General features: G+C 45.4%; 2 protein-coding genes across 3 annotated transcripts; one reads left to right on the top strand and one right to left on the bottom strand.

The window, feature by feature from the left end:
* Positions 1-29,367: 29,367 nt before the first annotated feature.
* Positions 29,368-71,987, top strand: APCDD1L (APC down-regulated 1 like). Its single transcript, XM_048497642.1, has 4 exons — positions 29,368-29,689; positions 62,834-63,008; positions 64,905-65,463; positions 70,796-71,987. The coding sequence occupies exons 1-4, from the start codon at positions 29,653-29,655 to the stop codon at positions 71,564-71,566; spliced, it is 1,542 nt and encodes a 513-aa protein (XP_048353599.1). The 5' UTR covers positions 29,368-29,652; the 3' UTR covers positions 71,567-71,987.
* An 8,542-nt stretch (positions 71,988-80,529) lies between these two features.
* Positions 80,530-141,017, bottom strand: VAPB (VAMP associated protein B and C). 2 transcript variants are annotated; one of them, XM_048496752.1, is made up of 6 exons: positions 140,720-141,017; positions 107,284-107,436; positions 92,517-92,620; positions 90,370-90,450; positions 84,053-84,229; positions 80,530-82,957 (listed from the first exon to the last, which is right to left on the bottom strand). In XM_048496752.1, the coding sequence occupies exons 1-6, from the start codon at positions 140,775-140,777 to the stop codon at positions 82,802-82,804; spliced, it is 729 nt and encodes a 242-aa protein (XP_048352709.1). In that variant the 5' UTR covers positions 140,778-141,017; the 3' UTR covers positions 80,530-82,801. The 2 variants fall into 2 exon arrangements, with proteins under 2 accessions (XP_048352709.1, XP_048352710.1); XM_048496753.1 differs by having other exon boundaries at positions 92,520-92,620.
* Positions 141,018-144,179: the final 3,162 nt, after the last annotated feature.

The following is a 144,179-nucleotide window of genomic DNA, read 5'->3' as shown; positions in this document are numbered from 1 at the left end:
ATCCCCCCTATGCCGCGCACTGCTCTCAGCGTGCGGCATCCCTGCACGGGGTCATCAAAAGGCACCCTTTACAAGAGCGCCAGGGATGCCGCACACCGAGGGGGCGCAACAGCGGCAGCGTCGGGGCGGCTGTGCTGTCACCGCCCCTGTCGTGGGGAGTACTGGGGGACCCCGCGCTACTTGAGGAGAGTAGTGCGGGGCTTAAGGTAAGTGGGGAAAGGCCCAGTGACTAGCCCAAGGGCACCCAGCTGGCATGTGTTGGAGTACACAGGCTAATCTGAATCCCCCATGGGGCATTTCTATGCTTTAGTTGAGATGGGGCATTTCTATGCCCTAGTTTATATAGTCCAACATCACTGCTATCCCCAGATCAAAAAAAAAAAAAAGCTCCTTAGCAAAATTTGTCTCAGTCAACCTGGCAACAATTGCTCTCTGCTTCAGTGGAGCAAGGTTGTATCGGCAGCTTTATTATTAATTAATATTTATTATTAGTCTTCTAATAATAGAAGACTAATAATAGAAGACTGTCCTTTCCCAAGTGGGCTCAGGATGGCTTACAACAAAGAATTCACAACATAATGACATAGTAGATCCCGGGTATGGATGCTGTCTGGTCAACACAGCAGAAGCTACGGAACTGGGGTTACGGCTCCTGAATTCGAAGCACCTGATTCTCCTTGAGCAGATGGATGGGCAGGCAATCACACACACACACACACACACACACACACACACACACACACACACACACACACACACACACACACACACACACACACACACACACACACACGTTTCAAATGACTAAATCTGTATTGAGGGAACAGGCTCCCACTGGGAATGGATCCATTTCTTTGTGGCACTGGTGGTGAAGTACCCCCTGGTTCTGGGACTGACTTGGTTGATGAGGCATGATCCAGATAGCAAATGAAGCCAGAGGACAATTGCTTTTAATTCCCCTCTGCGTGAAACCCATTGCTGGAAAATTTTGGTTGGAGGGAACTGTCTCCAACCACAGTGCCAGACAGTGCTGCAGGGTTAACCACAGAGGCGATTGAAACCATACCAAGAATCTACATTGCGCCCAACCCAGCTGGAAGCTGGGTCAACAGTTTTTGTGACTCTTGAAAGTGGTGCGTGTCATTAACAAGGTGAGTGTAAAAGTGAAATTGCCTAAAACTTATCAGAGTGTGCACCCTGTGTTTCATTCCAGCCTTCTGAAGCAAGCGCCACCTTCTGACCAGTGGCACTCAGAAGTGGAAGCGCCTCCTATTCAACTTGTTGATCAGCAAGAGCACCATGAAGTTACTCATATCCTGGACTCATGTTTGTATCGTGGCCACCTGCAGTATTTGTTCACTTGGAAACGTTTCCCTGCAGGGGAGAATGGGTGGGTTGGATCTTCTGATGTTTGGGCCACCCACTTGGTGTTGGAGTTCCATCGTAAATATCCTCACTGTCCCGGTGAGGATGTCATGATCAGCCCCTGTTTGATGCTGCCGTGTCTCCTGCCCGGGATGTGGGAACTCAGTCCCCCTCCCTGCTGTGCTTATGTTATTTCACTTTGCTTCTCAGGCAATGCCTTATCAGCAAATTAGACACCTGTTGTTGTAGCTCTGCCAGTAATGTGTAATGTAGGTTGTTTTGACCTCTTCGTCTTTGGACCATGGGACTGGAGGGGTGCCATCCCCCCTTGAGAACTGGTAGTCTGGGGTGGGGTGACGTGACGTGTGAAATAACGTGGAGTGTAATGGAGGCTGCATTGTTGGTTATGTTCAGTTCTGGCAATCGAAGTCTAAGTGTTTATTCCTGATGCTGTTTCACAATAAAGAAATCAAATGAGTACATGCACCACACTGGCTGTGTAGAGCAGCTGTTGAAGACCAGTGGCCTAAAGAGCCAGCGTGGTGTAGTGGTTAAGAGCAGGTGGATTCTAATCTGGAGAACCGGATTTGATTCCCCACTCTTTCACCTGAGTGGCAGAGGCTTATCTGGTGGACCAGATGTGTTCCTTCACTCCTACATTCCTGCTTGGGCTAGTCACAGTTCTTCAGAACTCTCTCAGCCCCACCTACCTCACAAGGTGTCTGTTGTGAGGAGAGGAAGGGAAAGGAGCTTGTAAGCCACCTTGAGTCTCCTGACAGGAGAGAAAGATTGGGTATAAATCCAAACTCCTCTTCTTCTAAATAAACCTTAGGATTGATCCAGCACAATTCTACTTTTCTTTCACAATCATGGTACTTTTGAAACTGAAGGCCGCACTGACTGTTTGACATACAATTCGCAGAAAACTCTGTGCATAATTTTCTACTGATCAAACTCAGTGCTCTCAAATTATGAACAGTCCACAGAAATGAAATTAGTTGGTGTACCTTTCCCTAATGCATTTAATTGGCTTCATTAATTAAATTAATTGGTTGAAAAATGAACAAGCACACGATACATAATGCCCATCTAGAGAGACCCAGGGCGCTCATAAACAAGGATGGGAAAAACAGGCCCTTCATTCCAAGTATCTGTTCAATTATAGAGATAACCTTTAAAAGGTCTAGAGCAGCCAAGCGGATCAGAAGGGGATGTGAAAGATTCAGAATTCTGTTGATTCAAAGGATCACGTTTCAGATCCCATTGGTGGTATGACTAAGGAAGGGAAATAGATGATGCAAGCTATCAAGTCTCTGATTTCATATATCCTCAGATGAAAACAAGGGTGGGGGAATGGGGGAGAATAACAGCAGTCTAGACTGAAAAATTAACACTTCTGCTGTAACTAATGAGTGTCCTTGCAGCAAACAACAAATAAAAGGGGAGGAAAAAATGATACAGCAAGTTCATGTGGTGGCTAAAGACTCCAGTATAATCCGTTGGCACTGGAATTTTATTTTTGAGCCTACATTTTCCCCTCAAGGCTGCTAAATTTCTACATAATAACAGTGTTGCAGGTAAATTTTATTTCTGGTGGTATCAGATAGGGTTGCCAATCCCAGGTCGTGCCTAGAGATCTCCTGGGATTACTTCAGTTGACAGAGGCCCCTTCCGGACACACGAGGCGACTCAGGTTTGACTCGTGTTGGCGGAATCGTACCTCAGCTCAAGTCCTCCCATTCCTCCGCACAGTAGCTGACTCATGTCTCCGGAGCCGAGCTCAGAGGGCGGGACCACCTCCCTGCGCTGCATTCCGATTGGTTGCTGAGTCCCCCGTTCTGCGCATGCCCAAAGCTTTTCGCCGCCGCCACGAGTCTCCCCTTCTGCGCATGGGCGAAATACTGAGCTGTGATTGGCTAGATGGCAGAGTTGAGTCGACGGAGATTCCGCACTCCGCCGGCTTCGGCTCAAGCGCAACCCGAGTCCGCCCGTTGACTCAACCCCCCAGTCGAGCTCGGAAATGAGTCGAGTCAGACACAAGTCCAACGCTACGTCTGTGCGGAGGACTCGGGTCCAACTCAAGTCGATCTAAGGTCGACTCCTACAATGCGGAAGGGGCCAGAGATCAGTTCACCAGGAGAAAATGGCCACTTTGGAAGGTGGACTCTACAGCATTATATACCACTGATGTCCACTCTCCTAAGACTCAACCCCCCAAATCTCCAGGTCTTTCCCAACCTGAAGCTGGCAACTGTAGGACTGGATCATAGGTCAATAGTATTGTATGTCCTATAGTTCTTGGAACAGAACTACCAGCTGCAAACTCAGGGTTGCCAATTTTGGTTTGGGAAATTCCTGGAAGTTTGGGGGCGGACCCTGGGGAGGATTGGGTTTGTAGTCAGGAGAGGAGAGGAAAGGAGATGGGGGTATAATGACATACAGCCCACACTCCAAAACAGTCATTTCTCCACCTAGGGGTTGGTAACCCTAGCTCAGGGGTAGGGAACCTGCGGCTCTCCAGATGTTCAGGAACTACAATTCCCATCAGCCTCTGTCAGCATGGCCAATTGGCCATGCTGGTAGGGGCTGATGGGAATTGTAGTTCCTGAACATCTGGAGAGCCGCAGGTTCCCTACCCCTGCCCTAGCTGCAAGGAAGACAAGGAATTTGCTCAAGTTCCCCTCATAAATCTAATGTGAGAGTAGAAGCCATATATAAAGGAGCATATTATGGAAGCCTACACTCCAAATGTCCTCAGGTTGTTTGCTTTTTTAAATTCAGCCAGGCTTCAAAACGAGAATGGGCCTAGTTGGGGGATAAATGGTCTCAAGGAACATTCATAGGGGAGAAAAGTCAGGGACCAGAGAACTGTAGCCTTTCTTCTTCCAGCCTACCCATTCACCCCTGCCGGGTGAAAGCAGCAGTGGCATAGGAGGTTAAGAGCTCGTGTATCTAGTCTGGAGGAACCGGGTTTGATTCCCAGCTCTGCCGCCTGAGCTGTGGAGGCTTATCTGGGGAATTCAGATTAGCCTGTGCACTCCCACACTCGCAGGCTGGGTGACCTTGGGCCAGTCACAGCTTCTCAGAGCTCTCTCAGCCCCACCTACCTCACAGGGTGTTTGTTGTGAGGGGGGAAGGGCCAGGAGATTGTAAGCCCCTTTGAGTCTCCTGCAGGAGAGAAAGGGGGGATATACATCCAAACTCCTCCTCCTCCTCCTCCTCTTCTTCTTCTTCTTCTTCTTCTTCTTCTTCTTCTTCTTCTTCTTCTTCTTCTTCTTCTTCTTCTTCTTCTTCTTCTTCTTCTTCTTCTTCTTCTTCTTCTTCTTCTTCTTCTTCTTCTTCTTCTCCATGATATCTTAATGAGCTAGCGTGGTGTAGTAGTTAAGAGCAGTGGACTCTAATCTGAGGAACTAGGTTTGTTTCCCCACCCTGCTGAGAGACCTTGGGCTAGTCACAACTCTCTCTAAACTCTCTCAGCCCTACCTACCTCACAAGGTGTGGGGAGAGGAAGGGAAAGGGAGTTTGTAAACCACCTTGAGATTCCTCTCAGGAGAAAAAGGAAGGGTATAAATCCAACCTCTTTTTCTTCTCCTCTTACAGAGCTTTGGAAACATACCCACTTTAATGCATTCCTAAAAACATCAGGAAGTTGGGGGATGACTGTCCTATCTGTTTGTGACTGCACAGAGTAGACTTGCCAAAAATCCTGGAGAAAAAAATATATATTTCCCCTTTAATAGAGACTTAATATAGAGGAGTGGGCAGCAAAAGCTTTATATGGCAGTAAATAATATTCCACTGGGGGTAGAAAGTGCCTTAAAATCACAGCTGACTTATGGTGTCCCCTCAAGGGGTTCTCAAGGGATGAGAGAAACAGAGGAGGTTTTGCCACTGCCTGTCTCTGCAGAGCAACTTGGACTTCCTTGGTGGTCTCCCATCCAAGTACTGACCACCCTGCTTAGCTTCTGAGATCTGACAAAACTGAGATGGCCTGGGTCTTCCCGGGTAGGGCCAGAGTAAAAGGAGTACGGCATTACCCCCCCCCCCCCACTCCTTCCTCGCACCATGGTTGTTGGCAATAGTAGTTCAGGTAGATCTGTGAAGCAGGTGTAACCTCTATCTGTGGGTTCTGTGGGGCAGAACTTGGAATGAGTTTGCAACAACACATTTTAAAAAACAAAATGGTTTACTTTCTTAACATATAACATCAAACATCAACATTTAACATCACACTTCAAGGTCCTGTTCAGGTTGCATTTTCAAGTCCTTATATTTACAGTCTACTGATACTGCCAAGTCCAATTCTTCTTTGCAAGTGGGTTGGCTCCTGAAGACTCCAAGGGCTTGATGAACAGGATTCAACATGATGAAGGTTTCCAGGAGAACTCTCACCCATTATAAACACACAAAAGAAACCCTGAAACAATAAACTCCAACATTTACAACATAGCAAAAATAAACAACTACCTTCCCAGTAGTTCCCAACAACATTGCAGTTACCTTAACAAGGTGTTAAGGGCTTATACCAACCAAGGTCCGAGTCTGGTAGCCTTGTCTCCTCCAAACTACATGAGCTCTGCAGCCTCGTGCTGCTTTGAGTCTCCACCCCTTTGTTGTTGCAAACTCATTCCAAGTTCTCCCCCACAGAACCCACAGATAGAGGTTACACAGGCAACCAGTGGAAAGTTCAAGAACATGGAAGGGGGGTTGCTGTGACATATCTACCACCATGTCACTTCTGGGGTATGTCACCACATCACTCAATTGTTTTGGTATCAAAATAGATTTCCCTCAGCCTTGAGTAGTATTTGAGTGAGAGAACCACCTCTGATTGTGTCAAGATTGGCCTCAGATTCCAGCCAAGGAGCAGGGCAATCCTGCGAAAGGCAGGAGCAAAAGATGTACATTGCTGGGTTCAAAAGAAACACATAAGCATCAGAAGGGACCATTTGGAAAAGGAGCAGAGACAGAGGAATAGATCCCGAGCCTGAGGCAGGAAGGGAAACTGGACAAGAAATTGAATGCGGGGAGAACCACACATGGCAGGGAGCTGAAAAAGCAGCAGAAGGCTGAGGGTAACACACTGACCTAAAATAATCAACCAAATCTTTGGCTACAGGCCTGAAGCCTGAAATCAAAAGTCTGAGGACATAAGGGCAGAGCTTGCTGGGAACTAGTCCCCAGGTCCTCCTGGGGATGATCCACATTATTAGTAGGGCTGAAACAATAATCATCGAATTGTGAAATAGAAACAGGTGTCTATTAAAGCCGCCATTGATGCATCTTCTGGGCCAGGGGTCTTCAAACTATGGCCCTCCAGATGTTCATGGACTACAACTCCCATAGCCCCTGCAAGCATTGCTAAGTGGCAGGGCTGATGGGAATTATAGTTCATGAACATCTGGGGGGCCATAGTTTGAAGACCCCTGTTCTGGGCCAACGAATGCCATTTCCCCTAACAGTAGCTTATGCTTTTGGCTGGCAGTGCTTTATCTTAGCCTATCATCATAATGTAATGAGAACGTTTTTCTTTCCAAACGCTGATGGATAAGCCGTCATAGTCCCCCCCCCCACCACCACCACCACGTTCTTTTCTCACCAAGTTGAAAAACAACTCTTAAAAAAAAATAACAGCATAGCAAGGGACCCAAGACCACAGCAAGATTGTGATTTTTAATGTGTTTGGATCTGTTTGAACAGCTGCTTTATGGTTAGCGCAGCCAATGAGCAGATATGAAGGGTTATTTTACTTTTTCATTATTGATGGCCTAGATTGGCTCTGAATTCTTTTCTCGAGGCAGACTGGCAATCGCTTGTGCTCCAGCCCTTGGCTAGCTGTGGGGTTCAAGAAAAAGTTATTTTTCACCGAGAGCAGTTTGTCTCCGCAATGAGAGCTTGAAAGGGCTGAGAGACCGGCAGAATGATGGCATCCATCGGATGAAAAACCCACCCAACTGTTACCAAAACAATTAAAGGAGTACAGTTGAGAGGATCCTCCTGCCTAACTTTTTTTTTTTTGCCAATGCTGACTATTTATATTTTCCTGTGTGTTTCATTGGTATGTTTTACAGCAGTTGGCAGCGATCTGATTACCGAGGAAATGTTCTTTTCAAAGGGCAGACTCTATGGTAGGGGCCCGCAACATTTTTCAACCCTGTGGACCTTCGGAATGCTGATGCGGTGTGGTGATTGCAGCCACAAAATGGCCACCAAAATGGCCGTTGTAAGAAGCTGTGGTTTGCTCCAACCTAAGGTGACCAGATTTTCACCTTTTTAACGCAGGACATGGGACGCACGTGTGCACGTGGCCAAAGGAGCACACTGCCTTCTGGGCTGCTCCCCTGTTTCTTGCCCTGTGACAGGGCGGGAAAGGAGGGCCCCAAAAGGCAGTGCGCTCCTGCGGTCACGTGCACGGGAGGCTGCCGCACTGCCTTCTGGGGCGCTCCCCTGTTTCCCACCAGGGGGGGCCCCAGAAGGCAGTGCGGCAGCCTTCCAAAAATCAGGAGAATTAAAAAACCCCGCGGGACGCGGGACAAATTGCTCAAAAGCGGGACTGTCCCGCCAAAAGCGGGACGTCTGGTCACCTTGCTGCAACCATAAAATGGCTACTACAGCTTGCCTTCACTCCCACAGTGAAGGTCTTTGTGCTATGGTGGCAGCCAATGAAATCTCCAATGGCCAGTCAGAAGTTTTGCTAGGCAAAAGCCCTGCCCCACCCCACCCACTTTCTAAAAACATTTGGAGAACACCAGGAAAGGTGTCGGCAGACATCACGTTAGGGACCCCAGCTCTACGGTATCCCGTCCCTGCTGAGCTGCCTAGCCTCTCCAAGCACCATTCCGAAATCTACAGGATTTTCCAAGCCAGGGTTGGCAACTGTACCAATAGAAAATGAGTCGGGCAGTGAGTAAGCGACAGTCATATTTGGACTGCACAGTTGTAACTCAAGCAGTAAAAAAATAGTGAAATGATCCAAAATGGTGCAGACCAATATTTATTCTAAAATCCAAGACTACTGATGCTTTTCAAACAAAGGTTCTTCTTTGGAGGAAGCGTTAGATGTGTTAAGCAAGCCATATTCTCTAGTCATGCGAATTCTAATAAAAATCAGCACTGATTCCCCAGAAGGAAGAGGCGGTGATAGAGACAGCTTTACCAGTTGTGTTTTCTGCCTTCCATGCAACTGTTGAGGGCACAGAAGCTTTGACAGTACATAAGAAGAAGAGGAGGAGGAGTTTGGATTTATATCCCCCCCTTCTCTCCTGCAGGAGACTCAAAGGGGCCTAAAATCTCCTTGCCCTTCCCCCCTCACAACAAACACCCTGTGAGGTAGGTGGGGCTGAGAGAGCTCCGAGAAGCTGTGACTAGCCCAAGGTTACCCAGCTGGCGTGTGTGGGAGTGTACGGGCTAATCTGAATTCCCCAGATAAGCCTCCACAGCTCAGGCGGCAGAGCTGGGAATCAAACCCGGTTCCTCCAGATTAGATACATGAGCTCTTAACCTCCTACGCCACTGCTGCTCCTCCGATATATAATTCAAAGGTCCGATATATAATTCAAAGGAAGTTTTGTAGCGACCAAACTGAATAAAACCATTCTCTACAATCGCATGGCAAAATCCACGCTAAATGGTAGGAATGCATTTTGCAATAGATGTATGACTTGGAGCGAGTTTTTCCGCCTTTGTTCCTCCTCCCTCTCACCCCGTACTGGGAAACAGAGGTGGTCTTGGATGGACCTCTGGAATAAACCAACTTATGATTGTTATTCTTTTCCACGGACAGGGAGTGAGCTGAAAACAAAGACAAATGAAATTGCTGCCGACCTCAAAAATCTAGCCCAAAGCTTGAATGGAAACCAAAACGGCTCTTTGGAGTCTTATAAGGAACTGGAGGCTTTACATCATTTCTCAAGGCCGTATACTATCATACTAAGTGAAAGCACTTTAAATAAGTATTCACACAGGAATGGAATTGGTCAAGAAAATGGAATAAAACCCACCCTTTCATTATTGGTCTAATAGGGGATTGCTTTTCTCAGTCCCTTCCTTTTTTGTTGTCTTTACTTGGTCCAGGGCACACTGAAATGAGACTGACCCAGAAGCACTGATGCTTCCTTAGTGGGCTGATAGCTATTAGCCTGAACACATATAATCAGCTTGGAAAGGAGCTAGAGGGGGAAAACTTGGACCTAGAGCATTGCCCACAACAGATAGAGTGTTTAGCAGATGTCTGGATGAAACAGGTTGTGGGAGGGGTATTGCGAAAGTATGCGTTCGGGGAAACCGAGGCTATTTTGCAAGCTGGCAGTGTCTGCCTTGGTGCTTGTCTGCTCCCCAAGTTCAACATTTCTCGTTCTAGGTAAACAGATATTATACCTACACCGTACGTATCCAGTACCCTTTCCTCCAAAGAAATGGATCCTGTGGCAACAATTCCAGTTACTCCCTACTGCTTCAGGAAGCGGCAAGCCGTTATTTATCTGTTTCTGTTCTCGGCAGCTTTTCCAAAAATAAAGTGTCGACAGCATTTCATTTCGGCAATCTGTTCCTTCAGTGTGTCTGGAAGTCAGATTTGTAAAGATGATCGGCTAAAGTTCTCACAGCCGTGGCTGCGTCCGCGGGACAGGAGATCTTCCAAATCACCTCTTTGAATGTTCTTAGCCATTATCAGTGCAATCCTATAAATGCTTTCTTGAGACAGTAAGCCCCACAGACAGAGGTGGGATCCAGCAGGTTCTCACAGGTTCCTGAGAGTAGGTTACTAATTATTTGTGTGTGCTGAGAGGGGGTTACTAATTGGTGATTTTGCCACGTGATTTTTGGCTTAGTTACGCCCCTCCTCTCAGCAGTAGCACGCAGAACTTGAAGCAGTCTGCGCCTGTGTGCATTCGTTTCCCGCCCAAGGACTGGCGCAGCGGCTGTGTCCTTGCCACAGCCCCGCCCAGGAATGCCCTGCCCCCGGAATGCCCGGCCACGCCACCATCGTGCCCCACCTAGCCCCATTGGCGCTACACCACAGTTTGAATACCACCACCATGGGAACCTGTTACTAAAATGTTTGGATCCCACCACTGCCCACAGAGTAGACATGAGTAGAATTCCGAGCAGATCTCTATACCTACGCCACCACCTCCCACCATCACCTTACCCACCAGAGTGCAAACACCATTGATGGCTCCGTGGCTACCTGGGTCAAGGGAGAAGACACTGGCACTCGTCCCAACATGCTCTTGTGGACCAACTCACAGCCTGCAGAAGGGCCAGGCTGGGGTGGCTTCTGGGGTGGCAGAGCACAACTGAGATAGCCGAAGTGGGACCCTTGCAGAAGCTATGTGGGCAGTGGTGGGATCCAAAAATTTTAGTAACAGGTTCCCATGGTGGTGGGATTCAAACTGTGGCGTAGCGCCAATGGGGCTAGGTGGGGCACGATGGTGGCGTGGCCGGGCATTCCGGGGGCAGGGCATTCCTGGGCGGGGCTGTGGCAAGGACGCAGCCGCTGCCCCGGTCCTTGGGCAGGAAACGAATGCATGCAGGCGCAGGCTGCCACGCACGCCGGTGCACCTCCTGCTAGATTACTTCAAGTTCTGCGCGCTACTGCTGAGAGGAGGGGCGTAACTAAGGCAAAAATCACATGGCAAAATCACCAATTAGTAACCCCCTCTCGGCACACACAAATAATTAGTGACCTACTCTCGGGAACCTGTGAGAACCTGCTGGATCCCACCTCTGTATGTGGGGCCCTGTGGGCGGTGCTGGCCAGGCTCCCAGGTGGGCCAGCGGGAGGCACGCTCTGCAGGTGCTCAAAGGCCTGGCAGTGGTGGCAAAGGCATCATGGCTGACTGCCTTCCTCTCCCCTCTGCAGACAGCAATGAGGTGTCCACGGTGGGTAAGGGAGGTGACATTGGCATGGGTGGCTTTGAGTGGGGCCACTTCTGGGAGGTGACCCAAGCAAATGGCACCTGGGTGAAGTGCCCCCCTGCCCCCTAGATGCATCACTGTCTGTCCATCACATAGCTTAACCACTTACAGTCTCTAAAAAAAAGAATAAGGAAATATGCCTGATACTTGCTAGAAAGAAACTACCAGTATCTGCCTTTTGTTTAGTTTACAAAAATTAGACATTATTTTAAAAGGAGATGGTGATAGTTCAGTTAAAATAAATGAAACAGTGTTAAACTAAAGCGGACTCAACAGTAAGGAAAGCTCAACTTCTTTGTGTTCACAGAGTTGCACCCAGAGCTGGGATCCAGCAGGTTCTCACAGGTTCCCGAGAGTAGGTTACTAATTATTTGTGTGTGTCGAGAGGGGGTTACCAACTGGTAATTTTGCCATGTGATTTTTGCCTTAGTTACGCCCCTCCTCTCAGCAGTAGCGCGCAGAACTTGAAGCAGTCTAGTAGGAGGTGCACCGGTGTGCGTGGCAGCCTGCTCCTGCGTGCATTCATTTCCCGCCCAAGGACTGGCACAGCGGCTGCATCCTTGCCACAGCCCCGCCCAGGAATGCCCCGCCCCCGGAATGTCCAGCCACGCCCCCGTTGTGCCCAGCCCAGCCCCATTGGCACTACGCCACAGTTTGCATCCCACCACCATGGGAACCTGTTACTAAAAATTTTGGATCCCACCACTGGTTGCACCCAAAGAGGGAAAAAGCAGACCTTTCTTCTTCAAGCCAAGGGTTGGGATGAATGGCAGAATGGTTTAGAACAGGTTTATTTACATCAAATACTATAAACCATTAGAACAGTTAAGAGCTAACAGAAGCTCTATGTTTTAACTCTCTCTGGTCTCAGTTCCAACTGCTTTTCCTGGGTTTCTTCACTCCACCCTTCAACTTAAACTATTAAAGGCAAATCATCACACCGAGGAATGGGATCACACACTAGTAGTTTGTCAGGTCACCTGCTAATTCTTCAAGGTGAGGATGCACCTTGAGGGATATTTTTATCTGTTGTGAACGTGGCACATAGCCCGAATCCAAGCTGAGAAACGCACACCCACGCCACCTCTCTAGCCCAGTGCTATAAGCATCAGACCACAAATATCTTTCCCGCTCTCGGCTGTAAAGAGGGATGTTTCGGTTTTGGAGCTTGGAGAGATGTGGTGAGCTAAGGGCCGGAAGGATCTGTCATTCAGAAGAAAACGGAGGATAGAGTTTCCAGATCTATTTTAATTTTGAAACGACTTCTCTTAATACTGACTGGGGACAGAAGAAAACCTTGCATGCTGCTTGCCACGGAGAGTAGACTGGGGGAGGGGATCCCTGCCTGTTCCTTCCAAACCAGGAACGTGCAGTTTGCATCTGCCTTGCACGAAATGTACAGCCTCTGGTCCCGCTTGCTGTGCAAACTTCCCCCACGTTCCCCAATAAGATACTTTGAATTAATGCACACTCCAGATGAAAGCAGTAATTTTCAAACAAACCAAGTGGCTTTCATGTTCGAGAAAGCCTGCAGCGTGTTTTCAGCATAAGGGGGGGAAAAACACACCATATTTTTTTGCAGTCACTCCCATTATGTACTTGCGCTGCAGTTTTCCCTGGAGATGCACCGAAGCCACAGATTTCATTAGTTAAGAGCGCTTTTTCTTGCAGCGTGAAACATGCCAAGATGAGAGCGGGAAGGAGGAGAGCAAAGAGAGCCGTTAACCTTTTCTTGGTGCCGTTTGGTTCTCCCTCATTTACCTTGGCTTTGAAGAGTCGGGACATTCTGCAGATGGCTTAGGGTCTATAAATTCCTATTGAAACAGTGAAGAGCCAAGCACAACAGGTCGCCGTCCAGACTTGTCTAAGACAGATAAACTCCCAGCTCAGCAAGTCAATAATAAGCTGGTTCTCTTTACCATATAAACAGATACAACTGAGTCAGGTATCCCAGAAGAATGGCTCACTTTCCCCAATTGTTGTTTTCTGATATATAGGCGGCATGCATGCTCAGAACAAGGATGTGTGTGTTGATTGAGCTCCCTTGAACTAGGGCTCCGTTTCGTTGCAGAAGGGCATCTGCGTAAGAGTTTCCTGGCTGGCTGTACAGAATAAGAAGCACAAGACACTTTCTTTTCTTTGTCTGTCTTTCCATCCATCCTCTGGAGGAAACGGGTTTAGTTCCCCGCTCTGCCGCTGGAGCTGTGGAGGCTTATCTGGGGAATTCAGATTAGCCTGTGCACTCCAACACACGCCAGCTGGGTGACCTTGGGCTAGTCTTAGGGCCTTTCCCCACTTACCTTAAGCCCCGTGCTACTCTCCTCAAGTAGTGAGGGGTTCCCCGGCACTCCCCACGACAGGGGCGGCGACAGTGCAGCTGCCCCGACGCTGCCATTGTCGTGCCCCCTAAGCGTGCGGCATCCCTGCCGCTCTTGTAAACGGCGCCTTTTGATGACCCCGCGCAGGGCGGATGCCCGGGCGCGCGGCATGGGGGGGATCGTGGAGAGTGGGGAAACGCCCACAGTTCTTCTGAGTTCTCTCAGCCCCATCTACATCACAGGGTGTTTGTTGTGAGGGGGGAAGGCTAAGGAGATTGTAAGCCCCTTTGAGTCTCCTTACAGGAGAGAAAGGGGGGAATATAAATCCAACTCTCCTCCTCCTCCTCCTCCTCCTCCTCCTCTCCTCCTCCTCCTTCTTCTTTATAACCATTTGCAATTCTTCTTCTTGCTGAAACAGATACGGGCCCAATTGCACCGTAGAGATCAACCAGAGTTACAGGGCATAAGCTTTCGAGAGTTGAAGTTCCCTTCATCTGTCATACCCCGTGACTAGAGTCTCTATTGAAGAACTGGATAGCAGCAATATGGCAGGACCACCAGGGGCAGGACATCATCAAACAGTCCGAAGCCTTTGTCGACCTCTTAAGGTGCTACTGGCCTGTTTTGCAGAACAACGGCTACCCTATGAAACAGCTTCCTAATCCGTATTACCCCCATCTCTTCTGCTGATGTTCCTACTTTTTGTGCCATCGCAGCCATCACATGAGATCAGAATGTTTCCATCCTTCCATAAATGCCATGAAGCCACCACCCAGAAGGCGCATGGAGGGAGCAGTGGCGGGGTTGGCCCAGCAGCGTCCTTGGGGTGGCTGACCCAACGCACTCTCCACAGAGGGGTGGGCCCTTCCTTCCCCGGAGAGCGCCAGCCATGCAGGAGGAGGAGGAGGAGGAGTGTGGGGACATTTGATCCCATATGTCCCCCTGGGTGGTACAGCTCTGGGGGAAGCAGTACAGGCTGGATAGCCCCAGGCTAGCTTGAACTCATCAGAAGCTAAGATGGAGAGGCCTTAGCAGCAGCAGCGTAGTGGTTAAGAGCAGGTGCATTCTAATCTGGAGGAACCGGGTTTGATTCCCCGCTCTGCCGCTTGAGCTGTGGAGGCTTATCTGGGGAATTCAGATTAGCCTGTGCACTCCCACACACGCCAGCTGGGTGATCTTGGGCTAGTCACAGCTTCTCGGAGCTCTCTCAGCCCCACCTACCTCAGAGGGTGTTTGTTGTGAGGGGGGAAGGGCAAGGAGATTGTAAGCCCCTTTGAGTCTCCTACAGGAGAGAAAGAGCGGATATAAATCCAAACTCCTCCTCCTCCTCCTCCTTCTTCTTCTTCTAGTGTTTGAATGAGAGGCTTCCAAGGAATATCAGGATCATGATGCAGAAGCAGGCAACGGCGAAACATCTCTGACCACCATCTCTTGCCATGAAAACCCTACGGGCCCACTACAAAACTAACAAACAAAGAGAGCAGGTCAGCAAAAACACAGTCCGTTCGCAACCACAACAGAAAGCTCAGCCATGCAAATTTCCACAGTTTGTGTTGGTCTGCTTGTTAGCCCTGCCTGGGGGAAGGCAATGGTAGCTAAGATTCAGAAGTGTGGGGAGGGGGAGGGGGAGGGGGGCAAGAGCCCACTGTTCCCCAAATCAGAGCCATCTGGACGAAACCCGAAAGGCCCACAAGCGGCGGCAGTTGTGGGTTCGGTGGCATTCTGCAAAAAGGGAAGGGCTGCTGTCGTGCCCGGGTGTCCTGGCAGGTTTCCAGCTCAGGAAAACTATATTATCTCGCACTTAAATCCCTTCTGCAGTTTTAATTGGATATGGTGTTCGTCTCAACCTACCGTTGAGAAGTGGCGGAGGACAGCTGGTATCCTTCAACCAGACGTATCAGCATGGAGGGGGCAAAAAGATATATTTCTCCTCTCCCTAAAATTTGCGTAGAGCTTTTCCTTAGGTTTGCCAAGTGTTCTGGTGGATTCCTGCAAGATGAAAGCAGAAGTGAACATTCATTCTGTTACTTGGGGGGCGGGGGGGGGACATTGTTGCTATGCATAAGGGGGCTTCCTGGCACACATTTAGGACTATTTTTCAAACACCTGTGTGTTTGAAATTTTTTTTTTAATTGCCTGGATTTGTGTTCGGGAAAGGGGGAAAGACAGGGGAAAGCGACTGCAGACAGCTCCCCAAAGACATCCGACCGCTGTGAGGCACGATTAAAGTCAGATCACATTGGAAGCATTATCCGGGAAGGATCAGACGCAGGGCTTGAAAGTTAAGATTGTTGTTATTATAAAATCATTTACTCTGTAATTTTTCAAAGTCGATGTGCTTATTTTGTGTTGCATGGATCCCATTAAAGCCTGGGAGAGCTCCAAGAATAGGTTCTGCTTTCTTTTTTGAATGTGACTCAATTTTCTAACTGTATTTCAAGTGGCTACTTCCCCCCCTTTCCCTCCAGACAGCGAACAAGTAGCTAAAATGCAACTTTATGGCCCAGTCCTGAGATGGGGGCCAGATTGAATCATGGAGCTCGTACGGGGCTTTACTGACCCATTTCCCCCCCACCCCCAACTACGCAAGGGGCATCCCCACTGGCAGAGGGGGCAAAGAAACTGGTAGCTGGCCACCCCTCTACTCCGGGTTGGTGACACCCAGATATTGGTGTCTAATCAGACACCAACACGGGGGGGGGGGGGTGATGGGGTGTTCTTAGGGATAGAGGGAAATAGAGGGTGGGAACAACAGTATATGCATCGCAGCATCACTTCTTGCAAAAACCTGGAGATGATGTCATGGCCTTACCATGACACTCTAAGAATTCTCCAAATCTCCATGGTCTTTACCAAGGAAATAAATTCAGAGAATTCCTAGAGCATCACATTGTGGTTATGTCATCACTTCCCGTTTCTGCCGGAAGTCATATCACAATAGACACAACTACGTTTTTAAAAGGTTCTTTTCCCCCAGCCCACCCTCAACCCAAGCCCTGTCATTTGCTGGTGGTCAGCTGACAACCAAGCCATGAAATTAACTTTTCTACTACTGACAGTATAGTCCAAAGCACAGTTAAACTATTCTATGCTCATTTGGAATAGAAGAAGAAGAGTTGGATTTATATCCCCCCTTTCTCTCCTGTAAGGAGACTCAAAAGGGTTTACAATCTCCTTGCCCTTCCCCCCTCACAACAAACACCCTGTGGTGTAGGTGGGGCTGAGATAGCTCTGAGAAACTGTGACTAGCTGTGGAGGCTTATCTGGGGAATTCAGATTAGCCTGTACACTCCCACACATGCCAGCTGGGTGAACTTGGGCTAGTCACAGTTTCTCAGAGCTATCTCAGCCCCACCTACCTCACAGGGTGTTTGTTGTGAGGGAGGAAGGGCAAGGAGATTGTAAAGCCCCTTTGAGTCTCCTACAAGGAGAGAAAGGGGGATATAAATCCAAAACTCTTCTCCTCTTCTTCTTCTCTTGCCTTGAAGACTCTGCTGGGTTGCCATAAGTTGGCTGCGACTTGATGCAAAATAAAACAACAATGGAAGAAGTAGAGTTTGGATTTGTACCCCACCTTTCTCTCCTGTAAGGAGTCTCAAGGTGTCTTACAAGCTCCTTTCCCCTCCCCTCCCCATGACAGACACCTTGTGAGGTACGTGAGGCTGAGAGAGTTCCGAAGAACTGTGGCTAGCCCAAGGTCACCCAATCGGGATGTAGGAGTGTGGAAACACATCTGGTTCCCCAGATAAGCCTCTGCCACTCAGGTGGGGGAGTGGGGAATCAAACCCAGTTCTCCACATTAGAATCCACCTGCTTTCAACCACAACACCATGCTGGAGGAGGGGTAGATGACCTAGCTAGCACACCCGGTGGGTTCGGGGACCACAGACCGTTCCCCATAATTCTCCACAATTCCTGTGTCCTGTGGCGAATGAGCTGGGGCCAGCAACCCTTCCAAATTGTGGTTGAATGAAAACAACCCTGAAGCAGAGTGGAGGTGGGGGTGGGCAAAATCGCAGTTCAGCTCAGCTAGGAGAATCCCTGTGCAAACAACAAAACGAGGGGAAAACCCCACTGCAATGCAAACAGCCAGAAGGCAAGCAGTTCACGCATAAATGGCTTTCCTTTCTTTCTCCACCAGAAAACAGATATATATATATTTTTCTCAGCAGCAGGCTGCGGTATGACTTGTGGCTGATGTAATAGGTCAGTGAGTCATAAAAACCGTGAAAGGCCCTGGCCTTGAAGTGGAAGACCACACTCCATTCAAAGAGGAAAGGGCCTCCTCACAGAAACCTCATCCGCATGATTTGTAGCAGTTATTCTCTCCGTTTCCTATCTGGGGAGACCATAAAACCCCCAAAGAGGCTACCTTAGGGTTGCCAACCTGCAGATGGCAGCTAGAGATCTCCTGTTTTTACAACTGATCAGGTGGCAAAGAGTCAGGGGGATTGTATCTAGGTGATTCAGGTGCATTCCTTATTCAATGTAACTGTTTGTAATTACAAATCAATGCTGCTAGAACAGACCTGGGCATTATACGGCCCGCGGGCCACATCCGGCCCGCCAGATGACCCTGACTGGCCCCCCTGCCTTGCTGGGGAGCGAGGCGCCTTTGAAAGCCCCGCAGAAGCCGGTTGCCTTGGCTGCCAGCTTCTGCGGGGCTTTCAAAAGTGCCTCGCCCCCCTGCCTTTTGGCCCGGCCCTCCACAATATTTTCTGTTTCTTATGCGGCCCCATGGAAAAAATAATTGCCCACCCCTGTGCTAGAAGATATATGTAACCAGTCTGTTATATGTTACCACTGCCATCTGCCATCTTTTACTTTGTAGCTTCACACACTTTGTAGATAACTACACTTTCCCCTCACACCCTGGTCCCATGAGAAACAGTGTTGTGTCCATTATCTCGTGGGGGCAGGAAGCCAGGTGGCTCTCTGTCTCTATCTGCCGCTGACATTGGGGTGCCTCGGCTCCACAAACACCTTTTCACATTTCTTGGGGAAATGGGAGGGGGAATTGAAAAAGGGGATGGCAAAGGCCAGGTTCGTCAGAACTGGCTTTGCCGAGCTTTGCCGTTATGAGACTTATCAATAAATGCTACTGATCAACAATCCAGAGTCTGTTTATTGGCTTAAGGTTTGAGACCTAACACAAAGATCGGTTCTCCTAGAGGAAATGGCCACTGTGGAGGGTGGATTCTATGGCATGATACCTCATTGAATCCCCCCTCCCCAAACCTCCTCCTCTTCAGGCTCCACCCCCAAAATCTCCCATTATTTCTCAATTCAGAACTGGCAGCTCTAGACTACCTACATAACCACCCCCAAGTCACTGAACAGTTGACCAGGAGCAGTGGTGGGATCCAAAAATTTTTGTAACAGGTTCCCACGGTGGTGGGATTCAAACTGTGGCGTAGCGCCAATGGGGCTGGGCGGGGCACGACGGGGGCGTGGCCAGGCATTCCGGGGCAGGGCATTCCTGGGCGGGGCTGTGACAAGGACGCAGCCGCTGCGCCGGTCCTTGGGCGGGAAACGAATGCACGCAGGCGCAGGCTGCCACGCACGCCGGTGCACCTCCTGCTAGACTGCTTCAAGTTCTGCGCGCTACTGCTGAGAGGAGGGGCGTAACTATCACGTGGCAAAATCACCAATTAGTAACCCCCTCTCGGCACACACAAATAATTAGTAATCTACTCTCGGGAACCTGTGAGAACCTGCTGGATCCCACCTCTGACCAGGAGGTTCCTGGGAAATGTGATTCTGTGTGATGGGTGTGTGTGATCACTTGGTGTGATCTCTTGGTGAAGTGATCAATGGATAAGTTACGGTATCGACCCCAAACTACAATTTCCGGGATTTTCTGTGAGAAGACAGTCACGTGGGCCCTGTAATACAGACAGACCTGAAGGCGTAAAGGATCGCATGAGAGAACAGGCCAGAACAAAAATACAAAATTGTTGTGCATGCCTGCATCTTGATCATATTTACGTAGAAAGTAAATCTCACCTAACCCCTGTGGCATCACTCCTTTGTAAGTTTGCTTAGGAGAGCTTACGGCAACTGCATAAAACCCTTTAATAGTAAGTCCAGCATGCCCAGTCAAGAAGGGAGTATAATTTACAATACAAACGCTTATTTTTAAGGCAGTTCTGACTTTTCATGTACTGAAGCCTGTCTATTTTTCAGCTTGAAAAGAACTCTTAACCTCAGACCAGATCTGAGACAGTGGAATGAGTATTAAACTATCAGAGTCATTAGATTTTGGCTCCCAACCCTACTAGAAGCAACCCCAGCGCATGAATTATGATGCTCCGTGTTTTCCTTTATTTGAACAGCGGAAAACTTATTCACGTTCGCCCTTAGTCAACGTTTAGTTTCTTGCGCATTGCCAGTGTGCAATAGAAATGAGAACATTTTATTTTATCTTTTGCAGGGGAGTGGAGTTGGTGGAAAAAACGCAGACAGGTCTCACTACTGTCTTGTCTGCAGCTGGTGACAACTGATCTATGAATTGTGTTCCTTTGCCAGGTGGCTGGTTTAGAGATGACGATGAGATGAGATGAAATTTTACTGGAAGATCCACAGGCAGAGGCGTAGCTACTAGGGGTGCATGTTGCACTGGGTGTGTGCCTGGGGCGGAAAATTGCCCCTGCCCACTTGCAGCGCCCCCACCCTTGCAGCACCCCCCACCCCACACACACTTACCTTCGATAAACAGTGCAGGCTGGAGAAGCAGCCTGTTCCCTTCAGACTGAAAATGACCTGGTGGGAACTTTGGGGCTCGCAAGGTCTCATGGGAAGTATACAGAGGTGGGATCCAGCAGGTTCTCACAGGTTCCCGAGAGTAGGTTACTAATTATTTGTCTGTGCCGGGAGGGGGTTACTAATTGGTGATTTTGCCACGTGATTTTTGCCTTAGTTACGCCCCTCCTCTCAGCAGTAGCGCGCAGAATTTGAAGCAGTCTAGCAGGAGGTGAACCGGCGTGTGTGGCAGCCTGCGCCTGCGTGCATTCGTTTCCCACCCAAGGACTGGTGCAGCAGCTGCGTCCTTGCCACAGCCCCACCCAGGAATGCCCCGCCCCCAGAATGCCTGGCCATGCCCCCATCATGCCCCGCACAGCTCAATTGGCGCTATGCCACAGTTTGAATCCCACCACCATGGGAACCTGTTACTAGCATTTTTGGATCCCACCACTGGAAGTATAGCTCCCACCAGGCTATTTTTAGCTTGAAGGGAACTGGCTGCTTCTCCAGCCTGCACTGTTTATCAAAGGTAAAAGTGGGGTGGGTGGGAGGGGGCAATGCGGGGGGGGGCATCATGGGGTGTGTGTGTGTGGAAAACACAGAGCGCGCACCAGGCACACTCTGGCCAACCTACACCTCTGTCCGCAGGAGGGAGGCCACCGGGAGACTTCCCACATGCTCCTGTGTCTCTCCTATGGACATGTCAAACTCAGTTCAACTCAATGATAATTTATTGGCAGATTAGGTTATATGAGGCCTCTTCCACACATGCAGAATAATGCACTTTCAATCCATTTTCAATGCACTTTGCAGCTGGATTGTACTGTGCAGAATAACAAAATCCAATTTCAAACAATTATGAAAGTGGATTGAAAATGCTTTATTCTGCATGTGCGGAAGAGGCCTGAGAGTTGCCAAACAGTTACAAAGCTCAAAACAAACCAAGCAGAAGGTTCTTGGTGAAGTGTAATAAAATAAAGAGCATCCAGTTCTGTTGAAATGCCCGGGCTTCTTGCAATGCATCTCTTCTTTCCAACTATGCATGGCTACAGTAGAGTCCAGTGGAACCATAGAGCAGAGGCGGAGAGAGGGGAAACCACGCCCAGGTCACGCACACGCCCTGTGCCCCTATTGCAGCGTCACCCACCCCTGCCCTGTCCTGGAACATCCCTGGAATGCCATGCCCCCTCGAAGGCCCGGCTACGCCTCTGCTGCTGCTCCACCTGGGGCATTGTGCCTCCTGTCCCCTGAGCACTACGCCACTGTTGTAGAGACCAGCAAGGTTGAGGAGGGGCGGGTATAAGATTTCAAGAGATTATTGAGTAGGGTTGCTCGGTTCCCCCGGCTGCCTGTGGGGGATGGGTGGGTCAGGTTGCCAAATCCAGATTTGGGAAACTCCTGGAGATTTGGGAAGAGATCCTGGAGATGACAGGAACCTCAGCGGGGTACAGTGCCATCGAACCCACCCACAGCTAGTTCTGTAATAATATGGTAGCTTCACTTTAATCATTTTAGATTCTAGAGATGGTTCAGGCTTGATTTGATCTAGAACCCCCTCCCTTTGGTACCTCTCTATGGTATCCATAACACTCTCTTTCAACACCACATTCCAAAGTAATCTACTTTTCCCCCCATCAGTTTTCTTAAGTCTCCAGCTTTCACATGCATACACAATAATAGCGAACACGATGGCATGAATTAACTTGATCTTAGTTGCCAGTGACACATCCTTACACTTGAGAAACTTTTCTAGCTTCTTCATGGCTGCCCTTCCCAATCTCCTTTTGATTTCTTAGCTGCATTTACTCTCAGCTTAATCTATGACGCAGGGTCGTTGTGAGGATAAAAATGGAGGAAAGGAGAATGACATTTTAAGCAAACTGGGCAGAAAAGTTGGGTATAAATGCAGTAAAAAATAAAGTGTGATACACTGTCATAGGTGTCAAACTCGTGGCCCTCCAGATGTTATGGACCACAGTTCCCATCATCCCCTGCCAACATGATGCTGGCAGGGGATGATGGGAACTGTAGTCCATAACATCCGGAGGGCCGAGAGTTTGACACCTGTAGAAGTACCTTTTTAGCCAATGTTGCTTTTACATTTGGGTTAAAGAATTAGAATGAGCACAAAGGGATTTAATTATATCTCTCCTCTTTTCCTGGGAGGGATTTAGTTTATGGTTAAGAACTGGCTTTCGTGGGATGCCTAGGTTAGGAAATATTCGCTGTTTTTTAAATGATATTTATGATAACTATATTCGAATGATTTTATGTATACCGTTTTTATGTTGTGCACCGCCCAGAGCCCTCTGGAGATGGGGCGGTATATCAAATCAAAATAAACAATAATAAAATAATAATAATGTTTGTAAGCTGCCTTGAGGTCCATAAGGAAGAAAGGTGGCTAATAAATGTTTTAAAAATACACTTATTAACATTGCAGTTCTGCTATAACATTCAAGGAATTGTAGGAAAACAACAATGTATGGTCCGTTTTCTCACATCAACGGACGGAGGCCCATCGGGAACAGGGGCTGGAGGTTTTCTGCAGTGAGAAAAGCGAAAACAAGCCCCTCACAATACCTTTAGCCCACTTGGCCAGCAGAAGTTCGACTGTCAGGAAATAAAAAGGAGAAAAAGAGGGCCTCCTACTTGCTGTCCAGAAAACAATCCCACAGTTTCATTCACACATTCCAGGCATTCAAAGATGAACTGCCAGTGAGATCAAGAAAAAGGCCATGGCGAGGGGAAATCTGCTGAAACCTCTCTCCTCAGAGGAGAAACAACTCCTGTCCTTCGGAGTTGGGGAGACAGCTTTAGGAGACAGCAGAGACCGCCGTCAAATGTGAGGTAGCCTGCTATTGCCCTGGTTTGAACTGTGGGGAAAATAACAGCATTTCCCTACACGAGTTTCAAGTTGTTTACTGCATGAGTAATGCAAATCTAAATTCTTCATTGGGTGGAAAAGTAAATCTAATTTTCAGATGTCTCTGTCCTACATTAGCAGCATTCACATAAGTTGCTAGGGAAGAGGCTGCGGCTCAGTGGAACAGCGGAACAGTATTTGCCTTGCATGCAGAAGGTGCTAGGTTCAATTCCTGGCATCTCCAGTTTAAAGAACCATGCGGTAGGTCAGTGGTTCTCAACCTGTGAATTGGGACCCCTTTGGGGGTCGAACGACCCTTTCACAGAGGTCGCCCAAGACTCTCTGCATCAGTGTTCTCCATCTGTAAAATGGATAAATGTTAGGGTTGGGGGTCACCACAACATGAGGAACTGTATCAAAGGGTCGCGGCATTAGGAAGGTTGAGAACCACTGCAGTAGGTGATGTGAGAGACTTTTGCCTGAAACTCTCGACAGCAGCTGCCTGTCTAAGCAGATGATATTGATCAATATATAAGAAAAGACAGAGGTGAGGGTTAGTGGTATAAGTAAGCTGTGGTGTTAGGAAATCATAGCACAGGCACAATTATACTGTTTCCGCATGGCACAATTATACCGGGTTACAATTGGTATCTTACAATCCAGGTCTATTTTATCCCGGTTTATCCCTTTGCATGGCTGCCCATTTCTGTAAAGGGAAGGGAAATACTCCAGTTTGTTTCCCACGAGCCCAGGTCTTTTGTATTTACACCACAAGCATATCCACACGTGCGTGAACATCTCCAGTGTCCCGTGTTCTGATTGGCTGTTGTTTTAGGGCAGCAGCTGGAATGAAGTCTCTGCCAGTGTGGTGTAGTGGTTACGAGCAGGTAGACTCTAATCTGGAGAACTGGGTTTGATTCCCCACTCCTCCACCAGAGTGGCAGAGGCTTATCTGGTGTACCAGATGTGTTTCTGCACTCCTACATTCCTGCTGGGTGACCTTGGGCTAGTCACAGTTCTTCAGAACTCTCTCAGCCCCACCTACCTCACCAGGTGTCTGTTGTGGGGAGAGGAAGGGAAAGGAGTTTATAAGCCACCTTACAGGAGAGAAAGGAGGGGTATAAATCCAAACTCTTCTTCTTCTTTTACATGCTTGTGTCTATGGTCTCTGGATCTTGGAAGCAAAATGTTGTGGAAGCGATATATCTCTGTTTGCGTAATCTGATTAAGAATGCAAAAATTGGGAGGATTTGGGGGTTGCTTTTTTTGCTTTTAACTTGTACTACTTTAAGGCTGACTGTTAGCTGCCTTGAGCCAAGAGAGAAAGCAAGACATAAATATTTTAATCAGTAAATAAAAACAGGAGTTCACTGGTGTCTTAAAGACAAACAAAACATGTTCCAACTTCCAACATAGTGAAGTGAGCCTGATTCATGAAATCTTTTGCAGTGGAAACCTTTGATTTGTCTTTTAAGGTGCTACTGGACTCTTTTATGATAGAAAAAATGAGAAACTCTTCTCTACAATTGACGCCCCTGGAAAAAAAATCTCCAGTCCCTGCTGGCATCTTGTCCCCAAACCCTGGCAGCCTTCAGAAGTGATCTTGCTGGGACAGGCTCCACTTTTCAATAGGTTTCTCAATGCAGCATTGGTGGGAAAGGCATGCGTTGGAAGGAAAGCTAAGAAGGGAAAGATTTCTTGGCAGTCTAGATTGACAACTGCTGAGGCAAAGGGCATACCGCTCCGCTAAAAACTTGCGCCTCCGGCAAGCACTCAGAATTATTTGACTCGATGCCCATCGAGGGCTGATTCACACGACCCTGGGACCACTGAGAAGGCAACATGTGTACAATTGGGAGTCTAGGTACGGTCTTGGCAAGCCAGTGGTATGAATGGCACACATCTGTGGTTTTGGCAGTGTTCAGTCCCTCTGTTTGTAAGACCTGGTCACATGACTATCCAGGACTGTGCCTCGCGGGAAGGCGGCGAGCTCTGGGGGACCCTTCTCTTCCCCACCCCCCTGCCCCTGCAAAATCAGCTTTTAGCACATATTTTGAAAACACACTTCTTCTCAATGTGTTTTAAAAGGAAAATCTTATGTACGAGCATTTCTACAGTTTGGTGGAATGAGTCTGCAGCCTTTGATACCATGGTTAGCGTCATCTGGAAGAGGTGGCAGAAGGCAGATTACTTAAGTGATGGTGAACCTTTTCAAGACCGAGTGCCCAAATTGCAACCCAAAACCCACTTATTTATTGCAAAGTGCCAACACGGCAATTTAACCTGAATACTGAGGTTTTTGTTGGCTCCGAAGTGTGCGTTACTTAGGAGTAAGCTTGGTGGTAGTCAGTGGCTTTGCTTTGAAGCAACTGTGCAACTCTTCCAACAGGTGAATTGCGACCCTAGGAGGGTTTACTCAGAAGCAAGCCCCATTGCCAGCAACCAAGCTTACTCCCAGGAAAAGGATCACACTTTAGTTCTTCACGTGAAAATCAGTGGAGTTTAACAGCACTTAACAGGGTTACCTACACTGCTTCCCCAAAACTAGGTCTTAGTTTTAATGCTAATAATCAAGCCCAGCGGCCCAGGCCAGCCTAGATGTGGGGGGGGGGGCACTCTGTTTGTGTGTGCCCACAGAGTGGGCTCCGAGTGCCACCTCTGGCACCCGTGCCATAGGTTCGCCACCACTGACTTAAGGCATATTTTTACTTTGGCAGGTGGGTGTTTAGTTGGATTTGCTGATTTAAGAATCAAAATGTCTTGTGCAGGTCAGTAGCTGCACTGAAGGTCTACCATCACATTAGATAGTTTCAGAAGATAGCCATGTTGGGATGCCAACCTCCAGGCGTAGTGGTGTAGTGGTTAAGAGCGGGGGACTCTAATCTGGAGAGCCAGGTTTGATTCCCCCCTCCTCCACATGAGAGGCAGACTCTAATCTGGAGAACCAGGTTTGTTTCCTTGTACCTCACATGAAGCCTGCTGGGTGACATTGGGCCGGTCACAGTTCTCTCAGAACTCTCTCAAGCCCCACCTATCTCATAAGGTATCTGTTATGGGGAGAGGAAGGGAAGGAGATTGGAAGCCACTTTGAGACTCCTTGTGGTTGAGAAAAACAGGGTACAAATCCAGACTCTTTTTCTTCTTCATCAGGAGCTCCTTGGAGGACTTGAATGGGGTAAAATGTATGAAATAAACAAACACAAAGAGGATGTTTCTTGGGGGTAAAATCCAAAAGGGGCCCAGAGGCATTTGAACCCTATTAATTTTACAACCCAAACATCAACCATGAAAAACTTTTACCAGAACCAACCCAATGGCACACAACTGTGTGCAGGCATTCATGTTCTTCAGAACTCTCTCTTTGAGACAGATGTTACACAACAAGAAAAGGTAGGAGAGTAGATTTTAACCAGATTCCGTAACAGAGGAACTGCTTCCCCTGTGTAATCTCTTAGCGAAGGTCATGGGCTATATGAACTTGAGGGTATCTGTCTGGCAAAGTGCATGTCGTCCAAGAAATCTTATGCCAGAATTTTTAGAATAAGTGTTGTTCTTGGGGGTGCTGTGTGATTTCCGGGCTGTATGGCCGTGTTCTAGCAGCGTTCTCTCCTGACGTTTCGCCTGCATCTGTGGCTGGCATCTTCAGAGGATCCTCTGAAGATGCCAGCCACAGATGCAGGCGAAACGTCAGGAGAGAATGCTGCTAGAACACGGCCATACAGCCTGGAAACCACACAGCACCCAAGTGATTCCGGCCGTGAAAGCCTTCGACAATACAAGTGTTGTTCTGCCCCCACAAGTGAATCTATTTTTGGTGCCCTGTACTTGGCTAGGACAGAGTGGAGGAGACACAAGCCAGGTTCAATAGTTCTTACAATGGGTTTATTGCTGGAGAGAATCAAGACCCTAACTCCTCCCTTGGGTCTATCTAAGTCAGAGCACTTGCTTGTCTTGAGCAGGTTTGAAGCCGTAGACCGTGTCTTCTCTTAGTTGCTTTCTAGAAAGTCCACTGTGCCTTGCTTCCTTTCAGTTCTTACACAGTTAAACTTGTGCTCTCTGGACCACCATATATTAATAGGTACATCACGAATATTCCAGTCTCCAACTACCCTTAGCACCTCACTCTGACTGACTGGCTAGAACTTAAACAGGAGATTGCTGGGTAAAGAAAGGAAACTGCCTATTGGGAAATGTCTTAAAGGGACAGGGGCTAATTAAAATACTCTCCCTTAGAAGACTTAACAATGAACTAAAACCATGCTAACTATGGGGAAATGAATCTTAATGGGGAAATAACAAAAGCCTCTGTGGGGGGCCTTGACAAGTGTTATGGTTGCTGATATCCAAGTGAGGCCTGAAGATCTCCCGGAATCATCTGATATCCAGACTACAGAAATCAGCAGGCCTGGGGAAAATGGCTTCCTTGGAGGGCAGAGTCCACAATATTATGCCCTGCTTAGGTCCTTCTCCTTCTCAAAGCATGGCCTCTCCCGACTCCATATGAAATCTCCAGGAATTTATCAACCTGGAGTTGGCAATGCTAAAAAGCCTGTTTTTAGACAGTGCCTATGTTCAGGACAGATACAGTAAAATTTCTCCTGATCTGGTTTTTCTCCATGTGGCTCTAATCATGTAGAAGACCTTGCCCATTATTTTCCCTATCATATGACAGTATCCCATCTAGATTGGCCCAAATTGTTCCACAGTCTTGGGAGGGTAGATGAAGGCCGCATTTGTTTTCTTTCCGCGGACATAAAACCAGTGATTACATGTAAGGTTGCCTCTTTTATGTATTTATCAATTAAATTAAGGAAAAGATCCATGCATGCATCAGAGGCCTTAACATTCCTGTTTTGTCTATGGAATCAATTATTGTGTTTTATCTTATTCAGTTTATTTTATCTCATTTATTAATATATTTTATTTTATCCTATATTGATAAGGCCAGTGGCTATAATACTGTGATAAATGGGAAATGTGTTTTCTTCTAGGAATGAGATAAGTCATAAGGGAGGATGTTTGAGGCAGGACACGATAAGACCAAGGGCAAGATTGTAGGTATCAGATTGTAGGTATTAAGAATGCTTAATAGGCTAATGCATAGTAACTTCTTCTCCTGCTCTGATGACAAACTGTAGGATAATGAACATACAGGAAGAATATAGGAGGGGGGTACATATTAAGGAGGAACATGTAAATAGGCGGAGTGGTAAGTTGTGACTCTAAGTACCTTCAGCCAATGGGGGAACAGAGAGGGTGTGGCAAATTTGGGAGTAGGGAATAAAGTGCTGTAGATATACTGTTTTGGAGTCTGCTCATGTAATTGTGTACAGTTCTGGGCACCACAATTCAAGAAAGATATTGACAAGCTGGATTGGGTCCAGAGGAGGGCAACCAAAGTGGTAAAAAGTCTAGAATCCATGCCCCATGAGGAGAGACTTAGGGAGCTGGGGATGATTAGTCTAGAGAAGCGAAGGTTAAGAGGTGACATGATAGCCTAAGCCATCTTTAGATATTTGAAGCGATGTCATGTTGGTGAGGGAGCAAGCTTGTTCTCTGCTGCTCCAAAGACTAGGACCAGGAGTAATGAGTTCAAGGTGAAGGAAAAGAGATTCCCCCTAAATATCAGGAAAAACTTCCTGACAGTAAGGGCTGTTCTACAGTGGAATGCACTGCCTCGGAGTGTGGTGGAGTCTCCTTCTTTGGGTTTTTCAAAGAGAGGCTGGATGGCCATCTGACAGGAGTGCTTTGATTGTGTGTTCCTGCATTGCAGGGGGTTGGACTTGATGGCCCTTGGGGTCTCTTCCAATTCTATGATTCATGTGGGGATGGCTCCCCTTTCTTTGCAAATAAAGCTACTTAAAACTCTTTTCTGTTGGCTTGATATATTTGGGAAAGAAATATTGGGCACCACAATACTTCACGAATATTAATGTATTAAGTCTTTATTACTTTATTGCACTAAAAACAATGTCCCTTGATCTGAGGCGCAACAGTGCCAAAATCCCCCCCCCCCTCCCCCGCCAAGATGGATTTGTACATAAGACTGTGCTGACTGGAAAGCGGGTCTGGGAGGCAACTTTTCCAGAAAGCCAAACGCGCCTGCACGTGGCGGGGAATGGGAGGAAGCAAATCTCCGGGGGTGCGCAGAAAAAAAAAACCAAAGCAATGCGCGGAGCTCCTTCGCTCCACCTCTTCTGGCAAGTGAACTTGCGGGTTGCCAAGCCCCATTAAAACCATCAACAGGCAGGCGCAGCGGTGGCGACGCGCTGGGAAAGCACCCGAGCCTCGCTTTTGCTCCCCTTCTTCTTGCAAGAGCGGCTGTCTGGGGTTGTTTTTTTTTTCTTGCAAAGGCGTCTGTTTGCAAAGGCGTTGCAGAGACCGCCGCGTGGGACCTGGATTTTTTTTTTGTTTTAATTATTCGTTTTTTTTTTTCTTGCAATGCTGCGATCCTGGTGGCTCGTGGGGCTGTTCGTAGGTAAGCGTTTCCGGAGAAAGTGGAAAGGCAATTGCAGTTCGGGTCCCCATTGCGTGCTGTTCTCCGGGAGGGTTAAGAGATACCGGAACAGCGGGTTGCTTTTTTGCTTAGGGGGCTCAGGTGGTCTGAGAAGGCTTGAAGCCGGGCTGCTGGGAGCACACTGGACGCTGCAGATCTCTGCGATCTGGTTGCGCCGAGATTGTTTTGCGCGGGTCAAGTTAAGTTTGGATGGTCGCCGGGAGGTTTGGAATCGCTGCTTCGCTTCCAGGGCAAATCCAACTTTAGCCCTGCTTGCCGTCTAAACCCGTTGCGTAGGACTGCACTCCCATTGCGGAGTGGCGCCTGCTCGAGAGGGCACTTAACTTGGAAATGACCCTTATATATTTTTATTTTTTCAAATATGCACGGCCCATTTTACTGATTCCGCTCATTGGGCATTTAGGAGGTACTTCGTCCCAGATTAATCTGGAATATTTTGGGGTGATCTTCTGTGCACATGATACTATATGCCTTTTACATATGCGGTCAGATTTGGTTGCGTTCCGACGTGGGAGCGTAGCAGGAAAGCAGTGGAGCAACCATGCGCAAGTTTGCATGTGGACTTGCTCCAGAATGCTGTGCCTTTCTCCTTCCATTCCCCCCCCCCCCACGCCCCAGTAATGAAATGGTTAAAAAATGGCCCACTCGTGTGCCTTAAATGATCTTGGGCCTGCCGGGCAACTGCAGGAAACAGAACTGAGCTTCATCGGTCTGGCATAAAAGGGCATCTCAAGACTCAGGGATGCCCGTCATCGGTCTTTTCTGCCTTCTTGGCAACGTCGTTCCTGCCCTTTTAACAGAAGCTTGTTTGAAAGGACGGCACTCTTCAAAGGTGGAGCTGGGGAGCTGGCCCCCCACAGATTGAATCTCCCAGATTCTTCTCTGTGGGTTCTGCATGGACGTGTGCTGTTTCCCTGTCAACCTCTGCCCCTGATTTCAGATGTGGGGAGAGGCTAAATTCTGCATTCACAATAGCGAGGAGGAGACGCTGCCACACACACAAAGCCATTCTCTTGTCTGTGGGCTGAATTCTGGCACTAACGCCAATTGCTTGGGCCACGCTTTCTTGAGTCCTGGCTCAGGTTTAAGCCTTCACTTCCTGCCTCATTGGGGGGAAATTCTGTCACAGTATCCCCATTAATTTGAAGGTAGCTACAACAGCCGAAATGCTTTGGGTCAGAAGGGCTAGCCAGTGTACGGTGGCATAAGGCTTTATCTAATGTGTGCTTTATGTTAGATTCTAGTCCAGTAGGATCTTAGAGACTAATAAGATTTTTGGAGTATGAGCTTTCAGGAGTCAAAGCGCCCTTCGTCAGATATCACATGCTTTGACTCTCAAAAACTTATATCCTGAAAATCTCATTGGTGTATAAGCTTTGATTCTTGAAAGTTTATACCCTGAAAATCTTGTTGGACTCTGATTCTCAAAAGCACACCCTGAAAATCTTATTGGTGTATAAGTTTTGATTCTCGAAAGCTTATAGTCCAAGAATCTTGTTGGTCTCTAAGGTTTGATTCTCAAATGCTTATACTCCAGAAATTTTGTTTGTCTGTAAGCTTTGATTCTCGAAAGCTTATACCCAGAATACCTTGTTGGTCTCTAAGCTTTGATTCTTGAAAGCTTATACCCAGAATATTTTGTTGGTCTCTAAGCTTTGATTCTTGAAAGCTTATACCCAGAATATTTTGTTGGTCTCTAAGGTTTGATTCTCGAATGCTTATACCCAGAATACCTTGTTGGTCTCTAAGCTTTGATTCTCGAAAGCTTATACTCCGAGAATCTTGTTCGTCTCTAAGTTTTGATTCTTGAAAACTTATACCTTGTGTGTCTCTAAGCCAGCAGTTCTCAACCTTTGGGTCGTGACCCCTTTGGGGTTTGAACAACCCTTTCACAGGGGTCGCCTAAGACTCTCTGCATCAGTGTTCTCCATCTGTAAAATGGATAAATGTTAGGGTTGGGGGTCACCACAACTGTATTAAAGGGTCACGGCTGTTAGGGTTGGGGGTCACCACAACTGTATTAAAGGGTCACGGCATTAGGAAGGTTGAGAACCACTGCTCTAAGCATTGATTCTCGAAAGCTTATATTCCCCCCCCCAATTTTTGTTTGTCTCAAAGGTTCCACTGGAGTCAAATCTAGCTCTTATACTACAGAGCAGCATGAAACATGAAGTTGTGATTGGGATCAGTTTGTATTTGCGATGGCAGAGAGTTTGCTTGGAGAAGCCAGCATCCATGTGTAACAGCTAATAAAAGATCACAGTTCAGGATACAAGAGCAGGCCAGCTTGAGCCCAGAAGCACCTGAAGCTGGGTAAAAAGGACGAAAGTCGGGTAAAAAGGTTCTTGTTGGGTTTTGCTAGCCCCCCCCTCCCCTCCCCAAAATGATTGCTCAATATTAGTTAAGCTTCAATTGGAGCGCTGTAGCGATCAGGAATGGGAAAGTTTCCATCCCTTTGATTTGGTTTCTCCGTTGGCTTGCCTCGCAGTGTTTTCCAGAGTTATTTGCGGCGTTGTAGTTCCTGACAGCCTGCATGGTTTATTCATGCTGGAAAAGAACATTTAAAACACGTGCGTTCGCAGATATGCACACACGTATTTCAAGAGGAAATATTTGTTACGTGTAAACAAACTGGCTGTGACTTCTGCAGCCCCTTGTGTGTATTTGTTATGGCGGATGTTTGAGCAAACTCCTGCACTCAGATATCTGAAAGGCTGAATTCAGGGGTCGGCATTGCATGTACCGTGTTTCCCCGAATATAAGACAGTGTCTGATATTAATTTTTGCTCCAAAAGATGCGTTGTCTTATTTTCAGGGGATGTCTTATTTTTCTGTGTTCTGTTCGTCGGGCACGCTTCCAAACAAAAACTGTGCCACGTCTTACTTTCGGGGGATGCCTTGTATTTCGCACTTCAGCAAAACCTCTACTACGTCTTATTTTCCGGGGATGTCTTATATTCGGGGAAACAGGGTATGTAGAATAGAATAACTTTAATGTCATTGTGCACACACATTGTGCCTTGTGTCCACACAACGAAAATACAAAACAGCGAAAATACAAAAATACAAAACATCCCCCGATGAACATCTCTGCAATCCGCACTAGGCATTGGGGGGCTGCAATCCGCACACCCCCAACTTACAGCCATCCCTACACAACCATCTCTACGCAGCTGCCACCACGTCAACACATCGCCACGGAGTTAATCATAGCCACAGCTCTAGGATAAAAGCTGTCTCTGAGTCTAGTTGTCCTGTGAGTAGTGGCCGGGGGACAACTTTCTGTTGAATGGTATCCAGAAGCTACAACTGGTACAGATTGAATGCCGACTGCAATCCGTTGTAGGAGCCATATCGCTTCAGTCTTGTTCTATCTACCTTCGCTCCCAATTTCATTGCAGGCTAAATTCAAGGTGTGAATATTGATCTTTAAAGCGTCATAAAGGTGAGAATTAGATAAAGGTCTTATCACCTGCTGTGCTAATTGGAGACCTGTCTGTTTATAGTCTGTTCACATATTATGGAATGCACTGGCTGGGCTCCCCACCCTATATAACAATCACATATGATTTGTTGGTTTTCCTTAATGCCTGTGCGTGTGGTGCCCGATTCAGATTTCAACTGTGACATGCGTAGGAAGGGGGTTTCTGCCTTGCCCCATGCACGGTTTTCTTGGCCCTCAGCAGACCCAGCATCGTGCTGTTTAGCGGACTGGAGAAAACCCAAGTCTTGGTTTCTCCAATAGGCCAAATCACACCTCTCCGAGATCGTTTCAGGGTTAGGAAAGTGGTGTGTGCATGGAGAAGCTGAAGTCTGCTGGGCATTCACACTGTAGTTATGATCTGAATTGGGCATCTCATTCTTGGGAAGAGTGGATAACCTGAAAGTCATGTGTGACTGTTAGGCAGGACACAGGGTGTAGACCCCAGACACATCTTGTATACTTTGTAATGAAAGGAAATGAAACCTTTAATGGCATATCTGTTATACAATGGAGTTGTTATACTCTCCCGTTCTGCGCATGCCACAAAAGTGGCTCGTGATTGGTTGAACGGATGAGGTGTTGTTTTGATGCTTCCCCACTTTGAAGCGGTATCGACCTTGTTCCGGCAGAAAAGTGTAGTTCATAACTGCGAGAAGGATGTCGCAGTTCTGAAGGGGGGGAGGGGAACTGAGACAAAACAATGTTGAGCTCGGTGGCAGTGGGGATTCACTGAGGCGAACCTAGGTAGAAACCAGTTCAACTCTGTCAGTGGGGAAAGCCCCTTGGTGTGGTGACTCTGGTATTCCTTGGTGGTCTCCCAACCAAACACTTAGCAGGGCCAACTCTGCTTAGCATTTGAGAACTGATGAGGTCATGCTAGCCTAGGTTATCCAGGATATTGACTTAAAAATGCATGTTATCACTGAATTCTTTGGCACAATTTCATCACCACATTCGAAGTATCAGATTCCCTGTCTTCAAAATTAGCTACACGAAACCTATATCATGTTGCTTGAATCTTTGAAAATGCTACTATCTCAAACTCCTTTCCCAAGCCAGATTCAAATTCTGAGTTGTCCCTAGCATTTGATTCTGAACTTTTAGCGTATCTCTCATGGCATTTGGAGCAATGACCTATTTCGGTGGACTCAGGAGAAATGAAGTTTGCAGTGAATCAAAATGAGCTTCACCGCACTTCCAAGTTAGCTGGTTTGTTGACTTGATCAGTCTGTTTCCAAACATAGAACGGGAATAGGATCACATGGTCTGAGAGAGGTGAAATGAGTTTATAGCAACAGAGTGCTGAGAGAGTGAAACTAATTTGGAGGTTGGAGTCCATTTCCTGTGAGCACAGGCAAAAGAGTCAAAACTTTTGCAAAGTCAATTAAAGGGGGACATGATAGGAGCTTATGAAGTCATGCATGGAGTGGATAGAGAGAGCCTTTCTCTTTCTTCTTAAAGGGAGTTTCTCCCAAGTTTCTACCTAGAACAGGAGTCTCCAAACAGTTCAGTGGGAGGGCCACATTGTGTATTTTATAAATATCTGAGGGCCGAATGTTGAATTGCAGGCTTGGCCTATCCAGGACCGTCTTTACTCTGCTGACTCCACCTCCAAAGCTTTTCCTATGAAGTCACGTTGACTTTGGTGGTAGAGCCCACAGTTTAAAGATGGATTTGGCCAGGCCGAGCCAAGTGTTTAACAGGTTTCTCTCTGCCATCAATTGCATTGCAGGAGAGGAAAGGCAAACAGTTGTGGACAGTTTATATAATTTGGGGGATTAAATGATTTGGTGGGCAGGACGTGGTCTGTGCTTTGGAGACCGTACCCTAGAATATGGGCGCACCCAATGAAGTTGATGGCCAACAGATTCAGAAGACCCACAACCTATGGATTCAGGACAGACAAAGGAAGTAGTTCTTTGCTCAGTGAGTAATGTAGAACTCATTAGCAGAGGCCAAAATAATTGATGGCATTAAGAGGGAACTAAATTAATAGAGGACATGTCTATCAGTGGCTATTAGCTGTGGAGCCAGCGTGGTGTAGTGGTTAAGAGCAGGTGCGCTCAAATCTGGAGAACCGGGTTGGATTCCCCTCTTCCACTTGACCTGTGGAGGCTTATCTGGTGAACTAGATTAGCCTGTGCACACCAACACACGCCAGCCAGGTGACCTTGGGCGAGTTACAGCTATCTCAGCCCCACCTACCTCACAGGGTGTTTGTTGTGGGGGGGGGGAGGGAAAGGAGTCTGTAAGCCCCTTTGAGTCTCCTACAGGAGAGAAAGGGGGGATATAAATCCTCTTCCTCTTCTTCTTCTTCTTCTTCTCCTCCTCCTCCTCCTCCCCCCCCCCTTCTTGGTGGCGGAGCCTCCGCATCCAGAGGCAGTGATCCTCAGAATTCCAGTGCTATGAAAAGATGAAGAGTTTGGATTTGTACTCCTCCTTTCTCTCCTATAAGTACTCTCAAGGTGACCTACAAACTCCCCCCCTCCTCTCCCCACAACAGACACCTTGTGAGGTATGTGGGGCTGAGAGAGCTCTGAGAGAACTGTGACTTGCCCACCTGGCAGGCTTCATGTGTAGGAGCAGGGAAACAAATCCAGTTCACCGGATAAGAGTCCACTGCGTATGTGGAGGAGTGGGGAATCAAACCCGGTTCTCTAAATTAGAGTCTGCCTGCTGTTAGCCACTATACCATGCTCTTGCTGAGGCAACATCAGCAGCTGTGACTTGCTTCTCAGCCCTCACAGGCAACTGACTGGCCACTGTGTAAAACAGGTTGCTGGTCTAGATGAACCACTGGTCTGACCCAGCAGGGTATTCTTGTGGCTGCAGAAGGCCAAAGAAGAAAAGTCTGCAAGGTCGGAGGTTATTAGTGTGTGCAACAGGTGAATGGAATGTCCATATTTTCATAATACCAAGCAAGAGGTAAGGGCAGAACTCTTGGTGGGCAGAGTGAATATTGTTCCAGACTTTAATCTGCGTAGTCTCAAAAAGATTCCATTTCTTTCTATATTCTGTAGTTGACTTTCTTTCCATCATTACATATTCTGCCCATCTGTTCATCCCTTCTGTAAGAACCAGATATTGCTCTGATTTCAAACTTGCTACGAATGCCGTTCTAGCTGGTGTAACCATATGCTTAAACAACTCATTGTAAACTTTTTGTACAATAATTGTACAGAATATTTAAGAACATACCTTGTGGATCTAATACAAAAATTTTGTTCGCATTTCATCATGAATTTCAATCCAATATTTTGTTAATTTTTTAATATGTTCACCAAATGTGAAAAAAGTTGCACCTGTATTGTGACATTTCCAATATTTACCAAGATAATTCTTATTAACTTTAGCAATGTCTTTAGGTGTAATATACCATTTTAAAACATTTTATACCAATTTTCTCGTAACATTTGACGGTCAGTGAACTTAATTACTTTAGTCCAAAAACACTCCCATTGATTCATACTTACATTTTCTCCCAAATTCTGCATCCGTTTTACCATGCAATCTTTTACTTCTGTTTCTGTATCATATTGTAATAACAAGCTATACATTTCACCCAACAATTGTCTTGTGTCGATGGGGAGGTTGTTGATGGATACAGAGAACATACAAGGAAAGAGCGGTTTGGCAGGAAACTTGAAAAGTTCTGCCTTGGACTTATTGAATTTGTTACGGGGTGCCATGTGAACTGGATATCATTTGTTTGCTTGTTTAAAATCAGCCTTTTAACCCGATCAGCATCCCCAAAATGGCAAATATTAAAACATATGAACAATTAAGAATAGCATTTGAAATGATAATTCAATAAAAATGCAGGAATACAATACCAGAAACAGGGAAGAGGGCCAATAGCTGTTATTGTGGATATGCCAAATTAAACAAAAAAGTCATCCACCAGTAAAAGACACCAGTACAGGGAAACCAATGAACGTCGCTGGAGAGGGAGTTCCAAAGTATACTGTCTGGGAAAAGAGAGCTGAGCCCTTGAAAAACCAAATTATATGAACAGGAAAATCACACAGTATTTGTTTATTCGTTGCATTTTTATCCCACCCTTTCTCAAAGAGACTCAGAGCCGCATACATTATTCTCCTCAATTTTATCCTCACAACAACCTAGCAAGGTAGGTTAGGCTGAGAGAACAACTAGCCCAAGATGACTCCGTGAGGTTTTTGGCAGAATGGGAATTTGAAAAATGACTCTTGCTTCTTAGAACAGCACTGTAACCATTATACTATGTGTGCTGTCATAATTCATTCTTGCTGGATAGAACCAATTCAGATTGTGAATAGGGGATTGTATCTTTGAATCCTCCTGCCAAATTTAAGCAGAACTTCTCTATGAAGGCTGGAATCTTCCCATAGATACACTAGTTTCCTATGTGCTGAGTATTTTACCATTGACATCAATAAGAATAGAAGAATAAAACACTGCTTAGAGTTTGTTATTATTGTTAATCTGGAACAGTATTCAAATAACCAATCGGTACTCCTGAAATATTATAGTAAGTCAGGAACTGTTCTAGTTTGGTTTTGAGCTGGAGCATCTAATGCAGCTTAACACTTTGCGGTTTGCTTCTTTAGGAAATGAAGGCAAGACAGGGCCTTCACAGCATGGCCATAATTACTCGCGAGTCTTTAGGGTACCACAAAAACATTTGTCTCTGTATTGCTGCATTCTTGGCACAACAGCTGTTTGGGAATTAGGAATCGGGCTGGAAGAGATGCAGGATCACTGGTATTGGAGAAAGGAGAACGGTCCCTATCTTGAGTTAGAATAAATTAGGCACTATAAGTCCTTCCAGAAAAACTTGGATAAATATTTCCATTTCCCCCTCTCCATAGTTCTTCCCATTTCATCATAGTGCTACATGTTCCTCAATTAGTTCATGTCCATCATTGTGTTGCCAGTTGAGAATTGCAGTATCCTTTTACAGTGGGGGGGGAAAGTGGAAGGTTGCTTTCTTCCATTCCCCAGTTTTCTCCTCCAAAACACACTTGGTTGAGGAGGCTTAGGGAAAACAAAGGCAGGACTGATGGCAGAAGAAGAGCCATGGCGTAGCCCCATGCTTGGGAAATGCCCACCTTGGCATGTATGCAGTGGCTACGCAATTAATGTGCGACTGCTGCAAACACAAGAGAATCCGCTCTGCACAATGAAGCAGTACCACTGCTTGGGGAAACTGTCCAAAGGTGCTCACATTTTGAACAACTCCTCCCAAAGTCTTCTCCCAAAAACAGTACAAAGGTTAAAACACAGGCATCCAACATAATGGGCCTGTGTAGTAGTAATACTCTTCTCTTGGATGGTTTCAGCCATCTTGTGGGTTTTCTTCTTCCTCTTCTGATTGGTAGGCAGGAAAAGATATTTGGTCACTTCCTGTCGGTCTGTTGCCGCCAATTTGCTCCAGTATCTTTTCCTGCCTCATTGGTAGTGCAGCAAATTCGACAGGTTCCTTGCTACTCGAGATTTCCTTCTGTTCCCATTTGTGACCCGTGTGCGTTGTTCCCCTTCGTTGCTGTAGCGTTAGGTGTGTGCGTTCCCCTACCCACCCACCTCTATCTTTCGTTTTTCCCCTCCCCCCCCCCCAATTCGGCCCTGGCAGAGGGGAAAGAGGTCTCTCGCCAAAACATCGCAACGGCAATGGCGACGGTGCCATTCTCCCCAGAGAGGGAGATTTTCCGTAAATCGGCCGCAGAAAACACCAGGGCCTCTTCTAGGCTCACTTGCTCTTCCCCGACCAGCCGATGGGCTGAGACGGAGAGTCGATCGGCCACCTTTGAGACCGACGGCCGACACAGAACCCCGTCCTGGTCCTCAGGGGGCCACAGGGGGAGGCGCGCCAGTTCAGCCGACCCTTGTGCGGGTCACCGAGAACATTCATCCGGGAGCCGTGGCCGGGAGACCGGGGAGAGACAGAGGTCCGACGATCAGACCGCAGCGGCTCCCACGGCAAAAACGGTTTTTCCCGCCCAAACGGCGCGGTGTCCAGACGACCTGGGAGAGGCGTCAGGCGCCGCAGGCAACAGGCAAGAGACGACCCTGACGGTGGCCAACAGGGCGGGGGATGTGCCCAACGAATGGAGCCTTTTCTCTCCACACCAGCTCGTGAGTTTAATGCGTTCCTCCATTAGGGAGGAGGTAACGCAACAGCTGCGCCCAGTCTCTCGAAGGGGAAACACAATGCCAATGAGAGAGCTCGCTCCAGGTCCCCTAGAGGCCGCAGAGACAATCTGCATGGGCTTTCCACCCTCCTAGGCTCAGACCTAAGTGATGTTAGTGAGGGAGAACTGCAGTCTGACTCAGATCATTTCTCTGACCCTGAAACTCAAACTCCAGAGGTGACTGACAAGAATCAAAGGCTGTTTAAGCTGGAACACCTGAAGACGCTTTTATCTAAAACTTGGAACTGCACGACTCAGCCGAAACTGAGGACCCAAACTTGACCAAACCTGCCACAGTGCTTCCCGCAGTGGAGGACTTCCCCATCACCAGGCACTCCGATGTACAAAATTTTTTGAAGGGTGTGCAACAGTCTCATCCCCCTGTAGTCCACCGTTTTCCATCTTGGCGCCTGCACACTGTACTGGACGCGCTCGCTAAGTCACCCTTCGAGCCAGTACAGTCGATTCACCTCCGCTGGCTCCGCATGCAGCTGTTGTTTCTGGTAGCCATCACCTCGGCCAGACGCGTTTCCGAGATCAGGGCCCTTTCCGTTAATCCAAACCTATGTATTTTCTTCCCAGACAGGGTGGTCCTAAAACTTGAGCCTTCCTTCCGGCCCAAGGTCGCCTCAGGCTTTTACCTAGCTCAGGAGGTGGTCCAAAATTTTGTCCCAGGCCCACTCACCCACGAGAGCGGCTTTGGCATTGTCTAGATGTGAGGCGGTCCCTCAAGGCGTTCATTATACGCACAGAGCAGCTGAGAAAATCGGAATCGCTCTTTGTGAATGTGGTTCCGCCCAGAATGGGCAAGCCGATGTCCTCTGCCTCCATTAGCTCAAACATCAGAGCTTGTATAATTGAAGCCCATAAGGCAAACCAGCTCCCTATCCGTCCCGGGATTACGGCGCACTCCACTAGGAGCGCGGCCACCAATGCGGCTTTGGTTAAGCACGTCCCCCTGAAGCAAATCTGTAGGACGGCCACTTGGGCTTCTACATCATCCTTTGTGAGACATTACAGGTTAACTTCTCTGGATGCCGTCCAGGCATCATTTGGGAGAAGGGTCCTGGAGCACGTTGTAGGAGACTAACTGAACCCACCCGATTGGGTCACTGCTGGGGGAGTACCCACAAGATGGCTGACACCATCCAAGAGAACTCATCGTGAAGGGGTCTTCTCTTGGGTGATGGGAGCCATCTTGGCCCTCCCTGTTCATTCTTTTCTTTCAACGTGCCTAGGTCTTACCTTTAAGGAGCTTGTTCACTTTGTTATTTTTTGGTCCCTTCCACGTTAGTTGGATTTGTTCTGCTCTTGTTCTATATTGTTGGTCTGTTATCCTTGTTGTGAGTCACTCGGCTGGTCAGATACTGGAGCAAATTGGCGGCAAAAGACCGACAGGAAGTGACCAAATATCTTTTCCTGCCTACCAATCAGAAGAGGAAGAAGAAAACCCACAAGATGGCTTCCACCACCCAAGAGAAGACCCCTTCACGGTGAGTATCCAATGGGTCGTTCCAAGAGGATGCTTGGTTGAGTAGTGACCAAGCAATTCTAGCAGTGTGTACATGCTAATTCTGAGTGTTATTCTCCAAAGGAGTCCCATTTGATTCAGAATAATTGTTCTAGTAACATTGGTCTCAGGGCTCGGATCTTTTAAATTGTTTAGGTGATGTCTTGGTGCCAAGATTATTTGCTGCAAATTGCATGCTCATCTTACATGCTTTTCTATATGTGCATTCTCCCACGCCCCTCAAACTTGAAACATGATTTGATTATTTGGTCAATTATAGTTTTGTAAACGACTGGCCTCTTTCCAAATGTTCAGGTTGTTTCCCAGCAATCTATGACTGTTTCATGGGTGGGCAAGACCTCTTTTGGACACATGCCTATAGAGGAGCTTCTTTCGGGCCCCGGGACGGCTGAACTTGGAGCGAGCGTGCATGGAAATCTCATTTTGCACTCAGAGTTCAGCAGCAACCCCGAGCAGAAGGGGGAATAGAGCGCCTTTCGTAATGGATCTCCTCATTATAAGCTGGCCAAATTCATACTCTGAGTTAGGAAATTTCAAATTTCAATGACATCATTCCTCCATGCGTTACATTTTCCAGTGTTAGTATCATTCTTTTGTGCCTCAGAGAGGAATGGAGACGATCTCTCCTGTACAGAGTCACAAGTCAATAAATAATGGCTGTTGTACACTTTCCTAAAATCTATCCAATCGAAGGAATTACTGCTCTTATATTATGTTTTTATGTGCAAGAGGAGGTAGATGTTGTGACCATGAATGGTCTGAAGACATGTATAACTAAGGTATGTCCTCTGAATATAGAGGAGGCCTTCCTTCAGCCACCTGTGCTGAAGGAGCTGGTGGGTGCAGAAAGACACCACCCCTCTATGACCTTGAACCAGTCACAGTTCTCTCAGAACTCTCTCCGTCCCACCTACCTCACAAGGTTTCTGTTGTGGGGAGAGGAAGGAGTTTGTAAGCCGCTTTGAGACTCCTTATGGTTGAGAAAAGCAGGGTATAAATCCAAACTCTTATTCTTCTCTACCTATATATATAATGGTTGGTGACTTCTGTTTCAGTGTATCTGAAGAAGTGTGCATTCACACAAAAGCCAAGGATAAAAACTTTGTTAGTCTTATAGGTGTCACTAGACTCAGTAGTTAATCTTATCGGTGCCACTGATATAAACCAAGAATAAAAACTTTGTTACCGTATATACTTGTGTATAAGCCAAGTTTTTCAGCCCTGTTTTAAGGCTGAAAAATGCCCCCTCGGCTTATACACGAGTCACCGCTTACCAGCCGGCTCTTCAGGCTTCTGCCGAGGCTGGAGGAGTCGCCCAGGACGACCTCCCTGCGGCTGCACAAGTGGCTTGTTGCTGCCCTCCTCAGAGGGTGGCTGGCTGGGCTTCCTCAAACTGGGAGGCAGAGGGAGCTCCTTTTTTGGGCAGTGACATCAGGGGGAGTCACTGCCCAAATAAGGAGCTTCCTCTGCCTCCCCCTGGGTTTGAGGAAGCCCAGCCAGCCGGCAGGCAGGCCAGCAGGCAGAGGGAGCTTCTTATTTGGGCAGTGACATCAGGGGGACTCACTGCCCAAATAAGGAGCTCCCTCTGCCTCCCGGCTTCCCACCCTCAGCTTATAGGCGAGTCAATACGTTTTCCCAGGTTTTGGTAGTAAAATTAGGTGCCTCGGCTTATATATGGGTTGGCTTATACACGAGTATATACGGTAATCTTATAGGTGCCACTGGACTCAAACATTGTTTTTCCTACAGCAGACTACCACGGCTACCCTCTGAATCTAATTTTAAGAAATCTGAAGGCATGCCCATCTACAGTGCAAATGTCTCCTTTAGCTTTTAAAAAATCATGTGCCCCTCACCCCCCACCCCAGTTGGGCTCTGGAATCGGAATGGAACCCAGTAAAAATCCCTTAGGGATGGAGGGGGCTGTAATTAGTGGATGTGGGGAATAGCCCCACCCTCCAATTCTTTTGGTTTCAAAACAGAGTCCTGCCAATGTGTTTCTGTCCTTATTTTCTGGGATCAACATAGCATTGACTGACGGTACTGAGCATGTTTGAGAGCTGTTGTGATCACAACACTTGGATATGTTGCACTGGAGTGAAATTTAATGATTATTTTGCTGGAAGAGGAAGAGGAAGAAGAAGAAGAGTTGGATTTATATCCCCCCTTTCTCTTCTATAGGAGACTCAAAGGGGCTTACAATCTCCTTGCCCTTCCCCCCTCACAACAAACACCCTGTGAGGTAGGTGGGGCTGAGAGAGCTCCAAAAAGCTGTGACTAGCCCAAGGTCACCCAGCTGGCGTGTGTGGGCGTGTACAGGCTAATCTGAATTCCCCAGATAAGCCTCCACAGCTCAGGCAGCAGAGCAGGGAATCAAAACCGGTTCCTCCAGATTAGAGTACACCTGCTCTTAACCACTACACCACTGCTGCTCCTAAAGAAAGTTGTTTAGAGCGAGGGCGCCCAGAACAATATCACTTCAGCTCAGGAGAGGTCAGCTGGTTTTCTGTGCATCCCAGCTTTTCAAGGCGATACTTAGATGTTGTTAAGTACACAGATATGAGATCAAAGACAGCTTCAGCAAGCCAAGTTTGTCTATCAAATAAGGACAATAGCATCACTTCCAGCTGAACCAGTGTTTCCCAACCTTTTTGACATCATGGTACCCTTGACCTCACTCTTCATATCTCACGGTACCCCTGCCATCCCCCACACTTCCCCTCCCAGTGTCTCTGCTTGCCACCCCCCTCACCTTCCCCTCCCAGGGTGAAGGGAAGCACTGGGGAGGGGGGGGTGGCGGCTGCTGACCTTGCGGCAGGCCCTGCCCCCTGGGCCAGCTCCATGTCCTTGCAGGTGGGAGACATTGCAAAAGTGAGGGGGGCCGGTTGTGTTGCCGCGGTACCCCTGGAACATGCTCACGGCACCCCAGAGTACCATGGAACCCTGGTTGGGAATCTCTGAGCTGAACATTATTGTTCCGTTCTGCACAGCACAAATAAGATGTCTTGAGGACCTAGAAAAAGGCATCTTGGGAAGGAATTCTGCACAGTTTTTTCCCCAAGGCGTCCTCAGGATGCCTTCTGCTCATGACTTGTTTTATTGAGAATGCTTCAAAGTGCACCTTTTCCCACTAAGCCGTCTGCAAGACATCTCAGGAGGCATCTTGTTTTTCCAGCCCAACTGTTTCGTTCTCTGGTCAGTTTCACCCTCACCTTGCACCTGACGTTTTGTATGCAGCTGAAGGGATTCTCCATGGCACCATTTGCTGATGGTTGCCCATGATGTTTGCTCTGCAGGGTCCGATCCTGGGTGCCTTTTCAACCCAAAAAAATACATAGTTGTACTCAGCTGGTGCTCCTGATTCCAACTATGTATAGTTTTCCTTAAAACAATAATTTTTTTTTTTTTAGGAGCTAACCTCATAGCTACACAGACACACAGAAGTGAATCTTAGCTGCTTGGAAGATGAGTCTGCCACCCATTGAAAAGCATTGGGTAGATCTGCTGGGCTAGTCACAGTTCTTCAGAACTCTCTCAGCCCCACCTACCTCACAGGGGTGTCTGTTGTGGGGAGGGGAGGGGAAAGGAGTTTGTAATCCCCTTTTAGTCTTCTTACAAGAAAGAAGGCAAATTATAAATCCAAACTGCTGCTTCTGCTGCTGCTGCTGCTGCTGCTTCTTCTTCTTCTTCTTCTTCTTCTTCTTCTTCTTCTTCTTCTTCTTCTTCTTCTTCTTCTTCTTCTTCTTCTTCTTCTTCTTCTTCTTCTTCTTCTTCTTCTTCTTCTTCTTCTTCTTCTACTACTACTACTACTACTACTACTACTACTACTACTACTACTTCTACTTCTACTTCTACTTCTACTTCTATTTCTTCTACTTCTTCTTCTTCTTCATCATCATCATCATCATCACCACCACCACCACCATGGGCATAGAATTCAGTGCCCTAACCTGGATGGCTCAGTCTAGTCAGATCCTGGAAGCTAAGCAGGCTTGGCCCCGGCTAAAATTTGGATAGGAGTCCTTCCGGTAATTCCAGGGTTGTGTGGCAGAGACAGGCAATGGCAAACCACCTCTGAACATCTCTTGCCTTGAAATCCCATGAGGCCAACTGTGACTTGATAGCACATCCCCCTCCACCCACACACTAGAATTCAGCTGTTTTTGGTGGAGATATTTCATTGTGTAAATGAAGGTTCTTTAGATCTTCTAGCATTTTGAGACCCCCAGGGTGTTGTGTGCCTTTCATCTGGAAAAGTTGGCGACCATCAGCTTCAAATAAGTAGGTTATATAACAGATAGCAATTTTCTGGCTCTAGGCCTCTGAGTTTCATTGAACTGTTAAGTACATCTTTTAAGAATTAGGAAGCTGGAGACTTTGGTTTTTGGCAACTTCCTTGCTTGGCCAATAAGGCACAACAATCAGGAAGTTTATAAATGCATTATGTTGGAGCCTTCTTAGACAGAGAGTAATTTTTGAAATCACTGTGTATCTTCTTGCGCTGTGGTCTTGTTGGCCATCTTTATACCTGCAGTTGCCCAAATGTTGACATAGCATCAGTACAGGGTTTGGTCTGGTTCTCAGAACAGTGTTATTGGATAGGTATCAGTGCTAGTATAACTTGTCAAATGGGCTCTCCGTCTGTTTCATTTTATTTCTGCCAAGGAAATGAGATTCTGCCCTCCTCTATTTTATCTTCAATATCACCCGCTGAAGACAGAAAGAACAAGTGACTAGCTGAAAGTCATCTAGTAAAGCTCCCAACCGAACGGGGGTTGGAACCCAGATTCTTCATAGTCCAACACTCTATCACCTCCACAATACAGCTTCTCAACTTTTTTGGCCGTTCATATGCTGGGTCCTATTAGCTGTTTCTCTGGTGTAGCAACTTGTAAAATGACAGAGTAACAGACTGATTTTAATTAGGAGTGTGTGTTCAATAAAACATGAGCATTAACCCGGGTAAAGTCCTCACAGGACTGTACCACTTGATATTGTAGACAAGGGAGTTGCCTTTTCAAACGATCTAGGAAGGAAGGAAGGAAGGAAGGAAGGAAGGAAGGAAGGAAGGACGGACGGACGGACGGACGGACGGACGGACGGACGGACAGCCCTTTTCTTATGTTGTTCTTTGTGAGCAGGGAGATTCCCCTATGGGTGGGAGGACCATTCAAAAATACAATCTTGCACCTGAATTGGTTCAGCTCCATTTTATCATTGTTATGTTTCTGTGGTGTAGGTGTGTGTTGCTGATTATACACTGATGCTCTGCCTCGCAGTGAAGGTAACTTCTCTTCGGGGCAGAATTTCTGTTATGGATGCTTTATCCCCCCTCCCACACTCACCGTACCACAGATCTCATAATCTCTGCAATTTGTGAGAGTGGGCAAAGATGGACCTTTTTCTTCGCTTCATAGGGAAAACGAAACAGATGGCCCTGTGTTACTCTTTTATCGGGATCGGGAGATGATCAGAAGAGCTTTTTTTTAACCTTTAAGCCCATGAACTGTATTAGATCCATTGAAATAGTGCTAGATCTAATGTGAGAAACAGTTATTTTGATAGATCTAATATGGTCCAAGTGCTTAAAGTTTAAAAAGGAAAAGCCTTCCTGATCATCGGCAAAGGTGGAAGCATTGTTGAGGAGACAGGGTGGAGCCAAGAAGTGTTTTGGAGGGAGCAAGGAAATTAGCAGCAGGTGGGTGAAATGGTGGTTTAACTCAGCTCGGCTCACTTTGCAACAGGGTAATCATGTCAGGACAGAAAGCTTGGGGAAACCCCACTGCGAAGTGAGCAGCCACGGGGAAAGTGGAAAATGCATAATGGGCCTGTGTGGTAGCCACCTGATGGAGCTCCTGCTCCACGCCACTCCCCCCAAAGTAGTGGTTTTTACTTTGAATTCCCTGTGATATTGTTGTATATGTGCCACCCTTCTCTGCTTTGCGGCCATGCTGTGGATTTCCCCAAACCTACTTTCTGGGAACATTGTACCCAAAGTGGGTTTGGGGAAGTGTGGGAAACCTTCGTGTGGTTTTCCGCTCTTCTCTGTTCATGTGTCTGATATTTCATTTGAAAACCCCTCCGCCCTCCCCCTGCTGGTGGAATTTTTTCCATTATTTTCTTACTGTGTTGTAGGTGTGTCAATATAGTGTTAAAATACTACAGTGATGTTCCTACCGGTAGTATCTTTTTTAAAAATCTAACAATAAACTTGTCTGATAGAGGTGGTCAGAGAAATGGCGAGTTGTCGCAACGCCTGATCCAGGCTATTTTATCCCTCTTACCAATATCCAAAACCCTCAGATGGAAGAGTTGTGAGCTACCTCATCACCGACGGCTTCCTTTTATTTTACTCTATACAATATCCACTGTCAGCTTAGGAGTGTGAGACACAGTGAATTTTTCTTATTTAGTGTGACTTCCTTACATACACACAGGATTTCTTAAACCTGTACCAGAGGACACAACAACCTCATTTCACTGGCTCCTGTAGTGGGTTACATGGATTGAGGATAACACAGGAGTCACATATTAACAAAACACATACGTTTATTTAGTTGGTACGCAGGACTGTCTCTAGTCTGACCGCGGACGTAGTTACCAGAGCTGGGAGGTGTGTAATGGTTGCGACTTGTTTTTTCAGCATTTCAGATGTAAAGACAATAACTAGATAGCTTTAACAATTCGCTGTTTTGTTTATTAAGGAGTAGCATCCAAACCCTGTCTGTTTAAAACTATACACCACAGCCCCAACTAGACTTGCTGTTTATTATGGATATAGAATCATAGAATCATAGAGTTGGAAGAGACCACAAGGGCCATCAAATCCAACCCCCTGCCGTGCAGGAACAGGGGATATCTGCTATCCCTTTTCCCTTCAAACCCCGACTCCTCTTTGTGTTCGTTGGTAGTTAACTTCTCAGTTTCTCACACACACACACACACACACACGCGCGCGCACACACACACACACTCTTTAGCATTCAATTCTGACTTTCTAATCCTGTTGGTCTGTGCTGAATAAGGAGAAAAGAAAGTAGGATCTTGTGTTCAGAAAAGTACGGGGAGGAAACTCCCATGGGGAAACTTCACTGCAGCTGGCATGCACCTGCATTTGCAGCGACAATCCAAGCAAAGTGCGGAAAGGCTCATGTGCGGAAGCTCCCGGTGTTGTAGGAAAGCTTGAAGCCTCTCTGGTTTTATTAGAATTTATTGCTGACTGTGTATGCTTTGAATGGCACCCTACAACTTTCTGGGTTATATAAATGCCAATGGCTGCAGTGTGGGGAATTCTGAAATACATTTAAGCCAAACCTTCCAGATTTTGTTCTGCCAAATGTGGCCTCTTGCTAGAACCAGGTTCCAGCATTGGTTTTCTTCCTAGCAATTTCTGGTTTTGGAAAATCTCCTTACTCATCAATCTCTGCTTGCGGAGAAAATACCAAAACCACATTCTGTTATGTTTTGCTTGCATCTCTCTCCCAGCTCCCAATCTATTTAATCTGAATCCTGTTTTTATCTGTATCCCTGTACTTGGAATTTACCCATAAGCTATCATTAGAGTGAAAGACAAATAGCTTCAGATCCAGAGAGTGTATTAATCACTGATATTTTCCTGTTTGAAATGCTGATTTTTTTTGACAAAAAAAGGCACAGTGCATACGATGGTAGTAAAAAATCAACTTTCTTTGGTCCAGAAATGGAACACTATTCAAAGCAAAAGCAGCTCTATTAAAGCAAATGCGCAAGCTTTTGGTACTATCAGCTCAGTTAAAAACTCGTGTCCTGAAATGTGAGATAATTTCACACATCTGTTCATATTCATTTGGCCTTGATTAAGTCATTTTCAGGCTCAAAATGAGAAACATAAAGTGACAAGGAAGGATTCTTTTATGTTAAGACCATCTGGATTGCATTAAAAAATGTTGGTGCCACATATTGGAATTTCTACATTTTAATGAAAGGGTAGAGGTAGAACCTTTGACCATGGCGCTGATGACATTTCCAAGAACTCATGGTTACTTGTCAAACATTGGATGCAGTAGCTTGGCATTCAGAGAAATCGGTCTGGTTATTGCTATTATATAGGGTACAGTGCATGTAGCTTTACCTCCTCCATCATCAGAGAAAATACAGTACAAACTCAGCCATTCTTTACCAGATTCCCTTGCGAGACTGGAAATTTGTCAATGATAGATGGCTATTTAGATTTCAAGGAGACGTTGTACAGATACGTAGTCGGCTTAAGCAGAAATTAATGACTTGGGATCAGCCATGCTTAATTTCAAAACTGAAAGGTGCTCTTGAGCCTTGAGTGGGGTTTGGCGCCTCCCTTGAAGATCGACTCACCTGAAGCGGGGTGGGGAGGGAAAGCATTGTTTTGAGAACGTTTGTTGGGTTTGTGGTTGAATAAACGGGTGGAGGACAGTTCCAGGAGAGGATTCTGGGAAAGGGGACAGCAGGAAAAGGTCAAGGAGGATCAAGAAGCAAGACAGGAATTAACATGAATGAATGGGTGATCTTTGTGTATGAAGGTGATGTGGACTTTGATGCACAGCTATAATTGGGAAGCGACCATTCACCTGGGCTTGGTGACTGTCCAACTGGTCTGTGTAGCTTTGCTGTTCACAGAGGCCTCTTTGGCGACAATTGGCAGGTAAAGCATTTTAAGGCATGGGGTAACTATAGCTGATACATGCTAAAGGAACTGTGCTTCCAAAGCTTGGCCAGGCATGAACACATGAAGTTGCCTTACAGTAGATCAGACCATTGGTCCCTCAAAGTCAGGGTTGACTACTCAGGCTGGCAGAAGCTCTCCAAAGTCTCAGATGGCAATCTTTTATATCACCTACCACCTGATCAGTGGTGGGATTCAGCAGGTTCGCACAACTTCGGCAGAACCGGTTGTTAAAATGGTGCTTGTAAACAACCAGTTGTTAAATTATTTGAATTCCACCACTGGAACCAGTTGTTAAATTATTTGAATCCCACCACCGGAACCCGTTGTTAAATTATTTGAATCCCATCACTGTACCTGATCCTTTTTTTTTAAAGCTAGGAGTACCAGTGATTAAATAGGGTATCTCCAGTGTAATGTGCTAACATAATCCTTCTTTCCTGTCTGTGAAAATCTGAGTGAGGATAGATTATAATACTGTAGTATCCAATGTGTGGATCATGGAAAACTGGAATGGTTTAGTAAGTTTCTTTTGGTTCCAGTCACTCCGCCTGCTTTCCTCCTCGCTCTGAGCACTGGCACTAACAGCTGTATTTTGCCATTGAAACCACACCCTAAAGGCTCAGCTGAAGTCACTGTCAGCGGGTGCCAGGTGAGATCATGTTCAGGTGCCCAGCTGTGCCCAGAACAGTTTCTGAGGATGCATCTGCAGTTACCGAGCTTTAATTTGAAAGTAGGGAGCTGAAGGAGAAATAGTATGGAGTTTACACATTACCCAGAACATTGGTCTTCTGGTGGCTGGGGCCAAAGAGGCATTGAGGAGTATTTAATGCGCTGTCAAATGAAACCAGGGCCCTGGGGGATTGACCTCAGTTCTGCAGGGCCTACAACTGTGGTAGTTATGTGACCCAATGAGGGGTCAGTTTCATAATTTCAGTAGTCACACACATAACCCCCTAGCTAATGTGGCCTATCACCACAGGGAAGTTACTCCCTGCGGTAAAATAGGGGAGAAAACCCTAATTTTCTGGTGAAATAGTAGCTGTGCCTATGGACATTTTAATAAACAAAGCTTTAAAGCCATTCTTCTTTTTAATCAGCTGGTAATATTGTGTGGGAAGAAAAGCAGGGCATAAATGAAGTAAACAGAATAAATAAATGTGTGTCAAGCATCTACATTAGTCAGAACTTGGAATTGCATTGCAAATTTTGCATTTTTATACAGGTATATTTATACCTACCTCCACACACAGCAGTTGTAGGGATTTCCAGAGGGATGACCTATAGAATGAAGAGAGAAGTGAATAGTTTTGGCAGCAGAGATCTAGAAAGAGGTGAGGAAGATGAGAGAGGAAAATGTTTAGCTGTCAGTTGAGAGATGTCTAGAATGTAAAGCAGAACTTGAGGCAGAACCCATATTTATTTTTAATAGGAGTCCAAGATAAAAACAAGGTGTTGTGCCTGTTCTTTAGGGTGTCGACAGATCTGGAGAGTATGCAAAGAGGAGAATGGTTGGGAGAAAAAGTAGGAAATTTAGTCTTGGGTATATTGACTCTGAGACACTGATGCAGTGGTGGGATCCAAAAATTTTAGTAACAGGTTCCCATGGTGGTGGGATTCAAACTGTGGCGTAGCGCCAATGGGGCTGGGCCGGGTACAACAGGGGTGTGGCCGGGCATTCCTGGGCGGGGCTGTGGCAAGGATGCAGCCGCTGCGCTGGTCCTTGGGCGGGAAACGAATGCACGCAGGCGCAGGCTGCCATGCACGCTGGTGCACCTCCTGCTAGACTGCTTCAAGTTCTGCACACTACTGCTGAGAGGAGGGGCATAACTAAGGCAAAAATCATGTGGCAAAATCACCAATTAGTAACCCCCTCTTGGCACACACAAATAATTAGTAACCTACTCTCTGGAACCTGTGATAACCTCTGGATCCCACCTCTGCACTGATGAAATATCCACGTGGAGGTATCTGGTAGGGAATTGGTGATGCAGAATATGATGGAGGGAGGAAGATCAGGGGTAGAGAGGAGGGGTTGGATGTCTTCAAGTATACAAATAGCCTTGAGATTTGGTAAGACCTTCTAAAGTCACTGAAGAGAGGGAATGGGAGTGGTCTCCCAAGGATCTCTCTTTGACCCTCAACACAGAAATCAAGTTGATGCTGTGCGTGCAGAATGTCCCAGGTGCAATCTCTGTTATCTCGTGGTCAAAGTATCGAATTGCAGGTGATGTGAAAGGCTCCATCCTGAATCCCTGAGGAGACACTGCCACCCAGAGTGACCAGTACTGACCTTGGTAGACTGACCAGTAACCTGACCCTATAGAAGGCAACTTCATGCGGCTGCAATTCATGAGATTTTGTTGCAGAACCTTGGAAGCTTTTCTGGTTTATTCTTGACTCTGCTTTTCCTAAATACAAAATGGACCTTATATTTTTCATGATGCTAAATCAAGATTTCCCCCTTATCCCCCCCCCCCCCGGCTGCCCAAATTAGGCCACCTGGATAAGTCAAATGCAAATTCTAAATGACAGTTTGTATTGGTGGTGAGGAAGTCCTAAACATCGTTATAATTTGACAGAGCGCACGCTCCGTTATTAGATTATGCGGAGTGCAGGTTACATGTCAACTTTAATTTGAGTGTCTGTCGGCAGCATTTAAGGGAACTGGAATAAATCAAAAGTTGGCTTGTGCCAGTTGACAAAACACGAGGCTGAAATTTCAGACTATCTAGAAACCACACCCTGATGCCCGGTTACCACCACCTGTGTATTACAACCATTCCAATTCAGTACTTTGAACAAGAAATTTCCAGACCTCTTTCATATTATTTCTGATAGCCTTTAAAATTTTTCTTTTTGTGGTATCTTCTGCCATGAGAGTACATAATGTGATCTGATTATACAAAATGCATTTCTTCTATGGTAAAAAATTCAATTTTCTTTTTCCCCTGCTCTCATTTATGTTCCCAGGTCACTCAAAGCATAATAATGCAATTCATAGTTTGTTGGAGCAGTCTTTAAATTCCATTTGCTGTTTGACATTATAAGCACAATCTTTTAACACTTCACAAACTTGAAAATGTGCTAACAGAAATCAGCAGTCCATTTACTGTTGAAATAATTTTAGTTGCTTTATCACCTGCCTCATATTATTTGATCAACTGTATTTAAATATGCTTTTTACCAGATCAACCTTTTTGAAGCTGTGGAGACAGTGTAAGATCTTACGCTTCAATGAACAAAATTTATCACTCCTCATTAAAAGGAGAACTCATCTTCTTTACTTTCCCCTACTATGCAAGACAGAGTATAACCAAGAAACCCTTAAAAATCACAATTCCATCTACTTAAAGTATGCTGTTGGCAATTAGTTATCCGCCACAGTTAATCAGCTAAAAGTTCAGTTGAATAATCTATTAATTTGCAGTTCTAAAACCCAGGAATGTAATATTATTTTGCTTTTCAAAAGCTCAAAATCATCATCTTGGAGCTCTTGGGATTTCTGGTTTTCATGACATCTGCTTGGCCTTTTTCTGATGTTCAAGATCCAAAATTAAGTTCCTGGAAAATACCATTATTATTTCCTACTGCAGAATGTTCCTGCTAGAATGTTCTGCAGTGTAACATCCTTTATTGGTTTTGTGAATGGACAGGGAATGAATGCAGGCTCAGCATCCTCAGCCAAGAGTAACCAGCAGCCACCTGCAGACACTAGAGCTTGAACACCAATAAGTACTGCTCCAATGTCCAAGCTAGGGCACAAGGCCAAATTCCTGTTACATATAATTGGTCTGGTTAATCCAGAAGCTTCATTGTACCTGCTGATTATATTTTAATGAAGTTCCTCTACCTTTGGATAAGGCAGGCATATGTGCAAAATGCAACACTGAAAGACCTGGTGGCCCAAATCAAACTATAGATCAGGGGTCTTCAAACTATGGCCCTCCAGATGTTCATGGACTACAGTTCCCATCAGCCCCTGCCAGCATGGCCAAGTGGTAGGACTCATGGGAATTGTAGTCTATGAACATCTGGAGGGCCATAGTTTGAAGACCCCTGCTATAGATGAAGATGGAGGAAGAGGAGATATTTGGGTTTGTACCCTGGCTTTCTCTCCTGTAAGGAATCTCAAAGCAGCTTACAAACTCTTTCCCCTCCTTTCCCTTTCCCCACCTTGTGAGGTAGATGGGGCTGAGAGAGTTCTGAGAGAACTGTGACTAGCCCAAGATCATCCAGCAGGCTTCATATGGAGGAGCAGGGAAACAACTCCAGATCAGAGTTCACCGCTCTTAACCACCTCACAACAATTTCATAATTATCTGTCTATGTATTTCTTAATAGTATAACCAAATCAGTTATTCTTGATATAACTGTAAAACTGATCTGAAAAGTTATTATTCTAAAAACGAAACCTTAATCTTGTTGTAAATATTAAGGTTATACCAGCAAGAACGAGTCTTTATGCAGAAAACCATGATTTAAATCTAGTCTTACTGACAAGCAATTTCAATCGTAATTCATATTGATTTGATTTAAATCAAATCCATCCTGGTAGACACCAAATAAGTTCTTGATTTTCTGCACAGATATAGCTGCGTCGGGATTACAAGTTGAGTAATGTTGCCTACCTACTGTGTTGTTAGATTCATGAAACAGATGTAAAAATGCCATGTGCCAGCCAGAGTTAACACATTGACTTTGAGAGGAGAGAGTTAAGCATATGTACATTAGCTCCAGGACCGAAACATTTTCGGGAGACCTTGAACGTTTGCTAACCCTGGGACTTAAATGTGGATTGCTTTTTTGGACAGCTGTCTGAAACATGGGCATCTTATTTATGGTTTTTTTGCTGGCTTCTCGTTGGAATTTTGTTTGATCCTATTTTCAAACTCTCGTCACCACTCATAATTTCTCTTAGTTGTGTTTGAAGTTGTATGTTTTCTTCAGCTAGTAGTTTAATTCAGGTCCCACTTTTGAGGGAGAGAACTGGCATTTATACACAGTTTAAGTAAATATATTTAAATAAATTATTCCTTGAAATGAAATTGGTACATGTGGATCTGATCTCTGGTCACAACTGTATTTTTGATGTGGCCGTAAAACTGAACCAGCCGTCTTTTACCTGTGGCGATAGTTTGATTCCTTGCTACCGGTATACGTATTATATGGTTGGAGTATTCCCTCCTCAGTTGTGGGGACAGAACTCTCCAGAAAATTTTCTCTGCTGTCTGACAGACCGAATGTGCCAGATATTTCTCCCATGACAAGAATCTGCTTTTCCTTATTTCATCCTGCAGCATTGACTTTCTTTTATCCTTTATAAATAGCATGATACTCTGAGTACTTACCAGTTGCTACAGTTTCTATACCACATGCCACGTCAGGCCGCCAGGCAGCTTTTATCTTTACAAAACCCTTGTCCACCCTCTAGTAATTTTTCTCCTTGTTCTTTCAACTCCTGCCAGTGCCCCTGTTTGTGTTGCTGATGGTACTCCCCCCTCCCCATATATTTTACTGTTATGTGGTAGTTGACCATTTTAATACTGAGACTGATATTAATTATTTAGACATTGGAAATGTGCTTTTAGCTCCTTTTTCATAGCCAAACCATCGTCTGATTAATCATTGTGCTTTTAAAAATACTCCGCAGAAAAAATTGAGGAAATGTGCTTTTGCATTACTGTTATTAGTGGCCTTTGTGGTCTGTTATACAGAGTTTCTGCCGTGAGTGGGCAAAATGCCATTATGTCTTCTTTTGGCTTGCAAGGAAAACTATAATTTAACCGTCTTGCTTCTCATAGATCTCTCATTTCTTTTCAGTCAGATGGCTGTTATTTTCAAAGGTAGCATTTAGGGGGAGTGGTGGACAGTCCTTATCCAGCTCCACAGCGTGTGTTTTAGAACATTTATGAATATTTCTCAGGGCCACCAATAGTCATCCTACCAATCACCTTAGCAAAATTTGAGGCCTTCCTATGAAATGAATGAGGGGAGCAGGGCTAGGTAGGCACTAGGACCCAGGCGGAACATTCTACAACAAAGAAGGCCCAGCATGTTGAGTTCTGTGGCGGAGGAATCTACAACCCTACTAGTATCTTTTTCTGAGACAGGCTATAGTTCAGTGATGGCGAACCTTTGGCACTCCAGATGTTATGGACTACAATTCCCATCAGCCCTTGCCAGCATGGCCAGTTGGGAATTGTAGTCCATAACATCTGGAGTGCCAAAGGTTCACCACCATGGCTATAGTTTGTTCTTTTCTGTTAGCTGTGATGTTTTTCTCCATATCTAGAAGCTTTCCTCATAGCTAGAAGCTTTTTGCTGGAAGAAAATACCACAGCTAGTGGAATGGATTCACAGGATCCAACCCAACATATCCCATATTTTTTTATGCTGCTCCCAAAAATTGCCACTTACAAACATTCTGTGTATATTTCCTCCCTGCCAAAGGCCAAACTAACTTCACCAGCCTCGTCTGTTGTGGGTAACCACCCGGCTATCCTGGGGAGTGTGGATTGCATGATGTTGTTAGCTAAATAAATATGTGGTGTCACTAGCCAGAATCGTTCTACTTAAATACAGGCCATATTTCCTGGGGCTGCTATTATTTTGGCTTACTTGAGGGCCTGAGGACGTGTTGCCACATGTAAGAAAAGCCTGAAGGCAGCTTTTCCTAGAAGGAGACAGTTTGGACCAGACAATTTGGACTCTTTGTCCCTGTTGGACAATTTTTCGGCCCAAATTGTCCCTTCAGTTGCTTTTCTCCCTCTTGGTTTGAAATGCATGATGGTGAGACCACCACTCGATCTTTGTCAGTGCTGTTTTGTATAAATATAGTCATATGTGGATATGATTATATTTGTTGTTTGAGTGTTTTCTTGGTTTCTCGTACTTCCTGGATGTACCTTTTTATTGTACTTTATGGTACATTCGTGTTCAGAAATTGTGAAGTTCTGAAAGCTAATGATAAAGGGCGACCAGGTTGCCACCACCTTGAAGATATTGACATTTGACTGGGCCCACTTGGGAACAAATTGCTGGGCTGGACAGATCTAGCAGCAGTCTTGTCACTGGTACTGGTTTGAGAATTTAATCCAAAGTTTACCTTTCTGAAAATTGGATTGGAAACCATTTGGGAGCTCTGTTCCCTGAGCTGTTGGAATATTCATGAACATTCCATTCCCGCCCATCTGTGTCTGTATCCATTCCAACGCATCTGTATCATAAGACTTCATTCCCACAAGCACAGTTCAATCTAAATTCCCTCTGGCGAGGTGAAAGTTGTTCTTTGATGCTTTCTTTGCCAAGCCTTATCGCTGATTAACCTTTCTAATGTGTCAAAACCCTGTGATTATCTTGCCAAAGCGTCTGCACTATAAAACAACACAGACTTGAAACTTCTGGCAATGAGGCGTAATAAGGATTTAATCAAAGACTTGCGCCTTGCATCGGCTTGAACCCATTAGCATGTATATGCTTGGGCACCGAGCCATTATTAGTAGATTTCTGGAAGAGCTGCATTGATCCATGCATGCTCACATTAGTGTAAACAATCAGTTATCCGAGTCCATTAGTAACTGCACATTCAAATCCATTTCTCTCTGTTAAGTTACTCTGTTAAGTGTCTAAATCTGTGTAGCCCTGCCCCGTTGATTTGTAGCAGAACTGTGAATTGCTGCACATCGGATAGCTGCTGCATTCGGACAAAACAGGTCTTCAATCTGTTGCAATCTTGTTGACGGGTGCAGTGAATCTCCAAGAATATGTGCAATATCAGCATCCTTCCAACTGTTTGTCTGGAAGCAAGAAGAGTAAGAACTTGGATCTCCCCCACCATACCCAAATATCTGGAAGGGAGAGAGTTTCCTTTTGAGATACCTGACTCAGAAAAGGTCCCATGGTGGCCAGAATCCAAGAAGAAGGAGGAAGAGGAGTTGGAGTTTCAATTTATATCCCGTTTTTCAGTCCTGTTAGGAGACTCAAAGGGGCTTACAAACTCCTTTCCTTTCTTCTCCCCACAACAGACACCTTGTGAGGTATGTGGGACTGAGAGAGCTCTGAAGAAAGTGACTACCCCAAGAACACCCAGCAGGAATGTAGGAAGGGGAAACAAATCCAGTTCCTCAGATAAGAATCCGCCACTTGTGTGGGAGAGTGGGGAATCAAACCCAATTCTCCAGCTTAGAGTCCACCTGCTCTTAACCATCACACCACACTGGCTGTCAGAGCCAGAGGAGACTGAGGTTGTTTTCCCACTTACCATCGACCACCCTTTGCTGCGCGCTACTCTCAGCGCGCATCATTTCTGGCGTGCTCCCGGGCTTCCCCACGACCCCGTGCAGGGCGCCATTTTGAGGAGCACCAGGAATGACGCGCGCTGAGGGGGCGCGAGAGCGGCAGTGTCGGGGCGGCTGTGTTGTCGCCGCCCCTGTAGTGGGGGGTGCCGTGGGACCCCGCGCTACTTGGCGAGAGTAGCGCGCAGCAGATGGCAAGTGGGGAAACGACCTGTCAGACAGTGACATACTTCCTGTTCCCATTTGGAATCCACCCTACTGGGGTCTTCTTTTTTTCCTCAGGATTGAACAGCAACCAAGTGGCTGTAGTCAACTGGAAATGTTTAGTTTTAATAGTTGAATGTGGCATCTACCCAACTACCATTCAAAGTGCTCTGGGGCTGGGACTTCTGAACCCCAGCGGAAGGTCCGTGGTGGAGAGAAACTGCCACCCAGAAAGCTCAGTTATGTGAATGCAGTAATGCCATGGGTCCAATCCCATTGTACCACATGGATTCTAATTTGTAGATTTCTGGAATGAAAGGGAAAGAGGGAGTATGTGTGTGTTTTGTTGGGTGGGCGACACTTAGCTTTAATGACTGCAAACCTAAGCCGGATGTCTGCAGAACATTTGGGGAGGGGGAGAGACAATTGGACAAGGGTGTTAGAGAAACTAACGCAGTGTCTCTTCCACCGGTAAAATCCCATTGACTTCAAGTGAGTGGGTTTTTTAAACAAGTGATAGGAAAAGCAGGCAAAAGACTCGGTTTGGCTGAGCGTTCCCCCCATTGCCTGAGCCAGTAACATCCGCAGCTACGGGAAATGAGGTAAGCGACAAAATTACTGTCCTTGTAAAAGGGTAGCCGGAAAGTCTTAATGTTCTGTCGTTGGAGCGTTCCAGGTTTAGCTGTTGCCCCTCAACAGCAAATTGTGGAGAGAAAGGAGGATAATTTCGAAGGAAATCTAGGTGAGGTCTGGGAGCTGTTACACTGGAATAGGTTGTTTTTTCTTGGATCGCTTTCCAGCTGTGTTCAAAACCATTCTGCCTGGGAAAGAGTTCTGCATAACTCAAAAGCCTTGCATGTTGTCATGTAGCAGATGAACTCATCTCAGTTTCTGTGAACCTCAGAAAGTTAGGGATTTGGAGGTCCCCCTGGACCTGAGAATTTGTCAGATCTGTAGAAGATTAGCTGCTAACTAATTGGATCTTCATGGTTTAAAGGTAGAATAGTCAGATGTTGGGGACAAGCACCTGGGGATAATGGTCATGAGCTTCTTAGGATCTGGCCAGAGGTGGGATCCAACCAGTTCTCACCACTTCTCTAGAAGTGGTTACTCATTTTTTCTGAGTGCCGAGAAGGGGTTACTAAAGCAACCTCCCTGCCCAATAGAGACTGGAGGTGCGCGTGTGCGGCGGTGCCACTGTTTGAATCCCACCACCATCGGAACCTGTTATTAAAATTTTTGGATTCCACCACTGGATCTGGCCTCTGGGGAACAGGGTGCCTGGATTAAATGGACCTTAGGCCTAGTCCAGCAGTAGAGTTGCCAACTTTGTGCTAGGAGATTCCTGGAAATTTGCAGGTGCTTCCAGGGAGGGTGGCGTTTAGGGGTAGGAAGGGTATAATGCCATAGAGTCCAACCTTCAGACCTACCATTTCCTTCAGAGGAACTGACCTTTGTCTCCTGGAGAGCAGTTGTAATTCAAGGATGTCTCCAGGGACTCCCTGGAGGTTGGCAACCCTACCCAGCAGGGTTGTTTTGCGTCTTTCACAGCAATGAGCATATGCGTCCTTTGCTATTAATATCCAGTAACTTTGGACTGTTGTTTTTTTCTAAATAAAACTTTGGACCGTTCTTAAGCACCCAGAGCGTTAGAGGTGAATAATAAAGCTTGTCGGAAAGTTGGTCAAAGGCTGGTTTTTCTGAGGGCTGCTTCTTACAGCTGTCCCTGGCATGATAGCTACTGCGAGTGCAGCTGGCATGCGTGGGTGCCGTGCCGTCTGCAAGCTGGTGCCACGAGCAGGATTAACTTCTTCCATGCCATTGGAAGGGATGGAAGATGTTTCAAGAAGCCAGCCCTTTCAGCTGCATGCCAAGAGCCAGTCTGTGTAGCCTTCAGTACTGAGCTTTTTCACCAGGGCAGCTGCAGCTGGATGCAAAGCTATAGTGCACGGGTGGCCAACCTACGGCGCTCCAGATGTTCATGGACTACAATTCCCATCAGCCCCTGCCAGCATGGCCAATTGGAGTGCCATAGGTTGGCCACCCCTGCTAAAGTGGCACTTTCCTAGAGCCAAGGACTGGAGGATGGCTTCAAATGTTGCCTCCTCTGGTCAAACGGCCACTTAAGTTGGAGGAAGACCACTGGGGCTGAAGGAATTTCCTCCAGCGGGATATATGCCAGTCTTTGCAACCACTGTTGAGCCAGAGATGGTACATTAGAAGAATTCCTTAAAGCCTTAGGCTCAGTTGTATTGCTTTATTGTAGGGGTAATGATGGATGCTGTGCTTCAAGGGTGCTTTTGTTTTTAGACAGCCAGCGAGCAGGGACTCCTCTTTTCTTTTAAAAGTTGGTATTAAGTGGCCTTATTTGCTTCTAGACTAAGGTGACCAGATGGTCACCTTTGTGAACCGGGACGGGGGTAGGCAGGAGCACACTGCCTTCTAGGGCTTGCTGTGACAGGGCGGGAAACGGCAAGCCCCAGAAGGCCTTGCTCCTGCGGCTGCACGCGTGGGAGGCTGCCACACTGTCTTGCACCCCAGAAGGCAGTGCGGCAGCCTCCCAAAAATCGGGAAAATTTAAATTACCCGCAGGACGCGGGACAAATTATTTGAAGGCGGGACTGTTCCGCCAAAAGCGGGATGTCTGGTCAGCCTGTTCTAGACCCTGATGTCGGTTGTCAACAACAGAGAATAACTTGCTCTATCGGGTGGGTAAATGGGGGTTAGAAAATATTGGCCATTCTTGCCTGCTTACACTTTCCGCTGCTCACGAATTTGTGCTTAAACCCATTCCTTCCATTGCCAGCTGCAAATCTCTGGGAGACCCTGTCTCCTACAATTCCTAGACCTCTGAAGGGCTCTTCCCATGACCAGAAAATCTGGGCATAACTTTTTTCAGCTGTCCAGTCTGAGATGATCTTATGTGAAGTAAAAGGAAACTGATTGCATGTAGAAGGTCTCAGATTCAATTCCTGACATTTCCAGTTAAGTGATGGGAAAGATCTCAGCCTGCGACCGTGGAGGGCCGCTGCCAGTCTGGTCCTTTCCACACATATTTTTCTAAAACGTTTGTAAAATGTTTTCCCTCCCCCCCTCTGTTTGCACTCACCTGGTCAAAAGGATTCCTAGCTGCCATTACTTGATTTTACCCTCTTTTTTCTTATTCTGTGTTGAATCGATCCTTCAATGCTTCACAGTTTCCTTCTGCATTCTCTACTCCTTGTATACTCGACGCTTCGAAGATTGGCCCCCCGAAAATAAAAGAACAAACAGAGAAATGTTGCCGATAAACAGGCGAGGGGGAACTGAGTGAGCTCAGAATATGCTGCCGAGGATAAAGTTCAGGGAAGCAGAGAAGCGTGGGAAACATAGTCAATAGATCAACGGCAACTGAAGACGTTTCCAAAACGTTTTAGCCGGAGAATCACTTTAAAAGGGGATTCTTGTAAAATGTTTTCAGGGTGGAAATAAGATATTTTGGGGTAAAAATAATTCAGAACTCTGTGGAGGAAAAGTTTGATTTCCTCCCTCAAAACGTTTTAAATTAATTGTGCAGAAAAGCCCAGTGTTGACCTTGAGGGACCAAGTGTCTGCTTCAGTAGTAGACGAGTTCCGGTGTGTTCAGTTCTATGATTTGTGGGTGCTTAAACTGGAACTAAGCTTGTGTTAGAAAAACAAAAGGAAAAAAAGTGAGACCAGATGTCCTTTGCTGAGTGCAAGAAAGTTGCGCCCTGCAAACAGAACCGAGATGTAAGATATGGTGACCGATTTAATTTAGCGCATTCTGGTGAGCCCTCCAGTGGGCATGTTACAGCACCATGGATTATTGTCTTCGGTGGGGGTGTGAAAAGCAAGGAACCACCATTATAAACAAACAATTGGGCCAGCCACTACCTTTCTTCCTTTTATCTGTAAAATGGGCACCACAGTTTCATGCCTCAAAGGACTGCAGTGAATGGAAACAAGATGGTGACTGTACAGTGGTTGGCAATATAAAGGTAAAGGAAGTCCACTGTGCAAGCATTGGGTCGTTACTGACACATGAGGTGATGTCACATCACATTTACTAGGCAGACTGTGTCTATGGAGTGATTTGCCATTGCCTTCCCCAGTCATCTACACTTTACCCCCAACAAATGGAAGAAGAAGAAGAAGAGTTGGATTTATATCCCCCCTTTCTCTCCTGCAGGAGACTCAAAGGGGCTTACAATCTCCTTGCCCTTCCCCCCTCACAACAAACACCCTGTGAGGTGGGTGGGGCTGAGAGAGCTCCGAGAAGCTGTGACTAGCCCAAGGTCACCCAGCTGGCGTGTGTGGGTGCGCACAGGCTAATCTGAATTCCCCAGATAAGCCTCCACAGCTCAGGCGGCAGAGCGGAGAATCAAACCGGGTTCCTCCAGATTAGATACATGAGCTGTTAACATCCTACGCCACTGCTGCTCCTTGGGGTACTTATTTTACTGACCTTGGAAGGATTGAAAGCTGATTCAACCTTGATGGCTACCTGAAACTGTCTTCTGTCCGGATTGAACTCCAGTCGAGAGCAGAGCTTTTGACTGCAGTACTGTAGCTTATCACACCACGCCTAGGGCCTTGCTTGGCAAAATAAAAGTGAATAAATGAAAGGTGGAGGAGGCCACTTTGTAAATGCTGTAGCAAAACAGGGGTGGTTGGTAACTGAAATGCTGTGCTCCTGAGCATCTGTGTCTGTGCCCTAAAACATCTGGTTTCTCTCTCTCAAGCCTACATATCTGGAAAGAAGCAATGGGATGTCCCCGTACCTCACAAGGAGCAGGCCAGCTCTGGAAAACTGTGGTGGGAGCCCCAATGCCAGTACCAACTACGCCACCTTCATGATGGTGCCAGAATTTCAGCTCTTTTGCCTCCCCGGTTGGAAGGTCACTGGATTTCAACAGGGTAAGGCTCTGGTAGCAGTGGAAGGGATGATGTAAAACCATCAAGCGGAGCAGAGGTACATTGTCACTGTGCCTCCTGTGTGATATTTGTGGGTTTTTTAAATATATATATACCTATATATGTATGTTTGTGTGTGTGTGTGTGTGTGTGTGTGTATAATATATATAAACTAGTTGTAATGTTTCATCTGTGCATGCATCTGTGCATGTATTTTTATCTGTAATTTTTGAAATTGCTGCTATAATGTATTTTAATGAATTTTAATCGCTATATATGAGATCTTATATTGTTTTATCGCTATATATGAGATCTTATATTGCATTTGTTTTATGTCTCATTGTACACCGCCCAGAGCCCTTCGGGGGTTGGACGGTCTATCAACTGATTGATTAATTAATTAATTAATATCTCCTGTTTCCCCGAAAATAAGATATTCCCTTAAAATAAGCCCTAACGCATCTTTTGGAGCAAAAATTACTATAAGACCCTGTCTTAATTTTGGGGAAACTATGTATATATACATTATATACATTATATACATTATAATATATTATATACATTATATACATTATATTATATATACATTATATATATTATATATATACATTTCAATCTTAATTGCTTATTGCATTTGTTGCCTTTCAAACCTAGACCCTTGCTCTGCTGGAAACAAATCTGCCAATTGCACCTCCTCTATGCCAATAAAGGCTTGCTTCACAATTGCACCTCAGGTTTTAGAAATGTCACTGAGCCTCAATTTGAGATGGAATAATCTGAGACTTATTTTTTATTTTATTTATTTTTTCAATTTCTATACTGCCCCATCCCCGGAGGGCTCTGGGCGGTGGTTCTATAGGCAAGGTTCTACCAGACAATCTTCTAAACATCTTCTGTTTGTGCTCCATGCATTGTTTGCATTCACTTTTCTGAGATTTGTACATGAAACATACCTGGTTCCCTTTGTAGCCAGAGTCCTCCTCTCTGCCAAATATCTAGTCAGAGCTTAACTTATAAAAAGAAGGACATCCCGGAAGCCCTGGCCTGTATTCAACAACACATATTGAAGCACAATTTTGACTCATTGAAAGCTTCTGTTTCCAAAAAACCCAAAATCTGTAGAATCTCCATTCGTAGAAAACCAGATGGTATAGCCCCAGGTTTCTTCCTGACATGATAGTTTGCTATGTAGGAATGTGGGTCCCCCCCCCCCCTTGCTGAATATTCCATTAAGCAAGTCCCTATTTACAGCCTGAAGTTTATTCACACAGTCATTCACAATGTTGGTAAGAACCAGGGCTCTGATTAAATCACTCTGTGTGTTCAGAGATGGTTTCTCCATTTATGCAGGGGCCCAGGGGGACACATAGGGGTCAAACGTACCCAGGCTGCGGCCATTTAATCACATTGGGGGGGCCGGAAAATTGCCCCCCTTCCCCTTCCCCCACCATGTTGTTTGGTAGTGGTGGGGGAAGGGAGGCCGCCCATACAAAGGGGGGGGGGGCGACTCAGATTTTGCACCGGGCTATATTTTTCCTAGTTGTGCTTCTGCATTTATGTTGATATAAAAGAGAACACACAGGATGCATTAGTTCATTTTAATGCGCTTCATATTTCAACAGTTTTATTTGTATATTCCTGATCATAGACATCTATTTTGATTGAGGACAAAAGATATAGGTTTTTTTCCAATTTGGCAATCTGCCAAAAACGTTTCTGAGCATTTCCTTTGAATCTGTCACTTCCGGGTATTGTTGTTTGTTTATGTTGTCTTTGTTATGAATCTGTGGTTGCTTCATTTAAACTTGTGTGTCTTCCAATACACTGTTAGCATGGTTGAAACCATGTTGTTATTACCAATGCTGTAGTTGTAATGAAAACTTCCCTCCCCATCTGCAGGTGCGAGGTACGGCCTGGACCAGAATTCATCACCCGTTCCTATGTCTTCTACGCCAACCGCCTCTTCAAAGCCTATCAGTTCTACTATCGAGACCCTTCCTGCCGGGACCCCACCTACTCCCTAGTCATCAAAGGCAAAGTCCGCCTCCGCCAGGCCTCTTGGATCACCCGTGGTGCCACAGAAGCCGATTACCATCTTCACAAAGTTGGCATCGTCTTCCACAGCCAGCGGGCCATGCAGGAAACAGTTGCCCGTATCAACCAGACTTCAGGAGAACGGTGCAATGGATTCTTGTCACCTGGGCGGACTTGGGCGCCAGGTGCCCTCTACGAGCTTCTGAGCGCCAAAGCAGAGCGGGACTGCACAGCCGGCCTGGGCTTTGCTATGCATGAACTGAGCCTGGTACGGGTGGAGAAGTATGAACAACCCTTGCTGCTCCAGCAAAACCAGGGCAGCAGGGAAGTGGAGGAGCTGTACCTGGGGGACATCCACACAGAGTGGTCAGAGAGGCTCCACTATCGGCCAACAGGATACCAGCGTCCCCTGCAGAACGCCATGGTAAGAATTGGCCTTGTACTGCTTTTTTTGCATGGTTGAATTTTCGTCCGTGCTATACTCTGTCTCAGAAAAAGGTGCTAGTATGGTGTAGCAGTCGAAAATGGTATGCTTCCACACTAGAATATAGTCCCGAACTAATATGAGAATTATCATTCATTTTTACATTCTGCCTTTGGGTATTATTTTTTTGTATTATTGAACATGGTACTTTGATACAAGAGCATTTATAGTTCTTTGATACTTTTTATAGTACTTTGATACTTTTTATAGTACTTTGATACAAGAGCATTTATAGGGTGGTCTATTAAATTTTAATAATAATAATAATAATCATCATCATCATCATCATCATCACAGTACTGTTCAAACTTTCAAATGGATGTGGGGGCAGGGCGAGGTAGGCACTAGGCCTCAGGCGGAGCGTTCTATAACAAACACAATCTGGCATGTTGAGTTCTGTGGTGGAGGAATATACAACCCTACTAATATATTTTTCTGAGACAGACTACATCGCTGTCAAGTCTACTCCCAGCTGATGGGCAGTGCTCTCAGGCTTACCCCAAAGTATAAGATCTGTGGCTTAGTGGTAGAGCACTTGCTATGCATACAGAAAGTCACAAATTAAATCCCTGGCATTTACAGTTTTAAAAACAGGTGATGTGAAAGAACTTGACCTGTGACTCTGGAGAGCTGTTGTCAGTCAGAATAGATAAGATTGCCCCATCCCCCATTCTTTGCTAAGGAGATGGGGTCTACCCTTTTGAGGTCCAAAGTTATGGACCTCAACCAAACTGCACCCTTTTGAGGTCCATAACTTTGGACCCCCTGAACCAAACTGCACCAAACTTGGGGGGTGCCATCATGACAGTCTCCATATGATACCCTGAAATTTTGGAGCTGATACGTCCAAAAATGCACCCCCTGCAGGAACATCCCAGAAATTTGCCCAAGAATCTTTGTTCTGCATTGAGTTTTCTGCATTGCTGTCAATAGGGGTTGCAGGCTGGGGAGGGCACATTTCTGAAGGCACAGTCTCAAAACTTTCAGGGTCTCATCAGGAGACTACTCTAATGATACCCCCACAGGTTTGGTTCAGGAGGGCCAAAGTTATAGACCCTCAAAATTGAAGCCCCCATCTCCTAATAGCTCCCATTATAAACAATGGGGAATGGGGCACCCCCTTTGGGAGTCCATAACTTTGGACTCCCCAAACCAAACCTCACCAAATCTGGGAGGTAGCATAAGGGCAGTCTCCTGACGATACTCTGAAATTTTGGTGCCGCTAGCCTAAAAACTGCTCCTCCTGCATGCCAAAAATGGAAAAATACCCCAAAACAAACCCTGCATTTTGATGCCCCCCACAAGGTGGTGCCCTGGGCAGCTGCCCATCTTGCCCAATGGGTATTACGCCCCTGGAACCTACAGACGTGGCTGCTGTTGGCATTGGGCTGTGACTATATCATTTGTGTGTTTGGGGGACAAATAGGGCTTATCTGTAGCGTCTTGAGGGGCAGAGATCATTCCACTCCTGGAACTCTGCAGATAGACTTTGGACCTGAAGTGAAATGAATTTATTAATTTTATTGGGGCATAAATTAATCTTTCCCAGCAATCTAGTTATAGATATGGCAATTCCTGATATCTCAAGAGAAGAGAGGAAACCGCCTTTAGGGGTTTACAGGAAAAGTTGCATTTTAAAAAGGCAATAATCCAAAGAGCTGACATGGGAGGCTGGGCCAGTCAGTGTTATTAGAGCCTCTGTTTGTGCGGGGTTGTTTCGCAAGTTCATGTAAAAAGCAAGGAAAATGAACGTTTATCCAAAAAGCCATTGACCTACAGCGGAGGACTTGTACAGGGGGGAAATCAGCTGGGATATACAGAAACTCGATTTTCCATTTAGTCAAAATGTGATTACACAGCCAGCCTCGGGGTTGTTTTTTTCTCTCCTCCTTCTGGTTTTGTCAGCAGCTTGGTTTCTTTCCCAGGGTGTATTTTTTTTTATCAAAATCATAACTAATCAATGTAGAAATGTGATTGAGCTGCAAGATAGCGCAAGCAAACAACAGCAGAAATAATGCTTATGACTGTTACCAGATGGGAACTGGAATGAAGGCAAATGAAACACTTGTCAAAAGAGAAAAAAAAAAAGGGGGGGGGGAGGTTAATACCATTTCCCTCCCATATAATATTGCCGGAATTGGGATTCTAGAAAAAGAGAAGACAAATGACAGACCTCTGGGAAATATGCTCCGATTGGCATAAAGCTGAGTTATCCTGGGCCAAAACCATATACATATGAGCAAAACCAGATGGTAAACATAAATGCTTTCTAAAATTAATTTAAAACCACGCGATGGTGCACTGAAATACACTGACTTCACTACAACGCTGTAATTAATCAGCTAACAGCTCCGCACGGCTTGTTACCCGCAAATGATGTCACTGTTTGCAGATAATTAGACACTGACAGTCGTATCCTTCAAAATAACTCCACGCAGCACAGCGAGAGACCTTGGCCCCATGCTTTTGGCTTGGCTTAGAAGCCAGCCGTTCCTTTTCATTGCCACCAGCTCTGTCCTTCCTCCAAATCCTCTTGGATACATGGTGAATTTTTGAGAGGTCCAAGGGCCAGGGTCTCCCTTCCTTCTGGGCTTTGGGGGGAGCTCAGAAGCAGTTTCTATAGGGACTAGAAACTTTTAGGAAACCAAAGGAATTCTAAAATTGAGCTACTCAGGGAGTGAATCTGTTTGCATGTTCTCACTGTTTTTGTTCAGATATATTTATTTCAGTTCATCCTTTAAAGCATTTATATCCTGCCTTTCCTTGTGGTTCAAGGGTTCGAGACTTACATACCACCTTTCCTCAGAACTAGGCAACCCGTTCCGTACTCTTCTTGCGTGCCTTTAGAATTTATTTAAATATTTACATCCTGCTTCTCTTTGCACTGGAGAATCAGAGTGGTTGGCAGTTTTGTCCTCGCTTCCTCCATTTTATCCTCACAGCCAACCCCATGTGAAGTAGATAAGGCTGAGAGATAGCCCGAACTCATGATCCAGGGAGTCATCGTGGCGAGTGGGGATTCGCACCTGAGCCTCCATAAGAACATAAGAACTAGCCTGCTGGATCAGACCAGAGTCCATCTAGCCCAGCACTCTGCTACTTGCAGTGGCCCACCAGGTGCCTTTGGGAGATAACGTGCAGGAGGTGAAAGCAATGGCCTTCTGCTGCTGCTGCTGCTCCTGAGCACCTGGTCTGCTAAGGCATTTGCAATCTGAGATCAAGGAGGATCCAGATTGGTAGCCACAGATCAACTTCTCCTCCATAAATCTGTCCAAGCCCTTTTTAAAGCTATCCAGGTTAGTGGCCATCACCACCTCCTGTGGCAGCATATTCCAAACACCAATCACACGTTGTGTGAAGAAATGTTTCCTTTTATTAGTCCTAATTCTTCCCCCCAGCATTTTCAATGTATGCCCCCTGGTTCTAGTATTGTGAGAAAGAGAGAAAAATTTCTCTCTGTCAACATTTTCTACCCCATGCATAATTTTATAGACTTCAATCATATCCCCCCTCAGCAGTCTCCTCTCCAAACTAAAGAGTCCCAAACGCTGCAGCCTCTCCTCATAAGGAAGGTGCTCCAATCCTTCAATCATCCTCGTTGCCCTTCTCTGCACTTTTTCTATCTCTTCTATATCCTTTTTGAGATGTGGCGACCAGAACTGAACACAGTACTGCAAGTGCGGTCGCACCACGGCTTTATATAAGGGCATGACAATCTTTGCAGTTTTATTCTCAATTCCTTTCCTAATTATCCCCAGCATAGAGTTTGCCTTTTTCACAGCTGCCATGCATTGAGTCGACATTCCCATGGAACTATCAACTAAGATGCCCAAATCCCTTTCCTGGTCTGTGACTGATAGCACTGACCCTTGTAGCGTGTATATGAAGTGTGGATTTTGGAGATCTTAGTCTGGTTTTCTACCTACTACACCACACTGGCATACATGCAGCTTGCAGAATAGCCATGAACATAGTTGGGTTGTTCTAGAGTCAGTGGCGTGTGGATCGCAGCCAGTCTGTGGCAGGCTGTACCCACTCCTGGCAGTGCTAAAGGACCTCTTTGATTCCCCCTAAATCAGTATCTGCTCGAAAGCAAAAACCAATCTTAGGAAATTACCTTCCATTATTAAAGTATTTCCTGCTTACAAAGAATGTACATATTTCTCTAACTGCTGGGGATATTTGGTTATATTGTACTATGTACTATCAACACTCCTTAGAGTGACAGTTGTGGTCAGGTGATTTGAAAATGGCTGCATTACTGCAGACTTCAATCAGTGCGCGCATGAATTGCTGAGCTGTTAACTGCGGAGTTGCTTAAATCTGCTTCCCATACAAACATTCCACTCGTGAGTGGCTGGCATCTCTCAAAAGTCAACCATATGTGGCGACGCTGGCTTATGAAAACAGATACAGTTCGCTGTAAATTGTATATTGCCCCTTTCTATAAGTAGCGCTGGAACAACTTATAACACTGAACAGGAACATTTGGGGCCATTTTCAAATACATAATCAGTTTTGTTTCCCTCCGGTGTTTGTCAGGCCCGCAAATGTGTACATTCTTTGCCCCTTAAGTGAGAGACTAGCTCCTCATAGTGGGGGGAAGAGGAAAATGCTGCCGTCATTTGGCTTTTCGTGGACCACTCAAGAAACAGCAGCACTTTGGGGTCCAAAAATTACGTTTCTCTGCCTTGAGGAAAAATGGGCTTAGATGACCCCCACAGCTCCCCCCTGTTATAAAAGTTTTCTTGCTCGAACATTTTCAGAATTCGTCATAGCCTAACAGAAATAGCTGGAGAAATGGCTTTTTTTTTCAGAGAAATGCCAGCCATCGATCCTTGCGAGGAGGGGGAGTGAGAGACGGTTGCATGTCGTGGCGTAGTGGCTAAGAGCAGTGGCTAAGAGCAGGTGCACTCTGATCTGGAGGAACCGGGTTTGATTCCCAGCTCTGCCACCTGAGCTGTGGAGACTTATCTGGGGAATTCAGATTAGCCTGTACACTCCCACAAACGCCAGCTGGGTGACCTTGGGCTAGTCACAGCTTCTCAGAGCTCTCTCAGCCCCCCCCCTCCCCACCTCACAGGGTGTTTGTTGTGAGGGGGGAAAGGCAAGGAGATTGTAAACCCCTTTGAGTCTCCTGCAGGAGAGAAAGGGGGGATATAAATCCAAACTCTTCTTCTTCTTCTTTCAAAACATGGTTTTCTGTGGTTAAAAAGTCTAAAGTTGGAATGACTCTGCCCCTCATAATTCCCTTTTTCCTTCCTTCCAACAGCACCACATTCATCCTTGCGTTGCCTGTGGGATTGTATACAGAGCAGACGAACACCACCCACCCATACTATCAGTCAGGCCGGAGTTTCCCATGCTGCTAAGTGGGCGCTGGGTGAGTTCTCGGTGTGAGGTGCGGCCGGCAGTGCTTTTTCTCACGAGGTACTTCACCTTCCACGGCAACAACCGCACCTGGGAAGGGTACTATTATCACTACTCTGACCCTCTCTGCAAACAACCGACTTTCACCGTGTATGCCTCAGGCCACTACACTGAGGGAGGCCCGTCCCTCATTGTGAGAGGAGGCACAGAGCTGGTTTTCAAGGTGACCCAGGCTCAGGTCACACCAATGGATCAGGTAACTGTAACAATGCTGAACTCCTCTGACTTCGGAAGCTGTGGGGAGCCTGGCTCTTGGAGCGTCGGGAGAGAGTTGGACGTGACTCATACGAATGGATGCGCAGCCTTGGGGATTAGGCTCCCCCACACAGAGTACGAACTCTTCAGAATCGAGCGGGATGTGAAAGACCGCAGCTTGCTGTTCATCGGCGAGAGGCCGACAGACGGATCCAGCCCCAGCACCCCCAGCAAACGGCCCACCTCTTACCAGTCACCACTCACGCAGTGTGCTGGGCCCTCAGACACCTTTTTGAGACACATTAAGCTAAACCATCAGGGAAGATTAGACGACTACCTTAACAATGCAGCGCTGAAGTCACAGCCCGGGGCATGGTTGCTGGCATTTCTAGCCCCGTTGCTCGTCAGGTGGGACTAGAACTCTTCAAACATTTTTGGTCAGGGGTTATGCGGAACGTAGCCAGCCTTGATCTTCCTCGTCAGCGGGAGCACATCTGGAATCCGTTTCATTTTGTGCCTTACAGATGTGTAGTTTTGTGTTCTTCTGTTAATGATGAGCCATACCCAAATGGGTAGGGATTTCTCCCCTCACTGCCATTCATATGTGTCTAGGTGTGGACATACAACTCTGCACCCACATTCATGGTCCCTTAACCATTTTTTAAAAATAGGCGACTTGTTCTCAATCAGGGGTCTTCAGTTTTATTGAGTCTTTGGGTCCTTTGGCATTCTGACACAGCCAGCCATAAAATATCTGCTTCAGTTTTACTTCAGTCACACAGAAGAAGAAGAAGAGTTGGATTTATATCCCCCCTTTCTCTCCTGTAAGGAGACTCAAAGAGGCTTACAAACTCCTTTCCTTTCCCCCCTCACAACAAACACCCCATGAGGGAGGTGAGGCTCAGAGAGCTCAGAAGAACTTTGACTAGCCCAAGGTCACCCAGCTGGCGTGTGTGGGAGTGCACAGGCTAATCTGAATTCCCCAGATCAGCCTCCACAGCTCAAGCGGCAGAGCGGGGAATCAAACCCGGTTCCTCCAGATTAGAGCGCACCTGCTCTTAACCACTACGCCACTGCTGCTCCTTGTGTTGTGGTGGCATCTACTGCTGAGCAGAATTTTTAAAAAATCTGCACAGCCAATCACATGTCCAGTGGCCAATTAGAAGCCTTGTTGGGCAAAAATCCTACTTGGCCCCACCCACTAAAACACTTGGTGGTAACCATGATACCCAAATGCACCCCTGTATGAACACACATGCACCTTACCTGTTCCTTCAGTGCTGAGGTAGATCTGAGAACATTTTTCCTGCTCCAGACTGCCCCCACCCCCCAAATGCTACAATACCAAGGAACAGTTCTGCTCGCACAAGAAAATTTACCGCTTAGGATTTGGTTGGGATTATCTGGTCTCAGAGAGGTGCCTGTTATTCAGAACCAGCACAGTTATACACTTAACTAGCAAGGGTACTGTTGTAAGTGAAATTCCCTAGTATTTACCTTCCAGAATAGGGTATGTGTGGGAATGGAGTTCTTCATCCTTAAAACTGGGGGATGTAACCAAAACGGGAGTTCATCATCCTTAAAACTGGGGGATGTAACCAAAACGGGAGTTCATCATCCTTAAAACTGGGGGATGTAACCAAAAACAGACCACTCTCTTCTAATCCCATTTGGTGAGCATCTGATTTCTGTTTCTGAGAAACTTTCATTTATTTTGATCTGCTTGCGGGATTCCTGGGGGCAGGAAGAGATCACAGATCTTGCCCTGTCTCGAGAAGGCAGAACACTGTTTAGTGTCAGAATACTGAAAACCAGCAGATTGGGGCCATGGTAGTAATATTCCTTATTCTCCATACCATGTTTCAGAGGACTGGGGAAATGCCGCAGAACTCCCGGGTTGTTGTCGCCCACACACTTTGAGCAAAACATAGTTAGCCATTATGGCCTTACTAAATAAATTATGGTTTGCCTGCATGCCAGAAGAGGAAAAAATGGATGCAAACAGAGCAGCAGGGAGAGAACGACATGCAGGCCCAATTCAGGCACAAATGGTCAAATCAAGAGAAACAAGATCAAGTCTGTGATTATCCCCCATTCTTAGCTAGAATTCATAAGACTGTTCCCAAGGGACAGCTTCTTGATTACAGTTACAAAAATTCCCACTTTCCTCTGAAAAGGAGTATGACTAGAGTTGGCAGAGGCGGTTGAAAAGGTAATAGAAAATCTGCTTAAAAGATATCCACCCCTCGCTTTTCTGTTCTGTTGGTGCCCACTAATTTCAGCCAGGCCCACATTTGTCAATACTCACAAAAGTGCATCCCAGTAGCCCCCTGGTAGCTGATCAGGAGCTCTTTAGCCCCCTGATGTTGAAGAGGGATCAAGCTTGTTTTCTGCTGCCGCAGAGACTAGGACACAGAGTAATGGATTCAAGATGCAGGAGAAGAGATTCCACCTAATCATTAGGAAGAGCTTTCTGTCAGGGCTGTAGGACAGTGGAATTCACTGCCTCGGAGAGTGGTGGAGTTGTGTATTGGTTAAGAGCCAGCGGGGTGTAGTCGTTAAGAGCAGGTAGATTCTAATCTGGAGAACTGGGTTTGATTCCCCACTCCTCCACCTGAGTGGCAGAGGCTTATCTGGTGAACCAGATGTGTTTTCACTCCTACATTCCTGCTGGGTGACCTTGGGCTAGTCACAGTTCTTTGGAACTCTCTCAACCCCACCTACCTAACCAGGTGTCTGTGTGGGGAGAGGAAGGGAAAGGAGCTTGTAAGCCACCTTGAGTCTCCTTACAGGAGAGAAAAGTGGGGTATAAATCCAAACTCCTCTTCTTCCACCTTCGGAGGTTTTTAAACAGAGGCTGGATGAGCATATGTTGGAAGTGCTTTGATTGTGTGTTCCTGCATGGCGGCGGGTTGGACTTGATGGCCCTTGTGGTCTCTTCCAACTCTATGATTTTATGGCTAGCAGTCACAATTCACAGCAGGTGGCCTGTGTTCACTTGGGTGGGTCACTATTGCCCTTTGTTTCAGAGTCTTTCTTCAGACCTTACCAAGTGATGGTTTGGGTCTGGGATCCCCACCCTGCGTCCTGTGAAACCATCACATGGGCATTGTGGATTCTCCTCAGTTCCTGTTCACTTGGTGGCCAAGTTCAGATAGTAACTGTCGTTATGCGTGGAGGGGCTTTAACCTTGTCCCTTCATCCTTGTCTGATCTAAAAATTATTGGGGGATGGGGGAGGTGCATTGCTTGGCCTGTTAGACAAGCCCGTGAGTTTCACCTGCAGGCCAAATTATCCATCAAAGCAGCAGTTTTCTGTTTGGGAACCCTCGTTCTGATGAGGAAAAGAGCGACTAATTGGTCAGGGATGAAAATGCTCTGAAGGGCGTCATTTTTACAACCCATGTCTACCTACTTCTCTCAGGCAGATTCATCCCCTATGGCTCTGCTGGTACCATTAATTTCTTAAATAAAGCACCCAGCTGAATTAACTCTGGGACGCCCTGCTTCTGGCAAAGGAGGAATGGATGTCATGTTTGATATTTCTTGTTTTCACATCATAGTTTCCAAAATCCGGCAGCTGTTTTTCGGAGCTGGGAGCTGCAGGGTAAACAATAGCGATCACGTTTTATGAAATATCTCGGTAAAGGAGAAGTTAACAATGAGCTGCTGGATGCTTTATTTAAAGGGCAAGCTATTGATCATGTAGTAACTCAGGGCAGCGTGTGGAAAATGACAATCTTAAACCCATGTCTTGCTTTCTAGCTGTCAGGAAAGGCAGGATATTGGGGAAGGTCTCCAAATACTGGTGTTTTCTGGTGTACACAGGAATTTAAAAAAGAAATCAGCTATGCAATTCCCACAATAGACACGGTGTATTTTCATAGCTAATATGTAAATAATTGCAGGGTGTTCTAGAAGATACTAGCTGGGAACTCTGCTGTAAGAATGGAATCCAGTGTACTGCTTATCCTAATGTGCAATTTTTTAAATCAAAAAATGTATTACAGCATGCTACTTTTTTTTCCTACACAGGGGACTTTTTAAAAACATGTACATAAACAGCTGTTCATCTTGTAAAAGGGTTGTGTTCCTTTATAAGTTGAGGCAGACTTGCAGAATTTATTTACTTTCATTTTTTTATGTTCAAAGTACTTCAGCGGGTCAAATTATTATCAAAAAAGGCTGTAAACAGCCACATTGCCCCACATCAAAAAACAAACGAACCCCAAGCTAGAACAAAATCCATGTAATACTTTTGACACAAAACGTTGTCCAAGCCTTTGAGCACAGCAGAACTCTTGATCGGGTTAGGTGTTATAACTTTAAGAAAAACAGGGGAGGTGAGCAGCAAGATTCTCAGGTCATGATGTTAAGACCTGGCCTTGACGGCATCTATATATATAAAAATCTATCAGTTCGTTTTTCTGCTGACAGGTAATCTCCCAAACTACTGGACCGATTACTTTGAAATTTTCACACAATGTCGCATTCACGTGCGGCCAGGTTTTCATGCTGTTTCCACACCTCCTGTTGTTTACATGTCACAACTGTGCCAGTTATTGTGTACATGCCACACTTGTGACAGTTGGAACCACAGTTCTGTTCCGCAACAGCGCCATCTGCTGGCCATCAAAGCAACACCCTCTGATACAAGGGAACCAACCATGCCTTCCTTGAAAACCACTGCCTTATGGAGTGAAAGGGATGGGGCGGGCCATCTGCACATGGCCCACCCACCCAAGCGGAGGAAGGGGAAGGTGAGGGAGGGTCCAGGGGTTTGCTAGACCAAACGCTCTGAAATTTGAACACAATGTAGCTCATGCCTCCCAGCGTGTTTTACGCTAGATAATTCACCTGCAAGGGAAGGTAGTGAAAGGGACAGGACCAGCCCACCTGGACGTGGACCACCCACCCTAGCAGAGGAAGGGAACATTAGGGAGGGACCTGCAGGGTTGCCATGCAAGGGAACGGGAGAGGGAGGAGAGGGAGGGGCCCCTTGCCTCTGCCTTCCCTTCCAGTCATTGTGCAATGACACATGTTCGAACCGTTCGCTTCCCCTTTTCTTCCTTTTCCACTTCACCAGACTCAGCCACAGCAATGCGTGGCTGGGCATGCTAGTTCTCTATAAAACGCTGAGCACGCATGTAACTTTTCTTTTTAAGCTGGTTTCAGTTCATAGTGCGTTTTCTTGGCAGACACAGCAAAACAGGGTGGTTTACCCAAGGTCCCCAAGCAAGTATGTGACAGAGAGAGTGTAAAATTGGGGGAAAGGCAGCATTTCCAATTCACTTCTCAATATTCTTAGCTATCCTGCTCCATTCCTCTTGTGCAATAAAGGTTGGGGTGGTACTGTCCTAGGGGAGCAGATTCTGTTTAAGGATTTAAAGGAAATCTCATCAGATGGGCCAAGGCACAGTCATTTTGGGATTATGAGACCCTGTACTAATTATAAAACTGGGGTGGGACAGGGAAAGACGAGTTAAGCATTTCCCCAATTTCAGCCAGGTAACAAACTGAAAATATAATTTACATCCTTGCAAGATTAGATTGATGCATGGGAGGCCACATCTCTCAGTGGCTATTGGAAAGGCTCTGGATTTGGTGTCTTGCTTGCAGGTCCTTCTGAAGGTTTCTGAGAAACAGCTGCAGAAGACAAGATGCTGGACTAGACAGACCTTTGATCTGACCCAGGAAGGGTCCCTTTCATCAAGGATCCCATGGCTCATAACTCAAGCCAGCTGCTGAGTTTGTTCTCAAAGTGAGACCTAATAAAAGGCAAACTACTCCCCATTTTATGTTGCTCTCTCATAGCAACAGCTGTATGGTCTACTGTTACAAAATTGACTTCTGCCAGAGACCAGAAGACACAATGTGAGCTGCAGAAATCAAGGAGATGGGCGCAAAATCAGGGTCTGATAAAAAAAAAAGAAAATAGTCCTAAGAAGCAATACAACATAATGACTCACAAAGAACATTAGAAGGAGATGCATCTAAAGCAGGGGTAGGGAACCTGCGGCTCTCCAGATGTTCAGGAACTACAATTCCCATCAGCCTCTATCAGCATGGCCAATTGGCCATGCTGGTAGGGGCTGATGGGAATTGTAGTTCCTGAACATCTGGAGAGCCGCAGGTTCCCTACCCCTGATCTAAAGCTTGGATCCTGAAATGGTTCCACTCATGCTTCTCTGCAGCCACTACAGCAGTTGTCCTCTGCCATGAAACATACCTCCTCCGCCACTGGCCCTTCTGTTCGTTTAAGGCCTCCTAGAGAAACAGTGGTTTTGCGCAAGCAGAGGAAGCAAGGTCTACAGCAGAGGACAGTGCCCACAGAGAAGAATGAGAGGAGCACAGCCATACGATCCAAGCTATAAAGAAGTACTGTGCATACTATCAGTAGGTCTTGATTTTGAATAATGAAAACTATTCCAAGCCAGAAGGGACTGAGCTCAGTGGCAGAGACCTGCTCGGCATGCAAACGGTCCCAGGTTTAATCCTTGGCATCTCCAGTAAGGATCAGATTGCAGGTGATGCGAAAGACCTCCACCTGAGATCCTGGAAAGCCACTGCCAGTCTGAGCCCCCTTCCGCACACGCAGAATAATGCACTTTCAATCCACTTTCACAATTGTTTGCAAGTGGATTTTGCTATTCCGCACAGTAAAATCCAGCTGCAAAGTGCATTGAATGTGGATTGAAAGTGCCTTATTCTGCCAGTGCGGAAGAGGCCTGAGTGGACAATACTGGTTCACTATAAGGCAGCTTCATGGGTTCACATGAATGTTACCAAGTTTCCTTCAGTCTTAAGACACAATGTGGACCAGAGCACCAGAAATGAAGCTATTAGTTAAGCAGTGCAATGAAGCATTACAGTGGAACCTCAGTTTTCATTGCCTTTGGTTCTCATCGGTTTCGGTTTTCGATTTTTTTAGTGAAAAATTTTGTCTCTGTTTTCATCGATTTGCCTCAGTTTTCATCGATTTGCAGTAAGGTGCAGGGGTTTGTGGAGAAAAATTCCCCGGACAAAGCTGTTGCAGGCCATGTCTGCAACTTGTTTAATGACCATTTCAGACAAATCTGAAAGAAACAGACCTCTTTGGACAGCTTTCTGGTGCAACATTGGTCCATTGGCTCTGAAGCTGGTCCTACTGTTCTTGTTTGTTACTGTTTTCAGTATTAAAACTATGTTTATTCACCAAAAAAAATGTGTTTTTGGTATGTTTTTTGGAGTGCCTAGAATGGATTAGTTGGATTTACATTGATTCCTACGGAAAAGTTTGCCTTGGTTTTCATCGGTTTCGGTTTTCATCGATTCTTTTTGGACGGATTACCACCGAAAACCGAGGTTCCACTGTATATGACATTTTTTTCAAAGCTAAAAGTAGATCTTTTCCTGGATTGTCTAAGGAATGCATGAGCTACCCTGGGAACTCACAAGCTACCTGTTGAAGAGCCTTGAACCAAAAGCAGTGTGTGTAATGTGTGTTTTGTTGCTTTTGTGTTTTGTCACTTCTGAGTTATGAATTAACAACCATGGACAGCTCTGATCAGGTCTTGCAAACTGAAGGCCATGGCTTCATTTAGTCAACCTATCTTCTGTCAGGTCCTCCTTTTCCTACTGCCTCCTAGCCAAAAGCCAAGTATTCCACTTTTTTAAAAAAGGTTTTCCTCTGTAAGTTCAAGCATCTACCAAGGTCCACTTCATACCTTACTTGGGGTAGTGGGGATGCCACCATCTAATAGCAGGGCTTATTCTGATTATGCATGTACCATTTAAATATTACTGGTGTATTCCCTTCTACAGGTTCATTCTATAGCTTTTGACATTACACTGCTAGAGAATTAACCCATGGAAAGTTTCTCTTGTAGTGTTTACTGCAGGGCTTAAAAAGGACGATGTGGTTATGGGGAATTCTCACATGCTTATGAGGAATTCTCAACACATAAACCAAGGTGGGGCTCAGAGAGAACAGAAGATGGAGCTGAAAATGAGAAGAACAAGTAGCCAGCAGCAGCTGAACCGGCTACATTCCAGGGGAGACTTCAATTAGCCAGAAGTCTGTTTTGAAGCAGCCATCAAGTCCCTTGTAACCATTTAAGAGTATTCATCAATATAAATGACACCTTCCTTTAAAAGACTTTAGCTTTAAAAGGGGCTTAGACAGATTTATGGAGGAGAAGTGATCTCTGGCTACCAATCTTGATCCTCCTTGATAGGCCTTAGCAGACCAGGTGCTCGGGAGCGGCAGCAGCAGAAAGCCATTGCTTTCACATCCTGCATGTGAGCTCCTGAAGGCACCTGGTGGGCCACTGCGAGTAGCAGAGTGCTGGACTAGATGGACTCTGGTCTGATCCAGCAGACTCTTCTGTTCCTCCTTCTGCAGACAGGAAAAATAGGCTGTAACCTAGGAGTAGCAGGACTCTTTCAAAAGGCAAGAACCACCAACATGATTCCACTGCAGCAAACCATAGTTTGTTCTCAGAGTTGGTCCTCCAAACTGTGAGTTTAAACCAACCCACCTTTCTCTCTCAATCTCACTCAATGCCCCAATTTATTTCTGTTCCACGTGGCTTTTATCGAAGCAGGTCCCATCGCCTTTTCAATGGTCAAATGTGACTTCTCTCTTTTTCCCCAGCAAAAAACCTTGGGTTTTGTTCCTGATAAACAAGACAAACAGGGATCTGAGTCAGCACAACAGTTTCCTGACTCCTAACATGCTCGTCTTAGAAGATTTTTCCAAGAGGTGTGAAAATTCAGATGGGTTAGCTAGCCAAGCAATTTGTTCAAAATATGATATGCAAACCCAACTTCAAGCCACAGTTTGAATTTCTAGTTTGGAAGCAACCCTCAAACGAGGGTTTGTTCATTCTGATGGATAAACAAACCATGGCTGGCAAGGTTTGTTGGCATGTATGAAGCAGGCAGCAGGCTATGTACAGGATAATTAAGCTGTAAGACTTGCTAACAGAAGTATAGATGGACAATTTTCAGATATTCTGAAACCATGGAAAAAATCTTCTGGAAAAAAACGAAATTTGGGAGGAAATTGAAATAGATGCAATATTCATTTTCTTATCAAGCCTAGACCTACTTGATGCTCCAAAAATCAAATGCATCAATTAGTAACTTCGTTAATGTATACAATTGTATAAGCTTATGTATTTATGGAACTTGAAGTACAAATGCCTGCATTTTCTACAAACAGAACTGCAAATATACTACACATTTCTAAGCTGTAAATTGCTGCACTGTTTGCTACCTTAGCACATTTCATTCCTTTCTAAAAAAAATGAAAAAGTATCTTTTTGAAAAATTAAAAACCCAAGGAAAAAACTGGCTAATGTCTCTTCTCAAAACCAGAATAACAACACAAAAGGCAAAATTTCCAATAATTTGGGGGGAGATTTATTTGATTTTTAAAGATGCTACATAGTCAAACAGGATTGGTCTTTTTCTTTTGAACAGCATAGAACTAATTCCTACTAATTTTTCCCCTACATAGACTTATTTTATGTACAAAAAAAGTTTCCTGACCGCTGTTTTCCCCAATGTTTAGATGATCAAAACTGACAACTGTGGTGCCCAAAGCATTAAGGAGGCGGAAGAATCCATCATCACTACAGCAACAGAAATATAAAAATTAGTTCTATTCACCAGTTTTGAACAGGTGCCCTTTCCCCCTCCTCTCTCGTTTAACTGTTTACATAGCAGTAGTCAAATTTCTGCAACCATTAAGGGAAACATGAGATGAGATACATTAAATAAGTTAAATATGCATTAAACGTTTTGTGTCTTTGACTATGAAGAGTTTTAATTCTGCTACACGAACCAATAGCAACTGTAATTGGTCCCGCTTGAACAAGGCAACGATGCTCGATCCTCACAGCCGGCTAAATAGAGGACCGTTCGAGTTGACTCTCCATACAGCCCAAGTTAGCTTGAAGCTGTTTACTGCTTTAGTGTCTAGAACCAAGTTAAAATGGAGACACAGTGAGAGAGATCAGAGAGCTGTGGGCCTAAACCTATTCACCCTCGTACAACTCTCCCACACAGAGGGCAGTGAACTTATTTGCTTAGGACCAGAACTTCTGCCTATGTCATTTCCTGATCCACCAGCATGAGTCTCACTCAGAGGGAGAGACGATCTCTCCATCTTGAGCACTATTCAAAACCAGAACTAAGCAGATGAAGGGCAAACAAAGGGGGGGGGGATCTCTCTGCAACTGAGTTGCCGAGAGTTGTTGTTGGGGGCAAATGGAGAAGGTAGCAGGCACTGAATGAAGATCTGCTACTGGTGGGCACCCAGAAGGAGATGCATTCCCCCCACCACCTCAGGTCACATGACTCAATCCCCAAATCCTCCTCTTCAAAAGCTTCACAAGAATGTAGGGGATAGAGAAGGAAGACTTTACGAGAGACATCACTGAAACGCGCACACGCTGCAATGTGTGGGTACGCTTGTGGGAGTTGGCTGCAGTGGCCAGAGTGGAGAAGACTTCCACAAATACAACAAGAAGCGGAGGCAACAAAATAAAAGGATGTGACGGACAAGGAGGCAAAGCCCATGGTCCCCGTTAACACGATGTCATCTCCAGTGGAACACAGACAGACAGACAGGAGAAAACTATTTCATCTGACTGAACTAACACCAAGGAGGGAGGGTAACGCAGTGACCAGTGCCGTTCTGCTATCTGACAAAACGAAGGCTAGGGAAGTGGGTCCCTATGATGTCAAATCAAGCCACTTAGCGGCTATCAAGTCTGTCTCCCTGACGAGGCGGCACAGAAACTGAGCCCCCTCCCACAATCTCTCCGTCTATTCTGCTCCACGCCCCCCCACCGCCTTCCGAGACCTCGTCTTTGCATCTATCCTGCATGCAACTAGGACCAACTGCAAGACCACCCCTCAGTTCTGTAGCTCTGATTCCGCTGGTTGCCTGGGGGGGGGAGGGGAGGAGCCAGGAGCCCTCCAACCTGCTACTAGCCCTTCTTTCTTCCTCCCGGAATCGTGACTCTCCACGGTGGCACTGACAGCAGATCAATGCTCCTGCGGACAACACGGGGACTTGGGAGAGGCCAGGCCAGGCTGCCTGTTTGGGATGAATCTCAAGAGCAGCTCAAGGAGTAACACAGCAGACAGATTCAGAGATCAGAGTCACACCCACTTGACAGAACTGTTAAACGTATGTGGAGGAACGGCGGTTTAATATATTTGACGAAAAGCCAACACGATTCCTGTTTAAGCCAACCTCCAGGTATCCAAAAAAGGACTAGCTCCCTCAGAGGAATCTCTTCCTCCCCCACAACCCTCCACAAGAAGAGAAGTCCAGTAATATGAACCAAGTTCCGAGAAATGTTTAAAGTGACTTTTTTCTTTCCGAACAATGCAGCATAATAGTGTTAAATTCATGATTATCTTCCTCATTGCTCGCAACTCCTTTATTCTCCTGCTTACTCCTTGTGCATCTTAAACTTTCTAGAAGATTATGTTATGTTAAATGTTATATTTGTGCCTGGGGGGAGGGGGGGTAAAAATTTAAAAGGCAAGACCTGTGAGATGTCATACATTTTTTTTAAACATTTGTTATGAATAAATTTAATCCAATGATATGGCAGATCCCTCAATCCGATTTACAATCCTCGAGCATGCTGCCTCTACAAGGCAATTTTCCCTATAATTACACCAACAATAAAGAACAAGACCACCAGGGCCAGTAGTCTAGTGCTGAGACCCTCCTCCTTCACGGCAGCAGAAGCAGAGATTGGGTGGTTAGTCTGGGGTGACTTCCTCATCCGCAGCCCATCTTCTTCCTGTAGCCAAGAAACAACATTGGAAACGTTCAGACACATTTCGTATGAGCCTAGTGCACCATGCTGGCACTGCGGTGTACCCCACCCTAATATGGCTATCACTAGACTAGCCAGAAATCTAGCCTCTTTTTTATCTTTGCAGTTCTCTTTGGCCCCTTCTGCACAGACCGATAAATGCGGGCTAAGCACCATATAAAATCCATGGGGGGGGGGGGGGGCGGGGGGGGGGGGTTTGCACGGATCCTGCTCCTAACGTGAGTCCACTCCGCCTTTTACCCCCCAACCTGGGTTTTTCACGAATCACACTATCTGCAATTCTTTTGTTTTAATGTGCATTGCAGCTGTGGCCGAGCAACCCAGGAAGTGCGTTACTTGGCCACGCTTCCCTGTTTTTTATATGTTCATATGCAGCGAGTGTCGTGTAACGGTTAAGAGAGGCAGACTGCAGTCTGGGAGAATTGGGTTTGATTCCCCACTCTGCCACATGAAGCCTGCTGGATGACCTTGGGCCTGTCACAGCTCTCTCGGCCCATGTAGAGGCAGGCGATGGCAAACCACCTCCCAGCATCTCCTGCTGTAAGTCAGCTGTGACTTGGCATGAAGCGCCCACACACAGAGTGCTCGGAAGAGCTGAAGGCAGCAGGAAAAGAGCAAGACCTGGCACAGGCTGCGCAAATGAAGCCACGGCCCTCAGTCCGCAAGACAGGACATTTTAGAGGACGCTGACTCGCAGGGTCGCCATAAATGAGAGTTGCGCAGAACTGGAATTGGCTGCTTAGGAAGGTGGTGAGCTCTCCTCATTGGCAGTCTTCAAGCACTAGTTCAGGGGGCTGATGGGAATTGTAGTCCACGAGCATCTGGAGAGCCGCAGGTTGCAGACCTCTGCACTAGTTGGGCGAGCACTCGTCAGGGATGCTTTAGGTCAATCCTGCTGTAGGTTAAATGGCCTGTATGGCCCTTCCTACTCTATGATTTGTTGGATCTGATGGCACTTATTACACATACTGTGCTTACACCATATACATTCCCTGTACACTTCAGGCGAGAATACACCTACCATCAGAAAGAAAATGCTATGTAAAAATCAATCATTACCTTAAACTGTTTGTTCTCCTCCCGTAACCTCTGAACTTCTAATTGCAGCCTCTTACATTCTTCCATTACTTTCTTAACTTCACTGTCATCCAAAGAAGAACTTAATGATTTAGACATTACAGAAGATTCTGTCTTTGTTGCAGCTGTGGATATAATTTTATTTATTTCTACATCATGCTGTTGAGACAAAAAAAAGAAGGGAGAGTTATTTAAGAATGCTGCTTAATCGGACACAGTCAGATAAAATCTACTCTTACTACAAGATGAAAAAAAAAATCCTGGCTGAAACCAAAAGAATCCTTTCAAAATGTCCTGACTTCAAAATGGTTCTGTCATTCATACAGACCTAGTTCCTGGAATGCAAACATAGCTTCAAGTACACAAGGCCCAAGACATTGTGAATAAACAGCCACAACTTGCAGACTTTTCCTTCAAAAAAAACCTTTAGATCTATTTCAAATGCAAACAGTTCCACCTCTGGGGGTGCTGTGTGGTTTCTGGGCTGTATGGCCGTGTTCTAGCAGCATTCTCTCCTGACGTTTCACCTGCATCTGTGGCTCTGCATCTTCAGAGGATCTGACAGTAGGAAAGCCACAGATGCAGGCGAAACGTCAGGAGAGAATGCTGCTAGAACACGGCCATACAGCCTGGAAACCACACAGCACCCCAGTGATTCCGGCCGTGAAAGCCTTCGACAATACAGTTCCACCTCTACTCCAGTTGCTCTAAAGCAGATAAGATAGGAAGCAAGAGGGTGAGTTCCCTTCCTAATGCCATACTGTTGCCAGGTACGATGAGAGAGCTTCACTTTGCAGTCTTGTTGGTTCCTCCTCTGCCCCCCAGTTTGGTAGGAAGGCAACTGACAGGGTGCCCGAAGAGCCACTTTTGATTTGCAAGTCACTCAAGGTTAACCGCAAGTAATCTGTGGATCTCCAGGCATCTAATGATCAGTCCTAAACACTTGGCTGAAACTTGGCATGCTGTCTTGTGATCCTATCACAGAATCTTTACGCCTGAGCCAATGTAATCACCATTCCTTTGTTTCACCATACCAGAAGAAACAAACACCAAGGGAGGAACCATTCCTCAAACCAGTTTTAAAGCAAGCCTGTGTGGGCTTTAATCACATCAGCCCTTGAGCGGGAAATGCTTGAGCAGAGAATTCCTTCTTCATAAAAATCTCTGGAGGTGTCCCTACACACCCTTCCTCTGCCCTTCTGGAATGTTCTATTCTTGTCATTTAAACTGAGTCGCAGCAAGGACTATCAACAAAGGCTTTAAAAAGCAAGAACTTGCTATGGCCCATGGGAACTTCAGGAAGCAGCAGTTTAGATACAGGGAACCTGTGGCGAGGGCTTTTTTGTGGGGGGGGGGGGAGTTGTCCTCTTAACACAAGAGGGAAGATGCCTGCTTCCTAAAGGATTTCAGGATGTGTTTAAAGACCAGCCCATCCCAGAGGGCCTTTGATTAACAAGCAATACCATTAACAGAGGGACTGGTACTATTGTTAAATTGCCTTTTATTTCTTTCCTGGTATTCTGAGTTAACACTTGAATTAAATTCTCGTGCTTTATTATGCTACAAACTGCCTAGAAAACATTTTAGTAGAAAGGCAGTCATGCAGCCCTTGTTTAGGGAGTTTTTAAAATCATAATTTTAGTTTTACTTATTGTATCTTAACATTTTTCTAATCCGCTTTGAGCATCTGCAAGGAGAGTGGAGTATAAATAATCAAATGTAATGAATTCAATACAAATAAAGCAACCAAGCTTGAACACACATCCAGTGACACCCAGAAAAAAACTCTTAAGAATCTAAACAGTGGATGAATAAGATTTGGGTGTCCTGCAAATTTCTTTATCTCTACTCATGCTAAGCAGAACAAAGTTATGAGGAATGACGCAGATTTGATACAGACTGCAGAGTTCAACCTCTCTTAGCGTTCCATAGATAAAGCTTGCAAAGCCAAATTCAGGAGTTCTGAAGCTATTCTGAAGAAACACATTTCTTAAAACAAAATGCTATCCATGAACAAAACAGCACACATTACCAAGTATCTCTGCTACCAGCCAAATTATTCCTGCATGGTTGGATTTTAAAATACTCAACATAAGGCAACCCTGCTAGTTCAGACTGGCAGTCCAAACTAGTCCACCATAATGTGCCATATACTGTCATCCAAAACACATCAAATATAAAATATTATACCCAGGCTACCAATATAAGATTTAATAGTGCCATCTATGTGCAAATATTGATTATAATTGGAAAACAATTAAGTCACCAAAAAGGTACTTTTACACACAAGTAGACATAAACATCATACTGCGATCAATGTTGTACATCATGTAATTTCATGATGAGCCATCCAGTTATCCTGTTTGTTTTGTGGATAACTTCCCACTTCCTCAGACTGTGATTTCTTGCTCGCAAGTTGCTACTGGTCACCTTCCAAATAATGTTATATAGTCCTACTTATATTAATAGAGATTCTTAAACCTGTAAGGAAGGTGTCCATACTATATGAAGCTAAGAGACAATGCAATGGCATTGAGATTGTGTGGGGTGAACATCTTCACTGCAGATTAAAAACATATAAAAACAAACAAAAAGAGAGAAAACATACAAAAAGTACCGTACATGAAAAATACATGCAACAGAGAGCTCCCGATTCATTTGCACCAAGTATAAACGCTTAAAAGTTTACTACTTTCTCTCTAGTTACAATTGTAAAAATTAATTCTTAATTGTTATTACTTAATTGTTACTTCTTCGTACTCTTCTCTATTTTCTTGTTTTTCTATTCCCCAAATTCATAAAACATCAATTCAATTTTTTTCTGTTTCACGCAAAAAGTTTATCAGGGGTTTCTAATTATTGATGAATTTAGAGAAGTTCTTTTCTCTAAACAAAGAAGTAAGTTCAGCCATCTCCGCCGACTTGAACAACTTCACAAGCCATTCTTCTGTGGTAGATGAAGTTTTAGAGAAAGTTTTCCATTTCTGCACACGTAATATTCTCCCTGCTGCTGTCATACATAGAATCAAAGTTCCTTTTTTCCCCCCAAATGGTGTGTCCATGGGTCCCAAGAGAAAAGCCTCTGGTTTCATTTGTATATTGGTCTTTAAAAGCTTCTGAATTGCTGAATGTATTTCAGGGGTGGGCAAACTGTAGTTTACGAGTTGCATGTGGCTTTTTGCCACATAATGTGTAGCTCACGGCCAGCAGCTCTTCCAGTCTGTCATTCAATGTGTGTGTCTTGGCTGTGCCACGGGGCAGGGAGGCGGAAGGGGCGGTAAGAGCATGCGCACAGGGGTCGGATGCGGAAGTGCCCAAGGCTCCAACCTACCACCAACCTGTTTTCCAGATCTGCTTCCAAACCTCAAACCGAGAGCAGGTAAGAAGAAACCCATTAAAAAAACAAAGTGCAGATACATTATGTATCTTAGAAACTCGCATAAAGAAAAAGCATGAATGAATCTGAAGTAGCAAGAGACTGGGAAAAGCTTTTGTGGCGTTGGCGAATGAGAAAAAGAACAGTGTTATTTATATAAAGAATCAGAATATATATATTTTTAGAAGAATTAAAAGACCCGGAAGGAAGGTATATCATTCTGAAAATTCGACTCCCAAAAGGGAAGATCTTCACACCAGCTGTGATTTATGCTCCAAACAATGCAAGAGAGAAATTTTTAAGAAAAAACTCTTTCAAGCCATCTTGGGTTTTCAAGAAGGTAAGGTATTGATTTTCAGGGATATCAATGGGATAATGGATCCAAAAAAAGATAGATCTAAAAAGATTAAAGGAGGAAGACTTCTTAAAAATGTGCTTAAATACATAGAACTGCTAATCAGAAGATGCATGGCAGATTAAAAATCCAGAGACATGGACCGACAGACATCAATCATATTTGAGAATAGATATGTGATAGATATCCAAAGCCTTAATGATCGATTTAGAGAGTGTGAATATACAACAAAGGCTTTTGCAAATTGTAACCCAGTAGAAGTAATTTGGCAGCTAAATAAAGGAAGAATGGGAAGATGGAGACAATCTTTTGTTGCATGAAGAAATAGTAAAGAAATGCAGGAAAAATCTCAAATAACTTTTAAAAATCAATACAATTGAAGACGTTCTGTAGGAAACAGTTTAGGAAACCAGCAAAGCTTATATGAGAGGAAACTTAATAGCAATTGTGCCGAAGCAATAACAGGATAAAATAGAACAAACAGAGGAGTGAAAGTAGTGACTAAGAACAAATAAGGGACAAAAGGCAAAGCGTAGACCAAAAAAGAGAACTAGCACAGGTAACTGAGCTTGCTGCTCCCCCTAGGAGGCAGGAAGAGAACTAAAAGGAAGGGGGATGTTCTCACACCAAACTTGAAGAAGAATCTTGTTCCTGCCTCCCCGATTGGATAAGGAGGATCATCGGGAAGATATCCTCCGGCTTAAAGAGAGAATTGCTTCTTTTCTTATTATCAATATTCCCTCCTATTTTATACCCTTGAGGTGTTTAATAAATTCTACTATTTTATTTGTTGAATTTTTAAAAAAAGACTCCAGCATGGTTATCTGAAGTAAAATAGAGTGTGTGAAAGGGTGGATGACCACCTTGATTCCCTAAGGTGGTCCAGACGTACATTTATGTTCAGCAGTGAAGATCAGAAGAAGAATTAGGGAACATTTGTTGCTCTTACGTAGAAGAGAGGATTGGGAGGTTTTACCCCTTGTGATTCCCCTGCACTGATCTTCATGGATTCAGTTTTCCAACTCCATTTTTGATGGGTGTAATTCATCTTCATTGTCCTGTGGACCCAATCCTTGTAAAGACATTGATGCAATTACTAGTAAACTGAATGTATTTAAGAACCTGTTTTTTGCCTTTGAATAATGGTTAAACCACGGCCACATAGCGTGGAAAACCACAACAGCCAATTGTTTCCGGCTGCAAAAGACTATGACGATATAATCGTTAAATCGCTTACTTCACACTCGTCATTCGATCAATCAATCGTCAGGAAGGACATGAGGAAGAAAGGGTGTTGATTCAAGGATTAAACAAGCCTCCAGTTATTCCTGTTTCAGATTCTGAGCCTGTGTCTTTTGATAAGCTTTTAAACTGTGACATTGATTTGACGGGTTCATACCCTGATGATATTTTTATATTCTTCAGAAACAACAATTATCACACAGGTTGGCCCTGAATGTCTGAATAAAGTAGTCCTTACATTGACTAATTACCCATTTCCTTTATCCAACTCATAAAGATGAGAGTCTTTGGATAAAACAACTGCTTCTACCTTTCCCAATTTTATAAATTGACTTTTAAAGAATTTGGGAATCACTGTAGTAATCTCCTGAAATATAGCCAAGTGACATTCTAAAACCGTGCATAATAGCTGTGTATATTTCTTTTAAACATTCAATGTTATTTTTTCTGGCCACCATCCTTCTAGGTTTTCATTTCTTTGACCTACCTGCCATTAGGTCCAGTCCTTTTGGGTGGGGGCAGTGGTGGTTTATTTATTTTGGTCAATCTAGAGGGAGACATCGAGCCAATCTTCTGGTCTGATTATAAATACATTCAGGGAATTTATGTTACGAGTAAACAACTGGCCCATGTTCCTGAAGTAATGTCTATATTCCAAATAGAATGAATTCTATGACAGAGAATCAAGTCTGGACCTCTTTATGTGCAATTCCGGAGAAAGTAATGGGAATATTTTCTACTGCAGTTATTTCTTTAGTGGAAAATTTTAATGCCAGAGTGGCACAGGATATTAATTGTTACATCAAAAAGACACAAACCAACCAGGAGGACATACAGTACATTTCACTGTCTTCCTCAGACAGGCTTTTGAACAAGAGTGGGGTTTGCCTTTTGAATTCGGCCTTCAGATTTAGCTTGTATAACATTCATGGCACTAAATATGACAATTCTAAAGGATTAATTCGTATCCGTCCTTGTCATCAATTTCATTGAATGCCCCTAAGTTCAATTATTAATGAAGAGCAAGAAAAACTCCCTGAATAATTTTATAAAACTTTACCTCTCTTTAGCCATTGTTTTTCTAAGTAAGTCCCAGACACACCAGGCTTTCCTCCAGAAACAAATTAACACCCCCTCCATACACACAAACTGTAACAAGCTCAAGGAACACCAAGTTGATATTAAGGGTTTTAAATTTAAGTACAGGCTGACGTTTCGGCTGTGGCAGTTCCAGCTAACCAACTCCAGGGTCTTCAGAGACCAGATAACAATCTTATCTGTGAACAGCAGCAGCTGTGCTATGAAGTAAAATTCAATTTAACTCACAGGTTTATCATTTTCTGCTGGCAGCTCAAACACACATCTAAGTTTCGAATCCATGAGTTCTTCTGGCTTTGCTTCTTTCCACTAAAAGACACAAAATTAAAAAGGGGTAATGAGAGTGCAGATATGCTACTGAGAGGGTTACTCAGGAACAATACTGAATGGGAGGGGAAGAGAGTATGAAGAACGCAGGAATCTCTCTCACACAGTTTAAATATTCCACTTACATAGGTTTCCTTTGTTATTTAGATTCAGCTAGAGCAGGGGTCTGCAACCTGTGGCTCTCCAGATGCTCATAGACTACAAATCCCATCAGCCCTTGCCAGCATGGCCAATTGTTATCTGAAGTAACAGATAACAGAAGTAACAATTGGCCATGCTGGCAGGGGCTGATGGAATTTGTAGTCCATGAACATCTGGAGAGCCGCAGGTTGCAGATCCCTGAAGAGTGTTTTTATCTGTCTGAGGCAACTTTTGCTTGCCAGATCCTGAGGTTTAAAAATGGGCAAACTTCAGTCAGAATAACGGTGTCGCATTCTGAAGGACCTCAGAGAAAATTCAAGCAGTGGTAAGAACAGGGTTCTTTGCAAACTATTAACATTCTTAGGGTGCCCTCTGCACCACAGCTGATATGACAGGACAGGTTGTCCTGGTTAGTTCTGTTTACAAAATGCTTTAATTCCCATCAGGTGGAGTACGCTGAGAAGAAAAATGCAGCGGAACTGCTATAAACCAGGCCAATGTGTTCCACTGATCGTGCCTGGCTGTGGGATGCAAACAATGTGTCCCAGCAGTGACACCATAAACAGAAGAGCTGTCTGCTCTGGCAGAGGATGAAACATTCACAAATGCAAGCCAGTGTGGCATCAGCATCATTCCCCGCTCCACCCCAGAACAAGGCATCTACTTCCCCAGGTAAGAAGCCTACAATTAAACCTGGCAATTTCGAGCATGAACTGAAGGCATGTGGCTTCTTCAGAGTGGCAACAGCTGTCTTGTTTTCTACAAGCCACAGATGCTAGATTCATTGCATAATTCAGATTACTTTATCATAAGCAACAGCCAAAGTTCGTCGTCAAGGCCAGACGTCACGCTTTTGCTACTAACGGTTGCATAAAACAAGACAGCGACAAAGACAACCACGTGCTATTATACAACTTATTCATGCGATTTGTGCTGTGAAAAGGCTAGGGGACCTTGCAGCAGGACAAGACTAGTAGGAGTTCCTGCTGGAATGACAGCCAGCCCTAGGAAACAGATGCAAAAATCCCCCTAGTGCACAGGTGTCAAACTCGCAGCCCTCCAGATGTTACGGACTACAATTCCCATCAGCCCCTGCCAGCATGACGCTGGCAGGGGATGATGGGAATTGTCGTCCACAACATCTGGAGGGCGCGAATTTGACACCTATGCCCTAGTGCAGTGGTGGCGAACCTTTGGCACTCCAGATGTTATGGACTACAATTCCCATCAGCCCCTGCCAGCATGGTCAATTGGCAGGGGCTGATGGAGAGTAATGAATCCAACTATCTAGTCCTGAAATTATACGACCTAAAATAATTGTATCTACATTCGAGCAAATAGATGAATACTCTGATGACCTTCCCAAGGAGGGAAATGCATGCCTACTCCATTCTCACATGACACTGCGAGAGGATGTGGGAATAACAGGCCAGAGCCCTTCACACTGTGCAAAGGGAAAGAAACCTTGTGACCGACCTTCGGCCAGTCCCTCTTAATTGGCTCGTTATCGCTTCTTCAGATATTTGAAGCAGGAGGTCTTGTGGCACCGTGAAGGTTAACAAACATACTGCATAACATACTGCATAACATAAATATCTGTTGGTTTTTGCAATCAGCTGCTTGCTTCACCAAGGAACTGGAAGAACACCTCAACAATTAAGATTAGATCTTGTGAATCCTGAGAAGTTTCCAAGTCTAGTCAAAGGTACCCACAGAGCTCATGTTAAAGCTTCTTTTCTGGAAACACCACCCATCCACCATTCCTCGCCTCTCTTTTCTTCATATCCCATGTCCCCAAAATTCTCCAAATATTTCTGCAGTCATGACGGCCAACCTCTCTCTCTCTCTCTCTAACAATACGTATGCATACGAGACTATACAGAAACACTTTTCCCCCCAATACTCACTACCGCTTCCATGTCTGAAGTATCAGTTGGCGCAAACATCGACTGAACCATGAACTTGTGTTTACTTTTCTCATTAGGGTCATAATCAAAGGGCTGTAGCATCACTGAAACGAGAAAGCATCATTGCGTTAGAATCTCAGCCTTTCTTCCGTCCAAACATGATTGCTAGCTGGAAACTCCAAGGTATTTGTTTGGCAGACTTTGCTTGAATTTGGGAAACAACATGAACTTCATCAATTCGGGCATCTGTACTCTGCTTTTTAGCACTAAACAGCTTTAAAAATTGTTGAAAAGATAAAATGGAAGAGGGGAGAGCACAGGTTGGGAGCAGAGGAAAGTAGCTACTCCGTGGGCCTATAACAGTGGTGGCGAACCTATGGCACTCCAGATGTTCATGGAGGGGCTGATGGGAATTGTAGTCCATGAACATCTGGAGTGCCATAGGTTCGCCACCATGTGCCTATAATGACATGGCCCTTGCATAGGGGACCACCTTTCCTTTTAACTCCCAGATCTTAGTCCAATCTCAAGCACTACAACCATCCTGGCTTTATACGCTAATCTAAATAATTCTGAGGCAGTGTTTCCCAACCTTTTCAAGGTCAGGGTACCCTTGACCTCACTCTTCATATCTCACGGTACCCCTGCCGCCACCCTCCACCTCCCATTGCCCCTGCTTGCCACACCCCCAACCTTCCCCTCCCAGGGTGAAGGGAAGCACTGGGGTGGTGGTGGCTGCTGACCTTGTGGCAGGCCCTGCCCCATGGGCCAGCTCCATGTCCTTGCTGGCGCCGGTGGGAGACACCACAAAAATGAGGGGGACGGGCGGTAGTGTTGCCACAGTACCCCTGGGACATGCTCACAGCACCCCAGGGTACCACGGAACATTGGTTGAGAATGGCTGTTCTGAGGGCTTGCATAATGCTAAACAGAAGAAAATGCCTTTTAAAATACACAGTACAGATGTGTTAAGCATGTATTCCTTAGAGCAGGGGTGTCCAACTCTGGCGCTTCAGATAATTTGAGGACTATAATTCCCATCAGCCCCTGCTGGCATGGCCAAAGTGCCAGAGTCGGACACCCCTGCCTTAGGGCAACTAAGTAAATAGCACCACAGAGAGGAGACAAAACATATACTCCAATATTAGTAACTAAGTGGTTCAAGGATAGCATCTCTGGATATTTAAGATGAATTAAGGATCCTACACCAGTGGAGCCAAAGGACAGTGCCCTGAAAGCGTCCTGAGTAGCATTACTGTGCCAGTCTAAGTTTAGCTGAACACTGAACCAGCGCAACAGGCAACCCCATTCTATGAATCAGCAAGCATAAGCATAAGCATTTTATTGTCACTGTGCACGCACAACGAAATTTACAGCAGCATTCCTCGATGCACACAATTTCAGACTCATACCCCATCCTCACTTTCCCCTTCCTCCACCCATCCCTACACAGCCCCAAACACATCAAGCCGCGGAGTTTAGCATAGCCACAGCTCTAGAGTAGAAGCTGTCTCTAAGCCTCTTTGTCCTAGTTTTGATAGACCTGTATCGTCTGCCGGATGGTAACAGTTCAAAAAGAGAGTGTGCTGGATGAGACGGGTCTCTCGGAATATTTTGGGCTTTCTTTAGGCTTTGGGAATTATAGAGTTCTTCCAAGGAGGGGAGAGGGCAGCCGATAATCCTCTGAGCAGTAGTGATCACCCTTTGGAGCGCCTTCCTATCTGCCACTGTGCAACTGGAGAACCATACACAGATGCAGTAGGTTAAGACACTCTCTATAGCACAGCGGTAAAAGGACACCAGGAGTTTTCCATCCAGTTGTTGTTTCCACCATCACTAGCTGCAATGTAGCATACAAAGCTGTTCGGGACAGACAAAAGGAAGTCATTCTTCACACAATGTATGGTTAAACTGTGCCAGAAGAAGTGGTGATGGATGGCTGCAACTCAGAAGGTTGTAAAAGAGGAATGGCTAAATTCATGGAGAACAGGGCTATCCATGGCTACTAGTCATGACAGAGATCTATTTCCTCCAGTACTACAGGCCAAAAAGAAAGATGGATGGACACCATCAACCAAGACATGCCTGCTGCCAACCTGAGCTGTGCGGATGCACAAAACAGAGACCTGTGGAAATGACAGTCACAGTGCTAACCCCTCCACTGGGAAAATAGCCTGGAAAGAAGAAGACTACGGGCAGTCTGCTTGCTCAAACCAGCTGCTGGGGACCACAGGCATGAAGATGCTGTTGCAGTCATCCTGCTTGTGGGCTTCCTAAAGGCAGCTGGTTGGCTGCTGTGTGAGCAGAATGCTGGATTTGATGGGCCATTCTTATGTCACATAGAAGTAGACAAAGGTAGACGGGCAAAGGTAGTCAGGCCCAGGGACAGGATGTGATCAGAACTGTTGACAAACCTATATACTTGACAGGCAGCTGAAACCATTATAATGGAAGCAATGTTGACAGCAGCCAAACAAGGCGACCTTGCTCCAGAAACCTTGCACCGGGTATAGCTGAAGACTCATCCTAGTGATGAACTAGAAAACCTTCCAGAAACTTGTAGGGTGTCTTTTTCTAGAACCAGCTTCAGGTGAATAAGCACTTTCAAAAACTCAAAATTACACCACTGACTTGTCATATTTAAACGGCATGCTAAGGAACTGTTGCATTCTTCAAGGAGAGAATTGCCAAAGGAAGACAAGATTCCCCTGAGAGATACCATTAATCCTCTCCTACAACATGCAAGTGTTTTAGAGGGCTGCAGAGGGGAACTTCTCTTGCCTGCTATGTAAAATCTCAGGTGTGTTTCTCTCCTTCCTGCCTGAAGGTGTGAGGGTAGGTCGCAGTCGGATGGACAAGCCAAAGTGCAAAAATGAGCTCCTGGCCCACTGCTTGCAACCTGAGGGTCTCTGGCCATCTTAATGAACAATAACCTTTCCAGGATGCATTTTATTTGATTATGTAAATTACATAGTTTAATTTGGTTCAGAAATGTTAATAAGATGCTTTGGGAGAAACACAGCATACCAATACTATGCATACAATACTAAAACGAGGGGGCATACATTGAAAATGCTGGGGGGAAGAATTAGGACTAATAAAAGGAAATATTTCTTCACGCAACGTGTGATTGCTGTTTGGAATATGCTGCCACAGGAGGTGGTGATGGCCACTAACCTGGATAGCTTTAAAAAGGGCTTGGACAGATTTATGGAGGAGAAGTCGATCTATGGCTACCAATCTTGATCCTCCTTGATCTGAGATTGCAAATGCCTGAGCAGACCAGGTGCTCAGGAGCAGCAGCAGCAAAAGGCCATTGCTTTCACCTCCTGCATGTGAGCTCCCAAAGGCACCTGGTGGGCCACTGCGAGTAGCAGAGTGCTGGACTAGATGGACTCTGGTCTGATCCAGCAGGCTCTTTCTTATGTTCTTATGTTAATGCTTCGACAGAGCAAGTCTTTAATTCCTTAAGCCCACTCAAAGTAATACATTTCAAGGCAATCAGGGCAGTTAGCTTGATTTCTTTCTGGCCTCCACTATCAGTTCACACAATCCTAAATTCTGGATAAAACAGGCGGCTCAGGAAATTTCACATACCCAAACATTCAAAGTGGAAATGGGGGGGTAAGGTGGGGACATGACGTCTACAAATGTAGCAGACAACAGGGGCTTAGATTCTGTTATAATAAAAAGAACATGCAGTAAAGCTGCTAGACAGCAAAGAAAAGTCACAGCCAAAACTCCAAGGAGAACCAAGTTTAAGCCGGTGCCACCCTGTGAAAGCGCCTGCATGGACTAAGCTGTTGCCAACAGCAACAGACTGCTTCCGAGAACTGTGAAGGTAACCATGAGACAATTAATTTTTACAGCCCCAAAGCATTTTTAAGGACATGGGACATTCTTCATGAGCCCTGCGAGTTAAATTACTCAGTCTGCAGCTTAGCAGGCCAAAATCAAGCATCTGACCTAACTATGCCTGCAAAATAATACCAGCTTTCAAAACTATGCAATACTTGGTAGTGCAGCAGTAAGATCTCAGATCTGCATGCTGTCTCCAAGGCTGACAAGCTGGATTCTTCTTCTCACTCCACAGATGTGATTTTAGAGCCTCGTGTATGTAAAGTGGCTACAGCTACATCAACAACTGTGCAGTGCAATTTCTGCTCCAACCAGCCCGTTATCCTGTGCTAACACAAGTGATCAGCAAGCTACTTCCTCGGGCTGATCTGGTTTATGAGTAAAAAAAGGTCAAGGACAATCTTTAACGCAACACAAAAGGACACAAAGGATACTTGGTCAGCTGCTCCAAAGCTGCCAGCCCAAGCTACACAGGAGAGCAGTCAGTATTGTGAAGTAGTCCCCGGGTCACCCACAAGCAGCCTAAGTAGAATGCAAACCAGGTGTCCAAAGGAGCTTCTGCCCTCACAGGGAGAAGAGTTACCTGCCCAATTTTCTTCCACTCTCCCCTCCACTGGATGCGGGGGGGGGGGGGGGGGGCAGGGATAAGCTGGGAGGGGTGAGGTCCTTTCCAGGGCCATTTTTGCCTCCCACTCTGCCCCTAGTTCAAATAACTCTTGAGAGCCTTTGTCGCTAAGCTTTTCCACATACTGAGACTTGCCAAGACTGTCACTATAGACTGGCTCAGATCATAATTAACAAAAGGGCTGATAAGAAATACATTCATCCACCTTCCTGCAGTAAGGTGTGTGTGTGTGTGTGTGGGGGAATTATATGTCTCTCTGAAATTGTTGCCAGATCTTGGGGAGAGCATATAAAGCAGTGGTGCTCAACCTGGGGGTCAGGACCCCTTTGGGGGTCGAACGACCCTTTCACAGGGGTCGCCCAAGACTCTCTGCATCAGTGTTCTCCATCTGTAAAATGGATGAATGTTAGGGTTGGGGGTCACCACAACATGAGGAACTGTATTAAAGGGTCGCGGCACTAGGAAGGTTGAGAACCATTGATATACAGTTAAGCAGAAAGGGTCATAAATTAGGTGTTTGATAAAGTTTGATAATGAGCAATACACTCTTCCTCTCAATGGGAGCTCAAAGAGGCTCCCACTAAACCAACACATTTGTTTTGTGAATATTTATTTATTTATTTATTTTATTTTATTTATAATCAAATTTATATACCGCCCCTCCCCCGAAGGGCTCTGGGTGGTAAACAACACAATATAACAGCAATAACATTAAAATCCCAGTTAAAACAGCGAATTAAATAAAGTTACAGCGGCATCCAACAAAACTTCATAAAACATAATACACCCACCCTGGAAACAGACCCAAAAAGCTGAGGGCCCCATAAAATTAAGGGCCCAGAGCATAAAAAGGAGGGGAGGAGGGGGAGGGCGCACTTCAGCGGTCAGCCCCTCCAAACGCCCGGTGGAACAATTCGGTCTTACAGGCCCTGCGGAACTCTCCAAGATCCCGCAGGGCCCGGATAGCTGGTGGTAAAGTGTTCCACCAGGCAGGGGCCAGGGCTGTAAAGGCCCTGGCCCGGGTAGAGGCCAACCGCATCATCGAGGGGCTAGGGACAACCAGCAAGTTGGCCTCTGCCAAACGCAGAGGCCGCAGAGGGACATATGGGGTAAGACGGTCCCGAAGGTACGAAGGTCCCAGACCGCGTAAGGCCTTAAAGGTGAGTACCCACACCTTATGAATGATTCGGAACTCAACCGGAAGCCAATGCAGGCGACGCAACACAGGTTGAATGTGTTCTCTAAAGGCACCACCTGTGAGCACACGCGCCGCTGCATGTTGTACCAGTTTCAACTTCCGGATCAGACGTAAGGGAAGGCCCGCGTAGAGCGAGTTACAATAGTCTAACCTAGAGGTGACCGTTGCATGGATCACAGTGGCGAGGTCTGCCTGGGAAAGGAAGGGGGCCAACCGCTCGGCCTGTCGAAGATGAAAAAACGCAACCCGGGTTATATGGGCCACCTGGGTCTCCATTGAAAGAGACGAATCCAGGTGGACCCCCAGGCTGCGGACGGAGGAGGCTGGCGCCAATGTAGCCCCCTCCCACTCCGGCGGCTGGAAATCCCAAGCCTCCCCCCGGCGGCCCAGCCAAAGGATCTCCGTCTTCGATGGATTCAGTTTTAACCTGCTCTGTTGTAACCATCCAGCAACCGCCTCCAAACAATGCTGTAGAGCTGCAGGGGCAGCAACTGTCCCCCCCTCCATCAGCAGAATGAGCTGAGTGTCATCAGCATACTGGTGACAGATCAGCCCAAAGCTCCGCACCAACTGAGCAAGTGGTCGCATATAGATGTTAAACAATAGTGGGGAGAGCAATGCCCCCTGAGGCACACCACACTGAAGTGGGCACCTCTGGGAGGCTTGGTCCCCACACCACACTTGCTGACTCCGCCCCCGGAGGAACGAGACAATCCACTGAAGGACAGTGCCCCGCACCCCGGAAGCGGCCAGGCGGTGGGCCAAAAGGTCGTGGTCGACCATATCAAACGCTGCGGTAAGGTCTAATAATACCAGCAGCGCCGATCCGCCTTGGTCAAGTTGTATGTGGAGCGTGTCCGTGATGGTGACGAGAACAGTCTCCGTCCCATGCCCAGCACGGAAGCCGGACTGGAAGGGATCGAAAGCCTGTGCGTCCTCCAGGAAGCCCTGAAGCTGCTCCAACACCACTCTTTCAATTACCTTCCCCAGAAACGAAAGATTCGAGACGCATGTAATTTGCCAGATCTCCTGGATCTAACGATGGTCTTTTTTAAGAGTGGAAGCTTTGACCACTGCCTCCTTCAACCCACCCGGAAAGACTCCTTGCTCAAGGGATCCATTGATGATCTTCAACAGGTGGGGTCGTAGCTCCCCCTGGCAAGCTTTAATAAGCCAGGAGGGGCACGGATCCAGAGGACAAGTAGTAGGTCTAACAGCAGCCAGAACCCTGTCGACACTGGCTTCGGAGAGCAGGGAAAACTGGGCCAAACAAGGGCCGGAAGACGGCAAGGGAGCCTCTAGTTCGCTAATTGTATTCAACACAGAAGGAAGGTCCTGGCGGAGCGACGCGACTTTGTCTGCAAAGAAGCTCATAAATGCCTCACAGCTAATAGCCAATTGAGAATTTGTAGATCCTGCAGGTAATGAGGTCAAAGTCCGAATTAAGCGAAACAGTTGTGCGGGGCGGGAGCTAGCAGATGCGAGAGAAGAGGAGAGGAAGGCTCTCTTCGCCTCTTTCGTCGCCATCTCATAGGCCTTCATAAACGTCCTATAGGATGTTCGCGTGGCTTCGTCACGAAATTTCCTCCACACTCGCTCTAGTCGTCTGAGTTCCCGTTTCATATGGCGTAGCTCCTCGGTATACCACGGAGCCAGCCGTGAACGGGGACGCAGAGGACGCCGGGGGGCAACAACCTCAATGGCATCGGAAAGCCGGGCATTCCAATCTTCCACCTGCTCATCGAGTGTGCCGGCAGGTTCAGGATCCCGCAGAGCATTCAGGAAACCAGGTGGATCCATAAGTCTCCACGGGCGGACATAAATCAGTCCGTCGCCTAGACGGGGGAGGCATGGCAAGTCCATCCGAACCTTCAGGGCATAATGGTCGGACCATGGCACTCTATCAGTAGAGGATACGACCATATTGATTCCCGACCCGAAGACCAAATCCAGCGTGTGACCCGCCTCATGAGTTGGGCCAGAATTTACCAAGGAGAAGTCGGGGTCAATCTCAACAACCAGCCAATGGACTTTGTACAAATCCAAAGTTTTTTTTAAAGTTCTCAGAGTCTCAAGCTCATGCTGCCACCTTAATTAACCAACACTGAGGTAAATGGGCCAGAAAATATACCTCATAATCTTTTATGTATTGGTGTTCCCTGCTGCCTTTGCACAGCTTTACCAGACTGTAGAACTGAGAATTTATCTAGCCTTCCTCAAAGCAAAGGGTACCGGGAGGGGGTGGGAGAAAAGGCTGCACCTGAGCAACATCTGACTGACTTTGTCCCCCTCGTTCTTCCAGATCTCCAGCTCTTAATGGGTTGCAGCCTTGAAGTAGCAGGAAGAAAGCTCACGAAAGAATAAGTCCCACTTTCTATGCAGAAGACCCCTGCCTTCCTTCTCTCAAGCTGGCTTCTACTGAATTTTCTCCTTTGCACCATAAGATGCTTTGGGCCTCCCCACAATGGGGAGAAAATAAGCATAATTTTAGGATTATAGGCAGAGGTGGGATCCAACCAGTTCTCACCACTTCTCTAGAAGTGGTTACTAATTTTTTCTGAGTGCCGAGAGGGGGCTACTAAAGCAACCTCCCTGCCCGATAGGGACTGGAGGGGCATGTGTGTGGTGGCGCCACTGTTTGAATCCCACCACCACCGGAACCTGTTATTAAAATTTTTGGATCCCACCACTGATTATAGGATTCACAGAAGCTCGATGATGCTTCTTATTATATTTTGTAAGATTTGTATCCCGCCCTTTCCGAGTCAGACTCAGTGCAGCCCACAACAATCAAACAGTGCAATAAATATAAGGTAAAAATTGAACAAAAGCGTACAAAAACATATACCAGTATCAACATCAACATGTTGGAGACATCTCTATGTAGGCCTCTTTATTCTTTCAACCTCTCCCCCTCTAAAGACTCTGCCCCCCCCCATTAAAAATGTTGCATGAAAACAAAACAGCAAAACAGGGTTTTTGTTTTGCATTCTGACAAATACTTCTAGTCATGCTAAGGCTCCATCCACTCCTGTCACTGCATCAAGGGAACTTGAGAGGAGGCAATTGTAGCAAGAAAAACACAGTGACACATGGGCGAAAGCAGAAAGTGATGATTCAGACCATTCTGCAACAAATCACAAGAATAGGCACAGATATGCTGACTGCGCTGCAAGGATTGTACCAGCAGTTTCCTAAGGAGCAGGCGAGCACGCCTGCAGCGGACCCGTGAACCACAACGACAGAAAATCTCCATTTTGGCATCTTCCATTTCAGTACAGGCAGCAAATAAAAAGGGGGTGAGGAAACGAGGGCTCCATTTGCTGCCACATCATTGGAATTGATTGCTTCACTGGTACTGCTAAGCATATCAGTGTGTGACGGAGTTAAAGTCTAGATCTCACACAGAATAAGCAAAAACCAACTCACCTGTCAGCATAGCAGTCTCATAAGGAAAGACTACAGCTAATTCTCATGTTGTTTTTTCTTGGAAAAGGCAAGTCTTTGCAAACTGGACAGATCATACAACATATGCCATTTACCAACGCCATGTTCTAAGCTGCATCTGACTGTCCCCATTTTCCATCATGGTATTCAAAAAGATTCATGTTTCAACAATTTCTCTCCCCAGGCAGACTTACTATCGTCTGAGAAGGTGGAGGGGGGGGGGGGGGGGAAGCCTGGAAAAATTAATGAACAGGAAGCTCTGAAAAAAAAAATCTCCTATGAAATATTTTCCCTTTTGGAACAGGTGAGATGCTTTTTAAGAAGTTTTAGTCACTCAAAATGTGCAGCATGGAATTTCTTTGTAAGAATATATAGCATTAGGTCATATATATGCTCATGAAGGCATTTAAACAAGCTGTTCAAATTATACAGGAAGTGTGGAAGCTATCAAGCAGACGGGCCACCCAATCCAGGGAGGAGGGGCCGAATGCCCTTTCTGCCAGTTCAAGGGGCAAATGCACCAGCGGAGGGGCAATTTATCCAGGCGCCTGGGAGCTACATTGTTTTGTGGTGCCCGACCTGGAAGCTGGTGCAAAATCTTAGTCAGTCTTCAAAGCCCAGCCTTCAAAGCCCTTAAGCCAGGGGAGATACGCCATGATTTTTATGATGTTTCTTTGTTTCCCATTATGGGGGATTTTGCCCTGCTTAAAAAAAAGCTTCTGGAGTGGGTGGGGCAGCACCGGAGCGGTGCCGTCCATGTCCACCCAACAGCTCTGAATTGGACTGTTAACTTGGTGAACCACCAACAGATGAAAACAGCCATGGTAGATTCTGTTTTCTCTTTTGCTGGATTTATTCTACATTTATTCTACATCATTTGATTTTAGTTTTCTAGACAAGTGACCAAGTTATTAGCAACTGTAACAGTGAGTGGCCAATCAAAAGCATCAATATCAATTTTAAGGGGGATGAATCATAAAAATCAAGCTTTCATCTGACGCTGACTTTGCAGATGGAATCCCTCCCTCGCTTTATTTGCAGCAGAATTCTAAGCATTAAGATAGGCTGAAAACCTAGTTTCTCTGTCTATCTGTTTCCTTCAGTTTCTTCAAGTAGCAATGCAGGACCACTTACAGACATGAATACAGGGTTTACAATCAGTGAGTGGTAGCAGATCACACATTTCCTATAAAATTACTGCTCAACGCAACCAGATGCAACACTGGATGCAGAGGCGTAGGTGGGCAAAATGGTGCCCGGCCCCATGGGGGGGGGGCCCCCCTTCCCACCAAAGCCCAACTAATACATATGTAAAGGGACTAGGATAGAGCAAAGGCTGTTTTCTCAATTCCAGCTGCAACTCCAATGCAATTCTGGGTAGCATTAAAAAGAGTATAGTGTCTAGTTTGAGGGATGTGCTAGTGCCACTCTATTCTGCATTGGTCAGAGCTCTCCTGGAATATTGTGTCCAGTTCTGGGCACCACAATTCAACAAGGATATTGACAATCTGAAACAAGTCCAGAAAAGGGTAACCAAAATGGTAAAAGGTCTGGATTCCGGGCCCTATGAGGAGAGGCTTAGGGAGCTAGGCTTGTTTAGCATGGAGAAAAGAAGGTTATGGAATGACATTAAATATCTGAAAAGATGTCAGGTTGAAGATGGAGCAAGTTTCTTTCCTGCTGCTCCAAGGAGTAACGGATCCAAGATGCAGGAAAAGGGCTTCCACCTAAACGTTAGGAAGAACTTCCTGATGGTGAGGGCTGTTCTACAGTGGAATTCACTGCCTTGGAGAGTGGTGGAGTTTTTCTGGAGGATTTTAAGCAGAGGCTGGATGATCATATGTCAGGAGTGCTTTGGTTGTGCGTTCCTGAATAGCAGGGGGTTGGACTTGATGGCCCTTGTGGTTTCTAAGCAGCACTATTTGAACAAAGTAAGAAACAGCAGGAGGAGGTTTGCTGCCCATTTGCTCTAAATAAGTTGAAGCTCCAGATGCAGGATATCGAAGAGATAGAAAAAGTGCAGAGAAGGGCAACGAGGATGATTGAAGGATTGGAGCACCTTCCTTATGAGGAGAGGCTGCAGCGTTTGGGACTCTTTAGTTTGGAGAGGAGACGTCTGAGGGCGGATATGATTGAAGTCTATAAAATTATGCATGGGGTAGAAAATGTTGACAGAGATAATTTTCTCTCTCTTTCTCACAATTCTAGAACCAGGGGGCATTCATTTAAAATGCTGGGGGGAAGAATTAGGACTAATAAAAGGAAACACTTCTTCACGCGACGTGTGATTGGTGTTTGGAATATGCTGCCACAGGAGGTGGTGATGGCCACTCACCTGGATAGCTTTAAAAAGGGCTTGGACAGATTTATGGAGGAGAAGTCGATCTATGGCTACCAATCTTGATCTGCCTTGATCTCAGATTGCAAATGCCTTAGCAGACCAGGTGCTCAGGAGCAGCAGCAGCAGCAGGAGGCCATTGCTTTCACCTCCTGCATGTGAGCTCCCAAAGGCACCTGGTGGGCCACTGCGAGTAGCAGACTGCTGGACTAGATCAGGGGTAGGGAACCTGCGGCTCTCCAGATGTTCAGGAACTACAATTCCCATCAGCCCCTACCAGCATGGTCAATTGGCCATGCTGATAGAGGCTGATGGGAATTGTAGTTCCTGAACATCTGGAGAGCCGCAGGTTCCCTACCCCTGGACTAGATGGACTCTGGTCTGATTCAGCAGGCTCTTTCTTATGTTCTTATGCACTTGCCCCAACGAACACACCTGCAGCCTCTTGCACAAAACCTAGCTGAAGAATCTCTCCCAATCCCTTCTTTCCCCAAAAAGTAGAGGAAAAGTGTCTGCTATTAAATAATAATGGCTGCTATTAGGCTTTTAAAAAAAGAATTAAAGATAACAAACAACTCACAACCCCCCCCCCCCACACACACACACTGTTGTCATTTGCCAGTGACAATTACAGCGAAGTTGTCAGCCATGCTAAATCTGATTTTTTTTAAAGTACAGAAACACAGGAACGTAGCTTGACTGGCAATCACGATATAGCGCAAGCTTCCAGAAACAGACACTATACTCTTAGCTATGAAACATTCAGATTTACAGGCTGACATTTCTGGACAGCAAAGAGATTTATACTTTCAGACAGAAGAAATTTATAGTCTTATTCCAATACTCTGGGATTGCTCCCATAGCAATATTGAGAGAGTCTGGAGCCATTTTATCTTCCTATTCAGACACAGAACAAACTTGGCTGCCAGGAATGTATGTACAAGTAAGTACACTGTAGAAACCCAACACAGCTGGCTCCTTGCAATATAAGGATATTTGAATGCCACTGAACTCACAGCATTCCTCATTCATATTAAAGTACACGTAGCTGTGAACTACTCTTAGACAAAGCTGACTTTTCATTAGAGCAGGCATCAGCCAAACTGATGAAATCATATTTTGATCTATCCTATTAAGCATCTCAAAACCGTGCACGAACATGAACAGAAGTGCGACAAGGTCACAACTGCACATCTGCTATTCTACAAATTAAGCTGCCCTTGAAATCAATTGGGAAAGGAATAATGAAGCATATCTATATTAACAAACCATCACCCAGGCAAAATTAAGCAATTTTAAATCCCACTGATTCAAACTGGATAGCTTTTAAGCATGGGTTTAATCCGCCTTCTCAAAATCAATGGGAACTGCTTAGTGTTATCTTCAAGCTTCAAAACAGAGAGAATTTATTCTTATTGAACACCCATTCCTATTTTTAATCAACACCTATTCTTATCCCTATTACCTGTTCTTATTCAATAAGATGGTAGCAGATCTCTCAGTGATGGACAAAGGAGAGTTTCCCTTCCATAGGTATAATCACCTTTTAAAAGGGGTTAGAAAAAGACTGGAATGTTAAAAAAAGGGGGGGAAACAGTGTAACAGCTGACCAAAGGAGAGTCATATGGAAAAAAGGGTTAAGCCAGGTCACACGTGTGGTCTGGGGTTCAGATCCAGCTCCTTGAGAGGACTTATCAAGCTTGCAAGCAAGTTGAAGTCACCCCCGCCCCCCCGCAAGTTTCCAAACTGGTCTGGCAAACCATCCCCCTAATTCAGGGGTCTGCAGGGGCTGATGGGATTTGTAGTCCATGAACATCTGGAGAGCCACAGGTTGCAGACCCCTGCCTTGATTCATGCCAATCTGAGCTGGCGAGCCTGCTGCGGGTTCACCAGCTAAGGCAGCCACCCCTTTCCCCAGGACCTGGCCCAATCAAGTGACATCATATTCACCCCTTGGAACAAATCAGTTCTACACCCCTGGGTCAGACGGTATTTGGGTTAAGCATAGAGTTGCCAGGTTACCCTGGCCATGTGGGGTGTGGATGGGGGTAGGATTGCCAGATCCAGGCTGGGAAACTCCTGGAAACTAGAGGATAAAGTCTGCAGAGGGACCTCAATGCCATCGACTCCACCTTCCAAAGCATCCATTTTCTCCAGGGGAAACTGGTATCTGCAGTCTTGGAAAGGGCTGTACTTCAGAAGGATACCTGAGTCCCACCTGGAAGCTGGCACCCCTACTTAGACCAAGGGTCTGCAACCTGCAGCTTTCCAGATGTTAATGGACTACCATTCCCATCAGCCCCTGCCACCATGGCCAATTCACAGGGTCTGCAACCTGCAGCTCTCCAGATGTTCATGGACTACCATTCCCATCAGCCCCTGCCACCATGGCCAATTCACAGGGGCTGATGGGAATTGTAGTTCCTGAACATCTGGAGAGCCGCAGGTTCCCTACCCCTGGCCTAAGGGATCTGTAGAAGAATTTTAACAGGTAAAGGACTTGGATAAGGGTAGATCGTGACACTCCTTGTTTACTCTATTTAAGATACATGGAATATAAATCTCTCAGACAGGTCACCTAGTACAATGTGTAATAGAATGACAAAAATATTCTACTTCAGTAGTATACATAGTTAACTAAGATGGACATAAATTACACATGTTCTTGCTCATGGGCTAAGAGCATCTCATGTATCTTCCTTGTTTTCCTTCCTGAACAAAAAGCAGAATTCGCCAGCGTAGACAACAAATAGGCATATAACTCTACTACTGTTTGAATGGAGTTGCATCTATTGAAGGTGCAAACTGAACTGATTGTTCACATGCAACAAAAAGAGGTTTTAAAAATGTAATATATCATCTAGTTTATAGGTCTTTTTCAAGATGTTTGTGTGGGGGAGGGGGAATGCTTTATCCGTTTGAGATTTGTACAGGGAGGTCAACACATATCATAATCCCACAAAATCAGGATGCAGAAGATTCAGTTTTTAAAAAGTCAACCTTTTAATACCTGGGGGAAAAAATCAAATTCATGTCTTCCAATATAGTAGGCAATATCTCCAACTACTCCCTGCTTATGTAAAAACCACAAGGACAAGGGATTTTATTGGTTCAAAGGTAAAATACCTGAGTCACACCAACTTATGAAAGAAACTCAAGATCATGCATCTAACCTCTCCTCCTCTGTTCTATTTCCTACTACCCTAGTTCATCCAGAAAGCAACTGGGTGAAACTGATACTTTTTCAAAAAGAAACATGCATTTTTTTAATAGCATTGGAAGACACATTGGGTTGTCTTACCAGAGACATTAATAGACGTTCCTGCATCTATAATTCCACTGTTGGGCCTCACACAGTATCTGCGTGGCGCTGTAGTCTTGACTTTGAAGCAAACATTTCTGTCTGTAGGGTTGCCAAGTTTCAGATTTGTAATGACGACATCTGTGAACGGGCCTGCATGACAGAACAAATTTAAAAAAAGGGAAGGGGGGGGGGGTCAGAATATTTTCCAAGGAGTTCAGACAATATCTTGGTGCTTTCATTCAGAACGTTGCATACACTACCATGCAGAGGTATTTCAGCTTTTGTGTTTAGACCACCACTGTTGGATTCAGTATATTTTTATCCCACCCTTCCCTCGAATAGCTCCGGACAGTGTGAACACTCCCAACTGAGGTTTTGTAACAAGTTAATTGATGGCATGTGCCCAAAAGCACCACAATTATGCTTTACAATCTAAGGCGTTAAATTGGCCTATTTTAGTTGTACGCTGGGAGTACAAGCATGTGAATGAATCTTAAGCAGTTGGATCTTCCAAGAAAAGTAGCATTATTTTAATATACATCCAGTATGAACATAAAATAGCCAAACAGATTTAAAATTTAAGTCCTCGCTGCGCCACAGAAAGAAATAAATCCTACCCTGACATACCTCTGAAGATGCACGCCATAGATGCAGGTGCAACGTTAGGAACAAAAACTACCAGACCACAGGCCACACAGCCCAGAAAACCCACAACAGCCTGCTGATTCCAGCTCTGAAAGCCTTCAGCAATAAATCAATCTTCAAGGTTTGACACACACCACCAGGCCTAGGCATTCCAGCAGAATGACACGGTAGAAGAGAAGAAGAGTTTGGATTTATATCCCCCTCTCTCCTATGAGGAGTCTCAAGGTGGCTTACAAATGCCTCCCCCTTCCTCTCCCCACAACAGACACCCTGTGAGGTAGGTGGGGCCGAGAGAGTTCTGAGAAAACTGTGACTGGCCCAAGGTCACCCAACAGCGAGGAAATCTGGTTCACTGCTCATGTGGAGGAACAGAGAATCAAACCCGGTTCTCCAAATTAGAGTCCACCTGTCCTTAACCACTACACGACTCTCAGTAGAGCCCCTAAGTAGCAAAACATCCACTTTATCACTCCATTCCTCTGCCTTGATAGACATGACCCCACTAAAGAAAGGAGGGGTTGTGACTTAATCGTTGAAAACCTGCTCTGTACACAAATTCCGAAGTACAGTTCCCAGTATCTACAGCAGTGGTTCTCAACCTTCCTAATGCCGCGACCTTTTAATACAGTTCCTCATGTTGTGGTGACCCCCAACCCTAACATTTATCCATTTTACAGATGGAGAATACTGATGCAGAGAGTCTTAGGTGACCCCCGTGAAAGGGTTGTTCGACCCCCAAAGGAGTCGCGACCCACAGGTTGAGAACCGCTGATCTACAGTTTAAAAGGGTCAGATAGCTGGCAATGTGAGTGACTTACTTGAGACTGTGGAAAGCTGGTGTCAGATAGACAACAGTGGCCTTCACGGATTAATTGTAAGATTCAGTATGAGGCAGCTTTACGTGTCCAGTCCTCAGAGCCACATTCCAAACCGGGATCAGTATTACCCCCAAACTGAAGATGTAAGAGACCAATCACAGTTTGTTTAAGGCCAACCAGCAAGTTCATGGGCCACGCAGTATTCAACCAGTAATTTCTTTGCTCAACCTTCAAGCTCTTAACTCCTATGCAATGCCGTTTTATAACATCTGCCCAGTGCTCCAGCAAATGTTTTCTAGTGCAGTGTGTTAGACATATTAAGTTTCCAACTTAAAATAGCAAGAGGTGCAAGACCTTGTTAGCGGCAGTTATTAAAAGCCCCCTAGCAAACTATATTAGGACCCAGCCTGCAAATTCTAAAGTTTCTAGATGCTATTATGGGAAGAGACAAAAGGTCAGAAGTTAACAACTTCCCTGGCCAGCAGCTGAAACAAACTGCCCAATGCTGAAGTTTCAGGTAAGCGTTCTGACAACAGATACATGTAGGTTACCGTTTTCCTTCCTTTCCGGTATGTCTCTGTTATGATTTTTTTTAAAGGAGTTGTTTGTTAAAGAGGGCAACAATACTCTCCCAAACCAGGGGGCATACATTGAAAATGCTGGGGGGAAGAATTAGGACTAATAAAAGGAAACACTTCTTCACGCAACGTGTGATTGGTGTTTGGAATATGCTGCCACAGGAGGTGGTGATGGCCACTAACCTGGAAAGCTTTAAAAGGGGCTTGGACAGATTTATGGAGGAGAAGTCAATTTATGGCTACCAATCTTGATCCTCTTTGATCTGAGAGTGCTAATGCCTTAACAGTCCAGGGGCTCAGGAGCAACCGCCGCAGAAGGCCATTGCTTTCATGTCCTGCATGTGAGCTCCCAAAGGCACCTGGTGGGCCACTGAGAGTAGCAGAGAGCTGGACTAGATGGACTCTGGTCTGATCCAGCAGGCTAGTTCTTATGTTCTTATGTAACCACCTGAAGAAGGCTTTTACCCTCTTGCCTTATTTCTGAGCTTTCTATACTCTCTTCCGCTGAAAGATTAAAGTACAGTTCTATATTCATCCGCCACATGTTGGGCCTTCTTTTCCATACAATGCTCCACTTGGGTCCTGGTGCCTACCTAGTTTTGCTTCCTTCCCCATCTGTTTACTTTTTGCTCTGCCATGGCATGAGGCTGGCTGTGGGTGAATTTGGCCTGTGCGCTCCCTCATACTCCTGCTCCCACCGCTGCCTCCTGCCTCATCGCCTAGGTAGACTGAAGATTCCTGCCCCAATAGGTTCCTGCTCCCCCTACCGCCGAGCCTCACTGCTGCCGCATCCTGCTTTGTCAACAGGGCAGCCTGACCTCCCCCTGGTGGGTTCCTGCTCCCACTGCCCACCGAGCCATGTTTAAATAAGCACAGCATAATGGATTCTGACAAAAGGCAGTGCTTGAAAATGAGTAATTATCATATTCATTCGGGACTATTTTCTAATGTGGAAGCATACTATGCCCTCTTCTGCCCCACCACAACTGACTGCATTTGAATCTTTCATTGGAAACTAGCATAGACCATTTGAACGTTGCTGATGGAAGAAACAGAATGCTGGACTAAAAGAAGTTCCTATTTTGCCAAGATGGGCACCCAGCCGGTTCCCAGGAAGTGATGAAAAACTACATCCTGTCTCCCTGAGAACGAGCTGGGAAAACACTCATCCAGACGTCCTCTCCCTCCAGTAGTAGCTCCTATTTTGATTCAACAAGGAAATCCCTTCATTCTTCATTTGCAGCAGGGCCACCACGCTAAGCTAGACGCATGACTTGACGGCACAAAAAAAATGCCTCACGGTCTTCTAGAACCACTTCCACAATTTTTCTTTGCAGTCAGGAGGGCCAGAAACATGCAGCTATGAGAACTAACTTCCAGCTCCAGATACACGGTGTAAACAGTCAGAGCAGCAGTGGCGTAGTGTCTAAGAGCAGGTGTACTCTAATCTGGAGGGTTTGATTTCCCGCTCTGCCACTTGATCTGTGGAGGCTTATCTAGGGAATTCAGATTAGCCTGTGCACTCCAACACACACCAGCTGGGTGACCTTGGGCTAGTCATAGTTCTTCGGCGCTCTCTCAGCCCCACCTACCTCACAGGGTGTTTGCTGTGAGGGGGGAAGGGAAAGGAGTTTGTAAGCCCCTTTGAGTCTCCTTACAGGAGAGAAAGGGGGGATATAAATCCACCTCTTCTTCTTCCTTCAAACCAAGGCATAGCCATTTGTTTCTCTGGGAAAAAAACCCCTAAAATTACCATTCACTGTCGCATATGATGCAGCAATCTTGCTGCAACTGCCTATATCTAATCAGTGGGAGAAAGTCTAAAAGTCTGATGCACAGTGTGTCAAGGACCTAGATTATATATTCCACAAGGGAGGAATTTTAACTCCTGGAGATTTAAGCAGGTATTGTTTCCAAGACTCACCATGACAATAGTCACATGATTAGTATAAAAAAATTGAAAAGCTTCTTGCACATAACCTATACAAAGTTTTGGGACTAAAAGCAGCTGCCTAGTAAAGAATACAACAAACCAAATATGAGTAATGAGAAATTAGGAAGAGTTGTGTGAACACAAACCACCAGCAGCTGTGTGCAGGATGACAATCTACAGCAGTTCAAGGAGATAAAAACTTCATGTATCATCACACACAAACCCTCATGTTGTTCAAGAAATTTTCCTAACTGTATCCAAGGACTCCACGTCAAGAACTAATGGCCATCAGGTATTCCAAAAAGACAAACACTGCTGAATTATTTCCAAATTTGCCATGGTCCATTTTGCGTTTAATATACCTAATCTAATCACACTTTGCACATCAGCATTATAGAAGTGCATAAAATACTGGTTTAATTTAAGAGGCACGCTCAAGAATCAGGAAAAGGGAGAATGATCATCTATTTAGAATGTTAAGAACATAAGAACAAGCCAGCTGGATCAGACCAAAGTCCATCTAGTCCAGCTCTCTGCTACTCGCAGTGGCCCACCAGGTGCCTTTGGGAGCTCACATGTAGGATGTGAACGCAATGGCCTTCTGCGGCTGTTGCTCCTGAGCACCTGGTCTGCTAAGGCATTTGCAATCTCAGATCAAGGAGGATCAAGATTGGTAGCCATAAATTGACTTCTCCTCCATAAATCTGTCCAAGCCCCTTTTAAAGCTATCCAGGTTAGTGGCCATCACCACCTCCTGTGGCAGCATATTCCAAACACCAATCACTGCATTGCGTGAAGACGTGTTTCCTTTTATTAGTCCTAATTCTTCCCCCCAGCATTTTCAATGAATGCCCCCTGGTTCTAGTATTGTGAGAAAGAGAGAAAAATTTCTCTCTGTCAACATTTTCTACCCCATGCATAATTTTGTAGACTTCAATCATTTCCCCCATCCGCCGCCTCCTCTCCAAACCTAAGAGTCCCAAACGCTGCAGCCTCTCCTCATAGGGAAGGTGCTCCAGTCCCTCAATCATCCTTGTTGCCCTTCTCTGCACTTTTTCTATCTCCTCAATATCCTTTTTGAGATGCGGTGACCAGAACTGGACACAGTACTCCAAGTGCGGTCGCACCACTGCTTTATATAAGGGCATGACAATCTTTGCAGTTTTATTATCAATTCCTTTTCTAATGATCCCCAGCATAGAGTTTGCCTTTTTTACAGCTGCCATGCATTGAGTTGACATTCCCATGGAACTATCAACTAACTAAATCCCTTTCCTGGTCTGTGACTGATAGCACTGACCCCTGTAGCGTGTATGTGAAGTTTGGATTTTTTGCCATTTGTTTAAAACCATTTGCTACTTTCATCCAACTCCACTGTTTAAATTAAATCAAACAGTGATCCATTTAACCCTATGCTAAAATGCAAGAAAATCTGTTAGCGCTATTAGCTTATCATTCTCAGGGAGCTATTCCACTAACTCATTTCATGAACCCTGTGTAAACCTGGCAGGCCTTTGTGTTTTGAATTTAGATAGTGGCTATATAGTTTCCGTTGTATTTCTGTATGATTAAAATTATATTAAATATTAAAACATAGAAATAGTTTTAATATTAGTACTTAATGATTTATGCACAAATCTCTGAGAAACTGTTTTCATCTTATCTGGGAAAAAATGCATTTTCAAAATAGGCATTTTAACAAGCATTACTGCATATCTTTGTAGAGATCTGGGTTGGAACTTCACTTGATTGTATCATTTATGGGAACTTCTGGTGATTTTCACACCACTATCCACTTAGCCTGGCTCTTATATCAGTGATTTATAAATGAGGAATTAGGAGATGAATAACCATGTATGTAGCATGGAATCCTGCCAAGAGCAGCATTTCCCGAGAACTACCTTACAAGTTTTAATTATCTTATCCCTGGAGACATTCTTAACCAAGTGAGCATCAGCAAGTTTTTTTAATGGCAAGAACAGCACAAACTGATAAACCCGAAGAATACACATTTCCAAAGTATTCTGTTAAAACAGCCGTCTGAGACATGAACAACTTAAAACTGCAAGAAGGTTAAAGCAGGCTGTAACTGCTAAGCTGATCTATTCTTTACCCTATTAAAATGCTCTACAAGTACCCCATTCCAAAACAAAACAGAACAAAAACATTTCAGGAAGAGCATGTTTTTCATTATCTGGAATGTTTAGAGTACTGTTTGTGGTGTCGTTCCTTAAAAAATTTTAAAGGTTAGTTTTTTAGGTATTATTATTGTTAGGAGACCTGGTCTCTGTGCTCCAGGTCGTTCTCCACAGAAAATAATGGCCCTTCAAAAAGCACATGCATCACTTAACAGATAGGACACTGGACGTAACTTGTCCTCAGATGTTACATTTACCACCCGTAGGAAATAATGGGAAGTTAGACCTAGTCTTTAAGGACAAGTCTACTTACAGAACCTAAGAACTGGGTGTACTTCTACTCTCCCTACCAAAAACACTTCTGCAACTCCCTAGATCCATCACTATGAAAGCTTTTATGGGAATTGGATGGTCATAACTATCACTTACCAGCCCCACCCCCACCAGAATGTACCAAACAGCAAAGAAAAACAGGGGCGAATGGGTGGGTTGGAGAACGTCTTTCCAGGTAATAGCAAGGGATTATTCTGCACATGGATGGAAATGAATCACAAAAAGCACTTGGTATAAACCCACAATTAAAAAAAAATCAGAACAGGAAAAGGAAATATATTAAAAACATTACATGATTAAACGGTGTAGATGCCAAGATGGAAAACTGTTCATTGTTCTGTGGTTTATTCACTGAGGAGGGATTATTCATGTTCTACTCAAGTTTGTTTGACACAGTCCCTGCTTGGCAGGAAACTGCCCATATACCTCTGACCTCTCCCTCCCTCAGCTTCTTCCACACACCAAAGATACCCCAAACAAACAAATGTTGCCATCTCCTCTTTCCTTAGTAGCCTGTCTATCTTCAGAGAAGACAGAAGATGCCAACTCATACACACGATAAGAGGTGAAGCAAATTATCACAGCCAACCTTAAATGCTAGCCAGAACTACAATCTAGCAATATAAACATTTGTCTTCTGACTCATTTTCACCTCTAATGGGACAAACATCAGGACTAACGGATATGAAGAACAATAAGCAATGAACTAACCCCAAAATCCTAGCATCACAACTAATAGGATTAGGTTTTGCTTGCTTAGTGGTTAAAAAAAGAGAATGCTTTCAGAATCTGACCAACCAAATGGATTATATTACCCATTGGGATAGTATAACATACAAGAATGCATGTTCGATTTCTGAAGCAGATCTATAATCAAACCGGAGTACAAATGAACTCAAAGAAACCCTTTAAGAAACCCCTTCATGGCCAGTCACCCTGCTTCGGAAGTAAAAGCAGGAAGAGACTGCATCTCAGTCATACAATACTATGTTATAATTTCCAGCATCGGGGTGCTGTGTGGTTTCCAGGTTGTATGGCCGTGTTCTAGCAGCATTCTCTCCTGACGTTTTGCCTGCATCTGTGGCTGGCATCAGTGGCTGGCATGCGGGCAAAATGTCAGGAGAGAATGCTGCTAGAACACGGCCATACAGCCAAGAAACCACACAGCACCCCAGTGATTCCGGCTGGGAAAGCCTTCGACAATACAATTTCCAGCATCCTTTATTCCCACCTTGGATAGCCAACACCTCTCTGAAGGATACCGGCTGGTTTTAATAGGAAAAGACAGCTGACAAATTAAAGTACCTCTGAAGTACACCGAAGACAACTGTGTAAGGTAGAGGAGACAAATGAAAGAGACTTTAGAGGCCCAGTCCAACACACTGTAGCAAGAAGTAGAAGCTTCAAGATATTTGAAATACAGCATTTGATGCCCTCGTATTCACTTCCTCGCTTTCAACTGAGAACACGGAACCAACTGACCCTCCTTAAACTTCCTGCATTTCAGTGTTTGCAAGGCCATTGGTTGCGATATTCACAGCCAAGATCCTAGTCTTCTGACACCACTTTACAATGTCCTATCCTGAACTTCAGACATAATATAAGAAACTACTATAAGTCTTCAAATTAATGCCAGGTGATCCTCTGTCATCTTGGTCTCCCACGGGCCCTCTGTAAAACGCTACTTGAGAATCGAGAATTTCACTAGTTGCGATCTGGAGCAACTAGAGATATGAAGACCTGGGGAAAGAAAAACCTAGAGCAATGGGGTGGGTTAATTCTTCCCCCAAAACACTTTTTCTGTTTTTCCAACTGGAAAAATAGAAAATTGTGAGGAGATCTGAAAAACAGCTATTATCTTGTTTTGAGTGAGAAAAACTTTGTCTTACGAAATATATTTCCAAATGTACACATGAAAAGTCTGATGATGCCTTTTGTCAATTGTTCCAATAGCAAAATTGGGAAGTTTGGAAGAGCTCCAAAAACACTGCACACAGATTAAACATTTTCAAGAACGTATTTATTTAAATGTAAGTAATTTTGAAACTATGTGTTTAATTATGGTATTTAATAAAGAGTCCAGTTTTGTTTTCAATGTTACAAAGTTTAGCTTAATATCCAAATATGCTGGTTGTTCTGCCTCTTGGAGAATTTTTGTTCAAATAATACACTTTCTTTTACTGCGTAATTTGTTTTGTATCGTCAAAATCCTACGGATCGGATGGCAAAAAACTACAAGTGATATGGTAGCAGAAGATGCATCAGTACCCAATTCTTTCTGAAGTTCTGGGTATACTTGCAGTATTTTCTTATAGACAGCAAAGCTAATGATACTTTTAAATAATCCCTTAAATATGACAAAAAGTACAGCTTTATATTCCAGCTAAGCATAAATGATGCATTTTAAGCTGTTTAGAAGCAGTTTAGGTTTGACATGTATTACAGTTTCTCTCAAAATTCGTTTCCCCTGGGGGGAAAAGTCTTTTTTGCCCTGTGACTTCAAAAATTCTGAAATTTTTACATCTCCTAGTCACAACATTGCAGCAATAAAGTTGGAAAATCAAGGAAGCAGCCTTATTCTAACACAAGTTATACCCTTTGTGAGTTTTCATGTATGAGAGCAGCTCTCCTCTCAATATCGCTCCAACTACACTTATATTCTCCCAAGTTCTCTAGCTCTCACACACGGCTCTTAAGAGAAGCACAGTTCCTCCTTGAACTAGATTTTCAGACACACTTCAAAGCAACAAGAAGCTCTAACAGCTGCTTAACTCCCCCCAAAGCCTGCTGTGAAACAGAAATCCAGCCCAGTCTCTTTCACATTGTTAACATGGTAGAAAAGCTTGAAAAACAAGCTTAGTGACGTCGAAAATTAACAGCTTGGCTAACAAGGAAAAGCCAAACGTTGAGAAGCCGGGGTTACAAGAACAGCGCTAAGAACATAGGACATTCCCTCCTTGGTGGAAAGGAAACAAGAGATGCTCTTAAGATCTAAGAGTTCTGCACCTGTGTGTGGGTTTTTTTACAGGTACAATGGAGGGCCACAGAAAACAGCTTACAAAGAAGGGCTAAAAGAGAACACAAGGACGATTACAGGCATGTACTGTACTCTTCTGTCCACATAAGAAGCAAGGCTTTGTTCAGGACAATGATTTTAACAATTCTGGTTGTGCTCACAACTTTATCTGACACCAGCACTCAAAAGACAGCCTGTGCAGAGGCAGGAGATGCGAAGAGCGAGGGTACTGTTGTGCTAAACGATTGCTTCTTTCACTGCTTGCTTATTAGCTGTTGACAGCACGGAACACAAAAGGGATCGGAATATTATTGTGGCATCCGAGGAAAGTGTATTTTCAATCTCCCGCAAAGTGTTCACAAATGCAAATCAACAAAAGCAACAAGATATCAGACCGCCACATTATTTGAACTAGATATCAGATTAAAAGGAACAGGGACGAGTTGTGGTTCAGTGGAATAATCTCTGCTTTGCATACAGAAGGTGGCAGGTTCAATTGCTGACTGCTCCGGCTAAAAAAGACCAGGCAGTAGGCGAGGTGAAAGACCTCTGTCTGAGACCCTGGAGAGCCACAAACAGTCTCAGCAGACAATATTGACCCTGATGGGTCCGATTCAGCGTGCAGCACTTCCATGTGTGTTTGTGTGAGTAACATGCTCACAATGTATGGGCTTCACCACCAGCAAGTAAAGATTTGTTTCATCGGGCATTTCCCCTGCTGATTGGCTGCTGGTTTTATGTGCTGTGTTTAAAGTCTTTTTAATAGCTGTTTGCCATCTAACTAGGCAGGGCGCAAGTGTTTCATAAACACCACTTGGCTTGACAACAGAACATGGGAAAGGGATCTGGGAGTCTTAGCAGACCACAAACTGAACATGAGTCAGCAGTGTGATGCGGTAGCCAAGAAAGCCAATGTGATTCTGGGATGCATCAATAGGAGTATAGTGTCTAGACCAGTGATGGCGAACCTTTTTGAGACCAAGTGCCCAAATTGCAACCCCAAACCCACTTATTTATCACAAAGTGCCAATACGGCAATTTAACCTGAATACTGAGGTTTTAATTTAGAAAAAACGGTTGGCTCCGAGGTGCGCGTTACTCAGGAGTAAGCTTGGTGAAGCAACCATGCAACGCTTCAAATAGGTAAATCATGACCCTAGGAGGGTTTACTCAGCAGCAAGCCCCATTGCCAGCAACCGAGCTTACTCCCAGAACAGGTAAAGGATTGTGCCCAGGCCAGCCTAGAGGTGTGTGTATGGGGGGGTGATTTTCCGCCCCGCCCACATGATGAACTCTGGGAACACGTGCCCATAGAGAGGGCTCTGAGTGCCACCTCTGGCACCCGTGCCATAGGTTCGCCACCACTGGTCTAGACAGAAGGACATAACAGTACCTCTCTATTCTGCATTAGTCAGACCTCACATGAAATACTGTGTCCAGTTCTGGGCACCACAATTCAAGAAGGATATTGACAAGCTGGAATGGGTCCAGAGGAGGGCAACCAAAATGGTAAAAGGTCTGCAATCCATGTCCTGCGGAAAGACTTAGGGAATGAGATGTTTAGTCTGGAGAAGAGAAGATCAAGGGGTGACATGATAGCCATGCTCAAATATTTGAAGGGATGTCATGTTAAAGATGAAACAAGCTTGTGTTCTGCTGCTCCAGAGACTAGGACCGTGGTGGCGAACCTTTGGCACTCCAGATGTTATGGACTACAATTCCCATCAGCCAATGGCCAATTGGCCATGCTGGCAGGGGCTGATGGGAATTGTAGTCCATAACATCTGGAGTGCCAAAGGTTCGCCACCACTGGACTAGGACAAGGAGTGAAGGATTCAAGGGCAGAAAAACAGATCCTAACTAAACATTAGGAAGAACTTCGGGATGGTACAGGCAATTCAGTGGAAAATACTGCCTCGGTGTGTGGTGGAGTCTCCTCTGGAGGTTTTTAAACATAGGCTGGATGGCCATCTGTCAAGAGTGCTTTCATTGTGAATTCCTGCATGGCAGGGGGTTGGACTTGATGGTTCTTGTGGTCTCTTCCAGTTCTATGAGTCTATGATAACAGACAGAAAAGCCACAAAGCACAATGGAAGATTATGGCTGCAAATCCAAACATGTGTATTTGGCAGTAAGACCCACAGAATTCAGAAGGGCTCGGTTGTGGAAAGTTCCATCAAGCTGCAGACCACTTACAGAGACCCCCGTATAGTTTTCAAAGCAAGAGATGATCAGAGATTGTTTGCCATTGCCTGCCTCTGAATAGCAACCTTGGACTTTCTCAGTGATCTCCCAACCATGCACTAACCAAGGCCGACCCTACTTAGAGAGATCTGAGATCTGATGAGATCAGGGTAGCCTAGGCCATGCAGGTGGACCTACTAACAAGGAAATGAACACAACAACAGGCTTTATGCCCCTTAATTGAAAGCACAAATACAAGCATGGGGAGAATCTGGCATCAGCATAACCAAAGTGTAGCATGACCATGAAGATGGGGTAAGTCTGGCCGGAGCCTGATACCAGTGGAACATCTCTGATGCTTGCTCTGCCTTCTCCTCCTGGGTGACAGATCTCCTGGGGAGGGCTGAGTCTCCTCCAATAAGTGAGCTACACTGGCAACCTATAGTCATCCAGTGGGAGAAAGAAGCCTTTTCCACCTTCCCCACAAGAATGGGGGTACAGTAGCTACCATGTCAGCATTATGGGCAAGGCAGACTGGGAGTGGGGCTCAACCGTCACTAGGCAACAACAGTGGTTGCTATTATGGCTCAGCAATTCAAGGATCAGGAGTGATTTGGTAGGATGCGCATATTTGTCAGATCCTGGATCCGTAAACCAATATGAGACTCTGGATTTCAGCTCAGAAGTTTTTATTGACAGACATCAGATGGCATGGTTAAAAGAAGCCAATTCTAACAAACCATCTTTGTGTACAACCTTTTATCTGCCCCCCTCCTTTTCACCCCATATCAAAGGCAGATTAAAACCAGAGAGGAATGCTATAGCTGTTGCTTTCTCAATGCCGGTGCAAAAAGATAAGGTCAGGGGCCAGTGCTTGGGTGCCTCTAGTTTGCTACATGTTGCAGATCACAGGAAGGTGGGAAATCGAAAGTGAAGTGAAGGTCCACTAACATAACAGAGCCCTCTATAACAGCCGGAAGGCTCTTCCTGACATACTGCCCCATAAGTCACCCCTCTGTAGAAAAATTAACCTATACTGGACCACTGAAGAGACTGTAATTGAAAGTGTTTTTAAAAAGTATAAATGGATTTGAACCCCCTGCCAATGTAACACTATCAAGTGGACTGTCCCATAGTCCCATAGAAGTATCACTGTCCCATAGAAGTATCACAGTCCCACTGTTTTTTTTTTTGTTGTTGTTGTCTGTTTCCCTTTACATCCCTCCCTCCTTAGTTGATCACTCAAGGAACTGTTGAAGGAATGAGCGCTGATGGGGATTGTAATTGACTGGAGTGCTGATGGGAATTGTAATTGATAGGAGTTTTAATTGCATTATGTATTTTAATAGATTTTTATATCATTATGTTATCAGCTGTCCTGAGCTGGACCGTGGTTGGGAAAGGGTAAGATATAAATCTAATAAAATAAAATACAATAAAAGACACACTCCAATAATAGCTGGATTTGTAACGTATATAAATAATGTACGCTGGCATCTATTACAAATTCTGCTAAAGATGTAGTGGGAGTGACTTAAGACTCTAAGGCCCACCCCATTGTAACACAGGAAATCCAGTTCTGCCGATCTCATGTTCTCGAGAACTCTTGAAACGTTGCCTAGACACTTCCAAGCTTACTGCGGTGACAATGAGAACTGGGAACTTACTTCCCCTCCCCTCCTTCACAAAAAGATGTGAAGCTTGTAAGGATACTAAATTCTGTACTTGCATAATACAGGCAACATGTAAAGCTGCCTCTAGAAGTGGATGGGAGCAACAACCTAATGCAGTGATGGCAAACCTATGGCACGGGTGCCAGAGGGGGCACTCAGAGCCCTCTCTGTGGGCACGCACAGAGTTCATCATGTGGGGGGAATCCCCCCCCCACATCTAGGCTGGCCTGGGCCGCTGGCCTCGATTATTAGCATTAAACCTAAGACCTAGTTTTGGGGAAGCGGTGTAAGTAACCCTGTTAAGTGCTGTTAAACCCCACTGATTTTCATGCAAAGAACTGAAGTGCGATTCTTTACGTGGGAGTAAGCTCGGTTGCTGGCAATGTGGCTTGCTTCTGAGTAAACCCTCCTAGGGTTGCGATTCACCCGTTCGAAGAGTTGCATGGTTGCTTCAAAGCAAAGCCACCAACTACCACCAAGCTTACTCCCAAGTAACGCACGCCTCAGAGCCAACCATTATTTCTAAACTAAAACCTCAGTATTCAGGTTAAATTGCCGTGTTGGCACTTTGCGATGAATAAGTGGGTTTTGGGTTGTAGTTTGGGCACACGGTCTCGAAAAGGTTCGCCATCACTGACCTAATGGGAGAAGTCTTCCACAGAAAGAAATGCCTTTGTCAACATTACCCACAGCAGAGCCTTTGACTGGAGATGCCCAGGATCAAACATAGGACCTTCAAGGGAAATGGATGCCTCTCTGAGGAATCCTCAAAGATACACTTCTGCAGAGGTACATGGGAATGCAGGAAAGCCTGTGTCACAATGGTCTGTGACCTCACACTAGCTACCCAGCCGCTGAACTGGCATCAGATCCCATGGGGATCTTCCTTTCCACCCCTTTTTCTGTGCTGAGTTACAGCTGACTTATGGCAACTCCACAGATAACAAGGCAAAAAGAGATGCTTGGAGGTGGATTGCTATTACCTGCCAGCCTCTGGGTAGAGAAATCAAAAAGTGTTGCGGCTGTTTCTTCCCTCCAAATGTGTTAAGTCCTGGCGCAATAGTCAACAATTTAGACTCTGGATATTAAATCAGAAGTCTTTATTGGGTTGTCAGCAGAGACTTAAATGGAAAGAAGGCAGAACTGAGGATCCTGGCTTCTTGCAAACATATTTATTCCTTTCGTTTTCCCATTAACTAACACACCCCCACCCCTCTTCCCACAGATTAGTACAGACCTGGGCATTATACGGCCCGCGGGCCACATCCGGCCCGCCAGATGACCCTGACTGGCCCGTATGAGTCACAAATAGTAAAAAATGTTAACATTTTATCTAACATTGTTTTGAGAAATTTGTGTGAATAAATTACATTTTTTGGAAGGCAACCTCACTTTTTCATTGCATAACTTTAACATATACTAGTCTTGCCCGCTTGTCAAAACAATGCTATTTACTGCTTTTTTATATAAAGAAATACAATAAATATTATGCAGAATTGAGTTCAGCCTTTTGGCCCGGCCCTCCACAATATTTTCTGTTTCTTATGCAGCCCCATGGAAAAAAATAATTGCCCATCCCTGGATTAGTAGAACAACAAGGTGTGAAAAGCTTTGATTTGGAGTTTGGAGTGTCTCAAGGCCAAGCAATAGTCTTCTGCTGAGAGCTTCCATCCTCCCCCTTTTGGAGGCCCTTGATGAGGTCGCCTACTTTACTATGTTTCCCAGCACAGTAATTAAGAACAAAGGGTCCGTTAACGTAAGACAGTTAGGCATATGAAAGGCTGCTTCCCCCTGCCCAGGTGTGGCCTTGGACCCTGACTGATGTAGTGCCAGGAAGGGCGGGAGCCATACCTGAAAAAATGCTCCCTTTATGCCTGTGTGCCCTCTGATGCTTGGCAGAACATGTCCCTGGCCACATTACTGCCACTGGAAAAGCTGCCCTTGGCCACAGTGCCTTCTGGCCTCCCCACCAATTCTGCCCCTTGCTACACCTTCAAGGATCCATTCCAGTTCCAAATTTCCACCTGTTCTCCTACCAGCATCCCTTCTGGCCAGATTGCATATTTCTCCAACAAGTTCATCAGGAGCATCACATACCTGCCCGGGTCCCACAGGGCTGTTGAGGAAGCCCCAAGATGAAAAAAAGATTACCTGGCTTTTACAAGTAAATGATTGTGGAATGTGTGCTCTTTTTACTACCGCTTTCCAGCTTATGGGACAAGCAACTCGAACCATTTAGATGCCATCACACTCTTAAAAGCTCAGGGCAAAGAACGCAGCATAGGATATATTAGAATAAATGACTATGTTTTAGCTAAGTTTTAAGAACTCTTTACAACCACGCACAAGGCTGAAATTAAAAAGCCTTACCATGCCTCCAGAAATCTACTGAAGGGAATTCAATTACGGGGCTTGCTACCCAAGAATCCCAGTTCACATTGCACAGCAGCTGGTAAATGGGTGCTCTCATCTGAGCTCAAACCAGTCTGGTGAAAAGCAGATGGCCCCAGGGGTGTCTGGATGCATGGATCACACAGTACTCACCTGCACTGCATGCCCAGTTCTATACAGCTGCAGCTACATAATACTTTCCACTATAAACAACTCTCTGAAAAGCATTTAAGACATTACTATAAAAGTTCACGGAGCTCAGAAGTGCTGGCATGTCCACTTTTTGCTCCGAGAGAAAGTGGAAATTCTGAAGGCTGTTTTTGGAGTACTTGCCATTTGAGGCCTCCCTCTCCCCCTCCCCAAATACAGCTGATCCGTAACCACAAGCACACCATTAGCAGACTGTTGCTCAGAAGTTTAAACCAGGGGTGTCCAACTCTGGCGCTTCAGATGTTCATGGATTACAATTCCCATCAGCCCCTGCTGGCACGGCTAACTGGCCACGTTAGCAGAAGCTGATGCGAATTGTAGTCCATGAACATCTGAAGCGCCAGAGTTGGACACCTCTGGTTTAAATCAAGTCTCGGAACCAGAAGGAAGTTCCTATTACAAACAAACATCTGCTTGATCAAGATGCCCTAGACTGAGCTCAGAGAACGGTCCATTGGTAGACTTACCCTGAAGGGGCCTTCTCCTGGACGGTGATGAGGGCATCCTGATTGGGTGATTCCTAACTCATTCTCAGGGAGGCAGGACCTATTTTGTTGTCACTTCCTGAGGAGGGCTTAGGCACCCAACTTGGATCCAGTATTCGGAATAGCATAGTAGTATAAAGGTAACGTTCACTAACACGTAAGAAAGAAACATTAGGAAGTAACAACATAGAAAATTGTGACAAGAGTGGCAACAAGCCTAAAACGTGTGCTCCTAACAAGACTGTATTGTCTATTTTGTGGCTAACAAACTATCGAATGGTTGCGTGAGTGAAATTGTTTCTTTAGCCTACGTAGCCTATTTGGGTTTGGAGCACTGAACAAGCCCTGCACTCCCTATCTAGGCAGGAACAATACTGGATCCAAGATGGGTGCCTAAGCCCTCCTCAGGAAGTGACAACAAAATAGGTCCTGCCTCCCTGAGAATGAGTTAGGAATCACCCAATCAGGATGCCCGAGGTCGCCTCCAGTAGAACAGCTCAAAGCATGTGTACACAATACGTTTGAGAGACAGTTTCATGCACTTCAGGGTCAGAAATTGTTTCCTGAAACGTTGTCCAGAGGTACCCGGTGCTTGTGCTTGCTCCCCTATACCGACAAGACATCTCAACAAGCTACCTCTTGCTTCCCATCAGACTCTGCTGCAGATCTTTGGGGCAGCGGGGATCATCAAAAGGTTATGTAAAACTTCTACTACACAACGTAAAGTAACACCATTAGGTATAAGCAGCCTGAAACAAAGCTTTTGAAGTGGCTAACCACCCAGTTAACTTTGGTTCAGAAGTATTACTTCTAACACAGCCTGGCAGGAAACGTTTTGTAAATTGGGAGAAAGTTGATTCCTATGTTTATGAACAGATAACACCCATGATGTTATTAGGATGAACCAAGGTTCTTCCAGATATAGAACCAGATTTTTGTAGCATAAGTTGCAAACACCAATGTATTAGGGTTAATTAAAAATTAGACAATTAAATAGGGTATTGTCAAAGGCTATTGTGGTTGGAATCAACTGACTGTTGTGGGTTTTCTGAGCTGTGTGGCCGTGGTCTGGTAGTTTTAGCTCCTAAGGTTTCATCTATGGTTGGCACAATGTGCCACTGTGAGAAACAGATCTTACCATGACATGTCTCTAAAGATGCCAGCCACAGGTGCGGACAAAATGTTAGCAGCAAAAACTACCAGACCACAGTCACACAGCTCGAAAAAACCCCAAAAGCCAATTAAATAAAGACATGTTTGCCATTTACGTATTGGTATAATTGTTTAAATATTTTCCATAGCTTGGAGAAGCAACAAAGTATGTACCAGAACCACCAGCACCTGTGGAATGTGTTTTCCAATGTTGGCTTTACTGCTAAACATTTGTACGCGAGACCAAAAACAGAGCATGTTAATATGTCAATTCTTCTTTTAAAAAATCAACAGCAAAATTTGATAATATGAACACAGGCCAGACAGACTCGATTGTGAGCTTGTCAACATATGTGATTGTTTAAGCTGCTGCTGCGTTAAATAAAATTTCCATCCCTACCATAAACAGTAACCAAGTTTGAGAAGTTATTGGACTATTACATATGCAGGTGCAGCTGAAAACATTACAATGTGATTTGAAATTGTGCTCCACTGGAAACCAAAACAGAAATGTGATCATGGTAAAGGCACTTCTATTACGTTTGGTAGTTTTGCAATGGATATTAGGAAACACTGAAATACGTGCTGATATAATCCATTAAGTAATCGATACTGCTATACCAGTACATACTGCAGGAGCAGCAACAGCTGGCTAATTGGGACTCTGAATTAGACCACAGGTGGAAGTTGTATTTTACATTAGCATTTGTTAAATAGTTAATAGCGGAGAACTAAATGCAGAAAGAAGCCACAACAGGCTGCATGTGGTTTTCTAAAGCTGAAGGAACGCTTAGAAGAGTAAGGCACATTTTAAACAAAGCAAGTAAGGTTAATGGATAGAGTGTTTTATACCTATTGTACTGAGCAAGGCATATAGAGTTGAAAAATTTTGCTTACTGGCTATGGAAAAATGCCATTTATTTCTCTGGAAGTTTCCTTTATACTTTGTAGTAATGAAAATCATTTGGCAGCTGGAAAGATTGTAGAAGAGAATAAAGATTCTTTTTTGTTCCAGATAAAGACATACCATCAATGACTAAAATGAGTGCTAGGTTGGTGGGCCACCAAAGTTTGTGAGCCACCCACTTGTGTACTTAGGTCGGGAGTTGTTTTTGATCCTTTCCTAAACTTTGAAACCTAAGAATACCTAACAAAACGGCATTAATCAGATGTATTAAACCAGTTTATGGAAAGCCACCAACCCATCTCACGAGAGTCTATGACCAAAGGAACTACCCAAGTGTTTAATGAGATAGTCAGTAGCTTGCAACATGGATCTCAACAAAAAACAGTCGATATGGGCAAAATGAAACTATTTTGCTTGTTCAAGCAGATTTAAGTTGTCCAAAACTAATAAGATTAATGTCCCAATCCTAACGGGGGGAACTGAATTGTGACTTAGAGATGGCATGGGGTTGGCTGATATGTTTGCCCCCTTCATCAGCGCAAGGGGCACTCCTGCCAATGGAGCCAGCCACCCTTCATCTCCGTGGTGGTGAAACCTGGAAGTCAGGGCCGCTGCAGAGCTGTGCCAGCATTTGATTGGATGTTGGCATGGGGGTGAGGGGTGGACCAGGGCATTCCCAGGGGCGGAGCCAACATTAGTCAGCTTCTACTCCAGGTTTGTGGGCAGCTGAGCTACGGCTCGTGGCTTGGTCTTACACTCCCCTGTTGGGTGGCATAAGTCCATTAAGCCATATGGAGGGCTTTCCAGTAGTGAGGGGCTTTGGGGGGGGGGTTGGCCTCCCCAGAAAGCTCTCTGCAGGCAGCCAGGTGGCACCACAGCAGCACTGTCCCCAGCTGCCTTGGGCTGAGTACCAGTCTGCCCAGAAGCTTAACTCCTGAAACTTCAGCAGGTTGCGGGTCAATAATTCACAAGTAATAGTGCCAAGCTCCACACTCCAAGACATGCAGCTCTGGCAATTGCTTGGAAGCCATGTCTGTGGCTTGAGGGCTCTACCACGACAATCTCACACCTTTTGGCTTTGAGCCCAATGTAGTGAAGTTCTGGGGGTTGAACTTTTGCGTTGCATTGTTGTACGTGGGTACATTTCAAACAAAAGGCTACTCTTCCACTTGAACACGTTACTGCTGTTGGGTCTTAGTGTGACTGCACCGACCTCAAGTTCCATGTTTGTCCCACCGTCTTTCCCCGCATGTCCCAGTTCGGTCTCGGCGCTCAGCAGAGCTGGTTGTCCCTTTATGATGCGGCCAGCCTCCACTAGGGCCAGGGCTTTTACGGCCCTGGCTCCTGCCTGGTGGAACAGCCTCCCTCCATCTGTCCGGGCCCTGCAGGACCTTGGTGAGTTCTGCAGGGCTTGTAAGACTGAGCTGTTCCGCTGGACTTTTTGGGGGGCGGCGGCTGCTGAGGTGCCCCCTGCCTCCTACCCCTTCCCCTTCTTTTCTGTTTTGTTTTTAACTATGTGGCCCATTTTAGTGGGGGCCTTTTGGGTTCCCCGGGAGGGTTTGGTTTTAGTTCTCGGATACTGGTTGTATTGTTGTTTACTGGTTTAAGTAATGAGACAGAGCTTATATTATATTTATTTTAACTTTTTGCCCTGTCTGTATATGTTCATTCTGTACACCGCCCTGAGTCCTTCGGGGGCGGGCGGTATATAAATCCAACAATAACTAAATAAAATAAACTACATATGCTAGAATGCTGGGACTAAAGAGCCCCACCAACCACAAAGCTGACGGCTTTGCCTGAATCTCACTTTGGGGTATGATACAGAAACCACCTTCCGAACCATGAATCTTACAACGCCTGAAAGTCAGCAACTACACAAAGACCAACAATAAAAAGTTCAGCACTTCTACGACAACCCCATGATCTGGCAGCCTTATGATTCTGAGCAGTTCTGGTTAACAACAGAAGGGCCTTGTCTCTTGCAACTGGCTGGAAGAGGCAGCTGGTGAGAATACTATTTGTGGCTTTTCTTAATCTCCTACAAACAAGGCCCAGAAGAATATACAGTGGAACCTCGGTTTTCGTTGGTGATCCGTCCGAAAAGAATCGATGAAAACCGAAACCGATTAAAACTGAGGCAAACTTTTCCATAGGAATCAATGTAAATCCAATTAATCCATTCTAGGCACTCCAAAAAACATACCAAAAATACATTTTTGGTGAATAAACATAGTGTTTAATGCTGAAAACAGTAACAAACAGTAACACTAGGACCAGCTTCAGAGCCAGTGGACCAATGTCGCACCGGAAAGCTGTCCAAAGAGGTCTGTTTCTGACGCCTCTTTAAGATTTGTCTGAAATGGGGCAAGACATTGTCATTAAACAAGTTGCAGACACGGCCTGCGACAGCTTTGTCCGGGTGATTTTTCTCCACAAACCCCTGCACCTTACTGCAAATCGATGAAAACTGAGGCAAATCAATGAAAACCGAGACAATTTTTTCACTGAAAAAATCGATGAAAACTGAAACAGATAAAAACCGAAGGAATTAAAACCAAGGTTCCACTGTATAGAGAAAGTGTGTGAACAAGTTGAGAGTGCAAGAAAAATTCTAATACTTATTTCTGCCCCCAATAAGGTGAGGTGGAAATTATCAGAGCTTTTATCCTGGAATAAGGAACAGCAGTCACTGGCCAATGCACAATCCGACCCACGAGAGCCGATACCAAATGATAATTTATCATCATATGCTTAACCTTCATTACAGACCCCAGGGCACTCCACACTGGCACAGTTTCCTATCGTCATGCTCGGATGTGTCATAACACAAAGGAAAACAAGAAACAATGATGTTCTCAAACAAGTTACCTAATTTCAGTTTTCGCAATGCATTCGTGCAGGAGCAAAACATAATTCAACAGTACCAGAATTATCACAGTTTCAAAAGCTCAAACTAAATGACGAGCACCTTTATTTCATAAACAAATCCAGGCTGGACACTTTGGAAAAATAATTTGTTTCCTGTGTCCATCCAACTCAGCTGACCTAAGCAGCTGATCTAAAACTTCCCAGCCTCAATTTGGCATGCACACACAGAGATCGTGGCAAATGAAAAGAAAAGCTATTCATACTAGAGATTTACTTCTTAAGATTACATTCAGAGGGTAGTCGCCCTGGTCGGAAGGAGAACAACTAAATTAGAGTCTAGCAGCACATCAGAGACCAAGATTATCTGGGTACAAGCTTTAGAGATTCAAAGCTCTCATCAGATACCTCAATGATGTATCTCAAAGCACTCTTCATCAGATACCTCAATGATGTATCTCAAAGCTCTCTTCATCAGATACCTCAATGATGTATTTCAATGATATCCTCATCAGATACCTCAACACTTAAAAGCTTATACCCTGAAAATCTTTTTGGTCTTTAAGGTACTACTGGGCTCGAATCTAGTTGTCCTTCTTAGGTTAGTAATTACTGCTACAGTGGCTAAATCAAACATGGATTTGAGGACGATAGCTGACGAGCTGTGCCAGCGGAGGACACAATGCCACACTGGCCACTGCCCCTTCTGGAAGTCCATTCCAACTGGAAGCTCCTTCAGTTTGGGGCTGAAGAGAGGATCTGCAGCAATATGAGAGTGGTGGCAGCTGTATTTGGGAGTTGGCTCGGTTTGGGTTGGATGAAAAGTGGTACTGAGGTTAGGAGGCAAGTCCTAGTTGGAGTCGTGTGGTATGGAAGAAGAAGAGTTTGGATTTATATCCCCCCTTTCTCTCCTGCAGGAGACTCAAAGGGGCTTACAATCTCATTTCCCTTCCCCCGCCTCACAACAAACACCCTGTGAGGTAGGTGGGGCTGAGAGAGCTCTGAGAAGCTGTGACTAGCCCAAGGTCACGCAGCTGGCGTGTGTGGGAGTGTACAGGCTAATTTGAATTCCCCAGATAAGCCTCCACAGCTCAGGCGGCAGAGCTGGGAATCAAACCCGGTTCCTCCAGATTAGATACACGAGCTCTTAACCTCCTACGCCACAGTAGGATGATAGTGGGGTTTCAAGAGTATTAGCTGGGTGTTGGAAGGAGTGGACTGGAACCCAAATTTTGGGAGGCTGGGCCCGGAAGCTCCCTGATACAGAACCAGCCCAGAGGTCTGAGAGCCAGCATAAAGTAGTGGTTAAGAGTGATGACTCTCAGCTGGAGAACCGGGTTTGATTCCCCACTCCTCCACATGAGCGGTGGACTCTTATCTGGCGAACTGGATTTGTTTCCCCGCTTCTACATAATGAAGTCTGCTGGGTGATCTTGGGCTAGTCACAGTTCTCTCTGAACTCTGTCAGCCCCACCTATCTCACAAGATGTCTGTCATGGGGAGAGGAAAGGAGTTTGGAAACCACCTTGATTCTCCTTACATGAGAGAAAGGTGGGGTATAAATCCAAACTCTTCTCTCCGTCTACCAAGGTCAGTGTTGTCTACTCAAACTGGCAGTGATGCTCCAGGGTCTCAAGCACATAACAGTTATTCGCATCACCTGTTAACTGGTGCTCTTAACTGGAGATGCTGGAGAGTCAACCTGGGATCGTTCACATGCAAAGCAGATGACTCCAGGATTGAGCCACAGCTCCTCTCCATATATCAGCTGAAATGCTGTAAGATGAAAAGGATCTGGTTGTTTTGATTATGCCTTCTCCATTTTGAATGTTTAGTGCAGGGGTCTGCAACCTGCGGCTCTCCAGATGTTCATGGACTACAAATCCCACCAGCCCCTGCCAGCATGGCCAGGTTGCAGACCCCTGTACTAAAACATTCAAAATGGAGAAGGCCTTGCTGGCAGGAGCTGATGGGAGGAGCTGATGGGAATTGTAGTCCATGAGCATCTGGAGAGCCGCAGGTTGCAGACACCTGTACTAGATATTTTAGGCAATAATCCCTGCCAAACATCTTTTACTAGTTCATGTTCTCTACTGCACCCATCATTTGGACAGGATCCTATTGTGTTCTCACGTGATACTGCTATGTCTTAGGAACTATAACATTTTCTAGTACAGCCTGGCAAGTTATGAATGTATCAGAGTTGCCACTGCCAGATTCTTAAGCCCAGGTGTAACTGATTTAAGTACCAAACTGCCACATAAGCAGAGCAATTTCACCGAAGAAAGTGCTATCCATAATTCTGAGCAAAGAGATTGACTCTGCAGTGGATCATTTCTGGGGCGGGCCTTCCAAGATGGCGATGGGATGGGTGTTTTGATTCTCTCTCCTCTGCAAGCTAAGTTTATTTGACTCTTTTATCTGCTTTCTGGCTCATTTCTCTGGCTCCAGCCTGTCCCAACAGCAACTATTTGCAACTAGCTGCAACTAACAACCTATGTTGCTGAAAGTGCAGTTGTTCGGTTTGTTTTGCTGGTGGATTATCCTTCTCTTGTTTCCTCCCTGTTCGTGGGAGACTGCATAGACTGTCGCAATTATATCTGCAGCAAAATTAAGTGGTGTAGATTTTCCTAGACTGTACCACCTCTGGATGCAGCTGGAAGAATGCATACATCTGAATGCTCACTATCTTTGTAGAAACAACCTTCTTGAACATGGAAATCTAGCATGTCAGGGAAGACAGCAGACTGAACACTTTCCCCTGACACCTTGCCTGTCTGCATGCAGGGAGTGTTATAAGGCGGAATTCCAACATGGCACCATCCCCACCTGCTGTAGTTTGAAATTGTACTGTCCAGGAAAATCTTTACTACTTTATTTCGATGAAGGGGTAAGATGGGCCAGACAGCAGACACAACGAATAGTATAGGAATTTGTCCTTGGTGCAGGTACTCTTAGAGCAGTTTCTTAAGCAATGCTCATCACTAGCAAACGTAATGCTATGGATTAAAATGCATGCTGTGCTAAGAATTTGGCGTTCCTGCTTTATTTTTTAAAAGCACCACTTCGCATTTGGCCTCTCTTCCCACAGCCAGAAAACTGTCAACTTCCATGTTGGGATTTATGAAACTGACATGTAGAACGAATGAACAGGGGAAATCAAGCTCACCTTCACAGCCATTTTTAGACACAACTTGTTTCAATTCTGCCCTTAGTGACAAAGGATAGCTTGGAACTGGCACTGCTAAGCCTCGAGCCATTTCGGAAACACCACCCTTGTTCCTGGCAATGATTGCAATGAAGGTGAAAAGTAAGGATATCGGAGGTAGGCAAGATACAAATCCAGAGTCTGATGCTCAATCTCTCCCCTTTTTTCCCCCTTAGACATCAAGCTTTATGGAACTGTAGTTTTTGTGTAAGAGAGACACAGCAATGTTTAAAAGAGTATCTGAATTCAGCAGCCATTGCTACTGCCAACTGGGACTCACCAGAAGGGACTACACTGAACAACCAACCATCTCTGTGTGTCTGCAAAATACGTCCTGCCAAGGAGCCCTGCCAGTTAGCATCACAGAAAACATAGACACAATCTACTAGACCGTCGCTCACTTAACATATTCACTTTAACATGTTTTCAGCAGGATAGCGTTCCTAGCGAACGTCATCGTTAAATGACGCTTCCAGAGCTACATAAAACCCTAAAATAACTTCACGTATTCCAAAAGGAGGGCTGCTAGCAACAGCCCATCCAGAAGCATCTCTCTTGGGGAAAAAACCAAGCTACAATGGAACAAAAATAGATTTGCCACAGGATCTGTGTTTACTGTCTTTCCTTGGTTTTATTTGGAGGGTTTTGGCTATGATGAATGAGGAAAGGCTCAAGGAATGCTACACGATACTTCTGTATCAGAATGGTGCTCGAGTGGACTGTGCGCTCCTTCCCCTGCAATGATCTCACAGGTCTTTAATTTTTCCTTCAATGCTTGGTGTTAATCTCCTGGGCTTGTGAGCTGCAATGACAGAAAGGACTGAATTCTTGACAGAAGTGGGGTGGGGGAATGAAGAAATAGTTCATCTTTTTCTGGGACAAGTAAGTAATGTCGGTGCAAACACTTAATATAACTTCTTTCTCTCCATTAAATAAAAACCCGTCTGCGCACCCACCTGTTTGCAAACCCACTGTGTAGGAGGGTTGAAGGTAATGCATGAGATCAAAATGTATGCCGGAGTTTTTTCTCCCCCCGCCCCGCTTTTCCATCTCCCCCTTCTCATGCAGTTCCCAGTTTGTTGGTACAATTCTGGCAGCACTTTAACCAGCAAAAAGCAAAGCAAAACAAACCCGGTTTCCAGTGAGTACATCTCTTTCTATATCTTGCAAAGATGAAAGGCATCCAACCTTTCCCACGGTGCCTGAAATTGCTACATGGAGCATTTGTTTGTTTAAAGTACTGTTAACCTGCTTCTCTCCACTCTTGTGGACTTAAAGAAGCATGCAATGCTACCCCCTCCCCTCCCAACACAGAGACATAACAGAAAACCACAAATATTTAAGCCCAAATTAACACCAACAAAATACTGCACAGGGAGGGCAGATGGTGAAAGAAGAGGAGCTTGTTTTTATATCCCATGTTTCTCTCCTATAAGGAGACTCAAAGCGGCTTACAAACTACCTTTCCTTCCTCTCCCCACAACAGACACCTGGTGAGGTAGGGGAGGCTGAGAGAGTTCTGAGAGAACTGTGACAGACCCAAGGTCACCCAGCAGGAATGTAGAAGTGTGGAAACACATCTGGTTCACCAGATAAGTCCACTGCTTATGTGGAAATGTAGGGAATCGAACCCGGTTCTTCAGATAAAGAGTCCACCTGCTGTTAACCACTATACCACACTCTGATCTTGATGTCTATAAGTTCTCTCCCCAGGCAGGCAGGTGCCATTCCTCAATACAGGCCTCTTCCGCACATGCAGAATAAATGCACTTTCAATCCACTTCCACGATTGTTTGCAAGTGGATTTGGCTCTTCCGCACAGTCAAATCCAGCTGCAAAGTGCACTGAAAGTGGATTGAAAGTGCATTTATTCTGCATGTGCGGAAGGGGCCACTGTGTCTGAGATGCCATGTTCTCCCAAACCAGAAGATTCTGGCCTCTGTCATACTAGCCTTGTCTACCTGGGTTCCTACCCCATTAAAATTTTAATTGCCTATCTTGAAGCTGATTTTAAATTTAAAAGAAAACAGCAGATGAAAGTAGAATATTAGCAATGTCACAGTGCATAATTGATCAATTGTTTCATTTTGAATAGATGCATGAGCCTAGAATGGATTAGAATTCAACAAAGGTAGCAGGAAGTCATTTATTTAGTGTAAGGGTATGCCGTTTAGTGGCTTGCAATAAGTTGAGTCCAGTTATTGCAGAAGTTATGTTTTAATTGTTTTGTATTTTTTATATTTCATATTTTTGTATTGTCGAAGGCTTTCACGGCCGGAATCACTGGGGTGCTGTGTGGTTTCCGGGCTGTATGGCCGTGTTCTAGCAGCATTCTCTCCTGACGTTTCGCCTGCATCTGTGGCTGAATCTGTGGCTGCATCTGATCCTCTGAAGATGCCAGCCACAGACGCAGGCGAAACGTCAGGAGAGAATGCTGCTAGAACACGGCCATACAGCCCGGAAACCACACAGCACCCAAGTTTCATATTTTTGTTTTGCATTCATATTTGCATTGTTTCGCAGTGTGAAAGTGTATAGGTTTTCTCTTGTTTGTATGTTAAGAAAATTAAAAAAAATTGCATTAAAATATTTAATTGCCTACCTGCCCAGTCGCATTTAAACACATGGAAAGTCACTTAAGTTACATGAACAGTCTGAACAAATGAAATTCCCGAAGTTCAAACATATTCCTGCTTTGCTCTTTGGCGCAGGTAACTATGAGTGGATATCTAGCAGAGCTGACCTTGTTTGTTTTTTTTATAAGTGCCATCCTACACTTTCCAACAGCATGATGACACACAGAAATTAAATACATGAAAATTTTTATTAGAACTTTACTTCTATGTTAGGAAAACTCTTAATTTCTGCATGTTAGGATGGGATCTCTATTCACAGTCCACTGTACCTCTTGATGAACTTGGATTACCCAATCAAATCATTTGCATTTTGCTGACATAACCATCACCCCAGGAAGAGGTTAAGACTCTATACCAGGGGTGGCCAACCTACAGCACTCCAGATGTTCATGGAGTGCAATTCCCATCAGCCCCTGCCAGCATGACCAATTGGCCATGCTGGCAGAGGCTGATGGGAATTACACTCCATGAACATCTGGAGTGCCATAGGTTGGCCACCCCTGCTCTATACAGCTTTGCCAAGCAATTCTCCCCTTTTACTGGACTTCAACAGCCACTCCCTTCAAATAAAGGTGAAGTTTCTCCTTCAGTCGTGTCCGACCCTGGGGTACCACTGCAAGCAGTGATTTCATAGGCAAGCCATTTTTGTGGGGTAGTTTGCCATTGCTTTCCCCGGCTATTCTTTACCCCCCTAGCTATGGCTGAGTTGACCCTGAGCCAGCTGCCAGGATATCTGACCCACAGGGGGCTCAAACTCCTGACCGTGTGAGTGGCAGTGCTAGCACTTAACCACTATGCCACGTGGCTCCTCCCTTCAACATGTAAACAAATCAGAATTTCAAGCCAGTTCAGAAATTGTCGCTCTTTCTGCTTCTCTCTCAGAATGCAAAATAAATTCAAAGAAACAAACTCAGTTGAAATGACTACCCCACTTAGAGAACATCTTGCAATGCAGAACTGCTAAACTCCTGATTATGAGATTATGACATAATGTGACATATGCTTACAAAATTACACACGAGTAGGAAAAGTGCACAGAGAAAAAAACAGTTGCGCTTCTCTGTATCTGTTGTTCATTGAGTGTTTCTGTGCAGACACGCAATGCCTGCACAAAGGCCTGCCCTCCAGGTAAACATCTCTAGCCTCCAAGCTACAGAAGGGGCACCCTCTGGAGTGCAAGTGACTTTTTTATTTGCTGCTTCTACACAGAGGGAGTACAGAAGGCCCTGTTCCCTTGTTTGTTTGTGCTCCCTTGTTTGTTCAAGTAACACACCGAGCTTGTGTTGTCTGAGCGAATTATCACTCTTCTCCTCCAAAGAATATCTGGAAAGGAGGTAACGGCAAATCTGACTTCATGTAATTCAAATACATTAACATGTAAGCAGACTTGTTCCTTGTCCCAAAGGACCTGTATTGACATGTCTTGGCAATGTGCTCCCACCTCACCAGAAATGCATCACTAGTGACCACAGTTTCAGGCACCCAAAGGGGAGCCCAGTAAAACAGATTAGGGTACTACAGCTGCCAAGATACAGGGTGGTCTTACCACATGGGTATGCTGGGCAGTTGCTTAGGGGGCCTATGAGCATAAGGACCCCATGCTAATCTATGTTTGTTGTGACTGTCTGTGCAACATCTCAGAACCCCACTGGGGCAAAGTAGAAACAAGTGTCCCTTGTTAACGTGGCTTTTAGCCTCAAAGCTCTGTCAGACCTATTTTTTGGAAGGAACTTCTGGCAGATTTTGCATGCCTGAACAGTGTGGGCTTCAGCCAAACAGAGTAAACAGGAATTGTATTAATGGCTATGGGTCATCTTGGTTGAGGATTTCAGTGCACTTTTTAAACAGAGTTTCACTGCTATCGTTCCATTGGGTCTTAAGAGTTGTGCCCAGATCCTTGGGGAAAATATTCTTGAGTACTTCCAGGTGCATGGGTGATGGTTGGGGGGGGGCGGGGGATAAGTCAGCTGTCAATAGTCAATAAAGACTCATTGTGATCATTGTCAGGAACAAGAAAAAAGCAAAAACAAATTATCGGGCAGCAACTGGAAAAAATGCAGAGGAAGGAAGGAAGCCTCTACTCACAATGTTGGCAAGAAGAGAACTGAGGGAGGGGGTGTGCCTCTCTGGAGAATGTGAAGGTCTAGGATTGGGGGGGAGCCATTTGAGGGGAGGGGCTTGAAGGCTAGAAACTTTCACCAGGGCAGCAGGCCGGAATGTAGGTTAAGTCCCAGTGTGGGGCTGCAGAGTAGACAGAAGTTGAGCTTTTTCTCCTGCTTCTCTAATATGGACACACAGAGACCCCGAATGAAGTTGGTTGGTAATGGATTGTGACAGACAAAAGAAAAAGCTTACTCAGGTTCATGGATAACATCACATGGTTTCTCTTGTAGGGGAGATACAAGCCCATAAGAAGGGTCTCCTGGATCAAACCAGTAGTCTGACCTTTTCCTCACAGCAGCCAGCCAGTTACCTGGAGGAGTCAACTGACAGGAAATGGAAGCCAAGGCCTTCTCCAGATGGTCTCTTCTACCACCAGTATTTAGGGCATCAAAGATCTAAGTATGGGAGTTCTCTAGTGGTCTATAACCCAGCCAGGGGGGAGTTTCTATAAGCTGCAAGCTGAAGACCGCCATCCTAAAAGTTTAAGGTGGGCAGCAGAAACTTAAACTTATAAACTTATTTATTAATTAAACTTATATTTATTTATTAATTAAACTTATAGGTGGGAGCAGAAGAGTGTTTTCACAGCTTCCTGTAGACATCGCTCCCACCTTCTTTCCAATACCCTATAAAAGGCTTGACTGATCCAAGATACTTGGTCATCCAAGCGCTTACATATCTGAAGAACTTTGTCAATTCTTTGGTTTTTTTTCCAAGTCTATCCTCGCTCTCCTTTTCTAATTTGCTCGTTGCATTTGGCAAATACCACAACAGTACTCACCCGCTGAGAAATAATAAATGTGCAGCAAAATATTGAAAAGTAAAGCCAGCTTAAGAACGCTCCCTCGTTTATGCCGATACTGAACATGCAAGTACAAATGCAAACTCTGCATAATCATGCTCACTTGAAGAATGCTTTTCTTCATAGTAAGGAAAAAAACAACAACTTTTCAGCCCCAGGAAACAGCAGTTTATATCCATCATATGATCTACACGGAAGTCTATTAGGGTAACGTGTTTAGATTTTTAACAACCCAAAAATTCTTATTTAAGAAAAATGCCTTTAAATATATATATATTTATCATGAGAATGCCTACTGATCCAACGGTACTTCTTCATAGCCTAGCTTTAGGGAAGGCCAAATACTTTTACACGGCATGTTAATCTGCCCGTTTGCAAACCACCACCTAGAAAATTAAGAAGGCTAATTGGACTACATAGCAAATGGTCCATTAATTGAAGTCAAAACCTTGGGGGGAGGGGGATAGAAAAGCTGGGAAGAATTAGATATGATATTTAAACAGCTCAACTTTATTACCTTTCTTCCCCTAACATGATTTCTTCTTGATGTTAGTACAACAGCAACAACAACAACAACAACAACAACAACATATTTATTTACGGTCAACGACCAGTATAAAAACCCACCCTACAGTCATTCATCAACATCAATACAATATTTACATTAATTAGTACTTAAATTAAGAGTTAATCGCCACTGTGAAAAGTATCTGTAAAACCTGACTTAAAACTATAACTTTCAACAAATTAATCTGGGTTTAATGTTAGTATAGTTAGCATAAGCTGGGCATAGGAAAAACTAGGCAGGGCATAGGATAAACCAGGCAAGAAAAATGGAAACAAATTATATCAGAACAGCAACACTGAAACCAGAGGGGTGAATATTTCAGGGTATTCCACTGCAGATATCAACAGCAGGATCTTGGGATATTCCATTGCTGACATCAATAACCAATAAAAGAAAGCTCAAGGCATGGATAGAATGTGAGACTGCAGCTTCCTAGAATTTCATCAGGTCAAACCATGATTTAGAGTGGTTCTCACTATAAGCATCTCATATGTCATGCAAATTGAGACTCAGCCCACAAAGGGAGGGAGTGCCTGAACCCATCCACCGGCTCAGTGACCCTCTAAATCTTGTTTACTCCAACTGATAGAATCCATGAGTCAATCTCTTACTCATTTTCAATTCTTCATGCAAAACAGTCTAACAGGCCACACACCGTCAAACGTATGCACACAAATGCATACGCAACACAAGTCTCAGTCCGCATCACGTTTCCCACAGAAGCTCATACTACAATAAACAAGAGTTGTCCTTTAAGCATCACAATGGTCTGTTGCTGAAGTTGCTAAGTTAGTGCTGAAACAGACACCTCCAAGTCGGTTTCGTTCCCTTGCGCGCTTTAAATTGGATTATGTTGACGGTATTACTCCTCGGGAGTCTTTGTGAGAACAAGTCTATCCACAAACTGAAGCAAGCCAATGAAGTTAAAACAAATTATTTAACCCCTAAAGTTAGTTACTTGACGATCTGGCATCACCAATGAATGCAGAAACTTCTCTGATGTGCACATTATAAATAAACCTAGCTGATGCCTAATGTCACCTTATTATGTTACCAGCAGTCCTGTCTGACAGGGCATCAGTTATTTTCTCAGCATCTAATTTCTAAAGCAGGAGCCCCAAAAGAAAGCCCTGAATCAGTTAATGTATGAAGAGGCTTCTCCTTTTGGCTGAAGTTCTAAGAATAGCCGACATTTACCTTTGCTCTTGTTTTTTTTTAAAAAAGAGAAAGGTATACTGTTACACAGAGAGCCAAAGGTCTCTGGATTTCTTGCCACACACACTGAAACCAATTCCAGGACTTATGCAAATTGACAGTTTTCACAGACAGCCATGAGGTTTCTGGAAGCAGGAAGAGGGCAGCTCCTCAAAACCAAAAACAGGGAGGAGGTGAATGCCACGGCCTAACCACGAAGTCAGCGATGGCAAACCTTTGGGGCATGTCAAAAATTCAGAAAATACTTAACTTGACTCTTCTGGCATGTCATCCCCACCCCTCCCTGAACAAAACAGAAACAGTTCTGTACACATTCATTCAGTTTAAAAAATACAGACCAATCATGTGTGGTGCTATATGTTATATAAAGAAAGTCAAAGCATTACAAGCATGAATCGGACAGGGAGCACAGTTGCTGTTGGGCGTCAGTGAATGCTGGCATGTCACCCGTAATGTCGTAACATGTCACCTTTGACCCCGTGTGATCGCCATCACTGCACTAAGTCGATTTTGTTCTGCTCCTCCGAATATCAACAACAGATCCCACCGTTGGTACTACAGAAAAGTCACACAGAGACGCAAGGCCGAATAAGGCACCGCCTCGCCAGTTCCAAGGTTCCCCCTTCGACACCAAATCTTCCAAATGTCACAACCCCGACAGCACCCAGGCCAAGCAAGGTCTTTGGAGACGTTTGGCCTTCCAAGGGTAGGATCCTGCCGGGAATTGTCAGCGTACCTCCCGGAGAAGCAAGTCCTAGTGAAGCAAAGAGACTTGCTCATAAATAAAGATGAGAAGGACCTGATTGTAGAGGCTGTTGACAGCACAGTCATGACAGCTGAAACCTTACGGTAAAAACACCTTCCTTAACATGCAAAGCAGAGGAGAAACGGGAACCTGGCCTGGCCCAAACCGTATCACGTTTGTTGTTATTATTTGCAACGAGACGCGCAGCGCAGCTGTTTCCACACAGAACCCTACAGTCAGCCCCACTTCACTGCATGGGGCTCAGGTGAACTTGTCTAGGATTGCAGCCGCCGCGTTTTCCCTAGAGACCGTCTTCGTGGCGAAGGCACCAGAGCGGCCCTTCTGGAGAGCTTTACGCAGCCGCCAGAACCACCGAAAGGCTGAGAGCCTCCCCAACCGGAGCCCGAGGCGCCCCCGTTTCGACACCGGAGGAAACCGAGGCAACCCTGGGATAAGGAACCGGGCGGGAAAGACGTGCATGGCTACCGCGCCGGGGCCCGCGCCAAAGCACAGCGCAAAGGTGCCTCCCGGGCGGCGGGGCTCCCGGCGAGGGAGAGAGAGAGCAGGGCCGGGGCGCGGAGGAGACCGAGCAAGGCCGCTCAGCCGAGGGCGAAGGACACTGCCGCCCAGCCCAGCCGGGGCCCCCGGAAAATGGCTGCCGCTGGAGCGGAGCCTCTTTTGGCAAGGCGGCTGCAGCAGAGCGCGCCGCTCGACGCCGGCTTTGGGGTTGGGGAGGAGGAGGAAGGGACCCCACCCCGGCCTCACCTCTGAATTTGAGCTCGTGCTGCGGTTCCAGGCTCAGGACCTGCTCGGTTTTGGCCATGGTCCTCCCGCGCCTGGTCGGTGGCACCGGGCGGAGCTGGAGAGCGCAGCGAAGAGACGGCGACGCGCCCGGGCCGCTGGGCTCACCCTCCGGAGGGCCTGGCCGGAGCGGGGGGTGGGGGGAGGAGGAGGAGGAGGGCTGCGCTTCGAGGGCGGCGCACAGCGGAGCCTGGGAGGCGGCGAGGGGAGAAGCCGGCAAGCTGGCTGGCTGGGCGGGCGTGCGCTTGCCTCCCTCGCCACGGCCCGAGGAGGAGGAGGAGGAGGAGGAGGACGCTGCAGCAATGGCAAGGAGGGGGCCGGCCGGAGGGAGGGAGGCTGCAAGCTGACGTCAGCAGGAGGAAGGCGGGGGTGGCCAGCCCTCCTCTCGCCTGGCGGAAGGAGCCTCCCGCGCGCAAAAGGCCGCCGGACCGGGGAGGGGGGGGGGGGATGCTGGAGGAAAGCGCGCGCGCGCCACGGCGCCTGGGCAAAAGTGGCGCAGGAGGGAGCGGCTGTTTTACACCCGATTAACGCGTTGAGGAGCCGGCGAGATTTAGCGAGCCAGCGTAGGCGAATGAGAGCTTGGATGTGTACCCCGCTTTGCTCTCTCTTTAAGGAGTCTTAAAGCCGTTTGCAGACTCCTTTTCCCTTCCTCTCCCCACAGCAGACACCTGGTGAGGCCGGTGGGGCTCAGAGAGTTTGGAGAATACTGAGACTGACTGAGTCACTCAGCAGGCTTCATGTGGAGGAGCGGGGGGGTGTGTGTGTGGCAAATCTGGTTCTCTAATGATAATGAAACCTTTAATGGCATTTAATCTGGTTCTCTAGAATTTGTGTCTGCCTCTCATGTGGAGGAGTGGGGAATGACACTCGGTTCTCCAGGTGAGAGTCTTCTGACAAAGGAAGTTGGTGGTGCCGTCCAATGGATGGAAACCTGCCCTCATATGTTTTCTGTTTGGATCTCCACTCTCCAAGCGTTCCACCAGGCCAGCACCTTTCTTCTTGATGTGGTTTTTCTCAGGGCTCATCTAATCTGATCCCAAGCAGGCTGGGTGGTGGAAAGTACTGTCAAGTTGCAGTTGGTTTATGAGGATCTCATGGGATTGTCAAGGCAAGAAGCAGACAGGTGGTTTTGCCATTGCCTGCTTCTGCATAGCAGCTCTTGAATTCCTTGGTCTCCCATCCAAGTACTAACCAGGACCAACCGTGCTAAGTGTCTGATACTTGATGACATGCAGCCAACTTGGGTCATCAAGGTGATCTGAGCTGGTGGGGGTGGAAAGTGCCATCAAGTCACACCTGATCCATGGTGACCCTGTAGGGTAGGGGTGGTCAACCTATGGTGCTCCAGATGTTCTTGGACTACAATTCCATCAGCCCCTGCCAGCATGGCCAATTCTGAGAAATGTGGCATCCAGTTATGGTTAGATAGAAAGAAAAAATAATACACAAATACCATTTATCTTTTTATTGTTGCCTTCATGTATCTGGGGGCTGATGTAATTTGTGGTCTTTGCTTTTAACTTCTGCAGGACAAACTTCTTACACTGCCACATTAAGGAATCTGCACCACTGGCTTCTTGTCTGTCATGCAGCTGTTAAAAGTATAAGAGCCCTGCTATACTTTGTTTCACATAAATATGTTAGTAGATTGTATATTCCTCTGCCACAGAACAAAGCATGCTGGACATTCTTTGTTATAGAATGCTTCGCCTTGGTCCCAGTGCCCATCAAGCTCTGCTTCACCCGCCCATATGAATGTAAGAAATACATTTTGGCATATATCAAAGTACCATGTCCAATAATGCACAAAATAATGGTTTTGAAAAAGGCAGCGTGTAAAAATGAATGATAATTCTCATATTCATTTGGGACTATGTTCTAATGTGGAAGCATACGATTTTCTCAACTGCTACATCTCAACTGACTGAACTAACATCTTTATGTGGAACAGAGTATAGAAGAAAAGTGGTAGATGTAGTAAGCTTTGGTTCTGAGATCACATTATGTTTTTCTGTGATGGCTAATTAAAATTAGAGCTGATGGTTAATTAATTAAATTAGAGACACTGAGAACTTTGCAGTGAATGTATTCAGCAGGTGAACGTAACCATTTTTTAAAAAATATATATCTTTATTGTTTAAAAGATAGAAGTTACAAAGTTTAAAAAAGAGAGAAAAGGAGAGAAAGAAAGGAGCAAGGTTTGTTCTCTTCACATGTCACTTTATAAATCAGGTCACATCTCACTTTATAAATCAGGAACATAACCATTTTTGATTGCCACGGTCAGTAATGAGCCAGCCCTTATATCTTATCACTGCCTTCCAACTTGAACAGCGCGTCAAACAACTTTGTGGTTTTTCTATAGCTGTGATTTAATGTCCTTCAGTATTGCTGCTTTTGCTTCTGTGCAGTAGGTGTAATCAGTTTCGCCCCGTGGTAATTGATTGGGACCACATAATTAAATAACATGGGGGGGGGGGGGAAGGTTCCAGTAAACATGTTTAAAATGTACACTTTAAAGATCTTATAAAAGCTCCACACGTCCCATCAGCATCTGCCTTGTGTCCCTTTATTTTAGACAAGTTAAATGTATTCATTATTTACGTTTATTTCCTGCCCTCCTCCTGTATATAGGGCTCAGACCACTCACAAAATAAATATTATACAAAGTAATTTTAAAATATTAAAATATTTTTAGAAGCTGAAAATATCACAATTAACTGAAGAAGATGATCCTTTAACAACAGAAGAAATAGCTTTAACTATTAAAACTTTAACCAAAAAAATACATCACCTGGACTAGATGACTTTACCACAGTATATTATCAGGCCTTTGCTGAAACAGTTGTTGAACAACTGTATAAATTGTTCCAAGCAGTTCATATAAGTAAACATTTCCCACAGTCTTGGGTTTTAGGTAAGATTACACTGAATCTTGAACTGGAAAAGAAAGTAACAAGATTAGACCCATAACTCTATTAAATAATGATTATAAGATTTCAACAAATTTATTAGCAGAGTGAGTAGGCCAAGTTATTGTTAAATATATAGATAAGGATAGGACTTGTTTTATAACTAAACAGTTAACACTAATGCTGAACGCAAGAAAAGTATATAACTTTACCCGATATGTAAGTAGCAAAAAACGTAGGGCTCCATTTTTTTAATGCAGAGAAGGCATTTGAGTACCATGTGCAATAATGCAACAAATAATGGTTTTGACAAAGGCAGAACATAAAAATGAATTCTAATTCTCATATTTGTTTGAGACTAAATTCTAATGTGGAAACATACAATTTTCTGTACCCCTGCAGCTCAGCTGACTGCACTAACATCTTTTTCTGAGACGGAGGATAGTTTTCTTGTCAGCTGTATGACTGTTTGATTTCAGGGGAATATTTTTGCTTTTAAACAACAGAGTTTC

The sequence above is a fragment of the Sphaerodactylus townsendi genome, linkage group LG05 (genome assembly GCF_021028975.2).
Source record: "Sphaerodactylus townsendi isolate TG3544 linkage group LG05, MPM_Stown_v2.3, whole genome shotgun sequence".
NCBI classification, from domain to species: domain Eukaryota; kingdom Metazoa; phylum Chordata; class Lepidosauria; order Squamata; family Sphaerodactylidae; genus Sphaerodactylus; species Sphaerodactylus townsendi.
Note: the sequence above shows the minus strand (reverse complement) of the source record. Positions and strands in the feature narration are given on the sequence as shown.

What these genes read in the sequence shown, in the direction of transcription:
- APCDD1L (XM_048497642.1), top strand. Translation starts at nt 29,653, where the DNA reads ATGCTGCGATCCTGGTGGCTCGTGGGGCTGTTCGTAG. An exon ending in GCTCGTGGGGCTGTTCGTAG is followed by an intron (nt 29,690 to 62,833) that starts GTAAGCGTTTCC and finishes CTCTCTCTCAAG; the next exon opens with CCTACATATCTGGAAAGAAG. An exon ending in GTCCCCTGCAGAACGCCATG is followed by an intron (nt 65,464 to 70,795) that starts GTAAGAATTGGC and finishes TCCTTCCAACAG; the next exon opens with CACCACATTCATCCTTGCGT.
- VAPB (XM_048496752.1), bottom strand. Translation starts at nt 140,777, where the DNA reads ATGGCCAAAACCGAGCAGGTCCTGAGCCTGGAACCGCAGCACGAGCTC. An exon ending in GCACGAGCTCAAATTCAGAG is followed by an intron (nt 107,437 to 140,719) that starts GTGAGGCCGGGG and finishes TCTGTCATGCAG; the next exon opens with GCCCGTTCACAGATGTCGTC. An exon ending in AGGAGAACAAACAGTTTAAG is followed by an intron (nt 82,958 to 84,052) that starts GTAATGATTGAT and finishes TCTTGGCTACAG; the next exon opens with GAAGAAGATGGGCTGCGGAT.